General features: G+C 38.7%; 3 protein-coding genes and 3 long non-coding RNA genes across 6 annotated transcripts; 4 read left to right on the plus strand and 2 right to left on the minus strand.

Moving 5' to 3' along the window:
- The first annotated feature begins 10,384 nt into the window (after positions 1 to 10,384).
- On the plus strand, positions 10,385 to 16,995 carry Or-25 (olfactory receptor 25). The gene is made up of 7 exons (NM_001111358.1): positions 10,385 to 10,973; positions 13,029 to 13,230; positions 13,940 to 14,058; positions 15,681 to 15,760; positions 16,297 to 16,385; positions 16,494 to 16,560; positions 16,927 to 16,995. Exons 1-7 carry the CDS (start codon positions 10,385 to 10,387, stop codon positions 16,993 to 16,995), a joined length of 1,215 nt encoding a protein of 404 aa, NP_001104828.1.
- An 11,451-nt stretch (positions 16,996 to 28,446) lies between these two features.
- LOC101736049 (uncharacterized) lies at positions 28,447 to 31,512 on the plus strand. Its single transcript, XR_001139770.4, has 2 exons — positions 28,447 to 29,564; positions 31,215 to 31,512. It is a non-coding gene; the product is annotated as an uncharacterized LOC101736049 (long non-coding RNA).
- A 1,723-nt stretch (positions 31,513 to 33,235) lies between these two features.
- Positions 33,236 to 51,442, plus strand: LOC101735921 (uncharacterized). Its single transcript, XM_004927766.5, has 10 exons — positions 33,236 to 33,462; positions 35,127 to 35,338; positions 35,534 to 35,725; positions 36,789 to 36,856; positions 38,653 to 38,830; positions 39,486 to 39,663; positions 48,437 to 48,632; positions 49,491 to 49,617; positions 49,944 to 50,124; positions 51,254 to 51,442. The coding sequence occupies exons 1-10, from the start codon at positions 33,326 to 33,328 to the stop codon at positions 51,381 to 51,383; spliced, it is 1,599 nt and encodes a 532-aa protein (XP_004927823.3). The 5' UTR covers positions 33,236 to 33,325; the 3' UTR covers positions 51,384 to 51,442.
- Positions 51,443 to 51,805: 363 nt separating this feature from the next.
- Cyp4g25 (cytochrome P450 CYP4G25) lies at positions 51,806 to 63,298 on the minus strand (the record flags this gene model as incomplete). Its single annotated transcript, NM_001112752.1, is given in 9 exon segments — positions 51,806 to 52,090; positions 52,189 to 52,374; positions 52,475 to 52,712; positions 52,786 to 53,064; positions 53,621 to 53,817; positions 59,096 to 59,275; positions 60,297 to 60,500; positions 60,884 to 61,102; positions 63,238 to 63,298. Coding segments are annotated over 8 exon segments (1,671 nt in total). The 3' UTR covers positions 51,806 to 51,914.
- Positions 59,866 to 60,249, plus strand: LOC134199996 (uncharacterized). The gene is made up of 2 exons (XR_009974726.1): positions 59,866 to 59,939; positions 60,094 to 60,249. It is a non-coding gene; the product is annotated as an uncharacterized LOC134199996 (long non-coding RNA).
- A 44,093-nt stretch (positions 63,299 to 107,391) lies between the features above and the next one.
- Positions 107,392 to 108,782, minus strand: LOC134200030 (uncharacterized). Its single transcript, XR_009974778.1, has 2 exons — positions 108,676 to 108,782; positions 107,392 to 108,341 (listed from the first exon to the last, which is right to left on the minus strand). It is a non-coding gene; the product is annotated as an uncharacterized LOC134200030 (long non-coding RNA).
- Between the last annotated feature and the right edge of the window lie 35,397 nt (positions 108,783 to 144,179).

Consider the following 144,179-nt stretch of genomic DNA (forward strand, 5'->3'; position numbering starts at 1 on the left):
AGAATTATATAGTGGTATTTGTTCACCGAACAATGTACTGAAAATCGTAAGATAAGAAAAACATAAGTTCTATAATGAGAGAATGCTCCCCAGAAATATTTTAAAAACTTTCTACTCATAAACACTTAAGGATTCAGATTTTAATATTTATTGCTCGATTTGAGCAGACGAATGCACCTAGTGTTAAGCTGTCACTGAAGTCTATGTTTAAATATATCATAACGCGATTTCTGTCGCCGGTCTTGACATATGTATAAGGTTATAGTCTCCATCACAATGCATAACGATTTCTCGGCATAATACGCCCAACCAATAATAATTACGTAAATAAAAAAAAATGTAGATTTTATTTTAATTTTTTAAGAACTTGTTAATAGTAGCCCTAGCAAGAGTAGCGTTTCTCAGTTTGCCACCTATGACTTAAATAGATATGTTGATGCGGGCCGCTTGAGCGAACACTACACTTGTACAAGTTATGATGGAACGTATACAAGTTTTGTAGAGTGTCTGTCACCTTATTACGAAGAGGCGATTGAGTATGAATTGCGGCTCCCTTGGGGACTGTCTTAACGTGGAGACGGAATATCATCGTTCTGACTAGCGTGACGTTTAAGTACTGGACCTTCGAGGTCCGCGGTATAGACTCGTTTTTATGACGGGAATGATGTTACCGCGCCTAATACGAGAGGAGATACTTGACGTGGTAGCGGCAGGGCGACCTCTTTTGAAGAGTATGGTAGTGATTTTCGTGGGGTTGATGTCATTGCGCTACTTACTGAACCACTGTCTCAAGTTGATGGCCGCGATTTGGATTTTACGGTGGATGAATAACATCTTTCTACTCGAATAATAGATAACCGTATCATCAGCGAAGAGGGCTAGCTGGGCCACAGCCGGCAACCATGTCAAATCATTGATATAAAAACTAAACAGTAATTTTTTTTTAAATAAGATTTTTTGGTGATATAAACGGGACAAATAGACGTGAACAGAATACTCTTTGATTAAAAATAGAAAAAGGATTTCTGCTTATGAAGACATAAAAAATAAAATTTAACCACCCAAAATTATCGATTTTGAACTATCCTAGACAAGACATTTTACATCTCACATTCACAATTTAACTAAAAATGACTACATAAATATAAGTGAAATAAAAAAAAATTGGCAACACCATAATTAATATTGGAAACTCTATACATCTATCCATTAATTTGTTTTGAATCTATGCATTTAGTGTATCTATCTTATAAAATATTGGAAATGTTATGGTTAATTTGAAACGGACTACAAAAAGCAACAAAATGCCGCACTCACCCCGTTCGATACGACCCCATATGTCAAAACTTCAATAATGACGAGGGTCGTAACATCGTAAGTAAGATAATTTTAACTTCGGAATAAAACAAAAATATTTGAAACTATTATAATATGAATAAAGCCACTTTTTCCAAAAAAATCGTTTAAAAAAAAAGAAAACAATTGCAATTTTAACAAATGAATTTATAAGATATCCTATAATTCGATCTGGGTTTTAATATAAGCTTCCTGTAGCTCTATCTATGGCTTTGTCCTTTATAACTCTGGACAATATACCCCCAAGGTTGTTGATATCTGACCATCCTTATTATCTAGTTCCGACTCTTTGAGACCTTAAGGATACTTCTTGCTCTATTCGTTTGCTTTGTATCTTAATCTATGTCGTATCCAGCTCTATTTCCAATATCTGTAACAAATACACTTTAATATGGAATAGGCAATTCGAAAGAAAACAAAAGTATCCCAGTAACCCAGATCACGTACTCTCTGATCGATATTTAGATTAAATTAATTTAAAGATTGCATAGTTATTCGAAGATCGCCATATGAGGTGACGGATAATATCGCGTAAAGCCTCTACTGATTTTGCTTACAAAATTGTGATCTTCATGTTGTGAATTTGGTTGGAAATGTATATTATTATTTAGGTAAATTCACAGAGGTGTTATCTGTGGGTAGATTATACTAAGTATATAACGGCATAGTCGCATGCATGGCTACGAATACAACAGTTGTTTTATCCAAAAATATTACGAGCGCCTTGACTTCGACGTAAAAATATCTTCAAAGCTAGTAATAATCTTGAAACACGAATGTCTAAAATTGCCATTTACCACCATCCAAACATTGAGCATCACACAAAAGCCGCATTCAGATTTGATGCGAGCGAAGATTTACGACGCCGCACCCATGTTTTCGTTACCAACCACATTATTTGCTGGTCGTGTCAATTTGCTTTATTACAGCGAAGTATCCAGCAGAATTAAATGTTGAATATAAAATTGTAATCCTGATATTATAATTAAAAATCGTATTGTTTAGGTATTCTTCGTTTATTTCATTGAATTCGAAGGGAATGAGCATCCTTCTGTATATCAAATTTGAATAATCGGAGTCTATTAGAACTAACAGGTGGAATGTGGGTTTATACAAATCAGGCTGTGATAAGTAAAAACACAACTGGAGTTTTTAAGTCAATTTTTATTTAAAGTAAAATAGGCGGTGATCGTCCAATTCACCAAGGTACCGTACCGTCGTAAACTTATTTTAAGTTAAAAAGATATAATAGTTAAAAATAATAGATAATGAAACTGAATAGAAGCTCGAAAGCTCGAAGAACGAAAATCATCAAATTGAATATTAAAAAAAATTACTACGCATTTTTTTCCCCCACACAACGTGGTCTCGCCTTGTCGCGGCGGTGGGGCTTAAGTGTGCACCCCGATACCGTGGAGCAGCATTGTCTGCAGAGGGGTGCCGCGAACTAAGAAGACTGCACACGGTGTTCCCTTTTCCCACCTTTGCTGGACAAAGGGTGCGTGAAGCGGGAGAAGGCTCCCTTCTGGAGACCTTTTGGAGGCTAGGCCATGTCCCCGGCAGCTCTTTGACTGCTAAAGGGGAAGGCCCTCCAGAGGAGGGTACCGGTACGCCGGCGTGGCCACGTCGTGGTCAGACGTGTGGGTCTGTCAGTAATGGTAGACCCCACGTGGATGAGAAGTGAACCGGAGGGCACTCCCTTCCGGTCGCTGGTTGCCATGTCCCCGGCTGCCTCTTGGCGGCTACAGGGGAAGGCCCTCCAGAGGGGGGTACCGGTTTACCGGCGTGGCTTCGTAGAAGCATACCGTAATCCCTACCGAGTAGGGGACGGGGGCCGCTGCCTAGCAGGGGCCGCGAGGATGTGTACCTCTATAAAAAATGCCCTAATCTTAAGCTTGTGACGTGCCCGGTGATGAGATGAGTGGCTGGAGGGAGTCCAGTCGTAAGGGCCGTCCCAGGGGACCGACCCCTGGTTAAATAACAAAGGACCAAAAAAATGATGGCAAACTTAAAAATAAAATTACCCCAGGAGGGTACCACCCTAGGTGGAGAATCCCTCCGTGCTTCCACCTCGGTGGGAGCATGCTGCCCCGCGTATTCTGGGGGGGGCAAAGCATGCCACGATGAAGGGGGCTGTGCGACGGGCAGCGGAAAACCCGTCGAACCGAGGTGTGACAGCGCTGGCTCGACGCGCTCTGCGCTCGTCAGCGAAGGCGAGGCGGCTGGTCCGAAAGGGACAACCGCCAAGAAGATTAGGCGGAAGAGGAAGTCTTGGCGAGCTTCCTCTCGTGAGGGGGTAGGGGAGCCAGCGTCATCCTCTGGCGCAGATGCTCCGCCGGAAAAGGTGTTGGTAGTCTCCGATGCGGCCTCTGCTGCGGAGGAGATGCCGCCCCCTAGAGGGAGGCCCGCCCGGAAAAGAGGCGCGCCGTCACCGGCGCCATCATCATTGTCAATGTCTGTCGCCTCGTTGGATGGGCAGACGACAGAAGAAGAAGAGAGCGGCCTTCAGGATCCTGCCATGGTCATAGACAGGGCCATGAAGACCGTGAAATCATACGCGGCCAATGGCACCAAGACCAAAGCCGCTGGTCGTAAACTGCGAGAAGTGGTCTCGCAGGTCTCGAAAGTTCTGCCATCAGTTGCTTCTGCCAATGACCAGGTGGTACAGCTGATGGCGGAGAATTTGAGACTTCGAGCACAGCTCCAAGCTCGGCAACGGCCCGATGATGGAGCAGCGACGTCCTGGGTCGCTGGAGCCCCTCGGAGCTCCCGTCTCCCGGCGCTGACTGGTGATCAGTGGCCTGTGCTGCCACCACCGCGTGCGGCACAGGAGCGTCCGCGTCTCCCATCACCGCGCTCTAGAGAGACGACCGCCGCCGCGCGGCAGCAAGCACTCGCGGGGCCACGGATGCTGGCTCCGCCAGAACCGAAGACCTTCAGCCTGGACGAGGTCATCAACCGCACCGTCCAGGCTGTAGTAGAAAAGCTGGGCGGGAGGCTAGCGGCTCTCGAGGCGAGAGTGACTGTTTCAGCCGACGTTAGGCAACCGGCGGTGACGGGTGCTTTGGCCACCCGTTCCGCTCCCGTACGGGCTCCGGCCACCAGGTCGGGCCCGGGACGGGATCGAACTAAGCGAGGGGGCGGCGCTAACGCGAAGCCTCCATCACAAGCACCCCAGTCCCGTCCGCTGCCTCCGCCCCCGTCAGACATGGACGAGGGGTGGAACGTGGTGGCCCGGCGGGGTGCCAAAAAGGCCTCACTGGCAGCTCCCCAAATGGGTAGAGCGCCAGTGGCCATGGCGGTTCAGGCTGCACCCCAACAGGGTCGAGCACCTGTAGCCGCCAAGAAAAACAAAAAAACAAAAAAAGGGAAGAAGTCGTCGCGGGCGCCGCGATCAGCGGCAGTGGTTCTAACTTTACTGCCTGCCGCTGAGGCCAAGGGCATCACATATAATGATGTGATGGCCCGGGCGCGTGAAGCAGTCAACCTGGACGAGATTGGGGCGGAGGAGGGCCTCCGCAGCAGGCAGACGGCCAATGGGGCCAAGCTGTTAGAGTGTCCCGGTGCCGATAGTCCCGGCATCGCGGAGCGTCTGGCGGCGTCTGGAGGTGCGGGTGCACAGGCCGGTAAAAATGGCGGAATTAAGAGTGACCGGCCTGGACGACTGCACCACCAGGGATGAGGTGAGAGCGGCCGTCGCTACCCAGGGCAACTGTGCACCGGAGAATGTAACCGTGGGTGAGCTGCGCCGTGGTTATAACGGGGCCAGCTCAGTGTGGGTGCGTTGCCCGTTGGAGACGGCTGCCTCCCTGGCTGCTCCTCCGCCCGGGGGACCGTCGGGGAATCCAGGCAGGCTGCGCGTGGGCTGGATAGCGGCCCACGTGCGCCTGCTTGAACCACGCGCCTGGCGATGCCTCCGGTGCTTTAGCACCGGACACGGTCTCGCCAGGTGCACTAGCTCGGTTGACCGCAGCGGTCTGTGTTTCCGCTGCGGCCAGCCGGGCCATAAAGCGGCGTCCTGCGCGGCCGCCCCGCACTGCGCTCTGTGCGCTGCGGCCGGGCGCGGGGCTAACCACCGGGCGGGAGGAAAGGCGTGCCTCCCGTCCGGTGATAACACCGAACGCAACCGGCACCGGAAGTCAAAGCGCCGGCAGAGGAGAAAGTTGGCCAGAGGAGCACTGGCCAACGCTGTAATCCCCGCTGCGGCACCGGTGCCGGAGGGTGGGGGCAGCGGTGAAGGGGAGGGAGCGATGGATGTGGTCCAACAGTAATGGACCGCACCTATCGCTTCCTCCAAGGAAACCTGAACCACTCCGCCAGAGCTCAGGACATGCTGTCTCAGAGTATGGCGGAGTGGTCTATAGATGTGGCTGTGGTCGCCGAGCCATATTTCGTTCCCCCGGCAAATGATTGCTGGTTCGGGGACGATGGCGGCCTGGCGGCCATAGCCATAAGAAGAGACGCGGCGATCCCCCCCCTGGCGATGGTGACCAGGGGCCAAGGGTTCGTCGCGGTGCAGTTGGAAGGGACCGTCGTGATCGGGGCGTACTTCTCTCCGAACAGGCCTACTGTCGAGTTCGGGCATTTCCTGGGCGGGATCGGGGCGATTGCTCGCCGCCTCGCTCCCCGTCCAGTGATTCTCGCGGGGGATCTCAATGCGAAGTCTGTCGCATGGGGCTCCCCCCGCTCGGACGCTCGTGGTAGGCTACTGGAGAGGTGGGCGAACGCGGCCGGCCTCTGTTTGTTGAATAGAGGTTCGGTTGCGACGTGCGCGCGGTGGCAGGGCGAGTCTATTGTGGACGTTACGTTCGCAAGCCCGGCCATCGCACGCCGTATCCGCGACTGGAGAGTTTTGGAGGGGGCGGAGACACTGTCAGATCACCGATATATTCGGTTTGATCTCTCCGCCCGCTCCACAGTCGCGGACGTCCACGGGGACCACCCCCGTGGTGCGTCCCGGTCATTCCCCAAGTGGGCACTGAAGCGCCTGAATAAGGAGCTCCTGATGGAAGCCTCTACGGTGGCGGCGTGGGCGCCCATGCGTCCACACCCGGTCGAGGTCGAGGGAGAGGCAGGGTGGTTCCGGGACACGATGCGTCGCATCTGTGATGCGTCGATGCCCCGGATCGGCCCTCGACTTCCTAATCGCCAGGCGTACTGGTGGTCGCCCGAAATTGCGCAACTCCGCGTGGAGTGCGTTCGGGCGAGGCGCGAGTGCGCCAGGCATCGCCGCCGCCGCCTGCCGCGGCGCAACGATCCGATTGCGTTCGCGGCAGCAGAGGCCCGGCTGCACGGCGCATTCCGCGTCGCGCAGAGGGCATTGCAGCTGGCCATCAGAAGAGCCAAGAACCAACACATGGAGGGTCTCTTGGAGACGCTGGATGAGGATCCGTGGGGGCGGCCCTATCATATGGTGCGCAATAAAATGCGCCCATGGGCACCCCCGATCACGGAGCGTCTCCAGCCTCAGCAGCTGCGGGACATCGTCTCGGTGCTTTTCCCGCAGGAGCGGGAGGGATTTGTCGCTCCCGCTATGGACGCGCCGCCGGACTACGACGGCGAAGTCCCTGCTGAGGTGCCCCATATAACGGGGGCGGAGCTCCGTGTGGCCGTTCGCAAAATGTGCGCGAAGGACACTGCACCCGGCCCGGATGGCGTCCATGGCCGGGTTTGGGCCTTGGCTCTTGGTGCCCTAGGGGACCGACTCTTGAGACTTTACAACTCCTGCCTCGAGTCGGGACGGTTTCCTTCATCGTGGAGGACGGGCAGACTCGTGCTGTTGAGAAAGGAGGGGCGCCCGGCGGATACTGCCGCCGGGTACCGTCCCATCGTGTTGCTGGATGAGGTGGGCAAGCTGCTGGAACGCATTCTGGCAGCCCGCATCATCCAGCATCTGGTCGGGGTGGGACCCGATCTGTCGGCGGAGCAGTATGGCTTCCGAGAGGGCCGGTCAACGGTAGACGCGATCCTTCGCGTGCGGGCCCTCTCGGAGGAGGCCGTCTCCAGGGGTGGGGTGGCTTTGGCGGTGTCGCTCGATATCGCCAATGCGTTTAACACCCTGCCCTGGTCCGTGATAGGGGGGGCGCTGGAACGACATAGAGTGCCCCCCTACCTTCGCCGGCTGGTGGGTTCCTACTTAGAGGACAGATCGGTCACGTGTACCGGACATGGTGGGATCCTGCACCGGTTCCCGGTCGTGCGCGGTGTTCCACAGGGGTCGGTGCTCGGCCCCCTTTTGTGGAATATCGGGTATGACTGGGTGCTGAGAGGTGCCCTCCTCCCGGGCCTGAGCGTAATATGTTACGCGGACGACACGTTGGTCGTGGCCCGGGGGGGGGAGTTTTGCTGAGTCTGCCCGTCTTGCTACGGCTGGGGTGGCGCATGTCGTCGGCAAAATTAGGAGATTGGGCCTCGACGTGGCGCTCAGTAAATCCGAGGCCATGTGGTTCCACAGGCCCCGGAGAGTGCCACCTGTCGATGCCCATATCGTGGTTGGAGGCGTCCGTATCGGGGTCGGGGTGCAGTTGAAGTACCTCGGCCTCATTCTGGACAGTCGTTGGACCTTCCGTGCTCACTTTCAGAACCTGGTCCCTCGTTTGTTGGGGGTGGCCGGCGCGCTAAGCCGGCTTCTGCCCAACGTCGGGGGGCCTGACCAGGTGACGCGCCGTCTCTATACGGGGGTGGTGCGATCAATGGCCCTATACGGGGCGCCCGTGTGGGGCCAGTCCCTGGCCGTGGGGGTGGCGAAGCTGCTGCAACGGCCGCAACGCACCATCGCGGTCAGGGTCATCCGTGGTTATCGCACCATCTCCTTTGAGGCGGCGTGTGTACTGGCTGGGACGCCGCCTTGGGTTCTGGAAGCGGAGGCGCTCGCCGCTGACTATAGGTGGTGGGCTGAACTTCGTGCCCGGGGCGTGGCGCGTCCCAGCCCCAGTGTGGTCAGAGCACGGAGGGCCCAATCTCGGCGGTCCGTGCTGGAGTCATGGTCCAGACGGCTGGCCGATCCTTCGGCTGGTCGTAGGACCGTCGAGGCGATTCGCCCGGTCCTTGTGGATTGGGTGAATCGTGACAGAGGACGCCTCACTTTCCGGCTTACGCAGGTGCTCACTGGGCATGGTTGTTTCGGTGAGTTCCTGCACCGGATCACAGCCGAGCCGACGGCAAAGTGCCACCATTGTGGTTGCGACTTGGACACGGCAGAGCATACGCTCGTCGCCTGCCCCGCATGGGAGGGGTGGCGCCGTGTCCTCGTCGCAAAAATAGGAACCGACTTGTCGTTGCCGAGTGTTGTGGCATCGATGCTCGGCGACGACGAGTCGTGGAAGGCGATGCTCGACTTCTGCGAGTGCACCATCTCGCGGAAGGAGGCGGCGGGGCGCGTGAGAGACGCACAATCCCGCCGCCGTCGAGCGGGGGCCAGGGAGGCGGATCTCGCCCAAGCCCTGGCCCTCTAAGTGTTTCGGGTCCCCCTCACATGTCGGTCTGGGGACCGGCGAGGGGGGCCTAAGAAGACGACGTGCAAGCTGCTCTGCACGCGTTTTACGCAAGAGCATCCGGGTGATGGAAGGCCGGCTATCCTCGACCCACGCTGGTTCTGGCCCAGCGGGGTATTCCGTAGGGTAACCCACTCTAACCGGCGCCATCTAGGCGGGCTTCGGACAGTCTGCCGACCGAGAGGGCTGGTGGTCGTGGCGCCGACGACTGCCAGTCCGGCGTCCCGAGGGGGAGGGTGATGGGAGAGATGTGCTCCGCACTAAACGCTTCACTTTCCCCCCTTTGCCTTGTCATGAGTTCTGTCTCATGCGAGGTTTGGACGTTGGTTGTTGAGCGACAGGAGGTTTTAGTCAGTTCGACTCTGACATACCCCGCCCAGTATCCCCAGAACAGGGCGGAATTCCGGCGATTTCCTCCTGACCAAAAAAAAAAAAAAAAAAAACGCATTTTTTTTAATATTGTTTTTTTAGGACTAATGATTACCTAGAGAACTTATAGTGGATCAGGTGGATCGATTAGACCGTTGGTTATTGTGTAAGGAATATTGCGCTGTCGATTGTCTGACGTAATTTCTCAAGCTTTTATATTTGATGATTTGAAAACGAGAATTCTTATTTCGATAACTATGACATGGACGAGTTTAATTTACGCTAAATAATCTATCATTGCCACCCAGTTACTCAGTATTAATAAACACTCGATTTTGTTTACATAAGCTGCTAGTAAATCTTATAGGAGCAGGTGTAAATGTATCAAAGAGTTTAAACTTCAAAACCGTCTATTCAAAACAGTTCACTGAACAATAACAAATGATTTTAACGGCTTCCGGCAAAGGATTTAAGAAAGATAAAAATCAAGAAAAGTGAATAAAATTCTTAGCCCGAAAAGTAGGAACAACAATTTAATTTTACCTTTAGGAACTTTTAAAGATTAACATATTTATGATTGTCCTGATTTTAAGCGGTTACAGGCGCTTCTAATCTACATAATTGAGAGAAATTGACGCATGAGTACTTCGCGGTATAAAAAGGCACAACGGTGGTACACCCCCATGCGGATGTCGAAGACGACATTTTTTTTTTTTTTTTTAACGCTGGGGTAAACCGACTACACGAAACTTACGGTACCGCGGCAGACGAAGACGACCTACCACAAAACCTCAAAACCTCTAGGGTAAGACATAGCGATGTTGTTTTTATTTAAAAATAATTTCGTATACTCTTACTACCGACGAATGACGGGGTAGGAGCAGAGGTACCAACCATGTCGAGGAAGCGAGAGTAATAGTTCAACAAACAATAATGGGTGCTTCTTTAATTTTTCGTTTAATAACGTTTTTGAAATAACTGTTGATTATGTCATTACGAATAATTACATGTTTGTGAATAATGTCGTTTAATAGAGATTTGTAATTGCTTAATTACTAGCCTGAAAATTGTATTGACATCAAACCTTTATTTTGTCTAAAGAAATCTTGTATTTCGAAATAAAACTTCAGATATATAACGTCTCTGTTATAACAGAGGATAAGAAAATGTTCGAAAAGGCTTTGCGATCGGCCAATTTTTATATGAGAGTTATCGGTATTCCTACAGATATTAGAGACGGTAATCGGACCCTTATGGAGCGTTTGCGTAATCGTTGGTTTTACTGCATAAATTTTTTGTGGCTCAATACTGACGTTGCCGGTGAAATTACGTGGTTTGTTAAAGGCTTGTTAAATGGCAGCAGTACACTCATAGAGAATACTTATTTAATACCTTGTCTCACTCTCTGTATTTTGGGAAACGTCAAGACATTTTTCACGATAAAATACGCTAATCATATAATCGATTTGGTTGCTATTCTGAAAGATCTTGAAATAAAAAATAATGCAGCAAGGAAAAATGAAACTGAAATCGTTAAGGAGCGCCTGAAATTCTTGACTACGTCAAATAAATTTCTCTTATTTGTGATTGGAACTGGTATAATAGCATTTGGAATTGGCCCTCTAATGTTAACTGCATCCATTTACTTCTCGTCTGGAGACATGAAATTAAAATTACCCTTTTTGATTTGGTATCCATTTGATTCTTCAGATATTCGATATTGGCCTTTTGTGTATGTACATCAAGTATGGTCAGGTATGTCCAAACAAAATAACTATGTGATTTAACATTTATGTGTGTAACAAAAAAACTTGTTGGATATTTACCTGCAAAGTTTTCGGATTTTATGATTCAATACTTTTTTTATTATATATACACCGAGGACTATATATTTTTTTTCATTTTATTGTTGTTGTTCAACTTGTTCTCTCAATTTTTAATTATTCTAGTTTATTAAGATACAGCACCGTCCAGTTCGCTTATTCCTCTCCCTGCAAGGTTGCCTGAAATAGATCGCTTTCAGCGATAAGGCCGCCAATTTATATCAGAGACTATTAATTGTTTTTTAAAATGCTTACTCTGTACATATTATTATGGTGTTAAATAAAGTGTTATATTATTATATTATTATTCTAACGGCCCTAGTCGTAGTCTGACGTGTTTCCAAACTTAATACTGCAGTAGGCAATAAATTACTTTACATCATGCTTGCATGTTCTGCTGAGACACACATTGAACTGTCTGGAACTTCGAATTTCTAATCGAAGTTCCAGTTGTATTTAGAAGTCGTTTGTTATTTTTTTTGTAAGTAATCCCAATATTGGCCGGTAAATCTTGCATATAGCATATTTTATGCATTCGATTACGACAAAATCTACTAGAACACACAAGTTTGATTTAAAAACATATATAGCAAAGGAACAATGTATTGTGTATGCAATAAAACAGAATAGGAGCTCATAGCATGACAACAGCCTTATGAATAATGTCGTTGAGATTCCGATCTTATATCTAAGGGTAATGGCATTCATATTGTGACATCTGTGACTCCGTGACAACTAAGTCAGGTAGGGCTCGAGTCCGTTCACCCGAGAATGCGTTAACAATTAACTAAATTCCTCACTTATATTCGGCCAACTCTTGCTATTAAAAATTGGCAGGAGGAATCTAAAGTTTGTTTGATGTTAATTTTTTTTGTAACCGAGAGATTGCTTGCTGCCCGGAGACCTTTCTAGCTATATATAAGATCTTATTTAAGAAGACATCTCTCTAATATAGACGTATCTCTTATATGAGAATATATATAAGATCTTATTAAGATCGATTAAGACGTGTTTAAGGGCTTAGCTGGAAGGAGTATTTCGTTAGTAAATCCCAGCACCTCTGGAGGAAGCCACTCGGCCCCAGGGCAGTTGCTTCGCAAAACTATCAGATCGGTATCGCGATCCATTCCAAAGATATACCGAGAAACTACCTGTTGATATTATGGGTCACGTCCGTTCCCGTACGTATGACGTATGAGTACCGTGACCTGTGCTTTGGCGGCTAGCGTTAGAAATAGTCCAACGGTTATAGTTACATTTAAAACTATTAAGCCCACTGTTGTTGGTAGCGGATCATGGTATTTATGATACCACTACCAGTTTCTATTTATACCGCGATCTATTAATATTTTCTAATTTGACTAATAAGGGAAAGGTCTTAATGCAAAACAGCTGAGACCGACTTTAGCATTTATTGCGTACGGCTGGATTTATATTGTCGTGTGCACGAGCTTCGGTAACTTCATGATCTGAGTTCATCTGCGCCCTTTAGTCAAATCAAATAACCAGGAATAATTATTATCTATCTATATCTATATATATATAAAATGAATTGCTGTTCGTTAGTCTCGCTAAAACTCGAGAACGGCTGGACGGATTTGCCTAATTTTGGTCTTAAATTATTTGTGGAAGTCCAGAGAAGGTTTAAAAGGTAGATAAATGAATAAAAATGTTCGGAATTAAATAAAAATAACAATTTTGTTTTTCCTTTGATGTGTCCCCCGTCGGACGGATTCCTTTTGTTTGTTTTAAGTTTATTTTATACAAAAGTTTAGGTCTTTTATTTATCGATTGAGGCACTACGAAGTCTGTCGGGTCAGTTAGTTTTTAATAAAAAAATAGTTTTTAATAAAAAAGTATGATAAAAGTATTCGTAATAATATAAACGAATACGCCTTACGTATTCGTTTATATTATTACGAATTATTGTACTTAAATATACGACTGGCAGAAAAAGCTAATTTATAAATGTTTTTATTTTTTTCAGCCTGCATAGCTTGTTGTGCAGTTTACGGGCCGGATTGTTTTTATTTCACTTCTTGTACTTTTATTCACATACATTTTATTCATTTGCAAAATGATATTACAAATGTTATCGTGGAGTCGTCTCGGGCTCGTAAGAACGGTCTTTATCGCGGCTGTCATCAGGCGTTTTTGGAGCTGACAAACCGGCACAAAGATTTGATACGGTAGCGTAATTGTCTTTGTATTTAGGTAGATTTTTAATCTAAGATACCAAATAAGTAATTCTAAAATTATTAATATTGGCAGTCGAGCACGTGGGCTTAGGTCGTCCAGTGAGCCTGGAAGGGAACCATTATTACCGTCATTCTGCCTATTTCTGATTTGTGCCGAAATTCACGTTGTGGCGTCTATAAGCCCATACAACAAATGGCATCATTGGTAATATATGACACTTTTTACGTAAGGAACACGATTTAACAATCTGAAAGAAAAAAAAGATTTTTTTCAGATCAGTTGTGGACCTGCCACTTATCGATTGAGAGATTAGCACTGGAGTAATCATTGTATGAAAGTTGCTTTAAAAGTTGAGCAAACTACTCGTAAATCGGTTTATTAACTGTAGTTTTTAAGACCGTACTAACTAATTACGTATCCATGTTATTAAAAGTATGCTGTGTAATTATGTAGTTCTTTTTCAACCAAAGTACTGTGAAGTTTGCACAAAACAGAGGTGTCATATGCAGCTTAGTAGAATAGGGTTCCGATGTCCGCATAGAAACACTGTGAGGACTATTTTTGAATAAATTATTGTTTTTCGTCGAATTTATATATTTTTTGTACAGTTCAAGCAAGCTCTCTGACGCATATAAGTGTAGCATCGCAATGGTAATAAATTATGTATGTCATTAAAACTAATTTTAGTTTATATTTCAGGTGCGTTAATTTGTTGGAAATAATTTATTCGAAATCGACTTTGGTCAATGTAGTGAGCAGTTCTCTTCTGATATGTGTAACAGGATTCAATGTTATGGTAACTTTTTGTTGGTTTGCCGGTTTCAAAATAATTTTATTATAATAAGGTAGTTCGGCACACAAATTCATTTAACGGTTAGCGGACTCTGGAAAAGGAATAATCTTTAAAAGGGCCATGTGCTTTTATTTTTAAGTGGTTACTAGAGCCCATAGACATCTACAACGTAAATGCGCCACCCACCTTGAGATATAAGTTCTTAGGTCTCAAGTATAGTTACAACGGCTGCCCCACCCTCAAATCGAAACGCATTACTGCTTCACGGCAGAAATAGGCAGGGTGGTAGTACCTACCCGTGCGGACTCACGTAATTACGTAAATTATAATTTTGAGGTCCTACCACCTTTTTAAAAAGACCCCACAAAGCCTTGAGTTACTAGATGTTAATAGATTTTATAATATCAGTCAATAAGCTTTAATACGTACCATAAGACATGCAATAAATTAAAAATTTTCCAGAATTATGCATGGCTTATCGTGAGATTTAACGCTTGCTCCCTGCCTTTTCATATTAATTAAATTGAACTGTCCGGTCGTCAAGAGAACGCTTTCCGAACAAATAAAAGCTCTGAATTTTGACATTCATTTCAAATTGATATAGTCAGAGCGGGGGGCACACGATGCGTGGCGGCGCCGGAGCGGTGTCGCTGCGTCGTCTTACATAGATTTGGATTCTCGTCGTTCCAATAACGAATTTTGTCGGTTTACGAATCCATTTAAATGGATATGAGCCGCGTCAGAAAAAAGGATGTTGTCAAAAGTGAAAAACTCGACTCGACTAAGCATTTCTTCAGCAAATGCCCACTTTGCTCCGAAGTCGGCCTCTTTTATTTCCTGTGTTAACTGGAGCTTACTACTACTGGAACTAAGGATGCAGTTTTTAACCACTGCACGCGCACTGTTTACCCCGTGAAAAAGGTGACGTAATATGCACTTTCTATTGCGCCACCCTGTATCTATGGCATGCCCCCCCCCCCCCCCCGCGCTCTTATTCATTTTTAGAATAATTAGTCATTAGCTGGGCAAATAAACAATATTTTTGTATGGTAAATTCGACAGCCCTACCCATTAACATTTTTTGTTTTTCCATACCTACCATACCAGGCTATTCCAACAACGCCCGGACGGGTAAGTGGGCTCAACCTGAGAGAATTTGCTAACACTAGCCCTAGCAAGAGCAGTGCTTCGCAGAATCTTCCGCCGGATCGGAATCGCGACCTACTGAGAAAGAACAACGAGCGATAAGCTCAGTGGGCCATTTACATCGTCTGTTCAATCAAAATGCATTGTTAAAACTTTCAAAAATAGTGTTTAATACGTTTTTATTAGTTTGGTTTGTGCGTATGTTTGTTTGTATGTAACGGAATGACAATAGAGCGGACGGACGGACAGATGACGATACACCTATTTTTAATCTTTTATAACGACAAGCTCGCTCAGTTTTTTTTGCCACTTGCACCCAGGGCTTTAGGATAAACAGGATGGTAAGACAACCAAATTACATAACAAGTTGCTATCCTAATTTAACTCACTTTGTTTTTTGCATTTTCACAATAATTATATTTTAAAATAATACTTTTTTTACTTTGCGAAGGTTTTAGATGTACGTTATTTTACAGGCAATCGATTTTTTACCGCTAATAGCACCGTTTGCGTCTTTCCTGGCTCTTGGTCTGGTGCAAACCTATTTACTTTGCTATTATGGCGATACCATCATGTGCTCTGTGAGTACTTGCTTAAGCTCAATTTTGATAAAATTATTTTTGCAATAGATTACTATAATTAAGTAGACTTTAGACTAGAATTTTATGGTTTTGTGGTGTGAGCTTAGAATAGCATCACCCCATCTCTTTCCGTAGATGTCTTAAAAAGTCTTCGATCAACAATAGTGATCGAAGTAAAAAGTGAACTGATGCATCAACCGGAAAATGGGCCGCATCGTTTTCTGAGTATTACATTAGCGTATTGCGGTCTCCAATCGGCTTTTTCTAGTCACAGAGCGTAGGTACTGTAAGGCCATCTCGTCTATTTCTACCGGAACTAAGTTATCACAAGATCATTTAAACCTCTGCAAAAATACCCGAAATGCAAAAATGGTTTTATGTGGAAAACAAAGAGACAATGAACACATACAAGAAATAGTGAGGTGTCCTATTGATTATATGTATCTCTATGCTTGCAGTTCAAAACTGATTACAAAATAATATCCATATATTGGCTATTATGATTGACTGATATTGTTCGCTATTTTTGTTTTTAGAGCACTGAGGTTAGTGACGCAGTATATAATAGCACTTGGTACGGTACGAATATTTCACAGATGAGGGATTACTTATTTGTAATGAAAAGGTACGAGTATGTTTTCGTTTATATTATGTTCATTTTTAAAAAAAACATCACTAAACTATATCACTAAACTAAGATCACTAAGCTATATTTTGTTATATTTTGTTTTAGAGCTCAGAAGCCGTGTAAACTGACAGCGTACGGCTTTTCTGATGTCAACTTGAGGACTTTTTCACGGGTAAAATTCATAGACCTATATAGTATCATACTTCAGTGATAAAATTATTTAAAATTTTCCTTGATGTAAGAGAGTATAATTTTTTTATCTTCTATTTTTTGTTACTTTGTAAATAAAACTCTTCTGGTTAAATATATGTATAAACGAAATGATTGAAATATATAATTATAATTGTGTGAAAACTTAATTGAAAACCAATACTGTGTTTAAGTTTATTTATGTGATATTTTGCCTCAAAAAAATTTTCGTATTACAAGTGGTACCATTTGACCGTAGGATTATGATATAAAATAATAAGTAAGACTTCTTATGCATGATTTTAAGTTAGAAACATTAACAAATCTAATCCACTCTCCTTCGTTTCAGATTCTGAGCACAGCTTGGTCGTACTTCGCCTTGTTGATTACAATTTACCGTGGCAACGGTCAGCAGTAGCGAACTAGGTTAAAGTGCATTTCCTACACTAAGTAGTTAATCTTGAATTACATTAATAGTTATGCGGCATACTTTTTATTTTAATCAAAAACTTTAAGGCTGTTATTTTAATCACAAACTCTAATGTTCCTGATAAATATACCTATGCATGTTAATGAAACTTTTGGAATACAATAAAGACTTAATTATTTTGAAATTAACCAACCATTCAAGTAATATTTTTAGATAATCACGGTAACGTACATATAAAACGTTAATTACTTACTGATCTAGGACGAAAACGAAAACTGTAAAATGTTCGAAATATCGGAAAAAATATAATTATAATAAAAAGCGAGATAAAATTTTAATGTACGACTTTTGAACACCAAAGAAAGTACTATATGGTAACGTAGCTTCAAAATTTTAAATCTCTCAATAACTAATTGCTGAAATGCTTTCCGAGAATGTATTAAAACATTAAGCACCTACTGTTCAAATGGACTATTGTCCGAAACAGTTAAACACAATGATTTATCGGTAGCCAACAGATGTCTCGGTACCGTAAATGGCTTAAAAATATTTGCTTACTGCGAACCTAATGAGTATCTTCATCGGCAAATATTTAAAGACATTGTGTTGTAACTTGTAACCTAGATTAGTCAAGTTCTATTTGAAGGTTTCGATGGATCAACGTTTTATTAACTGAATGGTTGATTTTCTCAAAATAGATACCGCTTATACGAGATACTGTTGAATATTATATTTCGTAAATGAACTAAAAAATTAAAATCAAAATTGCTACGAACTAGCTTAAGTCTGTAATTTCATGCGATCCTTAAATTTAATAAAACTTCTTTTACCTACTTCTTCGATACAAACATAATAGCATCTAAACTTAAAACATCGCTGCAAACAACATCCGATTTGGTACAGTTATTTTAGGGATAAGCTTGCACAAATTCCGATCAGTTAAGAGATCATTTTGTTAGCAATTAGGTAGTAAATAAAAGTTTAAAAGCTATCACTCAATTTTCTCTACAGTTATGAGAGTTCACAAATTAACTTGGATACAGCAGGTGCACACATCATTAATTAGGTTTGTGTTCACCGGTTACGTTATAAGTAGGCGCGTCACTGTAATTAACTGAGGTGTGACCAAATTGGTGTAATTTTCATTGTTCAAACACGTGGGGGATTTGTAATCAAAGTTGACATACGACGTGTTGGGATACACAGCTCGAGTGGGTACCCTGTGGTGATTTAATGAAAGCTATTTCATACATCTCTGTATTACAATCATTATAAAGTATAAAAAAATAAAGTCATGCCTTTGTTATTGAGTATTACAATATACAAGCGGACCCGGCGAACTTTGTTCCGCCTTAGAGACAATAAATGAGCAGACTTTTGATTTTATCAAGGTCAAATTTTTAATTTGATAATTAATGTAAATTAAAAAAGCAAGTATTTTAATGATTCCTTATTGGCCGTGTATTTTAGTTGTTATTATTATATTTTCTTGTTCTTTTATAGTCCTCTCACTCGCAATTTTTCGAATCCTAGTTGCATTACGGCTTCGTCGGGAAAGATTTGATTGTGTTGGTCGCGGAATGGCTTTCTTAATGATTAGGTACCTATCTCGGCACAATAAGTTAATAGAAACTCGAAACAAACACATCAACCGGTCAATTTCAAAATTTGACTCTATTCACTGAAGTATGAAACCAATTTTTTTTTTTAAGAGATTTTATGACCTGGTAACTAAGACCTTTAAGTCATGTCTTATTTTAATTTCTATTCTTCTTTTTATGAAAAATGATAATATGGAGTGAAATGAAATGAAATGATATTAAATGAAATGACGATGATTAATTTGAGGCCTTAATTAACTGGGATGAAATTAAATGAGATGAGATGAGATGAAATGATATGGAATGAAATATACCTAATCTCAGTAAAATGGTGGTCATTTACTGAGATTTTTTCAGTGTACTTTTTGGAGTATCCCGAGAAGTTACGTCCAGCGGCTTTGTTTTGTTTTCCCACATTTGTGCACTTTCACAGATATTAAACAGTTAATAAACCACCGTTATTACACATTTAAACCTGAAGAAACACTAAATAGACAAAATAAAACAAATCACACAACTTCACTCCTCGCGTTCCCGCCAAAAAGTCCTGAAACCTATACATATAATTAACCATAGAATATATTACGTTTAGCTGTCAGTTGCGTTTTGTTATTTCACATCAATTGCGTTTTGTTATACCACGTTTTATATCACGTCCCACGGGACCGTCACCAAAAATCCTATGTCCTTCTCCTGGTTATAAGCTACCTCCCCACCAATTTTCAACCAAATCAGTTCAGCCGTTCTTGAGTTATAAATAGTGTAACTAACACGACTTTCTTTTAAATATATAAGATTAGATTTCCCTTAAATAGATGATATATATATGATGCAAAACCAACCTATAAGTTATAATGTTTTTGAAATTATAGACAAATATAAGAATACATTTATCGAATTAGTTTCATCAAACAAAGTATTCATGGAAACGGCTTGTTTTTCTCCAAAATAGATGTAAGTCATAAATGTTTATCACATTGCTTCGATATAGGAGGTTGTATAAACAAGCGTATAAAATAAAATATATGTATGTACAAATACATAAATAACAAAATGCTATCTTGTTTGTTGAAAAATATATTTATTTGTAATTTTTATGCGTGTCAGTTATGTTCATCCCAACATGTAAAGATTTTTAGAATTGATAAAACACTAAATATACAATAATATAATATATTTTGAAATATTTTCTCATTATTTACTGTTCGTTTTCAAAACCATGATTTACATTCGTCGAAAGCAATTTTCTGAAGCAATAGTGAGCATATGTAGCTGGTGTAACGGATTATTATAATAGTTTCAATACTTTCTGCACACATAATATGTAAATGTTTGTTGTTTGTTTTCTGTTGAATTGCCCATAGTTTGTTCAATATCAAATGATGTTCAAAATCCCTAATTTTATTTATTCGGATTTAAATCCTAGAAGTATTTCTCTGCCATGTCTGTCCCGCACATCAAGCTATATTTAACAAACCCTAGTTTTATCTAGAAGATTTTCCAAATTAATTTAATATAATTTTAAAGGGTTACAGTAAATTAAATTAACTGTTGTGTAAAGAAGTTAGATTGAAAACATTTTTAAACTGATCTAATAGCAATGCTAATGTGTAAGTGTTACCAAAATTGCAATTCACATTTCGGCTGTTTTTTGGAGCACGTAAAGAAAGATTTAGGCAAGGAAACGAATGGTCATAAATTAATAAAGCGCATTGGTTATTTCATTGCTTTGAGTCATCTTTACGTTAGCATCGATTTACAAAGATCTCGCCGAATCACTGCTCAGTATCATCTAGAAACGCGTAAACTATCCTCAAAATGTTATTGTAAGCATTCGCTTACGCAAATATATCGGCAATAACACGGAGATATCGATTCGAGCGTCGACGGTAGATCTTTTGATGTTTCAATGCTAGTTTACTATCGTCTTCAGGTTATTATTGTTTTGATTTCGTAACACTAATTCTTTGGAACGCCTTTTAATTTTGAAAGGCTAAAATTAATTGATTTCAGTTTTGTTAAAAATGATTAATGTTTCTTTCGATCGAAATATTAGGCACTAATTAATAAACATAATTCAATTTAATGACAATATCATTTTTAAAATTAATAAAACATCATAGGGAGTCGCTAGTTATAGGCGTCATTAAGAACTCATGGTTTAAGAATGAAATAACTCAATACGAGTATATTTTATTATTTGTTAAAATTAAAACAATAATTATGTTGTGTCATCGCATCTGCAAATAACATTAGTCGTCTGACATTTACAAATTCAAATGTAAAATAATTTAAAATTGAAAATGACAATTAAAAAACTAGGTAATCATGTTTTTTCCAGGATCTGGGATGGACGAAGCAGTTGTTTTTATTATTTTAACTCAAATAGAAACAGTCTAGTATTTTTTTTTATTTATGACGAAACAGGGCACGGTAAGCTATTGTCTGATAAAAATAAAACATGAACTTCGTCTATGGACTTATGAGAGTCGTTGACATAAAAGCTGCACGACCGAACTTTTATATTAAACCGACCGGATGCCACGACCATTTATATGCAATAAACTCTAGTCCAAAAGAACGTCGACTTTCTTGCAAAGATTACGCTACTGTATCAAATCTCTTTTGGGTCATTCATATGGTAATTTTATGGCTGGTTACCTTCTTCAGAACACAGACTCTTGGCGATTGTTATGGTTGGAGTCTCACATGTATGTTTTACCTAGTTTCAGTTTCTCAAGACTATTCGTTTTTTTGGTCGATTTATTTATTCAACGGATGTATCTGCGTATTATGAAATACACACACATAACATACATAACACAAAAATAACAAAAAGTCTCCGGGGATTTCAGTTTTGCAACTGGAAGCGTATCTATCTACTATTATATTTTCAATTTATCTGAATACCAAGTAAACTGAAGCGTATTTAAGAACGCTCACGGCGGGTAGTCCGCTACTAATGTATTTATGTTGGCATCCTCCTAGCATTGTCGTAATGAAATAGTACACTAGTATTATTTTCTACTCTGAGTTTAATAGACATTATTTTTGGCAAGGAATACTCTTATTCGTCTGTCGTTGTTTCTGCCAAACAAAAGATATAACGAGGTCACCTATAATTAATGACTCTGACCTAAATTGGAGTACGACAATTTTATTAATGAAAATAATGTTGTCTAAGATATTTAATGATGAACTGCCAACGATAAGACGATTTCGTTTCAGTTTTGTTTAAATTCTTGTATTGTGTAAAGCAGTGTTTTTGGAAAGGATTTCTCATAATCTTATAACTAATAAGAAAATATAGATAATTTCTGAAATTTTTTTGAAAACAACTTTTAATCTTATTAGATTTCCGATTTTTCGATAAAAGTCAGTTGAGTAAATTTATTCGGCTCTCAAATTATGTTAAATATATTAACATTTTTACGTGTCTGTTTCTTTGGGATTATTATCTATTATTTAATTCTCCAGAATTCGACGCTTATTGACTTTAGAAAAAAAAAACTAAGGTAGGTCCGAAATGTATAATAGTGAAACAAGTATCATTCAATAATCAGACGCTTCTCCGGGAACGATTCACTATTCATGATCAGTGTAACATGATCACGACGGTAACCATTCTCTGTCAGGTGGGCAGTAATCTTATCTAGTTATAAGGGCACTAAAAAAATATGCCACCACATCTGACGGCAGCCCACGAATAATCCAACTCGGTAGAATAGCTTTCCTTTTGTAGCCCTTCACGTTTATTTTTCGTAAAAGCGAATATTATATTACGTCATCTATCAGCAAATAGAGGTAATTAAAGTAAAATGCGAATCATGATATTTCGCGCAAATGAGAGTTGCGGTATCTATGTAGGTTTTGTATGGCATTGTCCCATTTCTTTTTAATACACTTTTATTAGCTTCAGACGTATAGGAATCTTTGAGCGTGATTTTGACCCCTTCAAAAAGTCGGATTAACTCGAAAATTGGTATACTTACTAAGGACCGATGACAATTAAATATTAAAAAACAAATGAAAAAAAATTTTGAAAAAATTGAAATTAAAAAAAAATTAAAAATAAATAATAGTTAAAAAAATTAACAAAATACATTTTTATAGAAAATCCAACTAAAAATAGAAAGTAAATTTTAATAAATTTTAATTAAAAATAGTGTAAGAAGAAATGATTTTATTGTAAAAAAAGTGTGGGATTTCTGTGAATTGCTTAGGCAGCACTAAATATTGCATAAGGAGCTTTGAAAAATAACAATAACGATTGATGAACTAATAATATCTTTGATGCTTTACATAAAATGCTTAGTGATGTATACGAGTACTATCAACAATCAGATAGATCCCACAAATCACTAAAAGACGTTATGTTTATATTCCTTGTGAAATACGATTATTTGATCGGCCAGTGATAACATGTGATGCCTTGCGCATTTTTCTAACGCCTACATCCCGTGACAGGGCGCTATTAATCTTCAGTACCACGGACAGGCTAATAGGTGAGCTCCATCTTGAAACGAAAATAGCATGCGTTCTTGTAGACTGTTTTAGCAATTAGATTAGCTAAGTGAACAAACTCATCCAAAATTATAAGCTTAACTCTTCAAACTGGAAATCATGGTGGAAAAAATGGTGGATACACCCTATTTATAATTTATGCAGATATGATTTGAATTACAGGATGCTATGTCTTCATCGTGAAAATTCGTTTTTCATGGACACGAGCTACGAATGTACATCGTTTAAAAACTTAGTACTTGCTAGTCTGATTTAGACGCCAGCGTAATTGTGATCATCATCATCATCATTTCAGCCTATCGCCGTCCACTGCTGAGCATAGGCCTCTCCAATAGATTTCCAGTGTGACCGGTCCATTGCCACCTGCATCCAACGAGACCCAGCGCTTTTTACTAGGTCGTCGGTCCATCTAGTAGGTGGCCGTCCCACACTGCGCTTGCCAGTACGTGGTCGCCACTCCAGGATCTTTCTGCCCCATCGACCGTCCTCTCTTCGTGCTATGTGGCCGGCCCATTGCCACTTTAGTTCACTAATTCTACGGGCTATGTCAGCAACCTTCGTTCTTCTACGCCAGCGTAATTGTGATGCTTGTTATCAATACCTACATTGCGCGTATCATCTCTGAGACGATGACGTTATTTTTCAGGCTATTACTTGGTATTGCTTAGTTTCGTCCTGTAAAATATCGATGGTGAAACAAATATTTGTATTATTTTGTTGGAATAAAGCTCACACACAAAATTTATTTAACAGTAATTTTCATTTTTATTTTATTAGGTCACTGTGGCCTCAAGCATCAGACACCATATTTGTGCAGCTTAGATTAGGAGTTATTAGAGTTACAGTCTTCAATAAGGTATATATGTTGGAGTATTTCCACTTTCGGGTAGCGACATGGTAAGCGGGCGGTCTTCGTAAGTCAATAAAACCAGAAATGTTAACTCAGAGCGTATATTACGCAGGAGCGTTCCGTCTGATACGGCGACTCGCTCGCTTCTCAGCTTGAGAGTTCGTTTTCTTTTTTTTTTTTCTTCCTACCTAAGCTGATAGCCTTGAGAGGCTATTTCAGCGTAGCCGTGGCTAGTAGGTGAGCTCACGGGGCTCAAACCTGATGACGTTGCTAACACGAACCCTAGCAAGAGCCGTGCTTCGCAGAATCTACCGCCGGATCGGAAACGCGACCCACTGAGAAGATCTGGAGAGAAACTCAGTGGGCTGTGTCTGAGAGTTAATTTACTCGTCGAGTCCTTCGTCGCAAGCGACGGGTTCGACGAGAACGGTGACCGGTGCTTGAAGTACCTAGAAGCACCGTTAGTGGATCGGGAGGATCCGAGATGACGTGTTTTGGGCGACGTCGACTGCTTTCCATTCTGTCCGCAGGATCGGGAATGTAGTTACCGGCGGCCACGATGAGAGGGTTCTCGTGTCGTGCCGCTTTATCGAAGTGGAGCTTGAGAGACAACAACGGAGCGTTTTTATAGCAAGGTATCGTGGTGGGACGATGTTGTTTACGACTCTTATCTTGCACGTGTTGTTTTCGATGAATGCTTGCACGTGTTGTTTGTCGTCCCATCTTTATTAGTCATGAACTAATGGTTTATAAAAACACGCGCCGACTCGGCCATACTGCTCATGACGCGTCCCTGCGTCAAAATGATATACTTCACATAAATCATCTCACTTAACTATTACACTAAATTACTATCGAGTTCGACTTTTAGTGTTCTGGTCTCGACTCCTTTATATCATTTGAGATACCAAGCCTCGACGCTGGCATTCAAATTTCAGGTCTCGAAACCCTAGAATACCAGAACAACCAAGCCTCGACGCTGGTGTTCAGATTTCAGGCCTGGAAGCCTTAATAATCTAGAGCTACCAAGCCTCGACGCTGGCAGTTAGATTCCAGGCTCCAAGGCCCTAAGATGTCAGAAGAGCTATCAAGCCTCGACGCTGGTACTGAAATTTCAAGTCTAAACGAGCATTGCATATTACCTAAATTGAGATAAATTGGGATATACTTAACTTGGGTATCGACACCATACATCGTAACAACCAAGCCTGCACGCTAGGGTTCAGAGTATGGCCTCAACACCATCGATAATTTTGCAACAACCAAGCTGGTGTTCAAAGTTAGGCCTACACGCCATTACTTATATTGCCACAACCAAGCCTACACGCTGGTGTTCAAACTCTGGCCTACACGGCATCAACAACCAAGCCCAAGCGCTGGTGTTCAGACTTAGGCTTACACGCCATTACTCATATTGCAACAACCAAGCCTACACGCTGGTGTTCAAACTCTGATTTACATGCCATCAACAACCAAGCCTCCACGCTGGTGTTCAAACTTAGGCACACAAAGAGAAGCCTCATTCCAAAAATTGTATCTCATTGATCTCTTCTAATGGAAATTCATACGCCGACACGGCAATCTCATTCTGTTTTCCATAGTTTGGATTACGTCATTAGGCCGTTTTTCGTCACGTGGTGATCCCACTTCTGATGTTGGAGTATTTCCACTTTCGGGTAGCGACATGGTAAGCGGGCGGTCTTCGTAAGTCAATAAAACCAGAAATGTTAACTCAGAGCGTATATTACGCAGGAGCGTTCCGTCTGATACGGCGACTCGCTCGCTTCTCAGCTTGAGAGTTCGTTTTTTTTTTTTTTTTTTCTTCCTACCTAAGCAAGCTAAGGCTATTTCAGCGTAGCCGTGGCTAGTAGGTGAGCTCACGGGGCTCAAACCTGATGACGTTGCTAACACGAACCCTAGCAAACACGCACCGACTTATATATATAACTTATGGTAGGATATTCTTTTGATCTTTGGGAATCCGAGTAAAGAAATGCAAACGCAAATCGTTCGTACAAAAGAAAACAGATTTCAACAAAATAAAATGAATGTATCAATGTTTCATTAATGTAGTCGAAGTCAGCTAAATATACTTTGTTAAGGAGAACTCAAAAACTCAGGTTAGATCTTGATATAAATTTATTTCACACGAGTGGCAACAGATTTCAAATAATAAAAATAATTATCAAAATCGGATTCAGAAAAAAGGTCTGAGGTAAAACATATAAAAATACAGTCGAATTAAGAACCTCCTCTTTTTTGAAGCTAGTTAAAAATAAAAGCAAAAGCATTTTTGTCGAGCGTCCTATCAAAAATTCTCCCAAATGATTGTCGTGACCATCTTTATCCAAGTGACTAGTGCATTGTTTAGGTTGATCTTGGCTTTGTTAGGATTATAATAAGTTGCAAACAACAAAAACATGAAAAAAAAATAGATTTATGAAATCCGAGACTGAACAATGAGTCAAGTTGAAACTTGAGTGATTTTTATTTGTGTTAAACACGAATATAAAAGCGTGGCAGTGTTAATCTAATAAAACATTAAAGACAAGAACAGTGTGTCCAGTGTGCACAGAGATCTTAAAATTGAGTTCAATGCTGTTGTATTGTTAGTTTTTAGGACTTAATGTACTGAATAAACATATGAAGCCTTGTTTTAAAAGGAAATACTTTTCCTTCTTGTACTTAATGTGTTAATGTGTCTAATGCCTCTATTATTCAACTTACGTAATTATTTTAAAAATGTTTGAAAATATGTATTTGTCGGAGACGGTCATAAGTTTGGTAGCTAAACGAAACGCAGCATGATTCTCGAGACATGGCAGCACGACTGCGGTATCGTCGGAACTCGGCTAACTTCATGCTACGACAGAGCCTAGCCGATGGAGGCGCGTAGACGCCATTAAACACTTACCAAGCAGCCTTCTTGAAGAGCGGTGCCTCCGTCTTAAGAACTGTCATTCGTTTTCGTTCGCTAAAGTCAAGAGAAGATTTCTAAATTATTCTAAGACAACAAACGTGATTGGTGGTGTTTTCAATATTTCTCTTAGCTCGATCACCCTATTCGCCCCTACGATTCCTGACAATGGTGTTAATAATGTGGTTTCTCCGACATATTATTAATCAATATGGATGTTATAATCAAATATGAAAGCAATATTATTATACTGCACAAAATTAATATCTATAGGTATAGTGTAATTGCACTATCATTGATCTATCTATGACAGGCTTGTTTGCCTTAACCAACACCATAAATAAAATTTCATAAGAACAATATTTTTATTGTTTTAATAGCAACACAACAAGTTTTTCATTCAACCCATTCACACAATTTTCAATACGGATAAAATAGTGTAGACTTCTACAAATATGGAACTGTGCTTTTCAAATATCTCGATTTGTATTTTTTAATAAAATGCTTGAAGTATACACTGATGCTTGGGAATGTCGAATGAGAATCGTTACGATTTAATTAAAAAGGGGCTCCACTTTGAATTCAATTCGAATAATTAAGCACCATTCTGTGAAATCCTTAATTTGTAATTTTATTATCAATTGTGTCGAAACAAGGGATTCGAAGATTTAAATGCACTTATTTAATGTATTACAAGCATTATTTTCTTTGCATCTTTTCATTCATAAAAATATCATTATTATCATTTATTTATCAACAAATTGCATGAGCCAGTTTGAATTCAGCTGTTTTCGGAACTGATCTTATAATTCGCGAGACTTACTTTACATACATAATCAATTTTGAACATATTATTACATCAATTTAAAGTTCAAACCGACAAAGTAAAACAGGAACTTGACAGCAAAGTAGTCATTATAAATAAATTAGTAGCCGAAAGTTCAGAGTTAAAAACTATTGCGTCAGATCTTAATATACCCATCACAAGGTCAAAGCACTCTGCCAAATCATAAAATAATACATAAAAATTTTAAATAAATAAAAAATAAAAACTATCGCCGACCTATGCTTGCGAGAGTATTTTCGACCTTGAAGTTTTCGTCACCTGTACCACTAGCGAAATAACGGTAGCTTATATTAATTTTTTTATTTCCTTACGTTGCTAGAATAATGAACTGAATAAGCTCGACTACTTCGCTCACGCTTTAAATTCTTGTAATTTCTTAAAAGCAATTAACAAAAAAAACGTTTGTAAAAATTCGTCCGCAATAACTTCCTGAACCCTATAACCTTGGACATGTCTCGACCGATTTCGACTATCGCGTATTTTTTTTTTGTAGGCAACTTAAATTCAAATATTAGTGGTATAAAAATAATGGCAGCAGTACTTAGTCAAACACAAAATAATTATCAATAAAAATAAGCGTTTTTTAAAAAAAATATTATTTAAAAGCACTTCGGCGAGAAACTCGGCGAGCTGATGCTTAGGTTAGGCTGCACGTCGAGCTCTCATCGAAGTACCGTTCCGACGCTGACTTCATGTACTTGCGGATCGATTCAAGGCACAGGTCGTCGTGTCGGTCGACGGTCAGAGCTAAAACGGCTAGCCTGCAAAATGAGGGTATTGTAGGGATGGGAGGGTGTCTATGTGTGTGCGTGCCGCGTAAGCGAACACCACACTCGGTAAGTCAGAACGGGCTTTATGCAAGTTTTGCAAAGTCACACCTTGTTTCGAAGGGACATTTTACTCCGTTTATAGATCAAAGGATAAAGTCTACCGAGAAAAAACGCAGCACGGTCGCGAACTGATTTTATATGCGGCCGGAAAGTCATCGATGCATCCAGGGCGACTACCAGGTATTTGACCTTCTTAGTCCAGGGTGCTCGTTGACCGAAGAGGGTGATCGGGGATGTGACATTTCTCTTCATAATGCAGGAGGTAATACGGGTTGAGTTTCCCCTTTGAAAGAGCATTGAAAATAGATGCCCACATCCCGATGAGTTGGGCACGTAGAGGTTTAATAAAGTGGTTGGATATACCGTCGGAATCAGGAGCCTAGCGAGGACGTAAGTCTTTGATTAGATCTTTAACTTCTATCGGGGTGAGATCGATAACTACTGTACCACCGAGTCAATCAAATGCCATTCAATGCTTATTAATTTTTTTTTACATTACAATTTATATTTTTAACTTGTTCTTTATTTTATGAGAGCATAATGTGATTTATACACCTGCCATCCTCCAGGCCTCGCTGTTCAAAAATAAAAATAATTATAACCAGCTCTAGACAAAAAAATATATTTGTTCAAAAACTTACTGCCACCAATACATCAAAGCCAAAAAAGCTTAATTGGATGTAATACTTATTATCCGAGGCATTACCGTGCAAACATTAAATCTAAGAAAATGAAAATTGATCTCTCTAAACTTTTTATTGTTTTTTTGTGTGCAAATTTTAATTTTACATATAAAAACTTATTTTTCTGAACCTATTGTTCGAAACTCTATTGTTGCGGAAATTACAAAAAAATGTGTAATGTCTATAAATTCAAAGTATGTGTCAAATTGCGCTGAATACTGCTTTTAATTGTGTTTTCAGTTTGAAATTAAGTGACAAATTAGAAGGAAGGAAGGAAATGCCACTTTCAGGAAATTTTCGTCGCGGTAAGATGTTCCACTAAAATGTTAATATCACTGTAATGGTCCGGATTCAAGCAAAATTGCTGGTAGGATCGCGTACGAAAGAAAATGGTGGCATTTGTTTTTACAATTTTACTCTAAAATAGGAAGTTATACGCAGTTATCATTTCAATAACTATGCCTGAAATTATTTAAACTAAGTTTATAAATTAAGAGTCGTGCATGAATAGAATTTCAGTAAAAACCGAGATTGACGATCAACATTAGGTAGAAGAAACATTATATTAAACAACCTGTTAGATTCATGATTAAAATTGTTTTATCAAGTTTTGAAACTAGAATACAGTATAAACTGTTGTTGCATTTTAAATGTTTGACATTTACATAATTATTTTTAAACGTATAATCAGCCTCCGGTTGCCATATCATCATCAGCCTGTATCTCTCAACTGCTGGATGTAGGCCTCTCCCATAGTCCGCGACAGTGAACGATCCTCCGCCTTCCGCATCCAATCTTTCCCAGCATATCGCCGCAAGTCATCGGTCCAACGGGCAGGGGGACGCCCAATGCTGCGTTTACCGGTACGCGGTCTCCAGTCCAGAACAAGTCTGCTCCATCGGCCATCGGTTCTGCGACACGTATGTCCGGCCCATTGCCGTTTCATCTTGCTAATCTTTAGGGCTATGTCGGTTACTTTGGTTTTTTGACGGATTTCATCATTTCTGACTCGATCCATCAAAGAAACTCCAAGCATACACCTTTCCATAACACGCCGAGCGACTTTGAACTTACGGACCAAACATACGGTGAATGTCCACGTTTCAGCACCATGTGTCATGACCGGCAGCACGCAAGCGTTGAAGACTTTTGTCTTTAAGCATTGCGGGATTGCAGAGTTCAAGATATGACGGAGTTTTCCATACGCAGCCCAGCCCAACTGTATGCGCCTATCAGCTTCCTTCTCAAAGTTGGCCCTGCCCAGCTGAACAATTTGGCCTAGATAGGTGTATTCAGACACAACTTCGAGTACCGCCGATTCGACTATTACCGGTCCAGGAATGATATGGTCGTTGAACATGACCTTAGTTTTATCCAGATTCATTCCCAGACAAACACGTCGTGACGCGGCATTGAGCCCACCCAGCATACAGCTGAGATCCTCCGGTTGCCATAGTACAGATAATTCTAGACCAAATAAGCACATTATGTGCATGTGATTATTTAATAAAAATAACCAGTTTTTTTTGCCGAACAATCTTGGAAACTGATCGCTACACTGACGACTCTTTTTTTATTTTTTTATTGCTTAGATGTGTGGACGAGCTCACGGCCCACCTGGTGTTAAGTGGTTACTGGAGCCTATATACATCTACCACGTAAATGCGCCACCCACCTTGAGATATAAGTTCTAAGGTCTCAGTGTACTTACAACGGCTGCGTCACTCTTCAAACCGAAACGCATTACTGCTTCACGGCAGAAATAGGCAGCGTGGTGGCACCACCTACCCGCGCAGACTCACAAGAGGTCCTACCACCTGTAAAATTGTATTGCTCCAATTGTAAATCTAATTCACACAGGCACCACTAAAAATAAACTTTTCTATCAAAGCCATTTCGGAGCAGTCAAATCACAAAATAGCCCCCATGATCATTTAAGATGTATTTGCTTACAGAAATGTTTGTGGCTATGAAGAATGCCAAAAAAACGAAAGAAAACAGCGAAGCAGATATGGTTAACGATGGTGAAGACGATTCAACAAATAACGATGATGAAACAAACAAAGCAACTTCCATGTTTGCAAAATCAATTAAATCGGACAAATCTACCAACGCTAGAACCATACTTGCCAAAGAATCTTCCAAAGATTCTAAGCAATTTGTTGAAAAATGAATAATAAATAGGATTTATGTATTTATGTGTTATATATTTTGTCTTTTAATAAAGCTTAGTATTAATAACTTATTCTCATATGAGATGTATTTGCTTTTAATTATTTAACTTTAACAAATTTTAGATGAAGGCTTCAAATCGTCCTTGGGGTGGTTTTGCCTAATGCCAAAAAGTTACGTTACGTTATGTTATCGATACGTTATTGTGTCGAACAAATGGGGGTTATCTGTGTGTCGAACCTTAGAAAAGGTATATGTCCAGCAGTGGACGGCTGTGGACCGATGATAATGATGAAGAAGGAAGTTTGTTGTATATTTTTGGAAACCTTTCGTTTTTATTTAACTTTTTCAAATTTTTAAGTGGAACATATAGTATATGAACATGGCCAAACTACTCCTTTGTTAATAAACTACTACTGGGTTACTGCACGTTTAATATTATTAATTCACTATGTTGTAAATTGTATAAGGATGTGTGTTTTTAATTAGGATTTGAGGGAACTTCTTTTGCTTATTCTCACTTCGTTTTCTTCAAAACTGGGGGTCATGACTACCTACTCGCAACAAAAGTTTATTACGGATCATTCCACGCCATTTGCTCCTATCTGCCGCCGAGTGTAGAGCATCGTGAACTGTGGTGTCGAGGGTAGTGCAGATCTGGTCAGTCCAACGTGTCGGGCCTCTACCTCGTGGTCTTCTTCCGTTAACCTTGTCAGTCACCATTAGCTTCTTCAAGCTGCCGTTATCCTTTCTTGCAATGTGGCCAAAGTACTCCAGAACTCTACGTAGGCAGATCGCAGAAAGCCTCGTCTTTTCTGAGTTATTGGAGGATCGACACGTTATTGAATTAACTGTAACGTGTTTTTGCTTAAAGAAATAACCTCATTAAACCTCATTAACCTCATTAAAATCTAACAGGCTTTTTGGTTCTTCAAAAAGGCGGCCTACATGAGCTGTATCTGCTGTTTAATGCAATAAAAATACCTATCTAGGTATACATAAATGTTATATCTAGTATTTCGTATGTCCCGTATTTTCTATAGTACGTATACTAAGTTTCGGTACTCATTTTAATTGTGGAGAGTTGCTTGCACGGCTCTATTGTTCATAAAGTTCATCATCATGTTGTTGATGCTGGTTTTTGAAGTGAAACTTCCTTATCGGCGTTGGAAAAAAATTTACCGTCACATTTTTCGGTTACGCGTCACATTTTTCCGTTACGCGCCATCTGTTTTGTATTCATGTCTATGATAATAAAATCCTTTTGTTTAAACTTTATCTAATTTAACTTTTTTGTATTCATGTCTATGATAATAAAATCCTTTTGTTTAAACTTTATCTAATTTAACTTTATTTAACCAATTTCTAGAAAGTTGCATGTAGATCATTTTTCGAAAAATAAGGCCATAAATAAGTTTCACTTCTTACGTGTGTACACTAGTACACGCACACATTTTTTTTTTATTGCTTAGATGGGTGGACAAGCTCACAGCCCACGTGGTGTTAAATGGTTACTGGAGCCCATAGATATCTACAACGTAAATGCGCCAACCACATTGAAATATAAGACAGACGAGCATACGGCCCAACCTGAAGGTGAGTGGTTACCGTCGCTCACGGACGTCAGAAATGACAGAGGCAGAGCCAAGCCGCTGCCTACCAATACTTAATACTCTCCACAAGCCTCGTTTGTAGGCTCGAATATTCAACGAAAATATCGAATTTCCAAAGAGAACATAATAGCTATATAGTAGATACTGTTTACATATCGAATTGACAACTTCAATACTTCGAAATCAAAGAGAATATAAACAATAATTTATTTTTACTCGAAACTGGATTATTTTTGACAGTAAAATTTGTAACATAGCACAAATAAAGTAAAAAAATAAGAATGGAATTTAACAAGGACCTTCCAAAGAAACGACAATTACCAAAACTGATGGCATGCATGACTAAAACAAGCCTGGAAAATTTGAGAAATAAAGCATTATTTAACTTAGATACATTAGATGCAAAGAGTATTCGGAGGTAAGATTAACTAAAGCAGAAAATTAAAATTAGTTACTTTGCCAACAGCTGTGTACCTAAATCATTGTCCAGTCTTTTTTCCATTTCGTCGAGGGTTTTGTCTAAAATGTTATGTTTATGTTTTGCCACTTTCGATACGATACATAAATAGATTCCCCAAAACTTTTGACAGTAGGTCGAAATTCTCGGTGTGCTTTCTTTTCATTCTTTTTCCTACTAGATATACTACATTGATTTAGAGACTTATGAGCCTAACAGACACAGAGATAAGACCTCCGATCATCTGAAAACTGCCTTGCCTGGTGAGTGGGTACAGCGTTAATTGTGAGCCCCAATCTAATAAATCAAGTAAGATGGACACCTAAAACGGTAAAAAGACACTAACTGGATGCGAGGTAGATTTTTGGAGTTTACTCCTTTAGAATCGATTTACATATATAGGCCCGGGGTATGAAAATTATGGGGACCAAAATCGTACTAGCATGTCACACGAAATGCGTTATGCGCCTGATTGGCTCCTGATTGCGTGATGCGTGCGCGCGCCAATCAAAATCGTACTAGCATGTCACACGAAATGCGTTATGCGCCTGATTGGCTCCTGATTGCGTGATGCGTGCGCGCGCCAATCAAAATCGTACTAGCATGTCACACGAAATGCGTTATGCGCCTGATTGGCTCCTGATTGCGTGATGCGTGCGCGCGCCAATCAGGAGCCAACGCGCGGCCGCGTTATTGCAGGTGACGCCGGGCTGCTGCGCCGGCAGTCCGCCACAAAGCCTCGTACTGATCGCGCGTTTCTCTCATTATTGTATTTTCATATATTTGTTAGTCGTTTGTTTTGTGTCTCGTTAATTTGTTAATAATCTGTAGTGTATCGTGTTGTCGTAATATAGAACTATTTCTCGTATTGTTTCGTTTAATTTTTTATATCCAGTAAACTCCAGTCGTGCGTCGGAGCGGACACACACACTTTTTTGTTTTCCCAAAGATTCTCAATTTGTTCACGTGTTTAGGCTTGTTTCTTACTAATTACTCCTTAGCTAAACAACTTTAGAGATCTTGATTCCAATACTTCAATACTTTGGGATATATCAAAGGCAACCTTCTAGAACTTAGGTAGCGTGACATGTCTCGGCCGCCAAGTAAAATGTGTTTTCTTGGGGAAATTAAAAATTAATTTATAAGCCCATTTGGAGGTTTTGACACTTCTCTATTTAGTGTGCAAGTTTTGATTGCTTTTCCACAAATGTATTCCAAGAAGTATCTATTGGTCAAGTCTTATTTCATCATCCATCAAGAAATTTACGGTAGTTGCTTACACTAAAATTAATTTGTATTATTATTCCTAACATTGAAACTAATTCTCCACCGGAAATATTACAGATCATTAAGATTAAGGTCTTCAACAAATCAAAAAACAAATCATAAACAAAAAATATTGTCTAGTGTTTTTTGTGGTCTTAATTGGGCAGATAATTTTATGAACTCTAGAGACTTCTTAGTTGTATTCTATTGACAGACGCCCATTGAGATTGACTTTTACGATTATTACTGGACTTAGCCAGAAAGGCAACAAAAAAATCTAACAAATGTTAATATTTTAACCATACTCCCATACTTAAAAATTACAAAGTCGTGGTTAATCACCATCAAGTTTTTTGCAGGCGAAAATTACCGCTGCACGAGTGTCTAATTTTAGAGCTGCGCGAATCAGGATACACTGAGTCTTCGGATTATTTAGAAGATCTTATTTATGATAACGTCCAATTACTTACTGACGATGATATTGGAATCGTTGTGGATCTAAGACAAAGAAAAGATTACTTGGAACACATTTGCGACAAACTGCAGAAAGCTGAAAAATATCGAGATAAAGGTTGTGAAGTGTAAAGGTGTAACGTTTTAGCAAACTTTGTAAAATTGGATTATTTACTATAATTATATTACATTTCTCTTATTACTATAAGCTAATGTCTTCTTAAATAGATGGATGATATAAGTATTAAAAACAAGTTTAAAGTAGCTTGCTTCGGATGCAAATATCTAAGTTATTCCTGAATTATAATTACAGATGACACGAAAAAGGAATGTTTAGAACTTTTGAACTTAGCGTTACACTATGCCGAAGAAGGTAAAGGTATCTTATGGCTGGCTGAAAAATTTTTTTTGGCGTCTATAGCAGTCGGCAGCCAGTATCTTGTAGATGGAGGTCGCCAAAAGGGCTGTTGTAAATATCACTACGCGAAATTTCTTCTCGACAAATGTAAGTTGTACTTAACGTTAAACATATTTTAGAGATCAGATCGGTATGTTGTTGGGTTTTATTGTAACGTATTATATTTTCCACTGTTGTTGACATGTTATATAGTCTTGACTGATAAAATGTTGGTGATTGATCTTATAATTACACAAAAGTAATCATTAGTAAAAGTGAGAACAGAGTGACTTTAATTATGTGCATCCTTTTATATTATGTTAATAGTCTGAACAAATAAACGGATAATGAATAGTCACTGGATAATTAGCCGTAGATAGAGCATATTAAGCTCTTAATTAAAAATAACAAGAACAATGGTCTCGTTTGTTTTATTACTACTACACCGTGCTGAGCTAAAGACCACCGCCGTGTTGTTGAATTAAATGAAATTTAATAGTACCCACACACATTTATGTATACATAATTTTGTTGCGTAGAACAGTCCGTAGTCTATTTGATGTTAAATGCTTATCGGAACTTATACGAGAGCATGAGTTAAAGTTTCATTACTAAAATAATTAATATATAAAGCATTTAAAGGTGCTTATTACGTATCAATTGAAGCATCTGCCACACACAAGATAGGCACGGTAAACTTCTTTGATTTCACTCCTTCACAAGTATACATATACAGAGTGCCATTTGGTTAGCATCAGAAAATGTCATATTATCACAAACTTTGCTTTTTATTTATTTTGTGTAATATATTGGTAAACAAGTTCACAGCCTACCTTCATTACAAATTTTTTAAAGTATTCGAAATGTTGAAAGTTATATATTGAAACTAGCGACCCGCCCTCGCTTCGCTTCGGAAACATTAAAACACACATGAAACAAAAAAATAAAATAATAAAAAATTAAAAAAGTAGCCTATGTTCATCAGGGACAATGTCGGCTTCTAATGGAAAAAGAAGTTTTCAAATCGGTCCAGTAGTTTCGGAGCCTATTCGAAACAAACAAACAAACAAATCTTTCCTCTTTATAATATTAGTATAGATTGCATTTCATATAGTTCAATTAGTTGTGTGGAAGATTTCTTTAAATACTACCTACACATTTTATGATTTAGTTCCAGGTGCAGATACCGACGAACCGTTCGAAATGCTCACTGAAGTCAGAGATAGTGCCATTGGGAAGGTAATTTATTCTCATCACTTATTCTTTTAATTTGCATTTAGGGATTAGTGGAAGTTGCTCGATAGCTGTGGCATATGGTTGGATAGCCACAATTTCATCTTTCGTATTAAGCGTTCCAAATCTAAGTTATTTAAGTAAGTTCTTTTTTTATTCGACCATTTTTGAAGACAATATTTCTTTAATAATTGATATTTAAAATTTAGTTCAGCGGTTTTGATCACATTGCGATTCCATATAAAAACGATTTTCTCTGAAACTTTATTTTAAGTCATAGTTTCGAGATATCTTCAGGTCATTGTCTAATAAATTAGTCATGGATTGATTAAATTAAACAGAAATATTAAAGCAAAGCAAGCAAATAACAAGTTTCTTGAAAATATCGGAAGATTAAAGTTCGTTCGTTTTTAACATAGCAATCATTATATTACTGACTATTGATGACTGACTCTCATTGTACCGTGGGTCTGCCCGTTTCTACTTAATTGGGAATAATGTAAAAGTATTTGGATTGCTAAATCTTACAATCCACATACTTTATCTCTTTTTATCTCAAATATTTTATCTCTTTTTCAAATAAGTCGCTAGGTAAAAAGGGATAGGTTAAGTTATGAGGTATAAGTATAGTTAGGAAGCGCCGTTTTGGGATCTAGCAGCTGCCTGCATTTCATGTAAAATCTTTGTCCCAAACCTAAACCCCCAACCTGTCGGATGATTTGAAGCTCCAACCTAGGTTCAGATGATTATTGTTGAGTAACAGATTGAGTCGGTTATCTCTGCATGCGTGCAACGTCTTTCGCCTTCAACAGATGAAAGATCGGCGATTTCATCCTAATAAGAAAATAAAAATGGTAGTGTAAGGTAGAGGGAGAAGAGGTTGACAGAAGAAGACATTGTGTGAATGACGATTATGAGAGAAAGAGGAGTGAGTGTTGAGATGGCGGCTGATAGAAGAGAATGGAATAGAAAAAATCGCTGTGCCGACTCCACCTAGTGGGATAAGGTGGAGAAAAAGAAGAAGAAAATAGTCGTGTATTCTTTTATTGAAAGCAGTAGATAATCTTATAATAATATAGAATAGATATAAAATAGATATATAATATAATAGAATAGAATCTTATAATAAGCTAGTAGAGCGAATGGAACAGTTTAAAATCTTATAACTTGGTCTTTTTAAAATACAATCATCGACTTACTGTCATGATTCTTAAACGAACCCAGAACAAGCAGTTGATAAGCAAATCAACAATTAGACAGAGAAACTACTAAAATGTTTATTTGATTCTGGGTATATCCTAAGCTGGTGCTTATAAATTCCTAATTGGTTGTAAGATTCTAGCGATATCAAAAATTCTTCGTAAATATCTTCGATGTACAGACAAATATGGTTACAGTTTTCCAAAGTAAATGTAAAAATAATAAATACACGATAATACAAACATAATGAATTGCGTCAAGGATGGATATTTATGATTAATCACTCAAGTTGTAAATATCTTCTGCGTATTAAATTGTTATGGCGGTTTTAAAGCTCATATTGCGTTAATTTTTATGTTAGCGAACAAAAAAAGCTACAATTTACAAGATCCGTTTTAACATAACCTAAAACCAGTTAATCTGGAAGTCATTAAAAATCGGAGATTGGAAATCAGCGTTGTATTAGCAATCCACAACAACATCGTGAGATGATACGTTTAAACAATTTATGTTTCACAAATACGTTGAATATCTTAAATTATAAAAACTTTTTCGCAAACTAAATAAGGGCTATTATATAATAAAAAATTGATGTTTCCTAGATTTGGCCTCTTCATGAACCAGATAGCGACAATGAGGATGTACCAAGTGAAACGTTATTCTCTGCTACTGCTATGCAATTACACAGGGTACTTTTGACTAAGGCTAGATCGATTCGTAAAAGTGATCCTGCTAAAGCTGAGAGACTGGCAAGGCTTGCCGAAAGAAGAGCCAATGACGGTTAGTTTTACGTAATGGTACAAAATAAATTAGCATACGTATGAACATGTTAAAGATTTTTTTGGTACGTTCGGACATTTACAAAATTCTAAATTTATAAGCGAAATGCCACTCGTTCATAACGAGACCTTCGAGACCTTCCGTCCGATAGATTTTAAATTTGGCGTTGATACTATTTTTGAGGTGACAAGCTAAGAATGGTTTTTATGGAAGCCACTTTTACGACTTTTGTTGCATGGGTCAACGAGCTTACGCAGTGTATCATAATGTGATGCTGCCAACCATCTTGAGTTCTATGTGTCAATTGTACTGTAATTAGGCAAGTTATAATTTTTGGGAGTTTGATTTTTATTACACCATAATAATATAATTTTTTTATCGTTGAAGTAATTCGTGATCGTGAGTATGTATTTCATAAATAAAATTGAATTCTGCCTGCGGGATTAGAACACCGACGTAATCGCATAGCTTGATACGATTTTACCAGGTGTGTTACCCTTTAGGTACTATATAACTTTACAACATAGTAATAAAAAACGACAGTACAGTACGGTACGTTTCAATGGATTTATAAATCAGTACAGAGAGTAACACCAGCAATTGCTTGCTTCATTCTTTGATTTTAGATGTAACTTTATTTATTTCAATATTTCAGCTGATGAAACAACTAAAACGGCAGAAGCTATTGTAGAAATCGGAATTTGTCAATTGTCTATGAACAACTTAAATAATGCTCAGAAGTCATTTGAACGAGCGTTCAAAATTTATACGGATAGTCAAAATATAGAAGGAATCTGTGAAACAAAAATGCATTTGGCTGCTGTGTTGCAGAGGTTTGGTAATACAACATTTAATAAAAGCAAACCTTAAATGAAAAAAAAAAAAAACAAAATTATGTCGAATACTCATTTAGTGGCCACTCCAGTAAAGATCGGAAGCTCTATGCTCAATGTTATTGATGAGTATATTTACCTGAGGCTAATTGTTCATTTAGGTAGGTTAAATTTCGAAATAGTCAAAGTGTCTCAAGACGAAAGTCCAGTGACCAGTGTTGTTGTCAGTGATGACTTAAGTCGTCAGACGTGGTCGCTCACAAAGGACCTTATCAGAAAGCTTAAGGTCATCCAAAGAGCAATAGAGAGGACTATGTTCCAAGTTTATTATCGAGACCAAATCAGGAAAGAGGTGCTGAGATGTTGAGGTGGCAATGGCTAGGACACATCGCTCGTAGAATAGATTGCCGTTGCTGCCGAAAAATTCTCGAGTTGCGATTGCGTACCGAAAGACGTAGCGTGGGTAGGCCTCCTGCAAGGTGGACTGACACCTTGCTGAGGATTGATGGATTGTTGTTATGAGGCTTGGAAGAGACCTATGTCCAGCAATGGACGTCTGTGAGTTAAAGAAAGTTAAAATTTTACTAAGTCAATGCCGGTCGTGATGGATGTAATATGCTCTGCGTCAACCCTGTCCCGCCGTCTCAAGCAGCCCCGACTGGGCCCCGGCCCGGACCGGGATAGGCCGCCGGCTGTGAGCGGCAGAAGTGCTTAGTGAGGCTCAACTCTCACATACCCCATCCGCCGCGCTGTTGAGTATCCGGTGATATTCTCCTGTAAAAAAAATAAGCCAGTGCCAGTAAAATTATAAGTTATTATGCATAAATGTGTGAATAATGCGATGTATATACATACATATATGTATACAAACGGGCAAATACAGAGTAGTTAAGAACCATTTCGGTTATTTTTATTTTGTTTAGTAGCAAATATATATGGTCTGGCTTTGGTATTATTAACAAAATAAATAAACTCAGCGGCACGGAATGTGGCCCAAGCGCGTTATGTGGTTTATTATCAAAATGAAACGCGACACAAGGTTCTTTTTTTGTGGTAAAAATTAATACTTTATTTGGAACTTAAATGCAAGTGATTAATTAACAAAAAGCGAGTTAAACTTGTTAAAATTTGTGAAAATTAAAAAGATCATTACAGCTCTATGTTTAAAAAAACTTTTGTTATTTTTACAAAATTAGGGTTTGTTACTTAAAATTAATAACGGGTATTCCCACCTCTGGCCCTGATAACCGCCTGCATACGATCAGGTATGCTATGGATAATGTTTTTAATGTCCACCTGGGGGTTTCTTCCCAGGCGGCCACCAGGGCGGTTTTCAACTGACTGATGGTCTCTGGAGGGCTGGGACTGGATCGAATTCACCTTTTAAGCATATCCCAGACATGTTCTATGGGATTCATGTCTGGACTTCGTGCTGGCCACTCCAATTTTCTGATGCTCACCTTCGACAGGTAATCATCGACGCAACGTGCTGTGTGAGGTCGGGCATTATCTTGCATGAGGATGAAGTCTTCGCCCCCGATGAATCCCACGAATGGTAAAACATGTTCCTGAAGGATCTCTTCAATGTATCGCACTGCTGTTAGACGACCTTCAACAATTACCATCTCTGTGAGTGTGTCTGAAGAGATACCTCCCCAAACCATAACGGACCCACCGTGGAAACTGACGGTTTACCTGGTAGTGATTGGCAGAAACCTCTCCCCATGCCTTCTCCACACACGCTCGCGTCCGTCTGGAGTTCTTAAGGCTACTCGGCAATCGTCAGTCCACAGAACGTTACTCCACTGCTCGTGAGTCCACTGCGCGTGTTCACGAGCGAACCGTAGTCGAGCTACGCGATGGTGTCGGAGCAATTCTGGACCACGAGCTGGTCTTCGAGCACGTAGATTTCGTTCCTCCATTCACCTTCTTATTGTTCGCTCACTTATGTTGATTCCTCTTGAAGTTTGTAGCCGCTGCCGACTTTCGACTGCAGTAAGGAACCGATTTCGCAAAATTGCGAGAGTAATAAATTGGTCATCTCGCACTGATGTACACCTAATACTGCCACTACTTGGTCTATTTGTGTATAGACTGGTCTGGTAGTACCTTGTTAAGGCGTACCTGAGAATTGTATGCGGTACATTTAAAGTTTCAGCAATTTCTCGCTGCATTCGCCCCTGATTTCAAAGTAACACAGCCTGAGCAACTTGAGCAGGTGTTAGGGTCATTGTTTTCCAATTCTTGGAGCATAAATTACTACCGATTAATAAAAATATTAAGCATTAAAGATTAAATGCACGACTATTGGAATATCGAATTTTAACTCATCCGTCTTTTGTCCGTTTCACTAACGAACTAACGTCAAGTGTCACAGAAATGAAACAAATGAACATTTTTGAGTGCTTACCCTCTTAAATTAACACAAAAAAAAATGGTTCTAGTAAATTGCCACTCGAAATTCTCATACGCGTCACAAAAATAGCCTGTTATCGGTCTGATTAGGTTTGGGGTGGGTTTGGGCCATATTCCGTGCCGCTGACTGTATATAACTATATTTTCATCTATATTTTTTCATAAACATTTGGAGGTCTCTGTAGAGACAGATATCTTTTTGTAATATCGTAATGTAATTTAAATAAAAATATGTTTGTAAATACAGAAAATAATTTTGGGTATTAGAATGAATCGAGTATTTTATGTTACCGGATATTGGAGTCATTGAACTGTATTGACCTGAGTTTAGTGTGCAAATATTGCTTTATTCACACGTGCTTTGAGACATAGATCCTTTTGTTGGGAAGTTTTAAGCTGTCTTGAAAATCTTTTCTACTTATATTATCAAATTGTAAATTAACTAAATTAACTTTTTGAATAAAACACCACCACCAAAAGTGCTATAGGGTATAATAATCTAACAAAACTTTTACGGGATATTGGTGTCATTGAACTGTATTGACCTGAGTTTAGTGTGCAAATATTGCTTTATTCAAACGTCTTTTGAGACATAGATCCTTTTGTTATGAAGTTTTAAGCTATCCAGAATTTTTTTTTACTTATATTATCAAATTGTAAATGAACTAAATTATATTTTTGAAGAAAACACTACCACCAAAAGTGCTATAGGGTATAATCTAACAAAACTTTTACGTGCGCATTATGTCCCAGCTCTTGTGGTTATGATCCTGGATCGCCTTCTTGTATATTCTATTCCACTTGCAACCGAAGTTTAGCTCATTCCTACTACCTTATTGCGTTCATGTCCAAATATTCTGAATCATTTAACTGAATCATTTATATCTTTGCCTCCATTTTTGTTTACACGTCTTTGTACTATTTATGATAACCTTGGCGTACAACCTACAGTAGTTAATTTGTAGCTTTTCATATTTTTGAGATCTACACAAAAACTTCTTAATCGAATTCGTTTCGTAATTTCTGATGGTTATTTTTTTGCAGCTTCGTCATTAATTTACTGGTAAATATTATCTAGTTAATCGACTTTTGATAACATAGCTGCCGAAGTCACATTATTTATTAAACCGGATTACTTAATGTGATGTAAATTACTTCGTACGTAGTATGTGGTAGGAGCGTAATTCGGGCATGCTAAAAAATACGTGTAGTTGTATTAATATGTATATTGTACATCCTGCTGTTAGTATCAGTTAAACTACCGTATCGTGGTAGTAGGTTTAATTAATTTTATACTAAGTTAAGACAGCAAAATTTTGCGGGCCTCTTCCTTAAATATTCTTAAACCTTATGAATTTTAATTAAATGCCAACAATATTGAGTTTTTTATTATAATGTGGAACATAACAGGTTTGTGGTTTAAATTAGATAAACTTTTGTTAACTATTTTAACGGCTTAATCTCATGTTTTATTCAGTTTTCTATTCCCATAATTATTGGCACTTCAAATATGTAAGTTATGTTACGTCATTTTGAGGTTTCGTGGTAAAATTGTGACAATAAGACTAGTAGAATATAAGGGTCCTTAGAGAAAGTATTTGGATAGCCTATCTAAATCCTCTCCCTCTATACCCAGTGCCTACTGATGGAATAGTCTTAATAACATTTTTACAGTATTAATTTAAAACCATTCATTTCAACACGGATTTCGTCAATGTCAATGACGTCTTCTTGGCTTAAAGGATAATACGCCCGGTGACCTCGTATCGGGCGATACCCAGACAACGGGACGACGAACAATCCCACAGATACAGCCCACTGAGTTTCTCGCCGGATCTTCTCAGTGGGTTGCGTTTCCGATCCGGTGGTAGATTCCGCGAAGAACTGCTCTTGCTAGGGCCAGTGTTAGCAACACTTCGGTTTGAGCCCCGTGAGCTCACCTACACGTTAGGACGAAGCTGATATAGCTTCTCAAGGCTATCAGCATAGGTAGGAAAAAAAAAACGAACAACCGTCGCCGTCGCCACAGATATGTCCTTTCGGATTCTATCTATTTATTCCATGAGGCTTTAGGCATTTGAAGCTCCGGTCATCTTTCTCGTTGTATTCGTCGAAGGCGACGAAGAAGACCTCATTTACCTAATGATGAAAAAAAAATTGTTGAATGTTTGTATTCAATCAATAACTGGTCCAATCCGTATATGTATGTAAGATATTTGGTATTACGTGTTTAATTGTACTTGACGTATCTCGTATATATTACAGCCACTTATAAGACCGGTTTTTTTAGGATGGAAAGGTTTATTGTGATTGCATTTATTATTATTACACCATGTATTCAAACTCGAAATAGAGTCGTGGGCTTAAAAAACATTTAATACCAACATTATATAACGATTAATTAAAAAAATATGATGGACGATTTATATTGAAATTTGAATATTCTAATCATATAAATTATAAGAAAATACAAAAACACACAAACAACTTAGCTCTCATTAACTTTCAAGTACATTTATTTTATGAACATACACACATTGCCTAACTTTAAGATAAATCCAAGTTGCATGCTACAATCTAATTGCTAAAAACGATTGTGCGTTATTAATATAATTATGAATGGAACGAAATTTTAATAGATGTCAATTATCTATTAATACTTTATTTTTAATTATTTTTTTGTAATTTCAGATTTTATGCACTTGCTGTTGCCTTATATTGTTTTGTAATATCCTTTGAGAATACTAAATTAACGATATTGGCCTCGCGAGAACAGGTGTGACTTCATTCGGGGACAATTTTTATAGTATTATTTCATTTCATTTCAAATTTAATAAGCAAGTCCAGTTTTTATACAATTTTGTAACTATGCAATTTTGCAATTTTGCAAATATGAAGAGACTCAATGTTCAAACATGTCTTATTAACTTGATGGAACGCAGTTATTAACCATGTTGACTCAATGCCCTAATGCCTGTATCACCTTATACATTAAACATTAATGATCTGCAAATGCCAAGTCATGGGCGCCTTCGTTTGCATTATAAAATGTACGAGATATGCAGTGTATATCTTTGTAATATTATTTAATAGTCTTTATTAAGATTTAAATAAAAAAAACACGGGTAAGTTTTAATACGTATTTAATAAGTTGTGCATTGTTAAGTTAATATTTCTCGTGTACCAAATATTTTTTTAAGGAATTCCGTCCCTTCTACGACCCTCCCAATTTCACTGACGTATTCATTAAAATACGAGCTTAAAAGTTTTCATTGGCGCTATATCGCAGCAGTACCTAGCAATAATCGTCACGGTCAAATTATAAAAATATGTTTCGATTTAAAATCTTTTGTCGATGAGTTATAATAATTTCTAAATGAAATTACATTATTTTGTTGTTTTTTTAATTATGGTTTATTGTATAAATGTTTTTTGTATAAATTTTCCTCGTTACAAGCAGTTCTCGGAAGAAATTGGTTTAGTTTCGTTCAATTTCGATAATCTAAAGTTCCGTAACCTCGTGTGACGCAATGCAGTACAGACTTGGCGGCGCTGTGTTTTTTTCCTTTAAGACTAGATTTCCGACGCCGCTCGCCCGTTCATTTATACGGAAACGTATTACATGTTATGATCTGTATTTATGTTTATAGCAGCCTTCAAATAAAACCTTAGATTTGCACTTTGTACGGTTTCCGTTCTTATTCCGTGATTTATATTGTTGTCGCAATATTGTACTGCACAACCAAAGAGCTGTGAAGGTTAATCTATACTGTGATTAATGGATTCGGTGTATATTTCTGGGTGACATTTTCTGTTCTGAAGAATGACTGCGTTCCAAGTTTAAGGGTGGGGTCCCGTTATACTAGAGAGACATAGACTTCACGTCACAAAGTGAGTGGCGACATTGCAATGTCTCCGGCATGGATTCCGGTAAGCATTTAACATCAAATTAATGGGACGTGAGGTTCTTCACTCGTATATATAATTTAGAAAAATATCTAGTAGGTTGGCATATGGTCTCTGCTAATGAATAAAATATTTATTTATTAAACTTATAAAATTACATATAACTAGTTTTCTCCTAAAAAAAATATTCCTGAAGAATTTGTAATGAACATAAATAACACCAAACATAAAGAACAAACCTTCAGAGCCTCTATGCCCGGTGAAGTTTTAAAATATAATGAAGGTGTAATCCTTTTTTTTTGGCATGAGGGTATTCCCTGATAGGCCAAAGGCTTTTCCAGCTTCAACAAGGCGGGTGGGAGAAACTCAGCTCGTTGGGGGAGAGATTTTCTAACAACTGCCCGAGCGTGTCGGAATGAGGCTATCTAACTATACTTGGTGAATTAATCTGCTACCACACCACATTGGAATGGCAACCCACAGAGGCTCCGTCAAGAAAATCAGTCGGTCAATGTTGGACCAAATGTTACGTAATTACGGTGCCTTGTATTTTGCCTGATGTATTCTAATGCAAACTAGATGAATTCAAGAGCTCCGATAGTGGATCCATCAGAACGTGTATAGGGAGTCGATGGTGATTGGTTGCTGCCTGAGCTGTATCATATAGGTAGCGGCGACTACCATTAAAGGCTTATCACACTGCCGTCATAAAACAGCGTTCCGACAATGTCTTTGTGGTCACGGAAGTCTGAATTACTCACTAAGATGACAATAAAAAACACGGGATTAAGTCACTTCAAAGTCGTTTTTATTATGTACTAGTTGACCCGGCTGATTTCGTAGTGCCTCAATCGATAAATAAAAGACACATCAAGGGGACACATCTAAGGAAAAACAAAATTGTTTGTTTTATATAATTCCAAGCATTTTCATATTTTTTCACCTTTTAAACCTTCTCTGGACTTCCACGAATAATTCAAGACCAAAATAAGCTAAATCGGTCCAGCCGTTCTTGAGTTTTAGCGAGACTAACGAACAGCAACTCATTTAAGTATATAGAAGAAGAAGATAGATAAAGATAATATTCGCAAAAACCGATGAAAAGACTAAACGTTCCACGGTGCTAATACAGCTAACCTTAGAAAGCGGGATTGTAATATTGGAGGGAGTCTATATTCGAATGTCGTACGCGTATGTCGGAACGGTGTGATATGACGTAAACACCACACTCGGATAGGTCAGAATGGGGCGAACACAAGTTTTATAATATAACCGTGTTACTAAAGAACGGTTTACTCCACTTTGAAAACATAGGGTAGAGGGCGATTGCAGCTACACTTGACGGAGGTCGAGTGTCGGTTTCCACCTTGTTTTAAAAACGTTAACAATCAACACACATCTAATATTTACAAATTAGAGTTAAACATAAAACAACTTTTTTTTTTTTTTTGAAATCTGGAAGTATCTTTCATAAAGCATGCCTTGATAATGTGTGAGTGTTTAGTCTCGAGTGCTTATAAACACGTAAAGTATATCGGCTAAATCGATCGGGCTCTTTCGAAATAATGCTTCGTCATACAAGTCGCGATTGATTTTTAGAAAATTATAATAATGGATGCGCTCCTCGCAATACCACACCTCGTCATTACGAGATACTAAGTTAATTTATAAAAATTGTGAGTAGATGAATAAAACGGGACCGTGTACTTACTTGTGCATCGTTTTCCTCGTTGACGTGTGTTGCTGTTTCTGTTGGCAGCCACCCTCTTCACCGCTCGACAATTTTCGAGGACAAATATAATCGCGAACTACGATGCCAATGGCAGTTATATAGGTCGTTTTTGAATATGTGATGCTACGGATTTTGCGAGTTAATTAATCTATTTTATCCAATGTATTATATTAGGTTACTCTTTATTTCACTTTTTCAATATTTGGCGGCAATTTTAATAATGTCACAGATTATATATATTCTTATGCAGCGGTCTCAAATAAGGATTAATAGGTTGGTGACCTTTTCCAATATCGTAACTAGATGGCGTTACATGACAGACATGATTTCTAGGACTTAGTTTTATAGTATAAAACTGAGCCTTCGAACTCCTATCTCAAGGGAAGTGGCAGCATTTACGTTATTGATGTCTCCGGGTCCCGATTACAACTTAGCACCAGATGAATGGAATGAGCCGTGAATGGAAAAGTTCCATGGAAGAGTTCCATTCACGGCCCATTCCCATTCCCATGTAAGCAATAAAAAAGATATCATGAAGTGTATGAGGTCACTCAAGATTCAAGTATGAAATCGAGACGCATAGTTTATTCCAGCCAGAGATAGGCAGGGTGGTTTGACAGACTCTACCACAATTAATATAATTAGGGAATTTAACAAGTTAATCTGTATGCTATAATAATTTACAATTCCAATCGTATTATTTCGAAACTACTACTGCAGATTGGGTGACCATGAGGCAGCAGCAAAGTTTTTAACGGAAATGGGTGAATTGGCAATGGACAAAGGATTGAGGAAGCAACTGGGTCGCGCGCTGCATTTACTAGGAGAGTTACATTTGAGAAGAGAATGCCCTGAGCTAGGAACGCAGCATCTCTCTGAAGCTTTCGGCTGTTTCATGGGATTTCGATTTCAACAAGTTTGTGTTAAATTCTACTTGCTATGACGTAACTTATAAGCTTACAATGTTAATTCCTGCAACGAAATAAATTTTTTAAAATGAAATCAGTTTGTAAAACTAACTTTAAAATTATGAATAATTGTGTACTTGTCAAACTTGAATTCTGTTTATTTGTATATTTAAGTCTAACTCAAAGAAAACATTATGTATGTAATTGAGAAAATTATGATAAAAACAAAACTGTTCTAAGCCTGTTACTAAGCCTGTCTTTGGTAATAAGCGGTATGAAGAGCGGGGAGGGGGTCATGATAGAACACCCATGTTATTCTGCGCGCAGCACAATTTGTTTAGCCCACAGACACAGCCCACTGAGTTTCCCGCCGGATCTTCTCAATGGGTCGCGTTTCCGATCCGGTGGTAGATTCCGAAAAGCACTGCTCTTGCTAGGGCCCTTGTTAGCAACACTTCGGTTTGTGCACCGTGAACTTACTTACATGTTAGGGCGAAGCTGAAATAGCCTCTCAAGGCTATCAGTATAGGTAGGATAAAAAAAAACAATTTGTATTCTCAAATTGCGAGCCAGAAGATTAAATTAAAATAATTAATTACAGAATAAAAATAATCATAACATTGAAAGAACAGGGTTCACAATGACATTGTGATTATCTGTTCCTTTTTGGGATGATAAAAAAAATCAATTATTTCATTATGAAATGAAGCAATTTCCTTCGTTTTTCATTTTAATTTCAAGCATTGGGAAGTTAAATTAAAACAAAAAAAGGGTGTTAAGATTGGTACTTTACTTTAGTTTAGCGTTAAGTAAATGTTATGGTATCTAAGCATTGATATATGATTTATAACTACATCTTCTTACAGCCAAATCCTTCGAATATCATTGTCGAAAATGAATCGTCTCGTTTTGCTCTAGTATACGATTCGCAGAACACTGAGTTGTTTGAGGAAGAAGCAGAACAATCTAGACTTATGATGGCTGTGTCGGCAGGTATTATAAAAGTTACAACACACTAAGCAACAGTAGTAACCAACCTCCTTTGTTTGCATAGGAGACGACGTTAAACTTGCTTAACCGGCTGAGATGGAAAAATTTTCTATTTATTTGCTAAACAAAATATTTTGCATTGCTGCGTATTATTTTCAAGAAACTTTATTTTTATTTAACACTGATTTAATTAGAACACCGCTTGCTAAATTTCGAGACAAAGATATTGTTGCAAACGGAATTTTCATTTGTATTTATTACGTTTTAATATTAAAATTTGTGACAACAAAGCATTTAAGCTATACTTAAACTTTTTTTTTTTTTTAAAGGTCAAGAACGAATGTCCTCCTACTTCAATTTATTAAAAGAGGCAGGCACATGTGCCGTGGCAAAAATGAAAATTATAGAATGGAAGTTATCCCATGCTGGATGGTGGGTGAAAAAACAACAACATGACTTTTTACCATGTTCTTGTCCTGCACACAATCGAACTCCTTTAGATGTTCTCAAGTAAGCAACCTTTTTATTAACTATTCAATACTTGGTTAGTGGTAAATCTGATTACTTAATTCAACAAATGTTAGATTAATGCATTAAAGTTTTTTTTTATTGCAACGGAGCCAATAACGAGTCAAGCTCAATGCGTCGGTGGCGTAGCCAAGCCAACCTCATTGCGAAATATTATCATTTAACCACTATAATAATACCACTAAACCAAACTTTCTTATGAAAATGAATTATTGGGCGTTTTTTTAATTTTTTTTATTGCTTAGATGGATGGACGAGCTCACAGCCCACCTGATGTTAAGTGGTTACCGGAGTCCATAGACATCTACAACGCAAATGCGCCACCCACCTCGAGACATAAGTTCTCGACGCCTTCGAACCGAAACGCATTACTGCTTCACGGCGGAAATAGGCGGGGTGGTGGTACCTACCCGTGCGGACTCCCAAGAGGTCCTACCACCAGTGATTACGCCAATTATAATTTTGCGAGTTTGATTTTTATTACACGATGTTATTCCTTCACCGTGGAAGTCAATCGTGAACATTTGTTGAGTACGTATTTCATTAGAAAAACTGGTACCCGCCTGCGGGATTCGAACACCGGTGCATCGCTTCATACGAATGCACCGGACGTCTTATCCTTTAGGCCACGACGACTTCATTTAATGGGCGTTAATGAGCTTTAAATCTTGCATGTAGATACAAATGCTTACAAAGAAATACATACTTAACACGTATTTATGAACGATTTCCTTAATGATAGAGTAGTAAAAAAGTCGTTAAATTTAAAATTTTAGCCGAATTAACCTCTAATAAAGAATATAAAAAAAAAAACAAATTTTAATCATTATTTATTGTGAGTAGGGATTACGACTCCACCTATTTGTGCAATGCGAAAGCAATAATGCAATTAGATTTGAAGGCCAAGACTGCTTGTATAAGATTGTATAAACAATACACCTGAACATCCGTCTCATGTCTCAAGGTACTTGCGATATTTTCGTTGTGATATGGGCATTATGGAAAACAAAGCAGAATGAGCTCATCTGCCCATCTAGAGCAAAAAAATGCAAAGAATCACAGCAAAAGGTTTCAAGTTTTTATAAAGGCATTAATGTAAAGTAATTTGTAGAATTCAATTGGAATTGAGAGAATTAGCGGGAAACACATTAATGGAGCCATCCGAAGGCGATGCCTTGTTTGGTAGAACAGATACAACTGACGATATAAGAAAACTTCGAAGCAGCTTCTATTATTCCTAATCGATTTATTTACTATATGTGTGTTTTATTTAAATAAAACGTCGTATGAATTACTCAAATTTCCATTTATTTTATGTAATATTTTTCTCATTAAACGTACCTTAAATACCTATTTACAAACTTAATTTATTCGTAATTGAGCAATTTCTCCGTGCCCATCTTTGTACCTTCCCTATTTAAGAGCTCTACCACCATTTGAACGTCTTTGTTTTAGTATCAATAATAATTTATTCAGTTCACTGTTATCACATTAAGTTAAGATCTTTAAGAACATGAACTATCTAAATATGAATTTCTTGTTAAAGACTTAAGCGTCAAAAGCTATTGATGTAGAAGCTATTTAGCAAAAAATAATATAAATATGAATACAAATTTAAAGGTTTATTTTGTATATCGCTTAAATCACAAATGACTGCTTAAAGTTTATTAACTTAAATCTTGAAATTTACAAAGACATTTGATTGATATATCATGTATTGTTGTGATTAATTTGGTCATGCTGGTTATTAATTTTGGATTCAAATTATTATTTTAAGCCTTGGCCATTCTCTTGCGGGGCTGTAAGCGTACTTGGAATCCTTCGGCCCGTTTCAGAATGATGTCCGCTTGCAGTTTGAAATCTGATTCTTTAAGATCTGATATTACTCGGAAATTTCTCAAAATTGTAGAAAGGATCACCTTCAATTTGAGCATTGCGTATTTACGTCCTGTGAATACAAAACAATTGAAGTTACAGTATATGCAGTCGTTGATCAGTGGTTAAGCTGGAAATTTTGAAATAGATTTCATAGCTCAGTTCACTCACCAACGCAACTTCTTGGTCCAGCTGAAAAAGGCACGAACGCATAATAATGTCTGTTGGCGGAACGTTCCGGAAGGAAGTTGTCAGGGTCAAATTTGTTTGGATTTGGGTAAACGTCAGGGCGGCGATGAAGTTTATATGTAGCTATCACCAATGTTGTTCCGGCTGGGATTTTCTTTCCATTGGATGCTGCAAAATGTTTTTTTTTTTATAAAACAATTTAATATAATTTTACATAGATTTTTAATGTTTTGTTGACGGTACGCATGATTATGTTTTTTGTACTCACGTAAGGTGATTTCTTGATTAACTTGCCGAGCGATGATCGGCACTGGCGGGTATAATCTCAGAGTTTCCATAAGGCACCTTTCCAAGTACTTCATCTCCAAAGTGTCTTGGAACGTAACTGGGCGATCTGAGTCACCAAATATCTGGTCCAGTTCTTCAATGACTTTGTCTTGTATATCTTGATGAATACCCATCATTGATAGGAAGAAACTACTTCCGGCAGCTGTTGTGTCGTGACCCTGTACAATATTTTAAAGTTAATAACAATTTATCATTAAGTAATGATAAAATCGTCGTTTTAATTTTGTATACCTCAAACATAATAGTGTCTACTTGTTCTTTGATTTCCTCATCGGAAATGGCCACACCACTTTGTGAACTCTCCAGCAACAGATCAAGGAAGGCCAAACGTTTCTTTTGTCCGACATCATCGTCAACGTCTAAGTCATCCTTGAGACCGGATGATTGGCCGAAAGAAAGTCCTTCCACTGAAGTCAATTTCCCTGTAGACGGCTCGCTTGTGGTGGCAGTTTCATTCAAATTGGACGGCTTCTTACCAGATGCGAATTCTTCTTTCTTCCTCTTTATTACCTGAAATATCAGTACTGTCAATACAATGTTTTTCAAAAATGTTTGGATGGTCACTCTTTGTTTGACTACTTTTCAGATCTTCTGGATCCGCACTCGGTGCGTTTAGGCTCTTCAAACACCGGTCACCGTTCTCGTCGAACTCGTCGACTCCTTCGAAGAGTTCGGCGTGCGAACTAGCCCATTGACACAACCCACTGAGCTACTCGCCAGATCTTCTCAGTGGGTCGCGATTCTGATCCGGTAGTAGATTTAGCGAAGCACTGCTCTTGCTAGAGCTAGTGTTAGAAATTCTCTCAGGTTGAGCCCGTGAGCTCACCTACTGGTCCGCGTGAAATTGGAATTGCCCCTTAGGCTACCAACGATTAGGTAGGGTCAAAAAAAATACTTTTTATGTAATTACAATGTTCGGGCAACTATATTTTAAATATTTTATGTGAGCCATTCAAGCTTCGCAATATAAACATTCAAAACAAACGTTGTTTTATGTCTACATTTCATTAAAATTCTTTAATTGTCCGATATTAAGATGTACATATGTGTGACTTGAATAACTAACCTTTTTAGTCAAGCCATGAATTATATCAAGGAGCTTGGTTTGGTTTTTAGCGTAATCTGTAAATTTAAATAACAAATCCGGTCGCAGCCAAATCTTTGTGTGTCTCAAGTGAAGTATATCGCACATTTTCATAACGGCCATAGCATATTCGAATCCGCTTTGATCTTGTGTACTCTTGCTCACACCCATAGCAGTTTCTGTAAAAAAATATCAATGTTTTTTTTCTCTAAGACTGAAATTAAACTACCGGAGCTCAAAAATTAGAAATCGAATGCTTTTTGAGAATAATAAATGGCTCAGTTTACACCTAGTAAGTATTAAGCTGTTATCGGGGCCTCTAGATATTCCCACGTGATTGATCAAATGAATATTTGGTTTATTTATTTATTACACTTCATGTTTTTATCTACATTGGCTGACTTAATACCTAGGCATTACAAAGCATACCTAAGTCATTATCTACCAGTCTTTTTATATCACTATATTGTATTGGCATCGTTAAAAATTTGTTTTTGAACACATGTTAGTTAGGTATAGGTATATTAAAATGTCGTAGGATCACACAAGCAGACGAAATACCTACTTTCAATTTTTTTAATTTTTTTTTATTGCCCTTTTGCTGGAAAAGGCTATTAAGGCTTTGACAGAAGCATAATAAAATACTCATAATACAAAGATTCTGCACCAGGTAAATATAAAACACAAACACCAATAATAATTTTCATTCTGTTGGTAGAAAACACGGTGTCCGTCTTCGCTTTTCTATGAAGAAAACTATATTTGATTTACTAGAGTACTATTGCAGGATTACCAGTCCAATATTTATAATAGATGCTATTTTTATCTCACATGAATTAATTATTAGACTACGAAAACATTTCTCAAAACAGCAATTAAAATCGATTAATAAAATTGCTTATTCATAGAGATGTGACACGCGATTAAGTGCTTGCAAAATCGAGATAATCTGTTGGACGTGTATTGTAAAGGTTACCGAAAAGAAAGAGCTCTTGACCTCCATAATTTTCGGACTGGTTGAGTAACAAAGTTCGCATATGGAAGTAAGTCAAACGCAAATGGTGAATATGGGCCATTAATACGTGTTCATGTGGGGGGTCTCCAAACTTGACACTCGGTAATCAAACAGCGCGTGCTTCATGTACGATTCATTGAATACGAGTAAGTACTAGAAGAAAGAAATGTAAGCATTCTTGTTATTAATGTTCTTTTAATATGTTTTATATTTTTGTTGCGTATTACGTAATGTGATTCTTAGATATCATTTTGAGAACCTAAAACCTTAGTGGTAAAAAAGCGATAAAAATACCTATTCCTCTCCTAATTTCGGATAGTTTCTCGAGAAACGCCTCGACAACAGCGTTTCGTGTTTATTCAAGACAAACCGACAATACTGGAACACGCTCATAAAAAAATTATCAGAATAATTATTTTTGTAAGTTTTATATATTCCTTGATTGTCAAATTAAATCAACCTGTTATAAAAAGAATTGGAATCGTTGAGGAATACGCTTATTTTTTTATTATCCTGGTAGGCAGGCAGGATACGGCTCACCTGATCGTGAGCATCTCAAACAATTCCTCAGAGCACTCCCCGTGGAACATACGGTACAAAATACAGAGGAAACTGAAGTCTCTCCGTTGACCCAGAGGCTCCAAACGATCCGTGAGAAAGAGATTATTGACATTCCGAACGGCCCTCTTCTGTGTGGAGTTAAATGGAAGAAGCTGGTATTTGGGAGCCCCGGCCCAGAGATGGGAGCAGTACTCCACGCCAAGCCGGACTTGTGCTTTATAAAGCAAAAGGCTTTGTTTAGGTATGAAGTACCGCTTCGCTCTGTTGAGGACTCCCAGCATTTTGGACGCCAGCTTGGGTTTGCCTTCCAAATGACTCCGAAATTGGACATCGGTCGAAATGTCCACCCCAAGTATCCCGATACTTTCGGAAGGTTGCAGGGATACTCCTTGGAATTGCGGCGCCATGTCAAAGGGGTCCTTCTTCGCAGTGAATGCGCAAACTTGTGTCTTCAACAGGTTGAATTTAACCAAAAATATATAACTTGGTGCATAAACCATTCAAATAGCCACCATAATTATCGTAAATATTACGAATATATTTCTGCAATTAACTTTAATAGGTATTCTATACTTTCAAGCTAAAATGACCATTATTAACTTTACGTGACATAAATCACGTTATGAAAACACAGAAATCATTACACAGAATGCGTACGTGAAACTACGTAATGACCAACATGCAATACATAAATAACTATTTGCTCCTAATGACAGTTTTGATGCAGATTGGAATATTGCGAGAGAACGAAAATTTTAAATTTAAATCATTATCAATAATTTAATTTATAATTTAATTTTCTATTTTTTTATTGACTTTGTAGGCAGACGAGCATGCGGCCCACCTAATGGTAAGTGGTCACCGGCGCTCATGGACGTCAGCAATGCCAGGGGCAGAGCCAAGCCGCTGCCAACCATTAAGTACTCTCCGCAAGCCTCGTTTGAAGAAGGACATGTCATAGCGCTCGGAAAACACCATGGAGGGGAGTAATTATTCATTTTACAGATTTAAGTGAAATATTGTACACTATATGTTTACATCTGAATTACTTTCAAACAATATCACTGATTATACGATTAATAGTGTATATTTATTGCCTACAATATTTTAGTGGGATACCTAAGAAATCTGCCGATATTTCATAAAACGTTCGTTTATGGTTAGCTAATAGAAACATCTAGTGTCCAATCTCGTTGCGAGTTTTGCAAGCGTTTTAATAGATTGCGCGGTATTTGCAAGAACGTCACCCGGTGTCCCCACGAGGCTTGGTGTGTTGTCACCATCGTGTCGCATACGTGACCGCACAAGTTAAAAGCTCTTTAATATAGCACGGTCACCTTGAAATTTTACATTTCTACACGCACTTTGTTAATCTTAAACAAAACAGTCCAATATGTTTTAATGGGATAATTTCAGATATGTGAAAACGATTTTATGGCATATATTAGGCTTTAAGCTCTATCAACTGTCGTCAGTCGACAACAATTTTTTTGATAGGCACATATTTAGAAAACATAAAACTATTTTGACGGTTTTAGCTCGGTCGCCTCATTAAAATAAATTTATGTTAAATATTCTGTCACTTCGAATATCATGTTATTATCGCAAGCCTTTACAGATTCGTTACATCATTCAGAATTCAACATTTTTTTGGACATTGGCAAATTAGGTCACCTTGGAATCTTAGTTCAAATTTAAATTATAAAGTCGTTAAAATCTTAATAGAAGTATATTAGCGCGCAATTTGCTTAAGTTTGTAATAATAAATTTATACAAATAGAAAAAAAAAACTCGCTATGTTGAATTCATTAAATCTTAAAACAAACTGTTTATTATACGAGGAAAATTTGTAATGTGACGGCATACTTCCTGTGTTCTCACGATTAGTGCAGTCTGGGGCACATAATTATTCTAAGAGCGTAAACTAGTATCATTGTAGCTAGTGAATGGGAGTCCAGGAAAACAAACTTATCTTCTTCAAATGGCGTTGAAACGTTTTCGATGCACAAACGCGCGTCGACACGTTTATTTTTATATGTCACGTCTCAATAACGTTGTTTTAGGAGCTATTTAATCAAACTAGATGTCCCGCAGTAGTCGAAATTCGACTATAATTAATTGGTATTGTAAGTTTGTACACTATTATGATTGTATTTTATAGTTCTATAATCACAAATTTCGCCAAGGCTACTCTATAAAAAAATATTGATAAAGACAAACAATATTTAATCTATTCTCAATTTGACCACAGACGTCAAGAACAAAAGTTTGACAATAAATAGTATGTATGCGTGTGTGCGTCAAATACATGGTATGTAGTGTGTGTAATGTTTTCTTTATTGATTTAATGTATCTTTTATGCATTATTTTAAAAAATATTAGCATTGTGCACTCTATATTCTCTATAAGTGTGGAAAATTTCAAATTCCTCCGTCCGCGCAATTTTCGTAAAAAGGTTTTTGCTTCACGTATTAATATAATAATGTAGGACCTAGTTTGATACAAGAATATTTTGTTTAAAAAAATCTTCATAAAGCGTTGTAAGTGATTGCGAAGTATGATTCTGATGATTTACAAATTTGAAGCTATTATAATATTATAATTTCTCGTAGCCCACCACAGGTATTCTGATCTCGCAATAGCGTTTACCAAGATTCTACCGCAATCATTTTAATTTGTTTAGGCGTTTAAAAAAAAAACACACACACACACACACACGCACATTCTGGTTGGATAGACATGATGATCGCTAACTCAAAGCAATACAGACTTAACTCATCTTTCAAAGGGGACCACTGTTCACGATTGACTTCCACGGTGAAGGAATAACATCGTGTAATAAAAATCAAACCCGCAAAATTATAATTTGCGTAATTACTGATTTTAGGACCTCTTGTGAGCCCGCACGGGTAGGTACCACCGCCCTGCCTCTTTCTGCTGTGAAGCAGTAATGCGTTTCGGCTTGAAGGCTGGGGCAGCCGTTGTAACCGTTGAGACCTTAGAACTTATTTTTCAAGGTGGGTGGCGCATTTACGTTGTAGATATCTATGGGCTTCAATAACCACTTAACACCAGGTGGACTGTGAGATCGTCCACTTATCTAAGCAATAAAAAAAAAAGTCAAAATAAATAGTAACAGCACATTGACAACTTCAATTATTATATGTCACGGATTCTACTAATTTATTATTTATTAATTAGTTATGACCGATAGATGAGGTCATCCACAATACGTTGTTAGGCCAGCGTAATAATTACTTACTCCCGAGAATTGGCGTTAATAATTGCAATCAAGACACGCAGGATAGCTATTTAACATATAGAGATTTTTATGTATTTCGTCTATATCTAAAATCTTATCCGGGTGTCGACAGTCTCACCAACATTTTGAGGACAAATTGCAAATAGAGATTTTTTTTGTGATGGCTCTTTGGGTATGTTACTACATTTAAATTTGTGCTACATTTAAACCAAACATGTAGCTAATATATATTTACAGACAAGTACAGCGCTAAAGTAATAAAATCATGTAATTAAATATTATCTAAATAAATTATCTAAATGTGACCTAATAAAAAGCTTAATAACTTGGATAAAGCATTTCAAATGTTCAGGCATCATCATCATCAGACAAGTATTCACACACTGATTATTTTTGTTGAGAAGCATTCATCTATTATAGTTTTAAGAAAGGTCTGCAGTGGACACTTTCTCAATAAAGTCTAAGGCATTCAAGTTTATTCAAAGACCAGGTAATCCACGACGTCCGATCATATAGGACAATCTAAATCATTTCTAAGAAGACTGATGTCTTTTTTAAATTTAATGTTTCATTTGGTTTGTATCTAACTATAGTATATCTTAAATAAATTAGTACGTACCCAGTAAAATTTCAACCGTGCACTCGCTCATGTAGTCATGGCAATCAAAATTACTAGCTTCCTTTTTAAGTTTGTCCACAACAGCTCTTGAGTTGGCGTTGAATAAGTCTATGAAACTCTTCAAAACGTTCAGATGGAATGTGGGGGCGATAAGTTTACGATGAGACCTCCATTTTTGACCTAATGAACAATAAATTGTATGATTATTTCAGTGGTAAAAAAATAATAATATATTATTAAGAATACTTTAAAAATTCAACGCTCATCTCAAAAAAACCTTGTTACATTTTTTTAAATGATGAACATATGATTAGAATAGTTAAATAAATGAATAACTAAATTACTGAAATATATTAAACCATTTTTCGAAGTTCACGTTTGTTATTTCGTCCTTGCAACAGGATCTAGCAACTTTATGGGAATTTTCAATCCAATAATTGAATGAACTTCAAAATTGTACAATTTAGAAGAAAAAAATAATACTTTATAGCGTTAATTATTAATAGCTCTTACCAAATAGTTAATATTAGTTTAAATGTATATAAATTCTTTCTTGTAAATTAACAAGTTTATTTAGCAAAGCAAATATGTTTTTCTTAAATAAATACAGTCCTTTAAAATATGATACGTTTTTATTTATGTTTGCCAACAAAAACAGACCTACATTTTGATTTAGTTCATCAAATTATTTTAATATAAATAAGGAAGTACCTAATACTTGAAATAAATTATAACTTGGGTAAATGTGTCAATTAAAACTGACGTATGCATCAGTGTCAAGGTCTTAAACATATTACACGTAATGCAAAAGTCAACATAATTTTTATATTTACTGCTTCCGAAGGTAAACGAAGATATTGATCGCCTGATGGCGAGTAATTACTGTGGCACATGGCTGATATACGCAAATACCATGACACAGCTAAGCCTCTGCCTACCGTACCGTTCAACGTAAACCGGACTTTTAATTACAATATTTATGATTTTTTTTTCTTCAGAAAACCTGATCATATAATAGATACTGATCATATAATAGATCGGTCGTTGTAAGCACTACCTCATGGCGTGTGAGATTGCGGAAGCTCGTTGTTGAAATCCAACTTTGCTAGGATTACAAAAACCATTAGGTCACCAATAAATATTAAAGGTATAAATATTCTTTTATTTTAAGTAAAACAATTTCGATAAAGCGAATACGTACCAGTACTGATAAGAAGACCGTTTCCGAGCCATGGTTTGAAGAAACGGTATTCCTCAGCTTTATCGATGTAAACGTGACTACTCAGGATGACTTCCACGTCGCGAGGATCGTACAGAAAGACGAGGAGACGAGGTCCTATCCAGATCTTAACGACGGATTCGTGATCGTAGTCAGCGCTTTTCTGAACTATGTTTCTGAAGATGTCTGTATTAGAAATAAACTTTTTATGTGATTGGTTATTATATTATGTATTTCTTAGGTTTAAATGAGTTTCGTTTTGTAGTCTGTTATTTGAATTTGAAGCTTGATTTTAATCAGACCTGGCAAAATATACATTCTAAAAATGATGGATAGTTACGGGCAGTAGGGCGTATTGTGAGCACAAGCGGGCGGTAAAGAATCAAACTATCTGCCTATTTCTGCCGCGAAGTAGTTTTGCGTTTTAGTTATTTATTTTAAAGTTATATTCTTCAATATAGGACTGTAACATTCTTTTTAACTTTGCAAACAATATTCGCATTTACAACTGGCTTCTCTTTTACTAGGCTCTATTAAATTCGGTCAGCTTAAAATTAATAATCACTTACCAGCAGATCCACCGACGAATTCCAGGGCGTTCCCGAGTAACGGAAGTCCTGGAGGCCCATTTAGTTTGTCAGCAAGCTCATACAACCGCCGCCTTGACATTCGCCAGTAGGCGTACCAGAGGATTACGGCCGGCACAAGTAACACATAGAAGAGGTTGATCGCAGAAAACGTGCTTGTAGGCACTACATTTTCTGCGTTTGTATAGCTCATGTTGAGATCTGGTAAACAAAATAAAAATAATTATGGCAAAACAGCACAAGGCCAACAACGCCATTATGTTAACGATTAATGAAGAAACAGTTTTTTCTATAATTCAAAATTACTTTATTTGTGAAAGAGAATAAAGCATATTGTATATCAAAATGTTAAATAATAATGTAAAACAATTTGAAATATACGGATTTAGATCACCTAACTCCCCAAAAGATTGAAATGTATATTTTAAAATATTTGACGAATAATGGAATATGATTTAAGGTTTAAGAAACATTAAAACACTCTTACTATCAAACAAGAATGTAGTACAGATAAAATAATTCAAGAATTTTGAATAATTTGAAATTTTGAAATTGATTTTAACAATCAAGTTAAGCCATATGAATTTTCATATTATGAAACTATTTGATTGCATCGTCCTGTTTGACTTAGGAAAGAAGCGTTGATATATTTAAAATGTTAATATTCTTAACTGGTTAATATTTTTAGCTGCAAACTATGTTATACATATTTTTTCATGTGGTCTGTTTAATGCTTCTTTTAATTTCTATAATTTATCGTTATTAATGTATATGCACTTAACATTTTTTCAAGCGTTTTATTAGAGAAGAGTAACAAGATAGAGGTGTGCTAAAATATTTAATTGGCAAAACCCAAGCATAAATCTTCTATTAATTTAAAATTGACAATCTAACATAATGATTGCGCATTACAAAATTTACATAATTTTAAGCACTTTTGATATATTAACTCCGTTTTGTGCTTTCCGAAACAATTCTCTATAATTTCTCTTTACTTATTTGATATAAAAATAAAGTATATTTTCGCAGAAACAGATTTTTATGGTCCTTTCTATCTTTTGAGGACATCCCTACTCACGTTTGACAAGCAAAAAAACAATATAAACATTTCGAAATTTATTTTTCCCTTGAAGTAGAATTTAAATTTTAAAACAGAAAGTTCTGGAAGCTTACATTGAATATATTTAAGTGTTAAATCTCAGTTCGTTCCGATGAGGTTAACTATTAAATTGTTTAATCGAGGGCAGGCGCTCGCCCTTGATTGTATGATCACGAAAACTTTCCGCAATGTTTTCTTGTGAATGGAGATAATTACAATAAAATCAACAACAACAACGACGTGTTTGTTTTTTTAGCAAACTTTTTTGTTAAACATTAAACTTTCCCAAACCCCTAAAGCTCTATTATTTTATGGGAATCTTATATTATATTGTCTTATAAAACTCAATGAAACGGTACTTAGGAACACTAATTTATAAGTCGACTAGCGACCCGCCCTCGCTTCGCTTCGGAAACATTAAAACACACATGAAACCGAAAAAAATAAATGAATAAAAATAAAAAAAGTAGCCTATGTTCATCAGGGACAATGTCGGCTTCTAATGCAAAAAGAATTTTTCAAATCGGTCCAGTAGTTTCGGAGCCTATTCGAAACAAACAAACAAACAAATCTTTCCTCTTTATAATATTAGTATAGATTCCCGGTCCGAAACAGTTTCTTGGTTAAAAGTATATACCATTGCAGATGAATTGATTTTGTCTCGCTTATTGTTATGGCGCCGAGATGTGGGGAAAATCCTAGCTTGGAATCGTTGAATGTGGAAAGTTTAATTGAACTTTATACAACTTAACTAACAATTATCTCGACAAGACCATCACGTTATCAGGCGATAAAGCATTTTTAATAGAAATAAAGCAAGTTTTAAGTCATTAAAAAGTAGATAATCCATTCTTAACGTGAATTATATACACGTCAATAGGAATCCATATATGAACTGTCACATTGTGAACATGATATCAATAGCATTTATTTTGAAGAATAGGTAAAATTCTGAATTAATCTGTGTGTAGTATCAATAAAATTTTTATAGATAAAATTAATTAATAAATTTCACTAAAAATACCATCTTTAATTTTAGTAAATAACTTTTACACTATCAACTCACATTTTTTCTATTGAGATATTTTACGTTCACAGCTTACCGTATATTCCACAAAGAAAATAAAATATCGTTTCAAAGAAAATTAAATGAGAAATGTTTATGTTTAAAAACACAACAAAATTTTCACATGTTCACAGTTAAACTAATGTATACTAAAAAACAAAATGTCCCTACCTTTGTAAGTCCAGCTACTAACGAGTAATGTTAGTTCGCAATTTTATATTCACCCCGCTATGTCTTAGCGGCAACTATTTGTTAAACTCCTGCGCAACCAACTATATAGACGTGTGTGACGTCACTATTTGATACGTCCACCGCACAGCCAACGATATTATGTTAATGTATTAAGACTTTCTTTGCCCTGTAGATCTGTTTACTCCTCTTTAATATTGTTTTTTCCTTTCATTGTAAAGTACTTCCCAGAACAAGGGGTTCCAATTTACCAATAATGTTTTGTTTAGTTTATAAGTATGTTTTAGCAGTCTAATCAAATAGATTATGAATCATGAATTAAGTACATTCGAGAAAGGGTTAAGAACGGAAACCTGCGTAAGATTTAAAGGACTAAATACAAACACGTAAAAGGCACGGGACCGGTTAGATTGGAACGGAAATATACTGTATCGGTGTTTCATTCGTTTATTCGCTAAGCCAGTAGTACCCATCGTTGCTTCACCTCTATAAGAGGCAGAATTAGGGAGGCGGTCTTAGAGTAATAATCTATGAGATGGTATATAATAATGCGAACTTGCAACTCGCCCAACACGCAATTATAGATTTCTCCCTGCCTTATTGCCTTGTACATGAATCATTACATCTAAATGAGAGTCTTTCTTAAATACAAATAATCTAGTACAAACATTAATTTGGTACTTGCCCCAAGGTCACGATATAGTCAAATTTATACTATTAGACATAGATTGATGGATAGGCGGGTGATAGCATGATGTGGCGTCAATAATTTCTGTTATTGTTGTGCTCTTGACGAACCATACGCCTGTTTGTCTATAATGGGAAATCATTATATTGTTTGGAAGAAAGCATTATTGTGTATTTTTTTTACATGGTCAGATTATTTTACCTAGATAAGACCTAAACAAAACTACAAGGATTTTGACCATTGCTAAGTACCTGGTTTCAGGATGCAACTTGCTTAAATTATGCCTTTCTGACTAAAACATGTTTCCTTACTTCCCTGAGTAGGAACGGTTTACCTTAGGTGGGCCCATGGCGCGCATATGGTGGTACCCACCCAGCCGGAGTGGAGGAGCTCGTTGGGGTTTAGTCGGTAGTCGTTAAGCTGGGCGGGTTTGGCGAGAGCCGAGCTTAGCCCAGCGCGCCTTTCTAAAGGCGTAGTCTCCTGTGACTAATTGGGGGAGGGCGTGGACCTTGGTTGGCGACCTTTCCCTCTTGTTCCACTGGAGGCGCGGAGTCCGACATAACCCGGTCCGACCCCCATCGGCAGAGTATCCGTAAAGATTGGGATTCCCCATCGATACCAAAAAAAAATATGCAACTTGCATGGTGTCGGTCTGAGGCTTTAGTATTTTAGATTAAATTACATTTTTATCAATATATAAACATCGCTGTTGTAGTTAGTGACCATAGTGTGTACACGCCGCTGCCAGGGGCTGTGCCTAAAAGCCTGGGTATTTAATTGCGAAATGATGACATATCTCAAATACGTACTTAAGACACGAAAGACTTCCACGGTTTAGGAATAGCATAATGTTAATAATTTTTTTATAAATTTACTGAATGTATAACTGGTATTGTAACTGTGCACGGATAGGTATCGCCAAACTACTTTTTTTCTGTCTGGAAGCACCTGTGCTTTCCGGTGTGAAGGGTGGAATACCTTTTTATAATACAATTGAGACTTCGACCTAATGCTTCTAAGCTCTTTCACCTATATAAATGCATAGGCAATAGAATTAAATAAATAAAATTCAGTATCACTTCAATAAGCTATTTAGTTAAACTACAAATACAAATATCACGAAATAAGTACAAGTATCAATTATTTTCCTCCAGCTCGACTTTGGACGACAGAGGAATCAAATTCTCGTAATTAAAGGGTGATTTAAATTAATTTTAAACAATTCGTTAAATACCTACACCAGTCTAAGGTTTTTGTGCAGCAGGACCTGTTTGTTTGAAGTGTTCTGTCAATATCTAGGGCATCTAGGGCTCCCGTTTTTATCATCACTCATGCTTTTTACCATGGCACGTAAATAGCATCAAAATAGTTAACTTCAAATAGAAAACCTTGTGGAACCTTCTGATTTATGGAGAGATTTCAGTGTTCTGTGAACTTTATGTATGGCGAATTAGGTGTTTGTAGGTATTATCAATTCTTTCTTCGAGTCAGGTTTGAAAATAGCCCCTAGCAATGCGCATCTAAGCGACACCTACTACTTCCAACCATATAGGGCGCAAACTCTGCTTCCTACGGCGTAAAAAAAAGTTCGACTTGTTAATTAATTCAGTTATTTATTTACAAGCTGGTGGTTTTACTGGTGTTAGGACCTCTTGTGAGTCCGCGCGGGTAGGTACCACCGCCCTGCCTATTTCTGCCGTGAAGCAGTAATGCGTTTCGGTCTGAAGGGTAGGGCAGCCGTTGTAACTATACTGAGATTTTAGAATTTATATCACAAGGTGGGTGGCTCATTTATGTTGTAGATGTCTATGGGCTCCAGTAACCACTTAACACCAGGTGGGCTGTGAGCTCGTCCACCTATCTAAGCAATAAAAATAAAATAAAAAAGCAGTTACATTTAAAAAAGTGTTAGTTTTAAAAACAATAATAAAGGAATTCTTTATAGTTCAATTAGTATTTATTTTGTAACTAGTTAATTATTTTAATCGAATATGTATGGCATAATCAATAAACGGTGCGATCCAATGTGTAATAAAGACCCAACATGAAATGTTTCTTTATTTTTATTTTTTTATTGCCGTATAGGCAGACGAGCATACGGACCACCTGATGGTAAGTGGTTACCGTGGCTCATCGACGTCAGCAACCCCAGGGGCAGAGCCAAGCCGCTGCATACCTACTGCTAATATATCTGTTAATATATCCGATATCTAATCAGCTTGCTTGCGAAGGATTCAGAGTTGGATTATCTTTCAAAGTCTTCGTAGTCTACATACAAACTCCCGTCCACGGTGTTTCCCAAGCGCTATGCCATATCCTTCTTCAAACGAGGCTTACTGACTTGAGGACGCAATGGTAGGTAGCGACATGGTATTGCTGAAGTTTATGAATGACAGTAACCACTAACCATGAGGTGGATCATATGCCCGTCTACCTACAAAGGCTATAAAAAAAAAAAAAAAACTAGCGGCATTATAAACACATACATAAGTCTTACTCATTTCTATCGCAAAGCTGTTATGTCTTTTAGTTTTAAGGGTGCAACTGGTTGTTGGTGACAATCACATTGGCAATTTTATGATTTCTGGTAAACTTTATGGGCGACGGTAACCACTCACCATCAGGTGGGCCGTATGCTCGTCTGCCTACAAAGGCAATAAAAAAAAAAAACCTCTTAACACCAGGTGCGCCGTAAGTTTGTTCACTCGTCCATCCAATAAAAATAATAAATAGTGATTTTAGTTTTTTTGTTATTATTTTTCGCTTTTAGTCAGTATTTTAATTCGAGACAGATGTTTATTTCATTTAATAATTACTTTTTTGTGATATGCGAAAGAACTGAGCTGCAAAAAAGGCATAACACCATTTAACAATAGAAAATATGCATAGAGTTTTTTTTAAATTTTATTTATCCTTTGACATTTAAAACAAAGTAAAAAATTTAACGAATTTCAAATATATTCTTAAAACATATTGAAGGCTGATCTTTCTACTCGTAAATACTAATGAATTTGAGCTGCATGATCGCTGTTATTTATTATGGGCAGGGAAGAAGTCTAAAACTATGTTCAGTTTCTGTTTACCTACATTTTATAAGTATTCAATTTCACATTTAAGAATATTTCTAAGAATATTTAGAAGAAAAAAAAATTCAAAGAATTTATCTTGTGCCAAATCATACTATTTCACACAAGTGCTTCAGGTTCTCTATTAGACCAGGCTCGATAACTTATGAAACCAAAAAAAATAACAGTAGGATGAAACCCGTTAAAAAAGGACGAGAATATAACAAAAATGAAAGGAAAAATAATTTACGGGCGATCTGAGGTCGGGAAGTGGGAGGGGGCCCCCCATGGGGGCATGAGTTGTTAAGGGTAAAAAACGGCTTATCTCGATTTCCGGCAAAACTACAAGTCCTATGGAAAAAAATTAAATGACAAAGTTGTAAATAATAAAGAGACCTACAACTTTTGTGATTACACTTTTTTCACATAGCCTCAAAATTTATGTGAAAAATTCAATTAATCAAGTTTTTGGTTTTCTATATTTATAAAAAAAAGAATTTTCCATGAAATTTGGTAAAAACTTACCTTTCTATGCCCTAAAGACACTGTAACTTTTAAAAACTGTAAAAAATCTTATAAAATCCGGAACATTGGTTTCAAGCCAGGCTTAGGTAGTTCGTGCCTTGTGACCAACTGCAGAGTCCTACTGGAAAGTCCACGGTATATTTTTAAAAGTTTATTGCTGAGAGGTTTCACAACATGATCCAAGACTGTATTTTTGGCTAAAGTTTTCACTCCTTTTTTTCACGAAAATGTAGTTTTGTGACTCCTTGATAAGACACGCCCTACCAAACCATCACTGACGCAGGATGATGACCACGTTGTACCTTTGCGACCGCTTGAGCAATTTCTTTAGAACTGTGAGTGTACTCTATATCATTTTGCTTGCTGTAATGTTCTTCAATCGCTAAAGCCCATGGGCGACGGTAACCACTCACCATCACACCATCAGGTGGGCCGTATGCTCGTCTGCCTATTCTTCGGTAAAGAGGATATTTCTGTGCCTTTCACCTGCGTATCGCGACAGAAGGCGTTTTGATCGATCCACTCTCTTTAGTTGTAAAGATTGATTTAGGACATGTCCTGTTTATCGACGACAAGCACTGAGCTTCAGGTCCTGTTTTGTATGTAATACGCGGCAGAGTCCTAGCGGGAATCTTCATTTTTTGCGATAAGATTTTTTGCTGCCTAATGGGGTTTCGACGAATTCTGTCTTTAACAGCATTAACAGTATTTGTAGTTCTAGCAACAAGCGGCCGCCACGATCTTTCCTGATCTTCGACAGACCAAGTGTTGTTGTAACTGTTGATAGTACGATATACGAACATATGACTGATACCAAGCTTTTGAAGTGTCTGAAATATGACCAACGGTTCCATGTCCACTTTGTGCAAGGCGATCATATTTTCTTTAACACCCCATTCCATATTATAATTTGATTATGAACACGATAAAACATGTGAAATGGTGCAAAATCGTAAGAAGTTTATAAATAATATACGTGTTTCAAATTCAAAATAATTAAAGAGTTGAAAAAAAGAAAAGATTTTATGTAACAGGATTTATGGCCAGACGTCCAAATATATACAAATATACTATTATACTCATCTGTTCATTCTTCAGTCTGTGTTCAAACTGAGAAGAAACCAATATAATATTATTGATCTATAATATTATTTGTTGATAGTCTTATCAAAGTTTTCGCTTTGGCTGTTTATTGATGTTTTTAAATTAAATTTCAATAAATCAATAGAATGAATAAAGGAACGAAAATGTTGTAGCAAATCATAACTAAGCCAATGTCATAGTTATAGAGCTTTTTGGCGGGATCGCGAGAAGCGTAGTTTTTCTTCAAATTTTTCTTCTAATTTAGCATTTCTTTTCAGTGTGTGGTGATGATGGTAAATGGTGATTTATTAACTATTCAGTATCTGTGAAAGCACAAAAATGTACGAAAATGAAACAAATCCGCTGGACGTGGCTACTGGGGTTCTGCCCAAAATTCCACAGAAATCTCTGTAATTAACCACAATTTTCTGAGATTTTATTTTCCGCGATCTCATTTCATTTCATTTAATTTCATCCAAGTTTGTTACTGTATCAAATAAATCAACTTTGCCAGTCATATTTTTTCTTCGCTTCACATAATTTTTCATATCTAAAGATATCAAATATTAGGCCGTTTGGTGTGTGTGCGGGTGATACTTTGATAGAAAGGCCGGTCATCGTTCTCGTCGAACCCGTCGTTTGCGACGAAGGGCTCGACGAGTAAATTAACCCTGAGACACAGCCTACTGAGTTTCTCGCCGGATCCTCTCAGTGGGTCGCGTTTCCGATCCGGTGGTAGATTCTGCGAAGCACGGCTCTTGCTAGGGTTCATGTTAACAACGTCGTCAGGTTTGAGCCCCGTGATCTCACCTAAGGTTAGTTAGTTAAGGTTACACTGATATATTCTATCAAGGCTCTCAGCTTAGGTAGGAAAAAAAAAATGGTTGAGAGACATTTCACAGGGGTACATAATATTTGCCATAATAAAATCATAATAGAGTTAAAAATTCAAACATGTATAGAAATTGTTGCAATCACTTCAATACACACCATCTATTAGATACTTACTCAATCCGGTCACTAAAACACGATCTCGAGAGGCTTACTCACATCGTCATCTGCTAGAAACTTATAGAGCTAACATAAAACTAATCCTTTCTAATAAATAAAAATAAATTACAATAAAAAAATATATAATTTGAGATAAAAACTATTCTGTTTCACAAGTCAGTCCATACTTCACATAGTGTATGGAATATGTTCGGAGCCGCTTCTGATATTTCGAAAGCGAGTGCCCGAATGCTTGGCACCTATGACATTAGGGAGGGCACTACGTATCACGCAACCCCTGTGTTGCTCTACCCGATGATATGTAGGCGAAGTAAAATGTCCCTTAGAAATAAGGTGACACTCTACAAAACTTGCATACGCCCCGTCATGACCTATGCAAGTGTAGTGTTCGCTCACGCGGCCCGCACTCACTTAAAGTCATTCCAAACTATTCAATCCCGTTTTTGCAGGATAGCCGTCGGAGCCCCGTGGTTCGTCAGGAACGTCGACCTCCATGACGACCTGGACTTAGAGTCCATCAGTAAGTATATGCAGTCGGCGTCGATGCGCCACTTCGATAAAGCGGCACGACACGAGAACCCTCTCATCGTGGCCGCCGGTAACATTCATTCATCATTCAGTAACATTCCCGATCCTGCGGACAGAATGGAAAGCAGTCGACGTCGCCCAAAACACGTCATCTCGGATCCTCCCGATCCACTAACGGTGCTTCTAGGTACTTCAAGTACCGGTCACCGTTCTCGTCGAACCCGTCGCTTGCGACGAAGGTCTCGACGAGTAAATTAACTCTCAGACACAGCCCACTGAGTTTCTCGCCGGATCATCTCAGTGGGTCGCGTTTCCGATCCGGTGGTAGATTCTGCGAAGCACGACTCTTGCTAGGGTTCGTGTTAGCAACGTCACCAGGTTTGAGCCCCGTGAGCTCACCTACAAAAGTTAGGGTTACGCTGATATAGCCTCTCAAGGCTATCAGCTTAGGTAGGAAAAAAAAAAAACCCTGTGTTGTGACTCTCGAAATTTTGAAAATCTTGCGCAAGGTTTGAAACCTAGGGCTTGTGGTGGATGGCAGCTTCACGGAGCAGGACCGTGTATGCGCGTGTATGCGAGGTCCTTTCAGCGGAAATACCGCAATTTTGACTTCCTATCCACAGCCAGGTAGGAAGTTAAAATTACCTAAAAAATAGAATAATTTAGTTAAACTAATATTTATGTATATGTAAAAGATTTAATGTATTTAATGTATTATTTTATTCACATCAAAATAAAGCTTAGCCCAGTAAAACTATAGCACAAACTGAGTTGCTCAATTAAGAGAAACAACATTTAAAGTTATTGCTACACCAGTTTTTATGTTTTTTATATTTCAGTATTCAAAATTGTTTTTAATATTTCTAATGTTCCTTCTTCTAATGTTTCAATATTTAAATTACCATTTATGTCACCTGTATAACATACTAACCCCCGTTAAGACTTAGGTCATAAATCATATAGAGGTTACATGTATAGAATTATTTACATATAAGTCCATCAAATATATTTCAGAGGACGCATTCAGATCTGCAGAATCACCGACAACAGATATATTATTAGCATTATATTTCGATAAAAACGTACGATAAATAAATGTCACCTTTATTGTATATACCTACATAGTCGAAAAGCAACATTTTTAGCAATTAATGATTTTAAATGGTATCATCACCTTAAAACAAGTCGTTTTATCTAAATATAGTTTGAGGTATAATTTTGATAACTGGTATTTTTTATCATAGTGAATATTTGTTTTGTGTTCGCATTATGCGAAATTACCGTAATTGAAACTTTAGTTAGTGAAAATATAAATAATGATTTTTGACTTCAAAACTTTAATTGTATTTTATACGTACAAACATAATGTTCACGACCAAAATTTTACCTTTGAAATCCTTTCAAATCCGAACAAAATGACATAGGCTTTTTTCTTAACACCCGGCACTATAAACTAGTATTCTTTTTTTGATTCCTGATTTAGAGAAGTATATAAATCATATTAGAAAAAGAACCTTTATTTACAAGTTCGAAACCCCAGAATGGACCCCATTTTAATTCATAAGAATATTCCACTGCGACTCGCTGGAAATGTACCTTCTAAATGTTTTACATATTCTCTTGAAACCGGTCCAGTTTGTGTCTTTTATTAAGGAGCATATCATCGACTTAAAAGTATATTTGTCTGAGTAAATTTCCATTTGTATTAAACTATAATAGCACGCACAAAATTTAAAAAGAGAATGTTATGTCGGATAACTCATGTAGGGTATCGTAGGCGGTATAAACGTTCACCATTATTCAATTCAAATTTAACAACAGATTGTTTAGAACTTTTGTAATACCAATTTATATTTGTAGATGGGCAGAAGTTGGGTATTGCAGACGGACATGAGTTGAGTGTTGAGGGTTCAATGTCTTTTTGGTCTTGAATGGTTTTTCTTTTATTAAGGAGCATATCATCGACTTAAAAATATGTTTGTCTGAGTAAATTTCCATTTGTATTAAACTATAGTAGTACGCAAAAAATAAAAAAAGAGAATGTCATGTCGGATAACTCATATAGGGTATAGGCGGTATAAGCGTTCACCATAAAAAATCAAACTTAACAACAGATAATTTAGAATTCCTTGTAATACCAATTTCTTTTTGTAGATGGCAGAAGTTTGGTTTTGCAGACGGGCAAGAGTTGAGTATTAAGAGTTCAATGTCCTTTTGGTCTTCCTCAGCTTCCGCTACTCATAATGTGTAGACACTACAACCTGAATGTGGCGTCATAATAAATCCTTCAAATTGATGGTGATACCTAGAATTGCTGTCTCAGAATATTATACGCTCTACCATATGCGATATTGCTGTTTTTATTTTATTTTATTGCAAATATGTTTGGACGAGCTCACAGCCCACCTGGTGTTAAGTGGTTACTGGAGCCCATAGACATCCACGATGTATATGCGCCACACACCTTGAGATATAAGTTCTAAGGTCTCAGTATAGTTACAACGGCTGCCCCACCCTTCTAACCGAAACGCATTGCTGCTTCACAGCAGAAATAGGCGGGGCGGTGATACCTACCTGTGCGGGCTCACAAGAGGTCCTACCACCAGTAAAAAACACGTTCCCACGACATATACAAAATACGAGAACCTGTATGGTTCCAGCTTATCTGAGAGTATAATTCAGTAGAAGATCTCCGGCTGAGAAGTGTTCACGTACATATACAATAGTATATACGTATGTGGAATGCTTAATGACGGAGGGAAAATCTTCCACAGAGCGGGTGGTATTGCTCGGTAGACCGAAGGTCCGAATGTTGTTGTTTGGAGCTTGTATCTAAGCAAGCTCGGTTGGATACCTATATTTTAGGATCCTTTTAAGCTTAGATACAAAATACAAAAACACTTTATTTTCAAAAGGGAGTTAAAATAATACAATGATTTGAGTCTCCTTTTAAACGTGCAAGTCTATACTAGGAGACCGCTCTTCCATAAAAGCACGTTATATACTTTATATAATACAATATTAATAATTATATATAACAAATGCTTAGGCTACTATCCTTTGTATGTTTCGCTTAATAAGTCGACAAACAATAAATAAACAAACTTTAGAAAATCATTAACTTGAAACTGTAAATTAAACCGAAATTAAAGTTACAGACTAGAAATAAAAAAGTGCTTTGACGTCAATAAACGAAGGTACAGTTCAGTGACGTCAAAACACTTTTTGCTTGCACCGACAATAACTGAGTGTAGATTATTAGGGATAGTCCTCAATAATTTCTGCAACATGTTTTCGGTATTTTTATTTATTTTATTTTATTTTATTTTATTTTATTTTATTTTATTTTATTTTATTTTATTTTATATATTTTGTACACACAGCTGTTAGAAAAAACACGACAATAAGGATACAGAGTACAAGGGCACTACTTATTTCATGTTGAAATCTCTTCCAGTAGGCCCGCAAAAGGAAAGAAGAATTAGGAACACAAACTTAGTGCATACAGTAAACATTACATATAATAATATATACATATTACAAGATACAAAACAATATATGTATATACATACAAATACACACACACACACACACACATATATATAGACATACACACATATACTTACTTTATATTATAATACATTATACAAATATATATATACTTACTTTATTTAAGATGATAAGGATAAATAGTGTTCTTTAACAGATTTCTTGAACGCTGCTATGGTTTTGCACGCTCGTATGCAGGGAGGAAGGGAATTCCAAAGTATAACTGCTTGTACAGAAAACGATTTTGCGTAAGCATGTGTTTTACGAACAGGGCATTTGAGGAGAGTTTTAATGTGTGTTCTACAAGGAGCAAGGGAGGGACGGGCATAGGTAAAGCGATCACGTAAATATTGTTGGTAGTTAGGATTATGTAGGATATTAAATAGGAAGCACAATATTCTAGTATTTCTACGGACTGGGAGCCACTTGAGCTTTTTGCGAAATTCAGAAATATGATCATATTTTTTGAGACCAAAAATAAAACGGATGCACAAATTTTGCAAACGCTCAAGCTACTAATATGATACTATAAATAACCTTTAAAGATAATCTACCTTCGAACTTTTTGCATTGTACGAGCAGTTTTATTGCGAATGTTACATGATCTTAATGGTCAGTTTAGCGATATCACCTATTTATTAGCTAAAGTAAAATTCGTAGTATCAAATCTTACTATTTATGCAAAATTATGTGCATTCCTGGAGTGTAGAATTACGGTTTCTTCGTATCTACATATTTTCTGTCTTTCTCTGTTTTATAGATTTTCTAAATTAATTTGGATTCCGTTGGGTAGATGATTCTGATTTAATGATCCTCAGGCATCATTCGGATGTTGACAAGACATACAATAAAGAAAAGAAGAAAAAAATATTAACACATAAAAACCATTTGAGTGCTGTCCCATATAATTATTTTGTCCACCGGCTATACCGTCTATACCGGTATACCCGCTGCTCTCCCCATCAAAAAATTGTAAATAATGGAGCGAAGGCTAGAGGACTCGGGAGGAGGTGGCGCACAGCCGTCACTTATATTTAAGTTTTTTTTTTTTTTTTCCACAGGAGAAAATCGCCGGATCCCCACCCGCACGGCAGGTGGGGTATGTGGGAGTCGAACCTCACTAAAAACTCCTGCCGCTCACAGCCGGCGCCCTACCCCGGACCGGGTGGGAACCCAGTCGGAGTTATTGAGACGGCGGGACAGGGTTTACGCAGAGCACATTACATCCATCCCGCCGTCCCCCAGACGCCAGACCGGCGGCCGCCAGCAACATGACCGCCGGTTCCCTCGGTCGACGGGCCAAGAGCCCGATTGATAGCGCCGCGCTACACCTTCCCCCGGAGCGGTCGGGGGAACGCGACCTACCACGCCGCCCCACGCCTAAGCTCCTCCCCGCACAAAGCGGATGGAGCCCGAAGCTCTTAGGAGGCCGGGTTACGGACGAGACCCCGGTCCCGACCCCCTGCTCGGCGGCGGCGGGTTTCTGCGTAGTGAGGAGAGCTTTGCCTCACTCGCCCCGCCGCCTCCTTCTGCGAGATGGTGCACTCGCAGAAGTCGAGCATAGCCTTCCAGGACTCGTCACCGCCAAGCATCGACGCCACGACGCCAGGCAGCGACAAGTCCGGTTCTATCTTTGCGACCAGGACACGGCGCTGCACCTCCCAAGCGGGGCAGACAGCGAGCGTATGCTCCGCCGTGTCCAGGTCGTGTCCACAATGGTGGCACCTCGTCGTCGGCTCAGCTCCTATCCGGTGCAGATACTTTCCGAAGCATCCGTGCCCAGTCAGCACCTGCACCAGACGGAAGGTGAGGCGTCCTCGGCCACGATTTACGCAGTCATCAAAGACTGGGTAAACCGCCTCAACTTATATTTAAGTTAGGATAAGTTAGATTAGGACGTAACTTGGAGAAAAAAAAAACGGAGGAGAGAAGCGACCACCCAAAAGACCGAAGATGAAGAAGCAAACGAAGGGGATGGTGATGAAGATATAAGAGAAGAGGGAAGAAAGAAGAAGGGGTTTTCATTTTCACCTTCATCATCATCGTCACATCGTGCCATTTAAATCATCAAGCCTGCACATATAGAACTGTACCAGCAAACTCATCATCCCAAGCAGGGAGTTTCAAGCCCAGGCAGAGGGGGCTCCACGAGACCGCCCCATGTCCCCGTAAGGGGATGCGATGACCCAACAGTTGTTTAAAGCCAAACGCTTAATTTCGTACCACAAAAGTAACTACTTAAATTACAACCAATTTTACTACCTACATAAGTAAATTCCAATTGTTTATTTAACACAATTTCTTTCAGGAATTTCTAAAAATTCTTTTATAGGCCGGGACAAGCGTAACATTCGTTTGAAATTTCAAATTTATAGACCCAGTGATTTGAGCCATGCTTTGTTGTTAGATCGGAACTGTTTATATTTTGCTTTGTATAATAACTAGTCTAGCCATCAATACTGTTACATAAAACCCTTTCAACTAATTAATTATTTTCAGTTTGGAACACGTATATTATTTCAAAAACTTCTTTCGATTTTGCGCCATTTCACATATTTTTTTGTGTTCATTATCAAATTACAATATGGAACGGGGTGTTAAAGGAAATAGGATTACAGTGATCGCCTTGTACAAAGTGGGTATGGAGCCGTCGGTCATATTCCAGACACTTCAGAAGCTTGATATCAGCCGTATGTTCGTATATCGTACTATCAACAGATACAACAACACTTCGTGTGTCGAAGACCAGAAATGATAGGGGTGGTCGCGTGCTGTTAGAACTACAAAGGCTGTTAATGATAGTAAAGCCAGAATTCGTCGAAACCCCATTAGGAAGCAAAAAATCTTATCGCGAGAAATGAAGATTCCCGTTAGAAGACTCTGCCGTGTATTACATATAAAACAAGACCTGAAGCCTAGTGCTTGTCATCGATACACAGGACATGCCCTAAATCAATCTTTACAATTAAAGAGAGTGGATCGATCAAAACGCCTTCTGTCGCGATACGCATGTGAAAAGCATAGAAATATCCTCTTTACCGATGAAAAAATGTTTCCGATTGAAGAACACTACAATAAGCAAAATGTTAAAGTGTACGCTCACCATTCTAAAGAAGCTGCTCAAGTGGTCGGAAAGGTACAATGTGGTTGGACTAGGTATAATAAACGTAGTTTCAATTGTGGATACGATCGCGGAAATCTAAGCTCGCGTTCATATTCATTTAAACAGTAGGCAGCGGCTTGGCTCTACCCCTGGTATTGCTGACGTATATTTTTTTTATTTTTTTTATTGCTTAGATGGATGGACGAGCTCACAGCCCACCTGGTGTTAAGTGGTTACTGGAGCCCATAGACATCCACAACGTAAATGCGCCACCCACCTTGAGATATAAGTTCTAAGGTCTCAAGTAAGTTACAACGGCTGCCCCATGAGCGACGGTAACCACTAAGCATCAGGTAGGCCGTACGCTCGTCTGCCTACATGGCAATAAGAACAAAAAAGGAGGAATACGAAAGAGGTTTTTATTATTTGAATTAAGAAACTATTGCGCAATATTATATCAGGACGCCAAAAATTATTATATGCTGCTTAGTGTGTATTTCTTAGTGCCACTGTGCCTACTGTGTTACATTTTTAAAAATTTCCTAGCTGTAATCATTAATGCAGCAAACTATCAAGTTGATATTCTTGAATAATAATGAAAATAGGTCCTTGTTGCTCACAAGGATCAGTTTTTAATTTTTTCAAATTTTCGCTTAGAGCAAATAAAATAAAAAAATTGCTAGTAATTATATGATAATTTAATGCTTCAGTAGAATAATTAAAAATGTATCATATCCGTAATTTTATCATCGCTATGTTGTTTTTTGAGGTAATCTAGATCATGCCTTGAGCTTCATCATTGAACTTTTTTTTGTTAATAATAATTTAATGTAGATTATCTTGTTATAAAAACTGAGTAACGATACAGTGTATTTATAAAAAATGTAATTATCTGCCGAATTCGTTTGAGTTCCTTTTTTTAAATAATATAATAAATTTTACTTGCTTTATTATTTAGCATTCAATTCTTTAGATTTGTTGTAAACTATTATTACTGACTAACATGCATTTCAATTTGAAGACAGTTATTATTTCAATTAATAAATCAAAACTGATTGGATACCGACACTACACATTCCAAATTTTTAATAGGCCTTAAACATCACCTTCGCATTAAAGCTAATGAAACATATTTCACTTATTCGTTCTTATTTTCATTTATTTGTAAGTTTCGTTTGCGCTTTTGAATCTTAAACTTCGTTGGAAAATGAGACGTGCTCAGAAAACACCAATGTGGAAATTTATTTCATAACTGACCCAAGATTATTTTGACGCGGGTTTTTGAGTTACAGGATATTTTAGACGGTAACACCGATATGCTGCCACGCAGCGTGTAACTGGAAATCGGAAAATCACTTGCTGAGCCCCGAAAAAGTCATATTGTCAGCTACAGATAGTAATGGCCATATTGCCCTTTTTCCCTGCCTGATCTTTATCAGGCCACGGTCAAGTTTCAGGGACACGACCTTCAGCAATGAAGAAAGCGACGAAGAAGAAGAAAGAATCGTTGGTAGCTTAAGGTCCTATACCAACAACACACAGACCGTTAGTTATGTTCACGGGCTCAACCTGAAATACTTGCTAGCACTGACTCCAGCAAGAGTGCTTCGCTGAATCTACCACCGGATCAGAATCGCGATCCACTGAGCAGATCCGGCGATTAACTCAGTGGGCTGTGTATATCGGTTAGTTCACACGTCGAACTCTTCGTTCGTCACACGTCGTCCGTAGTGCTTTTCCAGAGGTCTTTTTTGCCACGTACCATCCAGCTATGGAATGAGGTCCCCTCCACGGTATTTCCCGAGCGTTATGACATGTCCTTCTTCAAACGAGGCTTGTGGAGAGTATTAAGCGGTAGGCAGCGGCTTGACTCTGCCCCTGGCATTGCTGAAGTCAATGGGTGACGGTAACCATTCACCATCAGGTGGGTCGTATGCTCGTCTACCTACAAGGGCAATAGAAAAAAAAAACGAGGATGGTGACGAGGATGGTGACCGGACCATCCAGTCCATTTCTACGGCGAAGCTGTCAAGTGTTCTCCTTAGAAGAGTAAGACATTAGATTGCGATTAATTTTGGTGAAAGTCTTGATGACGGGCTTCAATTTTCATACGGTGCTGATTATGTTATTTAAAAGTAATTTATTTCGATAATTCATTCTGTTTTAAAGTATTTTTAATTCATAAAGAACGCATGATGTTGAAACAGCTTATTACCTTGTTAAGCTTTAATATAAACAGTCCGATTCAGATATACATTAAAAAACACAGGTAATACTTAGTAAGTTTCCACAGTTACCTTGCATTCGGACGTCATTAGGCCGGCCTTCGATTATTTTTTAATAAACGAACCTTAATCTTATTATCTTTTTATCGAATAAAAAAGTTCCACAAAACGCACCTGATAAGTTTATTTTCATATTGCTTAAAAGTGTAGACAAGCATACGGCCCAGTATCAAAATGGTGACACCCCCTTAATTAAAGATGTGGTCTCAATTGTATAGTATAACGTTGTGCTATTCAAATCGTTACGCATTATTGATTCGCGGTAAAAATAGGCAGAGTGCGGGTAGCTACCCGTGCGGGCCCATATTACGCCCTAATAGTAATTATGCAAGTTAGGTATATTTTATTGGGTTACATTTTTATTACACAATTTTAGTCGACGTGGATGTCGGAAGCGGAGTAAAATATCCCTTCGGAACAAGGTGAGACATAACAAAATACGCATAAGGCCCTTCATGATTTACGCGAGCGTGGTGTTCGCTCAGGCGGTCCGCACACACATAAACACCCTCCAATCCCACAATGGTGTGGTTGGTGAGGAACGTCAATCTACACGACGATCTGGACCTCGAATCGATTCGCAAAAAGACGAAGTCAGCGTCGGAACAGTATTTCGATAAGGCTATGCGTCATGATAATCGCCCTATCGTTTCCGCCGCTGGCTACTCCTCGAGTCCTGCCTGCGCAGGGACCAGTCACCGTCGACGCCCTAGACAAGTCCTTACGGATCCGTCAGATCCTATATTTGTTGCATTAGAAGCCTTCAGCTCTAACACTAGGAACAGGCCTAGGGACCCCGGTAACAGTACACGACGAACTCGGCAAAGAATTCGCTGTCGTTCGACGTGCAACCTAACCCATGCATCAGCCCGTTGAGTTTCTCGCTGGATCTCCTCAGCGGGTCGTGATTTTGATCCGGTAGTAGATTCATTCGTGAAGCAGCTGCCTTTGAATTGTTAGGTCTCGTTTGGAGGCGCTCGGGCAGCTGTTAGCAAATCCCACCCCTCCTGGATGAGCCTTTGCTCGCCCACCTATCCTGGTGAAACTGGAGAAGCCTCCGGGCTACCAATTATCCTTCACTCATAAAAAAGGTCGTAGAAAAATATAAATTATTTGTTAAATGAGCGGGTGACATCCTCAACAAGAAGACAAAAGGAGTACCATGTCACAGGTTAAATTTTTTGGCCTCGACCGGTCCGCTTTTTTACGCTTTAAAAAATATATGTATATATATACGCTAAAAAAGAGAGAAATGCGAGAGAAAGTGATACAGAAGTCTGGTCACGACCCTCAGCATTGAAGAATACTACACAAGTAGGAAGAGTCTATGTGCTCCAATAACCACTAAACTTCAGATGGGCCGTGAACTCATTCAAAAAACTATCCATTAAAAAAGAAATAAAAACAGTGCTAGTAGTTATTTTTTTAAATAATGTGCTATGATTTTAAACCAAACAAAAAAATGCTCGTTATTGAGAATATTATAATACATACGAACGTAATGCAAAAAAGTATTACTCAGAAAAAGTCTCACATTGTGTTTCATGTAAATTGAAGAAAAAACTCATTGTTTTTTAATAAAATTTACATTCAAGGTTCTGCACACACACAAAGCATATAGTTATTATGTCTTACATACAAAAAAAACAAACGTAACGTTATGTACCTTTTCTTCGAGAATGTAAGTAATCGGGTGTCATAGATTTAAAAAAGCAGAACAGTCCTAAAGATAATTGTGAGGGAATTTTGTATTTATTACCAGCTTCAAAATATTTTCGATTATGTGTTTTAATTTCGTACCTATTCTGATATTTTTTATTATTCAACTAAAAATCGAATTAATCGTCATATAATCTACCTAAGCGCAAATTTCATATATAGTACATAATATAATGATGGATCTGATAATTTCTGTTCAGATCCCTAAAAATATGACCGTGGTCACGTTTCATTTGCGTCATTTCGTATCGCACGGTTTCGTGTATTACGCAATATAACCTGAATCTTGATGTGAACATGCGTAGATCTATATCACTAATCGTATCAAATATTGAACGTATGTTAAAATTTAAACATTTGACAAAAACTATTAATTATAATAACAAATAAACTAAATCGCTATTTACAAAAAATAATAATATTGAAACAGAAAAACCTACAAAACTAGACGGTATATAAAGATATGCAAAGGACAATGCCCATTTTCTATGGGCGTTTGGGCCCCTAAAAAAAGTTGTCGGGTGATGATGATTTTAACTTAATTTGATAGACAAAGAAATATCGTTTCATATTCAGAAAACGATTTTTATATTCTCGCCCAGGTTTAAGAGAAATCTGTTTTTTTCTGCAGCTAAAATTAAGTTGTTAATTGTTTTCTTCGAAATCAATAATCGCTCTCATCATTATTTACAGTATTAAATAAGTTAATTGTGGTTAATGTTGCTAGAAATAAGCCCTTACGTACATTTTATTATTATTATATCCTCATAATAATAATAAAATGAAATGAAATCCGGAAGCCGGCAACGATATTGTTGTTGTTGTTTTTAAATTCGCCAACAAGCAGGCAAAGAGCGTAGCCTATACAGCCTAGTCTGTCGTAGTTATATTTTTTATATATTTTTTATGTTAATAAAAATCCGGTGTATTTCTTTTTATTGCTTTTTGGGAGTTTTAACGTCAACTTGATGAATAGCACATTGAGTGAGCGTGAATTTCCGCAGACCTTTTATCTTGAAAAAAAAAAACAGTCACTGCTATGTTAGCCACAGTTTTATTCCAATGCCTCAATAATCGTAAACAACGATTATTGACGTTTAATACACAAAACAACACCCAATTTGTATATTATACATCATAATAAGCTATTAAAAAAACATTAAAATAAAACTTCAAGTGACGCTTCACTCGGGTTGTGTTCAAGTCTGTGAATTATAACCATTAGCTATTTTTTTTAATTTGTTGTTCAAGTCACAGACAACTCTTTCGTTTGTCAGCATATAGGTTTACTATAAGGCTGTATGGGCTAATTTTCCCTTTGTCTATTGGCGATTTTAAAAACTATGGCACTCAGTTTTGGGATGTTATCAAATAAGTAATTTATTTTTTTGTAAAACAATGCCAGGGTGAAAGAAATGTTGATACATAAACTAAACAACATGAAAAAATAAGGCATAGTTTTTCAAGTACAAATAGTTTTGTCATGAAGTTGGCCCACTTTTGGGCATTGTCCTTTAATAAAGATTGAGTCAATTATTACTAAATTTACGTATAATCTATGGTTATTATAATACAGCTGTATTTATTATATTGCTAAGTCTTAACAGCTTAAAAGATTCCGGTGGATGCAATCAACTCACGCAAAAAATCGTATTTGCAAATATTTATATTTCTGAGTATCGCCACCCATAAACGATACCTACTAAATTTCTTTCCCAATTACCTACCGAATACAATTTATTTGTTTGTATAAAAGGTCGATATGCTATTGCGTAGTGACAGTAAAGTAATAAAAAGAAAGGTTTTCTTTTAATTATTATTGCTTAGATGGGTGGACGAGCTCACGGCTCAACTGGTGTTAAGTGGCTACTTGAGCTCTATAGATATACATATTTCTAACTCTCAGTTTTATAGAACAGCGGCTGCAGTACCTGTGCTCTTCAAACCGAAACACATTACTGCTTCACGGCAGTCTCACAAGACATCCTATCACCAATAAATATTTATCTTTTTTAAATAGAATAATGTGGGTCAGTAGTTGATGCAACAAAAGTGTCATCGGATGAGGCCGGGCTACGGAGTGTTGAAGCGGTTCGTTCTGATTTTCAGAACTAAGTGTTACTGTTAATGTTGCCTTTTTACCTACTAGCTGGTAAAGGTGTTCACAGTTAACGACTGCTTCGGCCGTTATCATCCATGTAAAATTACACCTTCTGGGAGTCCTCCATCTAGCAGAAGGAGGCAACGAAGCGTGAGAGAAAGAGCTCTTCTCTTTTCGCACGGATTCACTGCTGTCTAACCTAGGCCGGGAGAATAGCTTAGCTTAGAGAATAGAATAGCTAGCACTAAACTCCAGCCCTTACAGGAGGTAAAGCTATACGAGTTTCGGTTTGCGGTGACCGACGAGGCAGAAGACGCACGGTGCGCTACCACACTTTAGCGCATTGCTGAGGTGATATTAAAGAACGACCCGCTTCCGGGTTATCGCGGTATTGGTACCGAGACCAACCTGCTTGTAATATCCAACAGGTTAACCCAGAGCACAAGCGACTCGTGCGGTCCATAGTCCTGTATGGGGCCCCTGTGTGGGCGATGGACATGACGGCTAGCACTCTCGCCATTCTGCGTAAAGCGCAGAGGGCGATGGCCGTCAGAGTCTACCGCGGGTACCGCACGATTTTCTACGATGCGGCTTGCGTCCTGGCCGGATCCCCGCCCTGGGACCTAGAGGCGAAAGTACTCGCGTCATTGCTGTCCGGGCACGATTGCTTCGACAAGTACCTGTGCCGTAGACAGGGAGCCGGACGCTCGGTGCCACCACTGCGTCCACTGCGAGAAGGACACGGCGCAACACACGCTCGCCGAGTGTGTAGCTTGGGAGGAGCAGCGCCGTGTCCTCACAAATGAAGTAGGAAGCGATTTGTCGCTGCCGGCCGTAGTGCGGAGGATGGTCGGCAGCGCAGAGTCGTGGGACACGGTGGTGTCCTTCTGCGAGGACGTGATGTCGCAGAAGGAAACTGCGGAACGGGAGGGGGAGATCTCGACTACCTTCCCCGGCCGCAGAAGGCGCACCGGGCGCAGGAGAAGGACGGACAACGCCCTTTTCCAGCCCCCCATGAATGGGTCTGACCTATTCGATGGACCCGAGACGGAGGCGCGTGCGGGTGTCGGCGAGTGCCTCTGAGGCGATGCACGGGGTAGCTGAACGCCTCACTACCCCGTGCAGGGGACGAGGCCTGGACAGATCGGGCCAGCACTAGTGTGGGGCTGCGGAAGAATCTCGATTCCCGCGGCCCCGCGCGCACGTGTGGAGAGACACCGGGGTGGTTTTAGCTGGTAGGAGTCCGGCACGCCCCTCCGCCTTTCCCGAGGCGGAGGTAGTCCATGAGGATTTCCCGCCGAAAAAAAAAGAGCCCAAGCGAAACGATATAGAGTGTTGTCGTGGACGGCTTTATCGCTTTTCGGGGTGACTCCCTGTCTGGTAGCAATGTTCGCTTGAGCAGTCCAACATAAGAGATTTCGGCCGCGAATTGATAATGTAATCTGGTTTGAAGACCAGGACAAGCAATTTTACAATACCACAGCCGATTCGATCTCAAGACTCTATGCAGTTGATTAGTTCCGGTAAATGCACAATAATGTGAAAGTTAATGGGCCGTTTGTCCTTCTACACCGAAAGAAAAAAAACAATTAGTCAGGAATACGCAAAATTATCAAATACATACATAAATAAATAGCTAAAGATCAAGTAAAGTGATTAAAATGAATGTGAATTAAATACCAATTAGTAGTACAATTTTATTATGTTTTGATTACAGCGTATGAATGAAACGTATTTCTTTTTTTCGTATTGAGATATTATTGTGAGTCCGCGCGGGTGGGTACTATCACCCTGCCTATTTCTGCCGTAAAGCAATAATGCGTTTCGGTTTGAAGGGTGGGGCAGCCGTTGTAACTATACTGAGACCTTAGAACTTATATCTCAAGGCGTGTGGCGCATTTACGTTGTAGATGTCTATGGGCTCCAGTAACCACTTAACACCAGTTGGCCTGTGAGTTCGTCCACACATCTAAGCAATAAATAAATAAAATATTTCTCGTGGTCCGCAGGCCTTTCCAGTTTTACCAGGACAGGTGGGCGAGCAATTAAAAAGGTTGTTATAATTCCCATTTATTTATTCCCAATTATTAATTAATATAAAAAAAAAATCATTAAAAAATAGTTTTCTTGATCTAGCTTTGAAATTGTTTTTCAATCGAGAAAATAAGCAAATTCAATGTCTTTTGCTTTTGTACAATGACTGTATCGTAAAATGCCAAAAAGAAGTATTCCAAGTTTCACCACAATCGATCAAATGTTATATCGTTGAGAAACACATACATTATAATAAAGAAATATTTACTTCTATTTGAACATAAAATAGTAAATAACAAAAAAAAACTTAATTAATTCAATAGTAAATTAATTATTTCTTGTCTAATGGTGTTAAAGTTTTATTTAAACGGCCGTCTGGTGTAGTGGTAAGTGTCATGGTCACTACACAAGGGGGTCGCGGGTTCGAATCCCGCCAAGGGAAGATATTTGTATGATAAATATAAATTTCTTTTCCAGGGTTATGGATGTATATTAAATATATGTATGTGTATAATAAAAATCTTACATTTATTTCCGTTATCTGGTACCTGTAACACAAGTTCTTTACGAACTTATCACGGGACCAGTTAACGTGGCGTGATTGTTAGTAAATATATATATTTATTTAAAAAAAATGTAAAATTTATTTTTTAAAGCAAAAAAAAAAAAAAAAATCTTTTGTTGGTTCGATTTTATTGTGATTGCCTATTAAATGATGTGTTACAGTTATCAAGTAATTTAAATTACCTATTTATATTATATATTACAGTAAAATTCTGATTACAGCAATTAAATATTACACACAATTAAATAACTTAATCTGTATAAATGAATAAATGAATTTTTTTATAAAAAAAAAAATATCTAACAATTATGAATTAACAAATAAATTTAAAAAAATACGAAAAATGGTAATGAATGAGCCGGTTACTATTTTATAGACATACATAGGTACATGTTTTAGTATGTAATTTACGCTACTTCATGCTCGGGTGAATCATAACCTTCAAATAATTTTAAAAACATAAGTCACGTGTACTTTAGGCGTGGAAGTCCGCTTGCTAAATTGAACCATATCAAATATCTCGTTCTGTCTATTGACTTACACAAAGCAGGTTTACAAAATGCGAAACTTAAAAAATGTACATTTATAAATCACCTTCATAATAATTAATGTTTTTAAGTAAATTTTTAGCAAGATTCTGCATTGAAAAAAAATAAGGATTTACACATTTTGCAAATTTTAAAGTAATCCATATTAATATTATGGCGACTAGCTTTGTTACTTTAATATTTATAAAATCGTCCCGAATGCGGAAAACGGAATATTGATTCTAATATATACTCGAAATAATTTTTTTCAAGAATTAAATAATATTGAAATTTTTTTCTAAGCATTCTTTTGTATGCAAGATTAGATATTTATTTACTTTAGTTCATGTACAAACTTTGGTGCAAAATGTAAACGTTTGGAACGATCCAACATTAAATATTACAGCTAAGAGAAAATGCGAATATACGACCACAAATGGACTGAGAGAGTTACCCGTTTATAATTTGTAGTTATTTGTTTTTGCAGATTCACTCAGGGCACGGTAAATAAACTGGTCTGCCGTAGTAAAATAAACACCAACAAGAGTGACGTAGCCTTAATAAAATATAATTAAATATAATGGTATAAAATGTATATAATGATATGAATGTATATAATGAATTTTTTTTTTTAAGTTACTAACATAGATTATAAGTAATTATTACTAACAAAATGTTAAGGTTTAAAAAAAAAAAAAAACTGAAATAAAGTGTTAATAATAATAATAATAATAAAAGTAATTCTTGTCTCTATGCTATTAATATAATTTACTTATTTGTTGCCTCTCTGTGGAAAAAAAAAAAAAAAAAAAAGAGCTTGAGCGATTCATTGTTGTAAGTGTGTACAGGCTCCCGAATTCGTTATATGATTTTTTTGAAAATATAATGGAACGTGTTTTATTAAAGCTTTCTGTTTCTAATAAACATGTTTTTATTTGTGGTGATTTTAATATAAATTTATTAGAAAATACAAATGCCACTATTAGACTCAGAACATTGTTAAAATCATATAACCTTAGCAATCTATTTTCAGAGCCCACAAGAATAACTAGCACATCGGCAACCTGTATAGATAATATTTTCACAAATGTAAAACCTTTACATAAATACATTATTAATCATTTAAGTTCAGACCACAGTCGACAATTCTTATCTTTTAAAATTAAATCTGTTTCAGATGTTAATAGTACAATAAAGCTACCGTTTGTTCCTATTAATATTAGACGTTTGGAGAAGCTTAGAGGTAAAGTTTTGGCAAAAATTCCGAATGTTTGTTATAGTGAAGATCCTAATGTTCATTACATGGATTTATTTAATGTTATTAATTCTGAATTTAGTGCCATCTTTACTTCTAAAACTCTGATCTTACATAATAAAAGATCATTCAATGAATGGGCGACTGTTGGAATTCACAAAAGTAGGCAGAGATTATACGATCTCTATCATGAAAAATCATATAATCATAATAAGTCATTTCATGAGTACGTCTCTAAATATTCTGCTGCAATATAAGCTGTTTAAAAAAGTCTGTACATTGGCCAGGTCATTGCACTTAGGCAATCTTATAAAAAATGCACCTGACAAAATTAAAATGACTTGGAATATCATTAATAGGGAGACTGGGAATGTCAGAAACAGCAATGCTGAATTAACTTTAAAAATCAATAATCGAATAATAACTTCTCATCAAGAAGTGGCCAGTGCCTTTGAGCACTACTTTGCTGATATCCCAGCTTCTACCACAAAATCTTTAATTTCATCTCCTACCGTCGCCGAATCATTACTGCAAAATCATGTTGATAAATGCAGTGTTAACTTTAAGTTCACAAATATTGATATAAAGGACATAATTGATAATTTCAAGCTCATTAATATTAAGAAAACTGGTGATTTATGGGGAATTTCAATTAATGTTATAAAATCCATTATTGATATAATTGCACCTTACCTTGCTACAATATTTAATGACTGTATTGATGGTGGTGTGTTTCCTGATCTAATGAAATATAGTAAAATAATACCTTTATTTAAATCTGGTAGTACTTTTGACCCCTCTAACTTTAGGCCCATTTCAGTACTACCTACATTAAGTAAAATTTTTGAAAAAATTATTCTGGAACAACTTTTGAACATTGTTGAGGAAATTACACCATTATGGTATTAGGGGCGTTTCATTAGAACTTATTAAATCTTATTTATCCGGAAGAATCCAAAAGGTAGACGTTAAAGGAACGAGATCTTCCGGTGTCTTACTTAATATGGGTGTTCCTCAGGGTTCCATATTGGGTCCCTTCCTATTTCTTGTATATGTTCTTGTGTATGTATGTGTTCATAATATGAATTAATACGAGAAAAAAGAAGACTGTCGCCGACCTTACCACGCGCATTTGTACACTACACGCACCCGTCGCTTGTTTTTCACCTCAATATTTTTTTGGACTTTTGTTACTTTTCTCTCACGGACTTTTACAGACGATCATCCTCGTCGTTGTGCGAGTGCTATACCCATTTTTTGAACACAAATAACTTAGAGGAGTGCTGTCAAGCTGTCAAGCCGACCGCCGCCATTACGCGTCGTCCACCCACGTTCCTTGGATTCTGCAGTCTGCAAGGAGCGAGCGACGGGTTGGCAGGTACGTCTACTTCTTATTACCTAGCCTTGACCTGCCCCTCTTTTTGTACACCTTTTGGCGATACTCGCCCGCGCAGGAACCTCCAAATATAGAAACAGCGCACCGCCGTGGTGAAAATTTCTAAAGATTTAGTTTTTTCACCACTAAATATAAATATAAATATTTTGTTCTGTGTTGTCAAAAGATAATGCGTCTAACCTGTTTCTTTTTAATATGAGAATGAAAAATACTTCCAATTTGCTACAACATAATATGCATTCACAAATATGTATCAAAAAATCGAGTTCATGCTCAGCAAATACTCAACAATGTATTGTGTAGAATTCAATAAAATCTAAGGATGAATCTGCTTTAACTCGCTCTGAGTTTTGGTATGGATATGACTTCGACTGGCGGTTCTGCTAATCATTTTCGTTCAAGTCAATATAAAAATAATCTGTAAATTAAAGAATCTTTTCGATCTGGCACGTATCTATGCATAAATACTTTTCTTCTGTTTCACAATGACAACGACAATTAAGAGCTAGGTGAACCCATTGAAAGCACGTTTATGGAACGGGACTCGCCTGAATTAACGCATCTCCACATGGTATAGGATTAGGCTTACCCTTGGACAATATGACAAGCGTCGCCTCAGTCGCCTGTCGCGTCATAGCGTTTTTGTGGCATTCAGGATGGTGAATGCCAAATTTTGGATTGCACAAAGAGCATTGCAGGTGGCCATCACAAAAATTAAGGACCTAGACTTTAGACTAGACTAAGTCTTTTGATAATGATCGATGAGAACCTTAGGCGACCATACGTAATCAACTGCGCCCCTGCAATACGCAGACTCATATTGCTGTTGCTATCAAGGCTGTCGATAGCTGCGATGCTGAGTAGCAACGGGGTCATAGCTTGCTAAGATTGCTGCAAGGGTATCGTGTTGAAGAATTAGGCTGTAGGACGTAAGACAGATCGATCTTTTCTCTCAGTACCAACAGGCTGCCGTCTAGCCGGGGACTGGGTTAGTAATCTTATCTGAATCTCATCTAAATAGGTTCAATTGGGACGTTTCCTTTCCGTTTCTAACGCTTGAGCGGAGGTTCCGTGATGTATGGTTCGTGACCCAAAAAAATGTTAAATTCAATGTAAATTTTAGAAAATGTATTAGAATATGTGGCAATTTTACTCATACATAAGTATATAATATGTATGTAGGTACTTAAGCGCAATGAAATTAATCACTTAACATATTTTTATATTTTATTAGCGCAAACGGTCAGAAGAACTCGCAGAATAATACCACATAAAATTATAAAAAAAACAGTAATGAACAAACAAACAATAAAAACACAGACTTAAATAACGAGTCTTAGAGTTAAATAAATACTTAAGACTTCACGAGTCGTATATTGCTAAGACTGCACGCTTCGCTTACCGTCTGTCTAGCCTTTATTGTAAGTTACACAATCGTAACCAATCTGGCTAGTAACAAAGTATTTTGTGGAGTGAAAATGCTGATATAGGTAAATGCTTTAGTAGAAAAACGCCATATTTGTAAATGGTAATAAAATAAGAATTCATTTTTAAACTCAAGTCATCATTATTATACAGAACAATAAGATAATTTATACAAAGCAAAATAACATTAATTTAATACAGTAAAATGATATTCAAAGCTATGCGTTTTTTAGTGATATAACGTCAATGGTTTTTGTAAGCAGTTTTTTATTTGCAAAGTAAATCAATTGTGCTCCTTTTCAAATTAGATAATTAACTACAAATTTTCCTCTTATGTTATTGTTGTATCTCTATTTTTGTTATATTTTAGAAGTACATAGTCATAGAAATAGTCATAGTGGCTTATCTGTATAGTGAGAGGCACCGATAAAACAAGTCGTTTCTGTCTAAAGAATAAGACGTCCGGTTTATTCGTATCGAGCCATACGGCTGTACCGGTATTCGAACCCTAGTGGTAGATACCGATTTTTCTAATGAAATACGTAATAAAAAAATGTTCACGGACAAATTCCACGCTAAAAAACTAACAATCGCGTAATAAAAATAAACCCATAAAAATTATATTGTGTGTAATTATTGATGGCGTCTTATGAGCCTCCACTGGTAGGTACCACAAACCTTTCCGTTTCTGCCATGAAGCAGTAATTCATTTCGGTTTCAAAGATGGGGTAGCAGTTATAAGTTGAGATTTAGAACTCATATCTCAAGATCGAGGGCGCCATTTACATTGTAAGTGTCTATGGGCCCTGGTAAACACTTAACATCAGATGGGCCGTGAGCCCGTCGACTTGTCTAAGCAATTAAAAAATATTGGTAATTGTATATTTCAACCTGCTAATAATTATTTTCATATTTTATGTAGAAATACCATGAAATAACTCTAGAAGCTTGATGATACTTGGCAATAATGGACTTTGAAAGTGTATTATATAATAAATATTATTATATATATCGGCGCGATGGATGATTCACGCATTTAAAAGAATCACTTTTAGTTACACAAGTCAAATAATCAATCAAGAAAACATCTTTTAACTATTTAGAATCAATTGTGATGTAATGACACTCATTGTAATGTAAAACAACACGTGATTTATAATCACCACGTGTTATTTCAATACTTAACCTAAAAACTCATACACGTGTTGATTTGCAAAAATCACTATAAATACCGGCCGCTCTGCCGACGAACATTTCACGTCACAGCCGGAGTCCCGCAAGGCTCCGCCCTCTCCCCGTTACTGTTCAGTTTGTATATCAATGATATACCCCGGTCTCCGGAGACCCATCTGGCGCTCTTCGCCAATGACACGGCCATCTACTACTCGTGTAGGAAGAAGGCGTTGCTTCATCGGCGACTTCAGACCGCAGCTACCACCATGGGACAGTGGTTCCGGAAGTGGCGCATCGACATTAACCCCACGAAAAGCACAGCGGTGCTCTTCAAAAGGGGTCGCCCTCCGAACACCACTTTGAGCATCTCCCGTCTAGGCGCGTCGACACCTCCGCCTCCGCCATTAGCCCAATCACGATGTACGATCAGCCCATACCGTGGGCCCCGAAGGTCAAATATTTAGGCGTCACCCTCGACAGAAGGATGACATTCCGCCCCCATATAAAGACGGTACGCGACCGTGCCGCCTTCATACTGGGACGTCTCTACCCGATGATATGCAGGCGAAGTAAAATGTCCCTTAGAAATAAGGTGACACTCTACAAAACTTGCATACGCGCCGTCATGACCTATGCAAGTGTAGTGTTCGCTCACACGGCCCGCACTCACTTAAAATAATTCCAAATCATTTAATCCCGTTTTTGCAGGATAGCCGTCGGAGCCGCGTGGTTCGTCAGGAACGTCGACCTCCATGACGACCTGGACTTAGAGTCCATCAGTAAGTATCTGCAGTCATCTGCAAAGCGGCACTACACGAGAACCCTCTCGTGGCCGCCGGTAACTACATTCCCGATCCTGCGGAAAGAATGGAAAGCAGTCGACGTCGCACAAAACACGTCAACTTGGATCCTCCCGATCCACTAACGGTGCTTTTAGGTACCTCAAGCACCGGTCACCGTTCTCGTCGAACCCGTCGCTTGCGACGAAGGGCTCGACGAGCAAATTAACCCTCAGACACAGCCCACTGAGTTTCTCGCCGGATCTTCTCAGTGGGTCGCGTTTCCGATCCGGTGGTAGATTCTGCGAAGCACGGCTCTTGGTAGGGTTCGTATTAGCAACGTCGTCAGGTTTGAGCCCCGTGAGCTTACCTACTAGTTAAGGTTACGCTGGAATAGCCTCTCAAGGCTACCAGATTAGGTCGGAAAAAAAAAAGAGGAGCATTCATTCGTTTCCGAGCTGTAGCACAGTACAGATCTCTCTGGAACGTTGTCACGCTTCTCGTGAAATATACGCAGTTCTTGTGAAGTTCTCGTGAAGTTTTGTTTCGGAACCCCAAATATGAGTCATCGTCGAGAAATTAATAACCGTGACGTCAGCCAAGCTGACGTCACACTTTTTAAAAACATTACGGGCGTTCCTCCTTCGTTATATATAATAAATGTGTTGTTCTAAGAAAAATATCTCTTCTCCGTTTTCGTGCGACGCAATAGTAAATTTTAATTACTGAGTGATATGAAAATAGTTTCTTAAAATACTTCAAGTGGAACGAATCGTGCAAAACATAGACAACTACAGAACACAAATATAACCTTTTGATAGGACAGTAATAATAATAAAATAAATAAGCTCTCTGTAGACCCAGAGATCCCAAATGACCTGTGAACCTTTTCCCGAAATCAAATTGAATCCCATAAATTAATCCGATAAGCCATGCGAGTTTGGGCTGCTGCTTTATAAACTACAATATTAAATTTTGACAAGGCATGAACTAAGCTTCACTCCGATGGGTACTCCTAATATTTTAGAAGCCAATCTCGTAACTGTACCTAACAAATTTCTCATAAATATCTCAAGAATCGTATCTCAATATGCTAGCACGGCAAGAGCCTCTGCTCTTAGTTAAGTAACTTTAACTAAACAAGGAAGCCGAGCTTCAGAGTTCGCATGCGTTACCAATATTATTAATACCGAAAAAAAATTATCAGGACAGAGGACAGCACGACGCCGGAGGGTCCTGCCCCCGGGCGTCACTCCTGGAACTACTCAAGCCCATCGTACTATATTTATCTATATATAGATGTAAGCTGCAGCCGTACACGCTGTGAACAGCCCACCTCAAAGTCCCCCCAGCAGCATACTTACCCTTGCCCTGTGTGACAGGGAGCTTCTGCCCGGGTAGTAGGGCTCACCCCGAGGCCCGTTTCGCGCCCCCGTAGGGGGGTATGACGACCCCAGTAAGAAGTCAAAGAAGCGATCGAAAATGTACAACCACGGACAAACTCAACGGCATCCACAATCCTGTTTTAAAAATCTTACCAGTTTAAATTGTCATCATGTTGGCTTCGCTATGACGAACTGCATCTTTTCCGTGGAATGGAAGGAAGCGGACGTTATTGGCAGGGACGTGTTAAACCAGGATGGGGCCCTTGGGCACACAAGAATTTGAGGCCCTTTTGGAAATTAAATTAAAGCGAATTATAATTAAAAAAAATTACTGAGTATGACCATTTCTTACAGGTAATCAAATACAGTATGATATAATATGTCATTAATGATATTAGAATGCTGCTCGTTTTTTGGTTACGTTTTCGATAACGGTTTCTTTCGGGATTTCTGTTGAGCAAAATCTTCTATTATAGGCATAGTATATGCCTTCTAAATACCTTCTGAGCTGATTTGTGAAAAAAGTGTAATGTGCTCGACAAAAATGTTTTGAGAATAAATGTGTGAGAGAAATTGTCGGTCTTTCGGGGCCCCCTGAAAATGGGGGCTCTCGGCACGGGCCCCGTGTGCCCTTATGGTAAAGACGGTATTGGTTATTGGCATACATAAAATCTAAGGAAAGCGAGAAATTGGGCTACTATAGTGAACGAGCCCTTATTCGTAGTGAATTGAGAATCCTCTGCTGAAAGCGATCAACTTTGGACATATAGTTTTCATCACAAATTGTGTTCACGTGATAATAATATCTTTTTTAACTTTTATTGCTTAGATGGGTGGACGAGCTCACGGCTCACCTGGTGTTAAGTGGTTACCGGAACCCATAGACACCTACGACGTAAACGCCGCGGCCCGCCACCCACCTCGAGACATGAGCTCTTAGGTCTCAATTTTCAGTACAACGGCTGCTCCGCCCTTCAAACCCAAACTCATTTCTGCTTCACCGTTCAGGTTAATTTTATCATGAACATAACATTGACAACGAAAAAGTTATATAATATTTTTTGACATGCATATGTATATGAAACTTTGCTATCGATGTACATAATTAATGCGAATGTCAATGACCAATACTTGTACTTCACAAATAAGTTTTTCAACTTATTGGTTTGTTATTCTATAAATAACATATTTTTCTTTTTATTGCGTATTCATCTAATTTTAATTAAAACGTGTGTGTATTGCTCAACTGTAATTATATATTTTTTTCTGTACTATGTGCCAGGATCCAAACTTGTTTAATGATTTTTTTTATAATAATTATCAACATTGGAAATAAGATTTATATTTAATTATTGATTATTAAATATAAATCCTATTTCCAATGTCCTCAAAGTTAAATAATAATTAATTTGATTATTTGGGCTACTATTCCATTGTATAAATAAATAAAAGTACACTATTATGCATAAAAGTTGCATGTTTAAGCGTAAGTATTATCAGCAATATGTTTATATACTCCCTCGTCTATAGTAAATTTAATTACAATCGCAAATAAATAACGAAAAAATAACGGAAGCGCATATCTTCAAAATTGCTTAAAAGTCGTTCTAATAAACAAAAAATTCTAAGATTTCGTATCTGCATAGTGTTAAGATTTATCTAAAAATATCTATCAAGTTATAATTAACTGCTTGAAGTCAATTTGAAAAACAAAAAACATGTGATCAAGTATGCGTAAATTTTAGTTCGGTCTGCTTCATAAATTTTACGTACAGTGCCTCTTTTGAATAAATAAAAACTACATAGTGAATAAAGTTCATGGTTATTGCTTGCAAAATGATATGAAGTTTATTATTTAACTATATAAAATGATATCGACCTTTTCGTAGCAAGTATAACTTTATATTCTGCTAACTTTGTAAAAGATGAATATTAGAATAATACAGTGTTGCAAACCTGACTGCATACCAACTCGGAATTGCTACCAATTAATACAGCCAGTTTCATCATGGTTTCTCTATTATTTTAGTAATGTTTTAAACTTTAAGAAACCTGAATTTTATATATATAAATTTCTATTAAATAAAAAATTATATGTAAAAATACATGATTGGAAAAATATATCTTATATTAAATTTTGCTCTTTTTGAGCATGGCACAATTATAAATCAGAGATGACGCGTGCGATCCGTGGTCTATGCGACACGAGGTCAGACTGCAGCTTCACGAAATAAGAAATATTGGTTATTTTGGTTTTCGTATACAACTAGTATGTATGACGGCCTTAGTAAATGAATATTATTATCAACTAGTGTTAAGATAGAAATTTTATGTGCTAATTCGGGAATAGTTATATGTTATATGTATGTACAAGCCGTCGATAAGTCGAAAGCTAATTAAACTGTAAAAATAACTCTCTAAACTCTAAACTTAAAATTAAGAGCATCATTTATGTCAACATTCTCTTTATCTTCTTAGTTGTCCCACATGACGGCGGGTCAGCTTTCCTTATTTTTCACATCCACTTCATTCTGTTTTCGACAGCATCGTCAATAACATTTCATTCTCTCTTGTCCATCCTTCAGTACTGCATCTTTCCATTCACTTTTACATCTAAATTTATGTCATCATTCCTGAAACGAAATTTACTAACACCGACATAGCAGGTAAGAGTTATAATTGGGCTTACTTCTGAAATAATAAGCTTATATTATTAATAATAATAATCCGAATTATACTAATTGATTAACTCAAATCGACTTCATGTGAATTAGTAGTAAATTTTGAATAAAGACTATATGCCTTTTCATTTTCTTTTTTGTCAAGGCTGTCATAGTTGAGACTTTAATCTATTATCGACCTGTCATTTATTTATGGGACATTCTTTATATGTTTGTTGAGCATACGATAATAATAATTATAGCAGCCTAAATCCGATTAAATCAAGAAAATATTTTTATAGTGTACGTGCATCTGAGCCGGAATACCGCTCATGAATATTAAAATTTCTCTACAAAGTCGTACATTGCTAAAGCTTAATATTATGAATACAACCTTATAAAACGTAAAATTATACAGTCTGTGATTAGTGATTACCATAGATAATATACATTTAATATATGTGAGTACATTATCTTTGAATGTCATACGCTATATACTTTAATTTAAGCCAAATTTTTTTGTGTGTTGCATATCATTAAAATGAATGAAAATCAAATAAATGTAACTAACAGCAATAAAACGAAATCACGCCCTTTACATGGACTAAAACACCTACAAGAAAAATGTAATATAGATTCGGACGTGTCTAACAGAAAAGGAAAAATTGATGCCGATAAAGAAATAGATGATAATAATGATGATTTCAAATTCCAGTGCAAAACGTTTATAGAAATATCCAAGTATTTCTCTAGTCCTCTGAGAAAGACTGCTTCTTACATATCGGAAAATTGCCTAGTATCTTATCCGAATTCTTTTGCTGTGGAATACAAACGGGGGGGATTAGTGACGGAATATATTAAGTTCTCGAATATCACCCTACAGCCGGTTTACGTCCGATTATTCAAATTGATCCCGGAATTAGATCAAATTAAGTTTATTAACTTGAATCTGTCTTGTTCAAAGAGGATCCCTCCCGGTTTATCATTTAATATGGCCTTTATTTACAATGATGCAAATGAAAAGCCTGCCTGCAATGCTAACTTAATCTGTGTAGCATCAAGGAAGACGACGACTCCGTGTTATCAAATTTGCAAAATTGAACTGCAGATATACGCGCAAAAGATTTGCAAACCGAACTTTTGATTATGGATATTAATATTGAAAGATGTTGTGTATTAAAAACAACAATACAAAAGAACTCATAAACAAGTGACTTTATAATTATTATAACTCTAATGATTTATCATTTTCTGATTTGGTATAATATCTATGTGTACAAAATCAACAAAATAATAACAATGCTTGGACGTGTTTAGTTAATTTTTATATATTTGTTTAGAAAAGAAAACTGTTATATAAATACAGCATTTACTTAACTCTTTTATCCGCCATTTCTATATACTAATACTCTAATAAAGTTCCACTGGATTTGATATGTATGAACTTATTTATTGTACTTCATTTATTAAAATTCATGCACATGGCGTAATCCTGTTGGCAGGACATATTGTGAGTCCGCATGGGTAGGTCCTGCCTTACCTATTTCTACCGCGAAGCAGTAATGTGTTTCCGTTTGAAGGGTGGGGCTACCGTTATATAAACAGCTGAGATATAGGTAGAACTCACGTATCGATGTGTGTGTGGCAGCGTTTACATTTTTGATATATGTATTTGGACTCCAGTAACCAAAATACTTGGGCTGTGAGCTCGTTCACACTTCTCAGCAATAAAAATACATTACTGCACATTCTATATCAGTTAACCAAGGATGATGCAAAAGATAGCGTACGTGAGTTGCTTGAAAGATTAAAATTATAATTGAATTCAAACATGACACCAAGCCATGTTTGTTAAAAGCAAATTATAAAATATATAAATAAATGCAAAGAATATTATAATATTTAGATGTAAAAAAATATAATATCGACGCTTGAAAGGCAAATGTGACTAAGCGACAATGCGTGAACTTTACAGTAGACTAATTTAAAGTTGAAATACCTGAATAAAATTCTGTTTTAACGAATCTAGCTGTAGGATTGAAATGATTTTAATAGACCTAGAAATATATCTTTTTTTGCACATCGAATATGGTTATTGCCTATCATTTATGTCCAAAGCAGTTATTGTCGCTTAGTCACGTTTGCCTTTCAAGCGTCGATATGTTGCATAAATTTTGTAAATATGCCTAACGTATACGTTCTATATTTAAATACTAATTTTGAAACGATTCTAAATAAATAAAAATAATTTGCCAAACTCAATTTGTAAATAAAACGATCAGTGATTATAGTATTTTACTTTGTGTCAGTATTTCTTTTTTATAAAGCTCGTAGGTACTATTAGTACTTGTACTGCTTTAGACATAGTGTTAGATGTGTTCATGAATACTCGCCATAGACGATCTATAAGCACTGCAATGTTTAAGTCACCACTTAACACCAGGTAGGCTGCGAGCTCGCCCACCCATCTAAGCAATAAAGAAAAAGAAAAAAGTCAAGAACCGTTTGACTGGATAATGACAGGCGAGTTAGATGAAAAATCAGTTTTAAATAGGTTTTACATAAACTTCGGTTTTAAAAAAACGATCTTGTCTAAAAGGAGTATTTACACAAAAATTAGTATAATTAACCGACAGTTTCGAAGGACTCACGATAAATCCCTTTTTATGTATGTATATGAATAATATAAATAAAGTGCCTGGTCATAAACATTGTTACAATTTAAAAAAAGAAAAACGATATTAATACAGTTGAATTTGGAACGTATCGTTCCCATTTGAATATTTTTTTGTTTTCTCATTTTATTACAAACAATTAGAAGAACATTTAGAATACTCTTAGGTTTTCGTTGCCAGAGAAGACTAATAAAATTACTGAATAAAAATACAAGACTAAGTCGACGTCAAGTATTCAATTAACTACGTAGTTTACAAAGACAGCGTCTGTGTCTCAACTAACACATCACAATGAGTTACATAGAAAATGTAAGAACGCTCATGTGTTGCATGTAAATTCATTAGGTGCAAATATGGACATGATGGAAAAACTGCAGATATCTTCGGGTGAGTCACGCGCTAGTGTTTCAGAACATAAAGAGAACCGGTTGTTGTTAGTTTAGAGTACATGGACATAAAACGATTATCGGATATATAATAATATAATTTATGCTTTCAATTACCGATGCACACAATGAGCCAAAAAGCTCTTGAATCTGTTTATGGAATTACTAACATTACGTTTGAACTTTTTTACTCGTAAAAATCATAATTAGTGGAGTACTATTTATACTATTGACCTTTATAATAAACTAGAGGTCCCGCAGTAGTCGAAATTCGACTATAATTAATTGGAATTATAAGTTTGTACACTACTATGATTGTATTTTATACTTCTATAATCACAAATTTCGCCAAGACTACACTATAAAAATATTAACAAAGACAAACAATACATAATCTACATATTCTCAATTTGACAACAGACGTCAAGAACAAAATTTTGACAATAAATAGTATGCATGCGTGTGTGCGTCAAATACATGGTATGTAGTGTGTGTAATGTTTTCTTTATTGATTTAATGTATCTTTCATGGATTGTTTTTAAAAAATATTAGCATTGTGCACTTCTTCTCTATATTCTCTATAAGTGTAGAAAATTTCATACTCCTCCGTCCGCTCAATTTTCGTAAAAAGGGATACAAAGTTTTTGCTTCACGTATTAATATATAGATACTTAGTGGATTAAAATAGCTGGATTACCAAAATATACCAAACAAACAGAGTAGGGTAGTTATAGTAGGTATATTAATCTATTAATTCCGTTCTTTTACCGTTAAATAAACCTAATTATAATTCTTTGCATTTTTAACATCTAAGTATTACTTCATCTATTACTACTATTGTTTCCTGCTCAAATGAATGATCATTTAATTTTATTTTTCAAAGTATTTCAAGAGAGAGAATAAGGACAGAACTGTAGTTTCACTAATATGTTCCTTATCTTAGTAATATTGTTTTCCATATTAGGTCCATGTTATAAATTATCTATTAGATACATACATATAAATAAAATTGGAGTGTCTGTATGTAATATTGAAATAACCGCTTCTTACTACATGCATATGAATATAAATATGGCACATACACCATTTTTTACAATTTCTGTCTGTCTGTCTGTCTGTTTGTTCCGGCTAATCTCTGGAACGGCTGGACCGATTTTGACGAGACTTTCACTGATAGGTAGCTGATGATATAAGGAGTAACTTAGGCTACTTTTTTACTTTAGAATTTTTAGACTAGCTTCGCCCCGCGGCGTCACCCGCGGACAATAACCGACGACCCTAAGATCGCGGGAATCATTTATTAATAATAAAATTTAATGTTTCCGAAGCGAAGCGAGGGCGGCTCGCTAGTATTTAATATAATTGGCCAGCAGTCTGGAAAATTCCAAATGTATTATTGACTGAGCACATCATGCTTTACAACATATTTACGTCACACGTTAATTGTAACTCTATCGTGTCTGCGAGTAGAACCGAATGACTATGAATCTTACTATTTAAATTGCGAGTACAATTATGGACATATCGAATAATTTAAAAAATCGTGATTACTTTTTTTATTTAATTTTTTATTGCGTAGATGGGTGGACGAGCTCACAGCCCACCTGGTGTTAAGGGGTTACTGGAACCCATAGACATTTACAACGTAAATGCGCCAACCACCTTGTGATATAAGTTCTAAGATCTCAATATAGTTACAATGGCTGCCCCACCCTTCAAGCCGAAACGTATAACTGCTCCACGGCAGAAATAGGCTGGGCGGTGGTACCTACCCGTGCGGCGGACTCATAAGAGGTCCTACCTATGGCGCATAGACATCAACCCAGCGAAAAGTACTGCGGTGCTATTTCAGAGGGGAAGCTCCACACGGATTTCCTCTCGAATTAGGAGGAGGAGTCTCACACCTCCGATTACTCTCTTTAGACAACCCATACCCTGGGCCAGGAAGGTCAAGTACCTGGGCGTTACCCTGGATGCATCGATGACATTCCGCCCGCATATAAAATCAGTCCGTGACCGTGCCGCGTTTATTCTCGGTAGGTTACTCTCTACCCCATGATCTGTAAGCGGAGTAAAATGTCCCTTCGGAACAAGGTGACACTTTACAAAACTTGCATAAGGCCCGTCATGACTTACGCGAGTGTGGTGTTCGCTCACGCAGCCCGCACACACATAGACACCCTCCAATCTCTACAATCCCGCTTTTGCAGGTTAGCCGTCGGAGCTCCGTGGTTCCTGAGGAACGTTGACCTACACGACGACTTGGGCCTCGAATCTATCCAGAAATACATGAAGTCAGCGTCGGAACGGTACTTCGATAAGGCTATGCGTCATGATAATCGCCTTATCGTTGCCGCCGCTGACTACTCCCCAAATCCTGATCACGCAGGAGCCAGTCACCGTCGACGCCCTAGACACGTCCTTACGGATCCATCAGATCCAATAATAACCTTTGCATTAGACGCCTTCAGCTCTAACACTAGGAGCAGGCTTAGGGACCCCGGTAACCGTACTCGTCGAACTCGACAAAGAGTTCGCCGTGCAACCTAACCCATGAATCAGCTCGCTGAGTTTCTCGCCGGATCTTCTCAGCGGGTCGCGATTCCAATCCGGTAGTAGATTCATTCGCGAAGCAGCTACTCTTGAGCTGTTAGGTCTCCTTCGGAGGCGCTCGGGTAGCTGTTAGCAAATCCCACCCCTCCTGGCTGAGCTTTTGCTCGCCCACCTGTCCTGGTGAAACTGGAAAGGCCCCCGGGCCACCAGTAAGCCTTCAATCATAAAAAAAAAAAAGGTCTTACCACCAATATAAAATTACGAACGACTATCGGTCATCATTGATCATTGGTCGTATTAATATTGATTTTAATGAATAGAAAGAATCTGTTAAATTAGTTTCGTCATGACGTCAATACTGCCCTTCGTTTAAATCGTAATGCTATAGAACGTTTCTGTTTTTGTAATATGTATAATGGAATTAACTGCATTTCCTGTACGTACAAGTTAAATCAACATTAGTGCTTACTTTAGTTGTAGTATTGTTATATTACTTTGAACGAAGAAACTTAGAGATGAGGTTCTAACATTCAGCAACCTAGGGTGGGTACCACCACCCTGCCCATTTCTGCCGTGAAGCAGTAATGCGTTTCGGTTTCAAGAGTGGGGCAGCCGTCGTTACTATACCTGAGACCTTGGAACTTGTATCTCAAGGTGGGTGGCGCATTTACGTTGTGGATGTCTATGGGCTCCAGTAACCACTTAACACCAGGTGGGCTGTGAGCTCGTCCACCCATCTAAGCAAAAAAAAAAAAAAAAAATATTGTTGCAATTTTCAGAACTCCAATATTTTGTTCTAAGCTATATAAGTGCAAAAATCATCAAAACTTACAACTAACAAATCCGACACAAAAACTAATTTGTGTAAATTTGTTATTTGTAATTTTTTACAGGAGAAAATTTAGAACGGCTGTGATATACCTTCAAAATAGAACGCATTACTGTATCAAGGCAGAAATAGACAAATTATACCAACCCATGTGGCTTCATAAAATGTCCTACCACCAGTGATTATGCAAATTTATATTATTTGCTATAAATAGACATTAATTCTTATATCACATAGGTATGTTTAATTTCGGCACCCAACACACAGGAGAAAATTTAGGTTAGTGGCTCTGAGTATGTAATAGTTATTTTTTAATTTTTTTATTGCTTAGGTGGGTGGACTAGCTCACAGCCCACCTGGTGTTAAGTGGTTACTGGAGCCCATAGACATCTACAACGTAAATGCGCCACCCACCTTGAGATATAAGTTCTAAGGTCTCAAGTATAGTTACAACGGCTGCCTCGCTCTTCAAACCGAAACGCATTACTGCTTCACGGCAGAAATAGGCAGGGTGGTGGACCTACCCGCGCGGACTCACAAGAGGTCCTACCGCCAGTAAAAAAAAAACCATTTAAGGTTTAAAAGTGAGGAATTCTCTAACCTTCTAACAGAACGTTTGATCGCCCAGCACCGAAAACAGGCATGACGTTAACACCTACCTGTGCGAATGCACAATGTCCTATCTCTAGTACTGATGCAACCATAAATATATAAACTTTGTGAATTGTTTTTATATAACAAGATTTTAATGTTTGTACTAAAGCATCTTCTTGTCTTATCGCTCTTGTCAGAGCGGTCGTGGTCATCATTCATTATCATTGCTGTTGGCAGATGGTATGTGCTACACGAGCAATCACCACTTATCCCGGTTGGTGGTAAGCCTTTTGTTTTTATTGCTTAGATGTATGTACGAGCTCACAGCCCACCTGGTGTCAAGTGGTTACTGGAGCCCATAGACATCTACAACGTAAATGTACCACCCACCTTGATGCGCCACCCACTGATATAAACAACCGCCAACTACCGACTTGACTTGGTCGTAATTTAATTTGTAATTAATTGTATTAAATTAGGTATATGTATTATACATTAAACGTATGTTGTGTATGAAAAGCAGCGAAGCATAAATAACAATATAAACTTTGAATTAGTTAACTTTAGTTAACTTTGCACACTTAATTATTTCCCATTTTTTGTGATTAGACGTTAAAACAAACAAACAAAACCAAATCCTACCCACAATGGTTCGCACGGAAACAAGATTTTATTTTTATTACAAGGGTAATTGAAACAGTGAAATCAGAAACAGAAACATAGTGGCAAATAATTTTACCGACATCAATGTATCGGCATATGTAATCCTCTTTCCTGGTGTGATTATGAGGCCAAGGCAGTGGCATAGCTAAGACAAGCTTTAATCCATCATCTTTAGAATGGCAAAATTTTCGGAGTATTTTTCTACATTAGGGATAAATGTTTTTTGGGACATGGGTGCCCTCATACCAAACCTGGAATTAATGTTTTACACCCTACTATGACCAGATAAATTCGGCATCCTTGAGCGGTTTCTGAGGCTAGAATTTCTCAAGCAAAGTGTTATGCAAGTAGCAATGACTTGCATGTTATTTATTATATTACATTAGCGCTTCTCTTTTTATTGCTTAGTTGGGTGGACGAGCTCACAGCCCACCTGGTGTTAAGTGGTTACTGGAGCCCATAGACATCTACAACGTAAATGCGCCACCCACTTTGAAATATGAGTTCTAAGGTCTCAGTATGGTTACAACGGCTGCCCCGCCCTTCAAACCGAAACGCATTACTGCTTCACGGCCGAAATAGACAGGGTGGTGGTACCTACCCGTGCGGACTCGCAAGAGGTTTTACCACCAGTAAAAACGCGCACTCGTCTACAATTTAAAAATAAAAAAGGCTATAAGTACTAATTTATACGCTTAATTTATTACATTAATAATACTTTTTGGGTTCCATCCATTCTATAAACAAATAGGACCACATTCAACTTTATACCAGTGTGCCACAGCCCGATTTCTCCGAAGGTTTTCTTCTTCTTAATCTTAATAATATATATTCTAATTTTATTATATTAAATACACAGCTTAAGTTCTGTTTCGACAACTTCTCAGAATTAATACCTTATTATTGAAAAGTCAGGCTGCCTACACACCTTTGCGATTTTAGAAGCTTTTACTTATTTGGAAAATTAGATATTATTTCATGGATCTGTCCCACACAATCTCCGCGTTTAAGGTTATAGAGTGCCACCCATTTTCAATCAACCTCAAGAGGATCTTAAATCGGATCATGTGTTTTTTTAACAATTTTGTTTTTATAAAACACTGTACAGCATAGATCCACATATGTCTATAGTCAAAAAGTAAGACGACTGAGGCATGAGATCAGATCGACAAAGGAACTTAATGAGAATAAACGGATTCCAACTTATTATTTTAATCCTACGCCTACGTAGGCCAAAAAAGAAAAGAAAATAACATCAAATGAAGTTTCAACAGCGACATCTATAGAGACGGAGAGAAATTTAATGTGTTTTTTGAATCATCGTGTTATATTATTATTCAACGAAGTGACTTTGTGTTACTTTGTAAAAATTTCCGGTAGATGTCGCTGACTTAAACTTGTGTATATTAATGATAAACGCCTTACTGTACCTTTTTAGCAAAGCGTTAAGAAACTATATAGCTAGTTGAAATCGACAAGGTAGTAAATATTTTTTGAGCTTCCGTTTTAAGTATTTCATTTAAATTTTAATTCTTATCGTAGTCTATTCGAATTATAACGCCATCTAGCAAAAAGGTTTCATAGCTAACAACCCTATGATAGAATAGGCTACAATTTTTTTTATTTTTTTTATTTCCTACCTAATCTGATTGCCTTGAGAGGCTATATCAGCGTCGCCTTAACTAGTAGGTGATCTCACGGGGCTCAAACCTGATGACGTTACTAACACGAACCCTAGCAAGAGCCGTGCTTCGCAGAATCTACCACCGGATCGGAAACGCGACCCACTGAGAAGATCCAGCGAGAAACTCAGTGGGCTGTGTCTGAGGGTCTACAAAGTAAAAATGTAGCTAATCTATTAAATTACCGCGGAAATTGCGCTTTTGTAAATATTTATAAATGTACGAACATTCTCAAAATTGAGTTACTTAATCGTCATCCACATTGCGCTTCGCAACTTCCTCGATTATAAAGAATTTTTGATTGATGAAGCTGAGTGGTCGCACACAAAATCCAAGCCACGCCCTACTGGCAAGTGCACGATATTTCTTAATCTCGACATCATCATAAATTAATATAATATTTCGTATTCCAAACCAAATTTTTAATTTTTAATTTAATTTATAAGAGATAAAAAACATGTAAAATGTTGTTGCGATTGGATTAATTTTCCTTCTTTTTTTTTCCTACCTATTCGCTGGTAGCCTAAGGGGCTATTCTAGCTACGCCTGGACGAGTAAGTGAGCTCACGGGCTGAGAGAATTGGCTAACACTAGCCTTAGCAAGAGCAGTGCTTCGCAGAGTCTACCACCGGATCGGAATCGCGACACACTGAGAAGATCCGGCGAGAAACTCAGTGGGCTGTGTCTATGGGTTAGTTTGCTCGTCGGAACTCTACGTTGTTATCGACGAGTTCGACGAGGACGGTCGAGAGCTCGGTCAAGCACCGAGACTGAATCCGGGAATCCGACATGCTTCGGGCGACGGTAGCTTTGCACTGCCCCGTTGTGGTCCCCGTGTTAATGTTGCAGAAAATGAAAAACATAACCTTTAATATTAAGAGCTTGGGATTGTACACGTCGCGGTTGAGTTCTATCATTCTATCCTGTGATAAAAAAATTATACTTAATTATGAAGGCAAGTTTTGCACTAACTATCGTCATCCTCATTTAATTCAGAGCCGAACGCCAAGCTCAACTAAACCTTAGGTCAATTAGCATTGTATTTCATTCAACTATTGTGTAGATGGGAATCATGACGAAGGTCAAAGCACCCGTAATAAGTTTCCGAGTGTTACAGGTTAATTAGCGGAAACATGCTCGCGGTAGGTAGCTCGTTGTTTTGGTCAGGACTCGCCGTACCGTTAGCTTTAAGTGGGACACGGCTCGCCGGCATGTTACGTGGACAATTTGCATTACATTCACCCAAACTTGTGGTGTTGGGTGATAGTGAAATGATACTTTTCTGTTTAGCTGTTATGAAATACGACTAGATTACTGTGCTCTCATCACGAACAACTTTGAACGAACTATTTTGTTCCATATACGCAATAAAAATACAAAAAATCTAATCGATACAAATAACTACTAATTTCATGGTTCTTAAAATTAATTGAACTGAAAAAGAATCAGAATTGAAATAAATTGTCATGAAAGCTCTACATTGTGTTCGCAAACTCAAAGGAAACTAAATAAATTAGGTTTAAGATTACAAAATATTATATTATTGCACAACACTTTCCGTACTTCAGTAACTGTTGTGAGTGTTACGAGCATGTGGGCCGTCGGAACGTCCTTGACGAGGAGTACAGTTACTCCAGCGAGATAGTTTGCAGCACACACAAACTAGTCCCACGCTATGTGAAGTTAAAACAGTCAAACAATAATAAGATATTATTTATTTGTCGCCGATAGTTTGGCTTTGACGTAGTTTCTGAATTTTTATTTTTTATTTTATTAATTTTATCAATTTTTTTTATAGTGAACTAATAATGTATTTTTTTTAATTTAAAATACAAGTATGTAAAAAAACTAACAATGGACGGTGAGCAATAATAATTATCGAAATAAGACCAAATACATATTTTATTCAATATGTTTATACTTATGCACTTACTGTTTCTTCTATTATCTATGGCGTTTGAGTCACTGTTGTATGATCACATCGCATGACGTTAGCAACGCCTTAACGGGAGCTTTCCATCTCAGTCCGGCCGTGGATAACGGGATCACTCCCTTCGATTTCGTCCACCTTTCATTTTCGAGTGTCGCCAACGACCTCATCTGCGTCACCCTTTGTGTTACAAGTTCATTCACAAATTTCGCATATTTCTTAACAATTTTTTTTTTCATGTTCGGTACAGATGAGCAAAAAAGTACTTGGTATTAAATGGTTAACATCACAATTTTTTTAGACCGCCAGCCACCCCTTAAAGATATGGTGTCAAAATCTTACAATCGGTGTTCCACCATTTGAACTGGAATGAATGTTTCGCGGCACTAATGAGTGATAGTTGACGTTTACGGTCTCACAATACGTCCTGCTACCAGGAAATGCAGGTTGGCGATTGTAGTATACTGGAACACAATGGCTAGATAGCACTTTTGCCCATTCGTCGTTTTTTTTCCTACATATTCGTTGGCAGCTTTAAGGGGTTTTTCCAGCTATGCGCGGAGAGGTAGGTAAGCTCACGGCTTCAATTTGAGAATTTGCTCACGGCTTCAATTTGAGAATTTGCTCACAGAAAGAAAAAAACTTCGCAGAAACTACCACCGGATCGGAATGGCGATCCACTAAGAAAATACGGTGAGAAACTCAATGAGCTGTGTCTAAAGGCAAGTTCGCTCGTCGAGCTCTTCGTCGTAATCAACGAGTTAGTCGTCTTTCGCAATACCCTCATGAAAAAGTGGGGTTGTGCTAAAGTGTGACTTCGCTAAGCACTCGAATAGTAGTTTTTACAATAATTTGATTGATTTCACAAATTATTTGTTGCCTTACGCATGTATGTGTTATGTCATAAGACGACTTAATCTGCAAGAAAAATATTGATGATGGCGGGTGCTGTCAACTTACGACCAAAAAAAAAAACTTGTAATGAATATTCCTAGCTTAGTTTTATTATATTTTAAAATGAACGAAATTCACATTTGAACATGTATGAGGAGTGTGATGAAAAATTTCAATAAAATTTTAATTACATATTAACCACGGGAAATGATTTTGGAAACTTTTCAGTGCCAAGGTCAGTGAGCTATCTTTGATTTCGTTTAGTATAATTTCTTGTGAAAAAAAATATAATTTTGGTTTTTTGCCATTATAATTTGTCTGTAACTCGAATGCATCAAATACTTTTAATTTTACTAACCAGTCGACTAAAATGGAAAGTATTGGCATTTTTTGTAAGACGTAAAATGTAAAAACACAATTGTTAAAGTATAAATTCGTCACGGTATTGTTACACTTGTCAAATTCGGTTCAACGATGGGTGACCATCGCAATTTACAGCTCTAATAGAAACCTTCCTGGAGTTTTAACGGCAAAAATACTACTTGCACATTAATGAAAAATAGAGTTCGTTAGTCAAATTGATCCTAAATACTTAACTCTTATTTCTGTCTATATATTTTATATTCTCTATCTTCTGGTATATTCGTACCGGGGTGATTAATATCTCTGTTCTACTTGTCTAGTACCAACTTTAGAGGAGGATCTACGATATCATTTTCAACAGTTCAAATAGGGTGAAAAAAATAAAAAAATGAGATGTATTATTACTAATATAGGTATAGGTATCATCACTGGCTGATGGATGTCTGCAATGCCAAAGACACAGCCAACCTATTGTCTACCGCTGATTGCCCTCCGCAAGCCTTGTTTGAATAAAGACCACTAGAGACCTAGGGGTAAGAAACGACCTAATCAGAGAAGAGACACAAGACGAGACAGCATCTAAGTGTTGTATGGGCCTAGCCAAAGCATTATCAACTAACATTATGAACATGGCATAAGTTAACGAAAAGCTAACCTATTGTGTACTTTTCATACAAGCGCTTAATAGAGTAAGCAGATTGCACTTTTGGTAGCTTCTGTTCGTATTTATATTTTATAGAGTATGGTAAAAATGCTTATTATTCAAATCCAAATGGCGCAACGAAAGGTTCAAGTGTGAGAGTATTTTTTGTAGTTTAAGAGTAGGGAATCCGAGATGGTTTGTTTTAGAAAGACAGAAAGAAATACAGTCGCACAAAGTATTTCTGTTAAAACCAACAATAAACATTGAACGTAAAATTGCTATGTGACTGCTGCACTATAGCCACAGCACGCTGCAGTGCGTTTTGTTTGGTAAAAATAACTTTCTTCACAATATTACGTGTGATGTCATTGACCCGATGCTATTATGCCGCGAAAAACAATCATTTTTGTTTTGCTAATGAAATATAGAAAAACACCATTTCTAATGAGTCCTATTTTAAAACGTGTTCAAAATTATAAGTTACAATGTGGAAACTTTTCTGTATTTATGTACATACGTCGGACGAACATTAAAAATTCATGATGCCTAAATACTATAGAATGTAAAAAGTGTTACTATGCAAAGTGATTATAATTAGAATGTAGTGGAAAATAGAAAAAAACCTGAGTATTTAGTGGGCGATTGAGGTCAAGACGAACGTAGTGGTCATTGATTTCATGACGTATCGTAGGCGGTTGGAAAGAAAAAGTAGGCGAAATAAGTTCCTAAATCAACTTAAATAGAGCACCTAATTGATAAAAAATTAAAGATTTTTTTCTATAATTTATTTCTATCAGGTACTCAATGGAAAGATGGATGTCATCATCATTATCAAACAATTTTACTTTATTCTATTCAAAGTTCCATAAAAGAAATCCATAATACTTTTAAATTCAAATCATTGAATTGAATCGTGAACGAAGTCAGTTCAACTATTGAAATGAATTTCGTTTTAAACTATAATATAACTTGAAGTTGCCACGCAAAACATTACAACGCTATTTTCCGAGTGGCGCGAAAATATTCCGGGAGTGACTGAGACGTGATTATAATTGCACAAGTGCGAGTGAGAGAGGAATGACGCTGCGCTAGGCTGCGGAGGTCAGAGAACCACAAGTAGGTCGAATCCATCCTTCCTCCGCTAGAACTGGCAGTTGAACTTGATCGAAATAGCGAAGCATGGTTTTTCCCAAATAAATGTATATTTTGGAGCGACTGAACCTTTTAAATTACCTACTCGAAGGACTATTGATGTTCAAAATATATTAAAATATACCATTAACATGCGGCTGTATTAACCTAAATTTCTGAAATGATTTGCAGTGAAAATAAGAAACTCAAAAACTGTAATTTTCTTAGTCTTATTGTAACCACCCTGAAAGATATTTATTTTCAAATCACATAAAAGCTTTTCAAAAAATGTAGCAAAAAGTACAGTTCCTAACCCGATTGTTGAGTAAAAAAGTGTTTATTTGATTTTTAATATTAGTTTAAAGTCCAGAAATCAGTAAAATTATAGTAAAATTATTTTAATCAACTCACATACATATATTAGATTTAGAAAACTGTAAAAACCTTAGTATCTCAATTCGTGTCGCGTACAAAGAAAAAAATGAATAAAAAACTTTAGATTCAAGCCTCGACGAATGACGCAACTGCCAAAATGGTCATCAGAGGTCATTTCACTTTGGCCAACTTACGTGACTGGACCGAACATAGTCTGTCCTTTTTTACCATGGAGAAAGGAGCTTTGTTAGAAAGAGATGTGAATCGACTAGCATCCTCTAAATAATATAAGAATGCCCTTACATATTTGAGCCCGCGTCGGGCCTCTCGAAATGAATACTGCCCTCAATATGTTTTTGTGAATTTTGATACACGTACTACATTAATAATAATTATTTTAAATTTACTTTTGTTCACTAGAAGGTATGCATAAATATCTAAAGATTTTTAGAATAGCATTGATTAAAAATGTTGGTAATATACAATACTTTTTGGAACATAATTAATGCAATAACTTGCTAAGATTTATAAATTATTTGGGGTTGTTTGTTTATGATATTTATTTGAAAAAAAAAGGTGTACATAAAAGGGTAATAAACACTATATCATGTATAGACAATGGTAACGTTTTCATATTTTTACTTCACAATTTGTTATATGCCTCAAACAAATCAAGTTATAATAACAATTTCGACATTTACCAATTATTTAAAGAGGTCCAATAAAATTTTCGTTTTCCTTGAAACACACAAGAGAATTACTTTGTTTGAACTGCAACGGTACAAAGAATCTTAACAGTGATTGTCCACAATACAAAACATTATGCACAAGTTCTGTAACTATTTGTAACATGGTCGTTAAATGATAAATCATTCGTGAAGCGAAAGAGAAAGTTAAAGCAAAAGTAGACTATTGTTGAATTGAGTTATTGTTTTAAATATTTCGGAAACCCTTGAGAGACAATACGGTGAAACTAAAAGGACTTCTGTTTAAACGTATTCATGGACGTGCTAGTGAAATATTGGAACACTAAATAAACGAACAACAAACATGTTTTGTATCACGAATTTTGGTAAATATAAATTTTCCATAACTGAGCATTTGAAATTTTTTATTACAGTTCTAACTCTATTATTTTTATTAATTTTTTTCTTTAATGAAAAAATAGTAGATGAACTCCGAGACGAACTCCACCTGATGTTGACCCATTACGGAAGATCACAAGTATTACAACACTCACAACGAAACATAAAAATGATGTTCCAAACTGGAATACTTAATTGTTTTTCGGCACAAATATATTGGGCAGACGTACAGAACCGTGCTCACAATACGTTTTCTTTAATAGTAATCTATATATTAATACGTGAAGCAAAAACTTTGTATCCCTTTTTACGAAAATTGCGCGGACGGAGGAGTATGAAATTTTCCCCACTTATAGAGAATATAGAGAAGAAGTGCACAATGCTAATATTTTTTTTAAATAATGCATAAAAGATACATTAAATCAATAAAGAAAACATTACACACACTACATACCATGTATTTGACGCACACACGCAGGCATACTATTCATTGTCAAACTTTTGTTCTTGACGTCTGTAGTCAAAATGAGAATAGATTAAATATTGTTTGTCTTTATTAATGTTTTTTATAGAGTAGCCTTGGCGAAATTTGTGATTATAGAAGTATAAAATAAAATCATAATAGTGTACAAACTTACAAGTCCAATTAATTATAGTCGAATTTCGACTACTGCGGGACCTCTAGTAATCATAATTCTTCTTTCTTTGATTTGGTGTTTTATTATTTGAAGTAATTCTTTCATCATGGAAGTTGTTTGTGGATATGTCTATTAAGCTTCAGACACTTTGCATGGTTTAGCTTTATCGTTTGCTTCAAGAATATAGAAATTAACATTCTATTTCAACAAGATATTCTTAGTAAGCAATGTGAAATATCCCAATTTTAAAATTGGTTTTCTTATTTTCGAATCGTAATCTCAGTAATTAAAAAATGCATTAATATTAACGTCTTCTGATGCTTCCTCAAAATTAATCTAAAAAGAGAGGTTTAAATTTCACAGAGGACTAGCAGTCTCTCTCTAGCGTATTTTTCGTAGACTATTGAGAGATCTTATAGAGAGACATTATAACGATAGGTAGCGGCTTGGTTCTGCCCTTGGCATTGCTGACGTCCATGGGCGACGGTAACCACTCACCATTAAAAGGGCCGTATGCTCGTCTGCTTACAAAGGCAATAAAAAAAAGATGGGAATTTTTTAAGGTACTCCAGAGGTTTTTATTTAAAGTAAAAAGTGCTCAAGTTCACGGGTGCATATGGAAGCCTGCGAGCAATTACTGTAGAACAATCAATGATTCATCATCATCATCTTAGGCCTTACGGCCCAAGGTGGGCCTTAGCCTGGTCCGGTATGTCTCTCCAGACTGCTCTGTTCAAGGCTTTTTCCTTCCAGTTCCTGACACCGATAGCTTTAAGGTCTCTACGTCATCTAACCATCTGAGTTGGGGCTGCCACGACTTCAGCGGCCCTCTGGTTTGCCATAAAGTAGTTGTCTTGGCATTCTGGTCTCCTCCATTCGAACTACATGTCCTGCCCATCGTAGGCGTCCAATTTTTATAGTTTTTATGATATTAGGATCCTTGTAAATATCATACAACTCGTGGTTATATCGCATCCTCCCTAAATCGTTTTCCTGCACAGCACCGAATATCCGTTTTAGGATCTTATGCTCGAACGCAAGTAAACGGTTCTCATCATTTTTGCTGAGTACCCATGTCTTTCAGCCATAAATAAGAAAGGATCTCAGTAGGGTTTTATATAGAAGAATTTTGATGTTTCGTGACAGAATTTAGGAACAGAATTCAATGATTGCATCGATAGTATTTCTTCAATCCTATCGTAAAATATTCTATAAATGAGTGTCTTTTTTAAATATTTCTAATCGTATATTTAATAACATATAAAAAATATTCACGTTGGTCTTTTGGATCTAATGCAGTTATAATCGAAAAAAATATTGTATAATAGATTCAAGATTTGACTATTCCTTGTTATGGATACGCTAAGCTTTGACCTGCTTAAAACTTGATGAAAAAGGCAGTAATGATTTGATGAATTTTTATGAATTACAAACCAGGATCACTAGAATATGCAGTGTCTGTGAAATTGCTGAATACGTTAACAAGATAAGATGTAACTGTGCCAACTGGGAGTGATGAATTTAAAATGAGCGTTAGTGCAAAGTTAAAATAAAAAATATAAAAGCGTAAATCAAATTCTACATGTCGAATATAGTTACGTAGTCCAATTTTTGTGGATTAATAACAAAGAGTGAAATAATGTTGAATGATATATTATTAGATAAATTATATTTATTAAACAACGCTGCTGTAAGTTATAAGATAGTAGACATAGGCAAACTCTTATCAACAGGTGGGTCTTATATTGGCAATCCATCAACGCTACGAAAAAAAATTGCGAATCCTCAAGCTTTTTAACATTAGAAAAGCCACAAGTTAAATTGAAGCCCGCATAATAGTACACCAATGGATTTTGATTTCTACTTGATGTTGACAGAGCAAACCAATTAGAAGAAGCCTTTTTTAACGACCTTATATCTTTTTTACCGATTGAAGAGAATGGAAGAGAAAAATTAGCTGTGCCGACCCCACCTAGTGGGATAAGGAGGAGAAAAAGAAGAAAAAAGTCTCATTAAAAATTTTCAAAGTCAAAAAATTGTTAAATAACGGGTTGGTGTATTTCTAATTAACCAAGTGTATTTCTAAAACGGGAGCATTGTCACTCACATGGACGTAAATCACGCGGCTGACCACCTCACCGCACAATTTATCACGTTGAAAGAAGTGCCTTAAATTCATGTCTGCACACGTGCTTTCGCCTTATGAAACCTTGAATGGGTCGATTGCAGACATTCACAATTCATATATTCCTTAAGGTAGGTTTTTAGGCCGGGGCCATGTGGTAATATCTGACGTGTATAGATGAAGATTTGCGTTCATAACACTAGCTTGCACATTCAACTGTATACTGTTGTATGTATATGTAACAGTGTTTTAATAGGTAATAGAATCTTGCATTATTAATAATCTGACCGGTTAGTTTATCAGAAGTGCGAGTCTGAGAATATTTTTTTGGTAACAAGAAATAACAAAGTCTACGTTGCAGTTGAAACAACTCAGGACCTCGTACTACTCAACCCACAACGAACCTTGCAGAGTTTCAGAGAGTGCAGAAACTGCATAAACTATTATAACTCAATCCATATAGATTCCCTATAGAGAGATATCATTTAACTTGGTTCTTCTATACAATATCATCAAAATAAGACAGGAAAGACATGGTCAAAAAACTACACCAGTGACGCTTCTCAATTGTCAGTGAACGACTAAAGAGAAGGACGCTGACTGTTGAGTTTTTTTTTTAAATTGAGATTCAAGACAACCGGCTAATGTGACTAAAATCACTGTTAAAAATAATATTCAATAAAGTAATTCAGACCACTACTACAATTAATCAAACCTAAAAGCTAACAGTGAAATGACTGGTCACTTTTAGAAATGAAAGGACATGGTGTATAGAGACGGCCTAGCAATTACATACATTACAACATTACTTCATTGTGGCTGTTCTCACGAACGACACAATAAATTCTGAGCACGCGCACGGTCGTGGTGACTCCGAATGCCAGGACGAGACAATGCCGAATCGATAACTAACTGTACTTGTCGCCAAATATCAAGTCGAGATCGTGACTCGATCGAGAAGGACACAATACTTTTTTTGAGGACGACAATACGATTAGTCTGATGATAAAAAACAATGACGACAAATCGATGTAGTGAAAATGTTCTGTTCCAAGTTCTATTACATAAATAATTTTAATTGCAGTTTCACAAAAAGCGTCTTGATAATTTGTTTACCTAGCAAGCATGGTTTTATGATTAACTAACAAATTTTTACTTAAAAATCAGTCTAGCGGATCTAATAGAATCCAGCATACGTCCCTCTTTTACAAAAATAATAATAGAACCGAATCTAGAAATTTTAATGAGATAAAAGATTGGTTAGAACATCCAAATATTCCACTCACGTATAAACATCTCGCCACTCTTATCGGACTTATAATTCTGTTAGTAAGTTTATGGAAAATAAGATTTAACTGTAAGATACCGGTTGAAATCCTTGAAAATATGCGTTATCTTAAATGAAATCTTTTGGGAGCTGTAACAGTGTCTATATGTCTGTTTGTGTGTAGCGGTGCCTTTATTTCTCGTTTGGACACTATCATATAATATTATTTTAAGTGGTTTTTCAGCTCTGTTTTACTACGTACTTAACAACATGATGTTCAGATATCGCGATTTTTGTAATTTCCAGAGCTGATGTAAGTGATACTGGCTTCCATTTCTTGTTAAAGAAAATGTATTCTCGTCTTACTATGGTTTCTTGTAGACGATAACTAAACGGGAATAAATTGTAAAGATTTACGTTTTAGTAACCTTGTTTAATGCAAAAACAACTGCTTCATTTGATCTAAATTTCGTTCGTTGATTAACCCATAGAAGAACTATTAGAACTATTAAGAAAATTTTAAAGTATTAAAATTAAATGTGCCAAAGAAAAACCTTTTCACTAACCATACTTTACGCGTACTTTTAGCCCCACAGTTAATTAACATCTTTAAACACACAAACAAACACTAAAAGTTCTGCCCTAAAATGTTAAGACAACTTAATTAACGATGTTCAAACATTGTCTGAATCAGAATACTATTTAAGCAAGGTTAAGTTTGTGTTAATTTTTATGGAACTCAAAAATTAGGAAACAGTAACATGTAAATTAGGTAAGCCAATATTGATTTCAAATAAATTTGGTTGGTTCATGTGATGTCCTACAAATAACAATAAATAAAGTTGACGCAATAATGTAGGTCACTATTATCATAAACAGTGGTTTTTGTGGGAGTCAAGAAGATTTTTAATTTACATGGGAGATGTGTTATTTTTATTTCATTGTGGTATATCAGCTACGCCCGGATGTAGGTTACGATAATAACTAATACGACCAGTTATTTTTCACCAGATACTGGCCTGGCCGGGCTGGGCTACAAGTTTAAAACCGCTCAGCGAGCTATGGAGAGGGCTATGCTTGGAGTTTCTCTGAAAGATTGAATCCGGAACGAGGTGATCCGACAGAGATCCAAAGTTATAGACATAGCATAGCGAATTAGTAAGCTAAAGTGATGGGCTGGCCATATTAGCCGGACAACCGATAACCGTTTGGGTAAACGCGTTCTTGAGTGGAGACCGCGAACTGGAAAATACAGTGCAGGACGCCCTCAGGCTCGGTAGAGTGGTGATCTGTGCAGGGTGGCTGGCAGGAGCTGGATGAGAGAAGCCGAGGATCGTGCACAGTGGCAATTGGAGAGGACTATGTCCAGCAGTGAACTGCTATAGGCTGATGATGATGATGACAGGCCTGGCTACTGTTACCAATTCCCTATCGTGTGTTCATAGTAGTAAAATCCTCAATCATTTTCGCATTTTACTTCCAATTACCTCGGACAGCCGGAATTTTCTGCCACGAAGTAATCATATGTATATTTGGGGTTGAAAATTAGAACAGTCGTTGCATCAGTCCAATAAGACTTCGCCCTAATGTCTCCAGGTGAACAGCAATCCGCCTGGGTTCCCGCCCGGTTCGGGGTAGGGCGCCGGCTGTGAGCGGCAGGAGTTTTTAGTGAGGTTCGACTCCCACATACCCCACCTGCCGTGCGGGTGGGAATCCGGCGATTTTCTCCTGTGGAAAAAAAAGGTGAACAGCAAATACGCTATTTATCTATGAGCTTTGATGATCCCTTAATATTTGATGGCCCGTGAGCTTTTGCCCCATCTTAGTCCATGGAATAAGCTAAACTTTGGTTTATTTATTACTTTTCTGTTGTTTCAGTTTTATAAATAAGATCTGTTTGATAGTATCAACATAGGCTTTAGTTTTCCTTGTGATTGATCTTCATTACAGCACATCATGCGAAGGTCCCCCTGCTACTTAATCATTCAACAGCAGTTTGGACAATGAGAAAAACGAACAAGACCGTAAAGGACGGAAACAACAGTTCATGCATCGTAACAATAATGTGAACATAAACTTCATTCAAGGGCAAACCGAACAATGAAGTAACGTTGAATGAATACATCATAACGGTTTTAATGTTGAAAATATTTTGCAAAACAATTACATTAGTAAAATTTTTTATAATATTTGACTCATAAAATTATGAGTATTTTTTTTCGTTTATAAATTTAAAGTTACTAAACAACTTCTTCTAAGTTATATTTACAAAATACTGTTCCTAAGCTCTCCCACGTTATATTTATATATTAAGTGATTCAATACTAAGCCATTAAAATAGGGGGAGGGTGATGGGAGAGATGTGCTCCGCACTAAGCGCTTCACTTTACCTCCTTTGCCTTTTCATGAGTTCTAGGTTCGGACGTGGGTTGTTGAGCGACTGGAGGTTTTAGTCAGTTCGACTCCGACATGCCCCGCCCTCCATCCGCCCAGTGGGGAGCGGAAGTCCGGCGTTTTCCTCCGACCAAAAAAAAGCCAATAGAATAGCATAAATGCAGAATTAATTATTTGTTAATTAAGAATTAATTAATAAATTATTTATTCCAACAAACACGTGTTTGTATATCATTTGTTTTTTTACTATGTAAAATATTTATTTAGGGATATTTCTTACGATAAATCTGACGAGAATGTGTGACCATTAATGTCGAAAACATGTTATTTTCCACGTAATCTCTAACTGGTGGTGCCGCTGCATGACCTCCCACCATGCGATAATGAAACCTATGATCACATGTAGTTAAGAACTCGTTCTAAACTATTATGTGGATTTATTGTTTATTAAATAAATTGTTCTGATCCCAAGGTAATGAATGAGTTACTGTTGCAACTACAACAATGATCACATACCTATGTATATTTTCAAACGATGAAAAACTCGAGAATGACAAACAAATTGTAATGATCTATTTATCATTGTGATCGTGTTTTTAGTTTATATAATATCAAATAAATCAATAAAGCAAATCTTAATAGGTTTCGATTTACTGTTTTTGTTTTAATAATCGGTTTAAAAAAATTTAATTAGATTTTGAACTTGCACTTGAACTTGAAGTTATGCCGGTAAAACGATTACAAGCAAATAGGAGCTATTAATGATGTTATTTTATAGCCCATTTCACTTTAATTTCACATTTGCGTAATGTTAATTATGAAGCTAATTTATTTGCTACGATTTTTTACTTTTAAAAGTCTAGTTAACGAGTCAATAAAACCTCATGAACGTGTTACAATTGTTAATACCCACCATATTGCCATGTTAAATTACAATAAGTTTACTAGTAATAGGTAACTGTAGACAATTTCCTAGGCATACACCCGGTTTTCTTTTCAATTCGGGAAGAATACCCAACTCGACCAGTGACCCGTGCGTTCGTTGATTTTTGAGGCAAAATACAAATCTTCTATACTACTATAAAACTACTACTGTTATTATAAAACTATAATATCCCCTCCTCCTCCTTCAGTCGATCGCTCATTGCTGAGCATCGTGATGCGCCCGCCTGTGACGTTTTTTTGTAGATTGTAGCCACTTTTGTCGGTCAGTGGCACAGTGAAGTGCTTGCCTCAGTATCATGTCCAGACACTCTGATACTTGGTCATATCTAAGCTGTTACAAAACACAGCACAACATTTCACAAGCACGACCACTCTAAGGTGTACTCGCATTAGTACTGAAAAATCACCTAAAAGGCTAGAGAATAATAGAATGAGCAAATATTAAAAAATGAAGAAGGTATTGTATTAGAAAAATACTAAAATTAATAAATTACTTGAAAAATTGTTGTTTTTACTAGAATACTGCCAGAAGCGAAATGTGATAAGCGGTTATTCCGCTGCAACGCGAGCGCTAGGCCAAGGCCGCGTGACATAAGCCTTTACGTGTCACTCCGTTAGTCGTGTCCGCTACCTTCATTTATTACGACTACTTTATATTTTCCTCTTGTAACTGAATATTTTACACGCTTTATTTATTTTTGTTTATGTTTCTGTTTTTTTTTTGCTTGGCAATGAAGGTTTAATTCTAAAACGACCTTTGGGTCAAGGTCATATGACAAAACATTTCACGTCACAAGACACCGTTGTTTGCCTTTTGTCAGTTATATTTATATTTCTCCAACGGACCGACGGGCTCATAGCCAATTTAGTATTAAGTGGTTACCAAAGCCCATTGATTAGAACGTCCTTGCCAACTTTGAGTTATATCAAAATTGTCGTTCGAAACTATTTACTATCATAGATAAATGGACCTATAATAGTACAAGCATCGTAAGTGGTTATTGTTGCTTATGGACATCAGAAATGTGAGAGAAACAGATCGCCGATACGCAAAGAACAAATAAAACATTCTCAACCACTATGATAAGATCATCACCGTCACAGGACTATTGAGTATTATTAAACACTGTTTTATGTATTGCAAATACTCACCAATGTAATTTTATAGAAAACATGACGTTGACTGTGTTTTATTTTCGAGAATCTTCAATCTGAGATATTTTGTTGACAATTTTACAAATACAAGATTCTCTAATCTATCACATGCGTGGTTCTACAGTTCCAACTGTGACAGATACATAAATTATTTTCCTTGTCGTAATCGGTGAGTTCGACAAGGAAAAGAGTTCGATTTACGAGATAACCTATGGACACAATCCACTAAGTTTCTCGCTGGATCCTCTCAATGGATCGTGATTCCAATCCGGTAGATTCGGCAAAGCACTGCTCTCACTAGGGCCTGTGTTAGCAAATTCTCTCAGGTTGATCCCGTGAGCTTACCTACCGGCCCGGGAGTAGCTGGAAAAATCCTTTAGTAGCGATTAGTTCGAAAAAAATGTGTGGCAAAACATTAATGACGATTTTGTTACAATCAAAGCAGTTGTCCCGTTGCAACTCGAGCTCTAGACCAAGGCCGTGTGATATAAGGTATTACGTGTCGCGATACGCCGTTACTCGGGTCCCGACAACTGTTGGTTACTTCTGCTTTATTGTCTGCTATTTTATTTGTAAAGATATTATTTAAGATTACGCTGTACAATATAATTTTATTTTTAAGGTATATTTTCCTAGAGTTTATGATTAAAAGTTGTTTATGATTAAAAGAGTTTATGTTTTTTTTTCAAACGCAATTACTTATTTCGATAACTGTGATTGACTAAATAAATAAATAAATAAAAATTGAGTATGGGTATTTAGGTGGTAAGGTAGAGAGAACGAAGGTGGTTCATTTTTGGAACAAGAAACAATAATTGCAAATTAAAGGTTATTTTGAGTTTAATTATATAAATTAAGAAACGATTAACCTGACTATTTATCAAGCTATTTCACTTTAAATCGATTTTGAAATTAGTCGATAGTGCACCCTAAAGATCGAGTATCGTTAAATTAGAGCGTATAAATCAACGATTCTCAGTGTTATGTTATAACTCAATAAAGGCTAACGGTGTATTACTTCATTGAACTAAAAAATGAAGTTAGAGGTGTAGAGAAAATGAAAAATGTGATTCTCGCTGCGTCAGCTTCTTATCGGTAATATAGGACGGTTATTATTTTTTTATTGCCCTTGTAGGCAGACGAGCATACGGCCCACCTAATGGTGAGTGCTTACCGTCGGCCATGGACTTCAGCAATGCCAGGGGCAGAGCCAAGCCGCTGCCTACTATTAGTTAGTTAGTACTGTCCTATCTGGTTTGCAGTAAAATGAGACTATCATGATTCTAGTGTTTCTTCTAGGATCTTCAATTTTGTGCCAAAGTATGTCGATGAGATAGAATCATCTCATAAGTTAGGTCTTTCTATGAAAACAACAAAAACTACGAAAGAAGAACACATTATGATCAATGGAGTTTGCGAAACTAAACTGAGTTTCGCTGCATCATTTTTTGTTTGGTACTTAGATTACATTATACAATAATAAAACTTGATTTCGCCTCGTCACCGTAACCGTTCTGGATTACGGTATTGATTTTATAACCGTTCACTCATCTAGGTGATTATTTAAAACGAGAACTTAATAGCTTGATGATATACCATATATCGAGACATACATAATATGTATATGAGAACTAGCGATTATTTCAAACAGGTTTGGGTTTGAGAAGTTTTTACTATGCTGTTAGATTTTTCTAATGCTTAATAGCAATGTTTATGAAATTTTAATTTTATTCTACGATTCAAAATGGTATTCGGTTTTTTTTTATTTATTGCTTACATGGGTGGACGAGCTCACAGCCCACCTGGTGTTAAGTGGTTACTGGAGCCCATAGACATCCACAACGTAAATGCGCCACCCACCTTACGATACAAGTTCTAAGGTCTCAAGTATAGTTACAACGGCTGCCTCACCCTTCAAACCGAAACGCATTACTGCTTCACGGCAGAAATAGGCAGGGTGGTGGTACCCACCCGCGCGGACTCACAAGAGATCCTACCACCAGTAACAGTTAGTACATTGTTAATATCTAGTGTTGTTAAGCATCTGTGGCCCATAATGTAAGCGTCATTCGAAGATGAATGACTCAGATAGTGTTCCCGTGTAATATTGAAATACTCCAAAATCGATCTTCGAAAATAACCAGGTCATAAAAAAGAATAGATTTATTATATATTCATTTCATTTAAATAAATAAAATAAAGAATAAAAAAGCCTGTATTTCCTTATCCTTAACTTTCATTTCAAAAGTGGTATTTATTTGTTAATATTTAGTTAGTTATTAATGCTTATTGTCTAAATGTTAGTAAGAGTTAGTTTTTGTTATTGGATATTGACCCCTCCTCGGGTGAAGGCCTCCTCCAGTCTTTTCCACTTGTCTCTGTCCTTGCCGATAGTTTGCCAGTCCTTTCCTATTATTTCGGTTATGTCGTCAGCCCATCGACTTTGCGGTCTCCCTACCCTTCTTTTGACAATTGGCCCTTTTCAGATTGTAGTGTTGACTGTCCACCTGGTGTCTGTGTACCTCAATACGTGACCTGCCCACTGCCATTTCAATTTTAGAGCTTGTATGAGGGAATTTGTTATCTTTGTTTTCTGTCTAATTACTTTGCTTCTGAGTTTTTGAGTTTTTCTTATGTTTAGGATATTTCTCTCCATAGCTCTTTGTGTTGTTCTTTGTTTTGCTCTTGTCCTGTATACCCAAGTTTGGCACCCATACAGTAGAGACAAGGAAGTAACTAGTAGTCTGACTAACAATAAGTTTGGGCCTCCCCAAATCCCAATGTTTCCAACAGTACACGTCATTTATTTTTCCCTAGCTATTCGCTGGTATCCTACGAGGCTATTCCAGCTTTACACTGGTTGGTAGCTCACGGGCTTAATCTGAGACAGTTGCTAAAACTGGTCCTAGCAAGAGCAGTGCTTCACAGAATCTACGGAGAAAATACAAGTCAGACTTCGATCTCAAGTATCAATGAGGTAACGGAAGTCACGCTCTGGTGTCTATGGGCTTATGTAAACTACTATAGTACTAACAAAATACAATTAGTTACAATTCTATTTCGTGAATTAAGTAAAGAAGTTAATTCAGTTGTATTAAATCACAAAATTCTGAAAATGTAGTGTCTTCTAGTATAAACTTAAGAATGAGTAATTCAAGAAATAATTCGCAATATTTTATTTAACGTCACGTCACGTCACGTCACCTTTCTTAATATCTAATAATGATGTTCGAAAAATTTATGAGATCATCGATTTTAATATAGCCTTTGTGTTCTTAATCAAAATAACTTATTCATTTGTTTTGCAATTCAAAACCTTTATCAATCGTCAAATAAGGCCGAGATTAACATTATAAATCATTTTGTTTAACGAACCTAACAATAGAGATTTCAAAATTGATTAATGTAAACAGTCAAATTTCATATCTGAATATAAAAAATGAGGTACCTACTTTTAAGGATGACAGAATCTTTCAGAATTTTCAACAAAACTCAGTTTCCTCTTTTGGTTCGCGTGCTTTAACAAACACATTAATGAACTTCGGAGTCAAGGTAACATTGTGAGTTATTCTTTGTTGTCCCGCCTACACGTACGTTTTTGAATGGTAACAAAAACCCAAATGAGTGATCGATCGCTGACAAATCGCCATCCGCAACCCCTTTTATGACCAGCTCTTTAGTGTCGTTGTTTTTAATGAGTTCAACAACTCATGTTCATACAAACGATACTAATTATTATTGTATCCATACAAAGCTTTGCTTGAGAAATGTTAGTTTGCTAATGATTATCTGGTATTTCTATCGCTAAGAATTCCAATTTGATGAACATTATTTATTTGTTTGCTAAACTCTGTAACAATACTTAACTCAAATGTGTTTCTATTAAATGAGATTAAGGTGAATGTCACCGGTGCACTTGAAATTTCCTATGTCCTGTCCTTAGTTAAGCTCCTTAGAATTTTATTATTTATCTATTGGAATCGATACAGAGCGAGACTCCTGTTGGTAAATCGACCTTCTCTTATGAATGTGTACATTAAACCTTTACAAAAAGTTCTTTCAGTTGGCTCTATTGCTAGATTTTGCAAGTCGTAGTCATAGTAGTTGAAAATGCATTGACAGTTTTACTATTTTCATTTTATACTTTTAGACCTTTTGAATACTTTACAGTTGTTGTCATGGTCTCAGATTATTAAAGTGCTGAATAGTATTACCGTTGGTTATTGGTCAACATTTCAATATTGTGTAAAGTACATTTTTTATTTATTAATAAAACACTTATTGCCATTTACTATTCTTTACATAAAGAATAAACTTAGCCGCGACTTGGTAATTTATTTAACTTGAGTTTCTATCTTAACAACTTACAACTGGTGGTAGGACCTCTTGTGAGTCCGCACGGGTAGGTAACACCACCCCGCCTACTTCGGCCGTGAAGCAATAATTTGTTTTGGTTTGAAGGGTGGGCAGCCGTTGTAACTATACTTTTTTTTTTTTTTTTTTTATTTTTTTTATTATTGCTTAGATGTGTAGACGAGCTCACAGCCCACCTGGTGTTAAGTGGTTACTGGAGCCCATAGACATCCACAACGTAAATGCGCCACCCACCTTGAGATATAAGTTCTAAGGTCTCAGTATAGTTACAACGGCTGCCCCACCCTTCAAACCGAAACGCATTACTGCTTCACGGTAGAAATAGGCAGGGCGGTGGTACCTATCCGCTCGGACTCACAAGAGGTCCTACCACCAGTAATTACGCAAATTATAATTTTGCGGGTTTCATTTTTATTACACGATGTTATTCCTTCACCGTGGAAGTCAATCGTGAACATTTGTTGAGTACGTATTTCATTAGAAAAATTGGTACCCGCCTGAGATTCGAACATCGGTGCATCGCTCAACACGAATGCACCGGACGTCTTATCCGTTAGGCCACGACGACTTCCAAAGACTGAGACCTTAGAACTTATATCTCAAGGTGGCTAGCGCATTTACGTTGTAGATGTCTATGGGCTCCAGTAACCACTTAACACTAGGTGGGCTGTGAGCTCGTCCACCCGTCTAAGCAATAAATAAATAAATAGAAATAACGATAAAAATGTCGTCAGCGCGGCTTAAAATAGTTCATGGATGATGCTTTAACATGATGCTAAACACAGGCAAAAAAATTCGTATTATGAACCTAGCAATGGTAAACGTATCCAATAAACCCAGAGCTACCATAATCGTAATGGTATTATAAATCAATCTCATAGTGAAGCTTATCTCATAATAAAGCTTATAAAACGCAGTAATAGGTTTTTGTATTAATGCTCAATCTTAATTTAGCATCGCGTATAGGGTACGCAGGTATGATGTATTTACGTGTCTAAGCGGTACGAATGAACAGCTATACATAAAATAGAATTGGGTAGAAATAATACCCAAGATAAGTAGGATAATTGGTAGTAAAATAATTTAAAAAACATTATCTATCAGCGGCTTCTTCACTACTGAACTTATACTTAGGCCAACCATAAGTTCTGTTACAAATAAAAATGCATTTTTTTTAAATGAAGTAATGTAATATTATTAAAATTTATTAAAGTTTCAGCAAAAATAAATATTCTATTCGAAATGGCTATTTTGATTTTTATACACGCTTTTAGTCTTTTTGGCCACGAATCTATAGATTTACGTACTGTTTCCAGGGGGAATTTCGCCACTGCTTGCTCCAAAAATTTTTTAAGAGACTCAATGCCGCCGTTTCGCTTAGAGCAGGCCATGTTCTTTAAAATTGACCATAATTTGAAGTCTAAGGGGTTGAGGTCTGGGCTAGATGAGGGCCAGCCTTCAGCTCTTAAAAAGTCCGGAACGTTGGTTTCAAGCCAGGGTTGGGTAGTTCGTGCCTTGTGACCAACTGCAGAGTCCTACTGGAAAGTCCACGGTATATTTTTAAAAAGTGTATTGCTGAGAGGTTTCACAAAAAGATCCAAGACTGTATCTTGATACATTTTGGTTGAAGTTTTTACTCGTATTTCACAAAAATGTAGTTTTGTGACTCCTTGATAAGACACGCCCCACAAAACCAACACTGACGCAGGATGATGACCACGTTGTACCTTTCCGACCACTTGAGCAGCTTCTTTAGAACTGTGAGCGTACACTTAAACATTTCGCTTATTGTAGTGTTCTTCAATCGTGAAATTTTTTTAATCGGTAAAGAGGATTTTTTTTTATTGCCCTTGTTGGCAGACTAGCACACAGCCCACCTGATGGTGAGTGCTTACCGTCGCCCATGGACTTTAGTAATGCCAGGGGCAGAGCCAAGCCGCTGCCTACATTTCTGTGCCTTTCAGCTGCGTATTGCGACAGAGCGCGTTTTGATCGATCCACTCTCTTTAATTGTAGATATTGATTTATGGCATGTCTTGTATATTGACGATCAGCATCGAGCTTCAGGTCTTGTTTTATAATACGCGACAGAATCCTAGCGGGAATCTTCATTTCCTCCGATAATTTTTTTTGCTTCCTAATGGGGTTTCGACGAATTCTGACTTTAACAGCATTACCAGTCTTTGTAGTTCTAACAGCACGCATCCTCTCCGATCTTTTCTGGTCTTCGACAAACGAAGTGTTGTTGTATCTGTTGATAGTACGATATTCGAACAATACGGCTGATACCAAGCTCTTAAAGTGTCTGGAATATGGCCGACGGCTCCATAACCACTTTGTGCAAGGCGCTCACTGCAATTCTATTTTCTTTAACACTCCATTCCATATTGTAATTTGATAAGAAACACGAAAAAATATGTGAAATGGTGCAAAATCAAAACAAGTTTTTAAAATAATATACGTGTTTCAAATTCGAAATAATAAAAAATTGGAAAAAAAAGACAAGTTTTTAAGTAACAGTATTTATGGCCAGACTAGTTAAAGGATGCATGGGACTCAGCTCACTCAGTAGCCGCATTCAATAAATTATTATGATACATATTTTGAAAATCTCGAAATGGTTTATATAAAGTCGCCGTAATTAAAAATAAGTTTTATGCTGTTTTATATAAATTAATTTTAATTAATTAAATTAACTTTATGTCGTATGTTGTTGCCTTATTTTGAGAAAAGACGATCTACATATTTCGTTTCATCTCTAACACGTGTCGATCATCATAATATATGTCAATGTAGCGGAAGATTGTAATGCGGAGAGTGATGAGATCTCCTTCTCTCGTTCAGCTGCCTCCTTCTGCGAAATGGTTGACTCGCAGAAGGCGATCATCGTCTTCCAGGATTGTTGCTGCCGAGCATCGTTGCAATGACGGTGGGCAGCCACAAGTCCGGTCCTATTTGCGAGGCAAGGCCGTGTCCACGTCAAAGTCACATCACACAGTGGTCTCAGCTGAAACACCCATAGCCGGTGAGCACCTGCGTCAACCGGAAGATAAGACGCCCTTGGACGCGGTTCATCGATTCCTTGAGAACCGCGTTATAATCCCTCCTTCGCCAAAACATGAGATCAGTGCCTGGGGGATTCGAACACCGGCACAGTAGCATCCCTCTGGTCAATTTTACCGGGCGTCTTATTTTTTTGTCCACGACAACTGTAGCGAAAAGCATCGCTCTAATCTATACTTCTGTATTAATATAAATCTACAGTGGTTTTACTGATGTTCCGTTATAACTACTGAACCATGCACCCGATTGACTTGAAACTCGGTATCCATGTAGAAAATACATGTACTTAATGAATAGGCTAATATTTATATGAGTGTTGGACTACCTAATAATAATGTTAATTTTAATGTTAATTTTAATTCGTAGTATTATACTGTTTATATTGCATGAGATAAACTTCATTACGATGTGTAAGAACGGAATTAATTTTTCTTGTTTGTTGACGTCATGCAGGCGTATATAATACATAACAGTAACATTGCATAGTATGCAACCAGTACAATGATAATGAGCATTGCAGTCGATGCAGACCTTGACCGTGACTTCACGAAGCGGTGCGCTCCGCAGCCACACCTTGGTATCTTTCACAGAATATATATTAATAGAAGAGTTTTAAATAAGTACGTTTTTTAGTTTTTGATTATTTAAAGTGCAATAACTACTTAAGATAATTATACAATAGATTTGGCTATTTTCCAAATCATGGTTAATTTTAATTTAATTTATTTTAATCAATTTAATCATGGTTAATTCTTTGAGGACTATGTATTTGTGCTTGCTCAAACAAACCATTCAGTCATACATTTCACAACTACTATTCTAATCTTTATTAATTTATTTTCATTTACTATTTGCAAAAGACCGTTTACCGTAATTTACGTTTTGATCACTCCACGCAGATGTTACGTCTACATCAATATTCTATGAATGGAAGTACGCAATCAGTGAGCCTGACCGCAATTTACGTCGCGAAATTATAGTCGCCTGCATAATACCACTCAATGATATATTATCGTTGGTCGTTGTCATATCGTGCACTCTTTGATTACCGGCAATACGGTTGTTTGATGGCCACCGTAATCAGTTGTGTTGTTGTATACATAAAACGAACACATATATTTGAATTACTTGAATTACAATCGATGGTTCTAATAAGACTACCTATTGCTGATCGAAGGAGTACCTCAATGAATGAATAGTGCTATATTTCACTAGGCTTGCAAATCTCCATGAACGTTGTGTATGAACCGTGATACTCAAAATCCTTCACGCTGTTTTAGTGTACATTTAGTTTTAATAAAAATGTATATTCTCAAGCACACATTAGTACGATTACTCAAATGTAGGATCAAATACTTTTTATTTCAAGAAATACGCATTGGATCTCAAATTTTGGGATTTACATCAATAATAAAGAAAATTTAAATTTTATGAGATGACAAACGAGAAACATTATCGGTTGTTAAGTAAATTCATTATTTAATTAGACTAATGATAACTATCTCGAAGGGCTCTCAATAAGCAAAGGTTTAATTAATGCTTGCATATTTTTTACTTATTTTTTACTTGCGTATTTTTTACTTGCCGACAATACTAAACTAACTGTCAATATTTCCAAAAAAATATCGGTTTTAAACTCGTTTATAATTTTTATTCCTTATTACATTTTGACAGTGCATTAATTTAAATCATCCACATAGACATTAATACATTATAATTTCCATAATCTGTAGCCTACAAAATGAGGCTTATCCTGCCGGATACAACGATCGGTAATTACTAATTACACATTACCTTATCTAAAAATATATATAATCCTAAGTATCATGTAGTTACAGAGCTATCTCCGAGTCCATTACGTATGTGGTAGGATGTTGGTTTTTGCAGGGGTTTGCTTGTCTGCTGACCGGTTCGTATCCTGCTCAAGTACCTTCATACAAGTAAGCAGTGGCTGGCACAACATTGTTGGTATGACATGTACCCTCATTAAATACATAGCAGTCGGGCACGTATCGAGATGCAGTACACAGGAATTTTGATTCAAATTTTATGTATTGCGTTTATTATGTAGTGATATTTATAAATGACTCACGATCGAGGCATATAATCTATACTTATATATTAGTATAGATTATATGCCTCGATCGTGATCGTATTTATATATTAATCTACAGTGGTTTTTACGGATGTTCCGTTATAACTACTGAAACATGCATCCGATTGACTTGAAACTTGGTATCCATGTAGAAAATACATATACTTAATGGATAGGCTAATATTTATATGAGAGTTGGACTCTGTACAACAGCTGCGGGGGCGTTAATGATGAGAATCTTTGTGGGGGTGAGAAATAATAATGTTAATTTTAAATGCTCAGCGAAATGGACGGGTACAGCTAGTTGTAGTATAAAGTTTGTAAAATTTATGTTGGTACTAGTAGTAAGGAATAATGCGAGCTGGTGCGGTTAGATCTTGATTATTATTGTACAGAAAAGTTCAGGCACTCTTGTTTGCAGGGAGGGAGCTCAAAGTAAGTACTGAAGCACACTTACTCTAAGGATGGGAAAGGCGTTACTAACGACACTATAATTTTCATGGTAAAGGTTCGGGAGGACTTCACAGTTATTAGAAAATCAAGAAATTCGACATGGGAAATATAATGCAGTTGACACGTTATTCAAAGTACTTTTTTTTTCAAGTTGAACTGGAAAATAACAAATTGATAAAAATATTAACATTATAGTGCGTTGTGGTTTAATCCATAGTATACAACATGACATAACTTCTAACATTTTTATTGTTTTCGTAAGCTGACAATTTTACCATCTTTACAGATAGTTTTCGGGAGGACTTCACAATTATTAGAAAATCAAGAAATTCGACATGGGAAACATAATGCAGTTGACACGTTATTCAAAGTACTTTTTTTTCAAGTTGAACTGGAAAATAAGAAATTGATAAAAATATTAACAGTATAGTGCGTTGTGTTTTAATCCACAGTATACAACATAACATGACATAACTTCTAACATTTTTATTGTTTTCGTAAGCTGACAATTTCACAATCATTCTTGAACACCATCATAATGTGAAACCACATTTCAGCGACTTTGTAGGCAGATGTAGCTTAATTTTATCCTGTGGCAGGCAAAATATCTTTCTGAGTACACACCTGATCTATGCAGCTCCTAACATAGACGTCACTACAAGTTTATGGAAACAAACTGTTGTTTTATGATGGAAACATACTAGAAACAATAATATTATATTAGTGTGTCTTCAATTTAGAAGCCGGTTATTTTTTTTTTATCCTACCTATGCTGATAGCCTTGAGAGGCTATTTCAGCTTACCCTAGCTTGTGTAGGTGAGCTCGCGGGGCTCAAACCGGAGAATTGCTAACACCGCCCTAGCAAGAGCAGTGCTTCGCAGAATCTACCACCGGATCGGAAGCGCGACCCACTGAGAAGATCCGGCGAGAAACTCAGTGGGCTGTGTCTGTGGGTTAATTCGCTCGTCGAGCCCTTCGTCGCAAGCGACGGGTTCGGCGAGGACGGTGACCGGTGCTTGTATTGCCTAAAAGCACCGTTAGTGGATCAGGAGGATCCGTGATGACGTGCTTTGGGCGACGTCGACGGTTTACCAAACGGTCTACAGGATCGGGTATGTAGTTTCCGGCGGCCACGACAAGAGGGTTCTCATGTCGTGCCGCCTTCTCAAAGTGGCGCAGCGATGCCGACTGTAGATACTTACTGACGGGGTCGAGCTCCAGGTCATCGTGGAGGTCCACGTTCCTCTGGAACCATGGTGCTCCGACGGCTATCCTGCAGAATCGGGATTGTATTACCTGAAGGGGTTTCAAGTTGGTGCGGGCCGCGTGAGCGAACACTACGCTTGCATACGTCATGACGGGGCGTATGCAAGTTTTGTAGAGGGTTACCTTGTTACGGAGGGACAGTTTGCTTCGTCTACAAAGCATTGGGTAGAGTCGTCCTAGTATAAACGCGGCGCGATCGCGTACCGTTTTTACGTGGGGACGGAATGTCATCCCTCTGTCGAGGGTGACGCCTAGGTATTTGACCTTCGGGGCCCACGGTATGGGCTGGTCAAAGAGAGTGATGGGGCTAACGGCGGAGGTGTTTACGCGCCTACTGGGGAGTGGGGTGCTCGAAGTGGTATTCGGAGGGCGACCCCTTTTGAATAGCACCGCTGTGCTTTTCGTGGGGTTAATGTCTATTCGCCACTTCCGGAACCACTGTCCCATGGTGGTTACTGCGGTCTGGAGTCGCCGATGAAGCAACGACATCTTCCTACACGAGTAGTAGATAGCCGTGTCATCGGCGAAGAGCGCTAGATGGGTCTCCGGAGACCGGGGTATATCGTTGATATACAAACTAAATAGTAACGGGGAGAGTGCGGAGCCTTGCGGGACTCCGGCAGTCAGATGACGGGGACGAGAACGAGTTCCCTCTACTCGATATCGAAACGAACGGTTCGACAAGAAGTCTCGTATGATGAGCACGAGTCTGTCTGGCACTCCCATGTTGTACAGTTTGTAGATCAAACCGTTGTGCCAGACTTTGTCGAACGCCTTCGCTACATCGAAGAAGAGGGCGCCGGTCGGGATTTGTTTACGCCTATTTAGCCCTGTTAAGATGTGCTCCGTGAGGCGGTGCACTTGTTGTACGCACGAGTGTTTGGCGCGGAATCCAAACTGCTCGTCTATTAGAATTTTATTCGCGGTAACGAAGTCCCAGAGGCGTTTCCTAAGGAGCCGTTCGTAAATTTTGCCTATCGCTGGGAGGAGACTAATCGGTCGGTAACTAGCGGTTTCATTATTCGGTTTGCCCGGCTTGTGTATACCGATAACGTCTGCTTCTTTCCATACCGCCGGAAAGATGCAGTGCGTCATAGCAGCATTTAAGATGGTAGCCAACATTGTTATCAGTTGGACTGGTAAGAGTTTTAACGCGCGGTTGCGGATGCCGTCGGAGCCGGGTGCCTTCTTAGGTTGAAGGTTGTCTATTACTTCTCTAACTTCGTCAGAGGTAATGGGGGGTAACGCGTCCGAGGGTGGCAGGGAAGCTCTGCGCTCGACCTCCCCGTCGACTGCCTCGGTGTGTTCGGGGTCCGCGTATTGAGTGCTGGTGGTGCACTGCTCTTGCAGTGCATCGGCCAGCAACTCTGCCTTGTCATCGTCATCGAAAGCCGGTGGTTGGCCTGAAGGGCGTACGAGAGGAGGCATAGTAGCGGTAGTTTCGGACTTGAGAGTCCTTGCTAGTCGCCAGTATGCTTGATGAGAGGGCGCGAGTCCTTCTAAGTAACTATCCCAATTCTCATTTCGGGCGTCGCTTAGGCGAGATTTTACATCCCGCTGTAGACGACGCATCCGAATCCGGTTTGAGTGCGTGGGAAGTTGATCGTAGGCCCGGATTGCCGCGTTTCTAACTCTTAGGAGGTTCCTAAGTTCGGGGGACAGTCTGATGCGGTGGAAGCTATCCTCCACATCGACTTCTTTTGAGGATCTTATGATCGCGGAAGAGATGTGATCCGTGATGATGTTTATGGATTCGACTGTGTCCTCGGGGGAGGGAGTTGAATCCGGGCCGCAGGGGAGGATTGGTGGAGCGGCATCGGCTAAGCATTTGCCCAGCTTCTTCCAGTCCACCATGGTCCTCGTAGCTGTGACTGGGTTGTGGGGGCGACCGAGCTGCATAACGACAGGTCGGTGGTCTGAGTCAAGCTCTGACATTGCTTCGATGGAACGCAAGCGCAGAGTTACGTTCCTCAGCAGTGCCAGGTCTATAGTGCTCGGACGGAGCGCGATGTTATACGGATAACATGTTGGAGTTGGGGGACCGACTACTTCAAAGGTAAGGTCGTCTATAAACGCGTCGAGACGCCTACCATTTATGTTTGAACTGTGGCAGTTCCACCTAGTGTGGTGGCAATTTAAATCGCCTGCCAGGATGACGGAGTCTCCCATGCCGAACAGTGACTCGATGTCACTGCTCAGAAGGGGCTTGTCCGGGGGGAGATAGACGGATGCGATGACGATCGGCTGGTGTCCCGTCAGCGAGATACGGCACACTGACGCCTCGATATGTGAGAGCGAGGGGGTATCGAGAGGGACAACGTGCAGGGCCCGCCTATAGTAAATGGCAGTCCCGCCTTTGGAGGCGGTGAGTCTGTCATTCCTAACCATGACGTAATTCGCGACTTTCGGGTCACGACGCGAGGGCTTCAGGCAGGTCTCCTGCACTAGCAGAATATCTACAAGATTGTCGCGGAGGAATTCGTAAATTTGATCGCGTTGTCGCGCGAGTCCGTTAGCATTGTAGAATGCTAACGTAAGGGAATATGGTTTCTCTCTAGCGTTTTGCGCCATTGATTACCGGTGATTTTAGAAAGTACGGGCCACGGACTCGTAAACGTCCATGTAATCGAACGCGGCCGCGAGCCGTTGTTCGGGGTTTACCGCCCTTCGCAACGCGTCTGCGAACGATCGCAGACGGTCGAAGTTGACCGTCGTGACGAAGTCGCGCACGAGCGTGAAGTCGTTGACGGCTGAGGGTTGCGGGGGACGGTACGCGGGCGCGGGGGGAGGTGCGAGCAGGGGCTGCGGCGCGGGACGTGTCGCGAGCGGGGGCTGGGGTGCGGTTTGTGTTCCCGACCTCGTATACGGCAGCGGTTTATTCCACGCCGAGACGGTGGGAACCGCAGCCGGTACGAAGGCGGGTTTCGGTGCTGAAGGCACCGAAGTCTTTGGGCCGACGGTACGGGGGGCTGGGTGGGTCGGACGTTTTCGCGGAGCCCTAGGACATCCACGGTAATTCGCGGGGTGCCCTTGCTTTAGGCATAGGACACAGCTTGGAGGTTCGGTCGCGGTTTCCCTAACTCGCGAGCAATCTACCGTGGCGTGATCGCCGAGACACTTCACGCAGCGGGGGCGCGCGTGGCAATTCCGAGCCGAGTGGCCATATAGTTGGCATCTGTGGCACTGTCCGGGAGTGCCACGTCTATGGGGGGCTTCAATGGTAACCCCGGATAGGCCGCATACTGTCGCGAGACATGCGATCTTTTTTTTGGCCTCCGGGGTTGGTTCTAGAGCGACTAAAACCATGTTATATGGTTTTTTGTCGCGGCCGTTGTGCATCCGGTGCACACTTACTATCGGGAGGGACTGAGCGGTCAGATCCTCCCTTACATACTCTATGTCGAGTTCCTTCGGAACTCCGCGTATTACTACGCGGAGCTCGCGGTCCTCCTGAAGAGCATAGGTGTGGAAACCTATGTTCTCCTTTCGGAGGTATGCTGAGAGGGCCCTATGGTCGCCCGGCGTTGCGACCTTTATCTGAATCCCATGCGCGACGTTACGCGCATGGGTATAATTTATTTTGTTTGCCTGAAGGGCCTGGGAGACGCGGTTCCACGCTGACTTCTCCTGGAGAATCAGCGGGGGCGGGGCGACGGTTTTTTGCGCGGATGCGGGCTTGGGACGCGGCGGTGGGGTTGCGCGGCGGCCGGAGTCCGACTCCGGTGTCACGACTACCTGCGGACGGGAGGCAGTCGCTGACTTGGTTTGTTTTGTCGTGGAGCTCCGGGACTCCACGGCGCGAGTACGTTTTTTCCCGCGTTTTACCGTTTGGAACCCATCCGAGGTTCCGGGCTGCGGGCTCGTCGCGGACTCGAAGTCCATCTCCGATCCGGTATCGGAGTCTGAACCTGAGTTGGCGATTGACGACGCGACGGACGAGATCGGTGTAAACGTCGCGGGTGCGTTAGGCGCCTCGCTGGCGCTAGGCGCTTCGTGAGTCGCTACGTGCGTACGTGCGCTCAAATTGGGTTTGGGGGCGGGGCATGACTGCGCGGCTCGAAATGACGCGGCGAGGGACGCGGGCGGGGCGGGACTCGCGCGGGCGGCCCTGTAGGCCGCGAATTCGGCCGTGAGGTTTGATAACACCGGGTACTTTTCGGCAAGTAACCCGAGAAATCCTAAGAGTTCTTCTTCCATCTTACGTTTTTGCCCGGGGGGGGCGTCCCCGGGACTTAAGGCACACTCGCCGAAAGGCGAGTCCCCTGAGTAGGAGTTCACCCCCTGAGCTTTACCAGCTCCAAGGGGGGGGAGTGCCTTTGCCGTGAAAACGGCAGTCGGCTAGGATTGGGGTGGAGTTTGGGAAGGTGGGGCCCCACTGGGTTGTGAGAATGCCACAACAAGCGGTGATCTCAGCGGGGGGTTAGTCTCGAAAGAGACTGTTTTGCACGCCGAATAGATAAATAAATTTAATAATGAAATGAGTGGATAATAAATGAGTTGTCGTTTCGAGTGCAAAACTACGAACACGAAATACGCTTTACCGATTCAAGGTCGCGATGCCAGCGACAGAGCGTCCGGAATGCAAAACAACGTCGACGACAATGTCGTGCAATCCAAACACACGATCGCGACAGCAGCGACAATTTCTCGGGAAAACGCGTCCGGGCTCAACCGTGTTGCGATCGGAACTGCCGAAGCCGGTTAAACAGTTTCATCACACTTTATATAACAGTTGGTGAGACTGTTATAACCATGAACAATTTTAAGTTGACGCGTTTTTCCGAGAAATTGTCGCTGCTGTCGCGATCGTGTGTTTGGATTGCACGACATTGTCGTTGACGTTGTTTTGCATTCCGGACGCTCTGTCGCTGGCATCGCGACCTTGAATCGGTAAAGCGTATTTCGTGTTCGTAGTTTTGCACTCGAAACGACTTCACATTATCACCCACTCATATCATTTATTAAATTTATTTATTTATTCGGCGAGCAAAACAGTCTCTTTCGAGACTAACCCCCCGCTGAGATCACCGCTTGTTGTGGCATTCTCACAACCCAGTGGGGCCCCACCTTCCCAACTCCACCCCAATCCTAGCCGACTGCCGTTTTCACGGCAAAGGCACTCCCCCCCCTTGGAGCTGGTAAAGCTCAGGGGGTGAACTCCTACTCAGGGGACTCGCCTTTCGGCGAGTGTGCCTTAAGTCCCGGGGACGCCCCCCCCGGGCAAAAACGTAAGATGGAAGAAGAACTTTTAGGGTTTCTCGGGTTACTTGCCGAGAAGTACCCGGTGTTATCAAACCTCACGGCCGAATTCGCGGCTTACAGGGCCGCCCGCGCAAGTTCCCCCCCGCCCGCGTCCCTCGCCGCGTCGTTCAAAGCCGCGCAAACATGCCCCGCCCCCAAATCCATTTCGAGCGCACGTATTCACGTAGCGACTCATGAAGCGCCTAGCGCCAACGAGGCGCCTAACGCACCCGCGACGTTTACACCGATCTCGTCCGTCGCGTCGTCAATCGTCAACTCCGGTTCAGACTCCGATACCGGATCGGAGATGGACTTCGAGTCCGCGACGAGCCCGCAGCCTGGAACCTCCGATGGGTTCAAAACAGTCACGCGTGCCAAAAAACGCGCCCGTGCCGTGGAACCGTCCACGGCGCCAAAACAGCCCAAGGCCGCGAACGCGTCGCGTCCTAAAGTCGTGGTCTCACCCGACTCCCCTCGCCGCGCAACTCCGTCGCCTAAACCCGCGCCCGTCAACAAAATCGTCGCGCCCCCGCCCGTAATCCTACGCGAAAAATCCGCGTGGAACCGGGTATCCCAGGCCCTTACGGCCAACAAAATTAATTACTCCCAAGCGCGTAATCTCGCGCACGGGATACAAATTAAAGTCGCAACGCCGGGCGACCATAGGGCCCTCACTTCTTACCTCCGAAAGGAGAGCATAGGCTACCACACCTATGCACTCCAGGAGGACCGCGAGCTCCGCGTAGTAATACGCGGAGTACCTAAAGAGCTCGACGTCGAGCTAATCAAAGAAGATTTAATTAGGCAAACGTACCCGATTATAAGTGTGCACCGTATGCACAGCGGGCGCGATAAATTCGCATACAACATGGTTCTCGTCGCGCTGGAACCAACCGCCGAAGGCAAACGAATTGCCTCAAGCCTCCGCACCGTTTGCGGCTTATCCGGGGTCACCGTCGAGGCCCCACATAAAAAAGGCACTCCCGGGCAGTGCCACCGCTGTCAGTTATACGGCCACTCCGCGCGCAACTGCCACGCGCGCCCGCGGTGCGTAAAGTGCCTCGGCGACCACGCGACAGCCGACTGTTCGCGGGTCAAAGAGACAGCGACTGAACCACCGAGCTGTGTGCTCTGCCAGAAGCAGGGCCACACAGCCAACTACCGCGGATGCCCCAAGGCCCCGCGGAAGCGTCTGGCCAACGCGCCTCCAAAAACCGTCGGCCCTAAGACTTCGGCGCCCCGCGCGCCGAAACCTGCCTTCGTGCCGGCACCGGTGCCCACCGTCTCCGCGTGGGCAAAACCGCTGCCGCTCACGTTGGCAGGAAAGCCACCGGCACCCCAGCCCCTGCTCGCGCCGCGCCCCGCCCCCGCGCCCGGTCCCGCGCCTCGCCCCGGCCCCGCGCGGCCTGTCGTTAACGAATTCTCAATCGTGCGCGATTATATCGCCGCGATAAATATCGACCGCATGCGTGCGTTCGCCTACGCCATGCGCAGAGCGGTCACGGCCGAAGACCGCCTAAACGCGACGTTCGAGTACATCGACGTCATCGAGTCCGTCCAGCGCACGCTGGTTTGATTACCGGTAATCAATGGCGTGCAACGGTAGGGAAAAACCGCGTTCCATAAAGTTAGCATTTTATAATGCTAACGGACTCGCGCGTCAGCGCGATCAAGTATATGAGTTTCTCCGCGAAAATCTCATCGACATCCTTCTGGTGCAGGAGACCTTCCTAAAGCCCTCGCGTCGCGACCCCAAAGTCGCGAATTACGTCATGGTTAGGATTGACAGACTCTCCGCCCGCAAGGGCGGGACTGTCATTTACTATAGGAGGGCCCTGCACTGCGTCCCTCTCGATACTCCCTCGCTCTTACATATCGAGGCGTCAGTGTGCCGCATCGCGCTGACGGGACACCAGCCGATCGTCATCGCATCCGTTTATCTCCCCCCTGACAAACCCCTCCTGAGCAGTGACCTCGAGACACTGTTCGGTATGGGGGACGCGGTCATCCTGGCAGGCGATTTAAATTGCCACCACACTAGGTGGAACTGCCATCGCACGAATGTGAACGGTAGGCGTCTCGACGCGTTCATAGACGACCTCACATTCGAAATATTCAACCCCCCGACCCCCACGTACTATCCGTACAACGCCGCGCGTCGTCCGAGCACAATAGATCTGGCACTGCTGAGGAACGTAATTCTGCGCTTACGCTCCATCGAGGCAATGTCAGAACTCGACTCAGACCACCGACCTGTCGTCATGCAGCTCGGTCGCCCACTCAACCGCGAACCAGATACGAGGACCATGGTGGATTGGAAGAAGCTGGGCACGTGCTTAGCTGACACCGCTCCACCAATCCTCCCTTGCGGCCCGGATTCAACTCCATCCCCCGAGGATACCGTCGAATCCATAAACATCTTCACTGATCACGTCTCGACGGCGATCATAAGATCTTCGAAACAAGTCGATGTGGAGGACTGCTTCCACCGCATCAGACTTTCCCCCGATCTTAGGGACCTCGTTAGAATCAGAAACGCGGCAATCCGGGCCTACGATCGATATCCCACGGATTCAAACCGGACTCGGATGCGTCGCTTACAGCGGGAGGTCAAATCCCGCTTAAGCGACGCCCGAAACGAAAACTGGGATAGTTATTTAGAAGAACTCGCGCCCACTCACCAAGCATACTGGCAACTAGCTAGGACCCTCAAGTCCGAAACTATAGCCACTATGCCGCCTCTCGTACGCCCCTCAGGCCAATCACCGGCTTACGATGACGATGACAAGGCAGAGTTGCTGGCCGATGCACTGCAAGAGCAGTGCACCACCAGCACTCAACACGCGGACCCCGAACACACCGAGTTCGTCGACAGGGAGGTCGAGCGCAGAGCTTCCCTGCCGCCCTCGGACGCGTTACCCCCCATTACCACTTCCGAGGTCAAGGAGGCGATCGATAGCCTACAACCACGGAAAGCTCCCGGCTCCGACGGCATCCGCAACCGCGCGCTTAAACTGTTACCAGCCCAACTGATAACGATGTTGGCCACCATATTAAATGCTGCTATGACGAACTGCATCTTTCCCGCGGCGTGGAAAGAAGCGGACGTTATCGGCATACACAAGCCGGGCAAACCGAAGAACGAAACCGCGAGTTACCGCCCCATCAGTCTCCTCCCGGCGATAGGCAAACTTTACGAACGGCTCCTTCGTAAACGCCTCTGGGACTTCGTATCCGCGAATAAAATTCTTATAGACGAGCAGTTTGGATTCCGCGCCAGACACTCGTGCGTCCATCAAGTGCACCGCCTCACGGAGCACATCTTACTAGGGCTGAACAGGCGGAAACCCATTCCGACAGGAGCCCTCTTCTTCGATATAGCGAAGGCGTTCGATAAAGTCTGGCACAACGGTTTGATATACAAACTGTATAACATGGGAGTGCCAGACAGGCTCGTGCTCATCATACGAGACTACTTGTCGAACCGTTCGTTCCGATATCGAGTCGAGGGAACGCGTTCCCGGCCCCGTCACGTCACAGCCGGAGTCCCGCAAGGCTCCGCCCTCTCCCCGTTACTATTCAGTTTGTATATCAACGATATACCCCGGTCTCCGGAGACCCATCTGGCGCTCTTCGCCGATGACACCGCCATCTACTACTCGTGTAGGAAGAAGGCGTTGCTTCATCGACGACTTCAGACCGCAGCTACCACCATGGGACAGTGGTTCCGGAAGTGGCGCATCGACATTAACCCCACGAAAAGCACAGCGGTGCTCTTCAAAAGGGGTCGCCCTCCGAACACCACGCTGAGCATCCCTCTCCCGACTAGGCGCGTCAATAACCCCGCCCCCGCCGTTCGCCCAATCACGATGTTCGACCAGCCCATACCGTGGGCCCCGAAGGTCAAATATTTAGGCGTCACCCTCGACAGTAGGATGACATTCCGCCCCCACATCAAGACGGTACGCGACCGTGCCGCCTTCATTCTAGGACGTCTCTACCCGATGATATGTAGGCGAAGTAAAATGTCCCTTAGAAATAAGGTGACACTCTACAAAACTTGCATACGCCCCGTCATGACCTATGCAAGTGTAGTGTTCGCTCACGCGGCCCGCATACACTTAAAATCCTTTCAAATTATTCAATCCCGTTTTTGCAGGATAGCCGTCGGAGCCCCGTGGTTCGTCAGGAACGTCGACCTCCATGACGACCTGGACTTAGAGTCCATCAGTAAGTATCTTCAGTCGGCGTCCATGCGCCACTTCGATAAAGCGGCACGACACGAGAACCCTCTCATCGTGGCCGCCGGTAACTACATTCCCGATCCTGCGGACAGAATGGAAAGCAGTCGACGTCGCCCTAAACACGTCATCTCGGATCCTCCTGATCCACTAACGGTGCTTTTAGGTACTTCAAGCACCGGTCACCGTTCTCGTCGAACCCGTCGCTTGCGACGAAGGGCTCGACGAGTAAATTAACTCTCAGACACAGCCCACTGAGTTTCTCGCCGGATCTTCTCAGTGGGTCGCGTTTCCGATCCGGTGGTAGATTCTGCGAAGCACGACTCTTGCTAGGGTTCGTGTTAGCAACATCGTCAGGTTTGAGCCCCGTGAGCTCACCTACTAAAGTTAAGGCTACGCTGAAATAGCCGCTAGGGCTATCAGCTTAGGTAGGAAAAAAAAAAAAAAAAAAAAAAAGCGTACGAAGAAATGCCGCTGTAAAATATTTTATTTTATATATAAAATGTAAAAGAAATTATGAGCTTTTCACTGAAATAACAGAATTGCGAGTTTTAGACAAGTTCTAACAGAGCACAGCGTCAAGTTATATTTATGTTTTTTTTTTATTCTATTGAAGATTAACTTTCAGAATTTTAATACATGTAGTTAACGCAAATAACTCTATTACAAGCCCAAATTGGAACCTTAATTTGACTAATATATGATTTATTTTTCAGTATACGGCAGACATAACGGTCCTCATTAATGAGTTGATTAATGTAACCACAAGATACAATACAAGAAATCGTCACATTAATCAAGTATTTTCCTTTAAATAAAAATACACTAACGTATACATATTTACATATAACATAGAAAACTATTTAAACGCGTATCAATAAATTGCAACCATAAAAACAAAGATTTTTGCAATTACAATGACATAAAATGTTCTTACCTTATTTCTATACGAGTAGAAAAATTCAAAGGAATATCAGCACGCACAGGAGAGGGTCCCACAATTGCTTTACATGAACAGTGAAGGAGAAATATCACCTTCTAAATGTGTGCACACGGCACGGCTGTACACAGAACCCTTGTCTACAAGGGTTCTACCTTATCTATCCTACACATTGTCTTTAAAGACACCACAAGACCACAATTACTCAAAGTACATTATATAAATAAGTGCATTAGGAATTTCCTTAAAATCTAAAAGGTTTTCTACAACATTTACCTACCGGGTGTCTTTAAAATTTAATTGATTAATTCAATCCATATACATATAATGGTTATATTACATTTCCATTAAAATGTACAATAGTTATATTACCATTTAAAATCGTTTCAAGCTTAAGAACTTCACCCATGTAAATATGAATGTTTAAATCATGAATCGTTATATTAATAGTAGTAGTAGTAGTTATCGTCAAATTATTAGTTTGATTCAAAAGGATATACTATATTTTCAGTCGGTTGTCAGGAATAAGGATGTCGTTTGCCAGAACCAGAGTGACATAACTGGGTAATGAACGAATGTTATTTTACCGTATTCCGCCCATTAAATGAGTGGACACATACAGTAGCGCCTCGGGATACGACATCGAACAGTAACAAAATACACGGTCATTACATACAGAAATGTAACGCTCTAATGAGAAAGCAAAGCGACAGATGTCTACGACCCGTACATCACGACTCTTAAATGTGCTAAATTCGTTGGAGCAAGACAAACTCGACGTGACGAACCACTATTAAGTTGTTTGAACTTCGAGCCAAATGACATACCTACTAGCCAAGAGTCCGAACAAACAAACAGAGTCATCTTGTAACTGGAACGATCGAATAGAACCTCACATGCACCTCACATGTGGACGCGCACAATGAGAATTCTCAAACCGAAACGAACAACTTCTTTGAATATACGTGACTGAATTTTCATTGCATCATCAATAAAATATTGAACAATGTATACGCGGTTGTGGTCAACGTTGTTTGTATATTTGAAGGAGAAGTCTAAAAATAAAATATATTTAAGTATTTCATTTCTTCGCCGTGTCCTGCATTGCTTTGTTTATTTAGTTATTTTATCTGACGGTTGGTTCATTTTAATTATTTACAAAAGTCATACAATATGGATTTAGCTTATGATTTTGTCCTGAATTACAACAGAAAAAGGTGACCTTACTACTGGAAAGAGATTGTATAATTATATCGTTGCAGAAAGAAATTAGAAAGAGTAGTGGAGGTACCGTCTAATGCGAATTCACAACATACCCTAAAATCAGCCCAAGTGAAATAAGTATAAGGGTAGAGATAAGTAGTTATATATCAGGCCCTTGTCAGCGCCGGCGTGCCAGCCATTCTAGAACCGAATGCTTTGGTGCGAGGCGATGGTAAGAGACCAGACGGTATGTCGATTATTCCCTGGAAGATGGTCGGTCGCTCGTTTGGGATGCGACTTCTGTAGATACCATGGCACCGACACATCTTCTTGGGACTAATTCTAACGCTGGCAGCGCTGCTTCAACGGCTGAAGGCTTCAAATGGCGTAAACATGAAAATCTCTCTAAAGATTTCTGTTGGCGACAGCGGCGTCGCCCCATAATTATAGAATAAGTTGAAGAATATAATAGAATATAGAATAGAATAATAGATTTATATAGATACGTACATAGACATAGAGTTATAACAAATAGATAAATAACAAATAGATAAATTATATAGAGTGCATATAGATAGATAAGGATATTGATAACGTGCACATAGATTTTATTAAGAATAGAACGTAAGTTGCTTTGAAATAAATAGTATACACTTTTGCTTTATTATTCCCGATAGTTTTAAGATTAGCATATTAACTTAAATGAACACGCGCCCGGCCCGCGTCCCGAAACGATGTAACAAACAGCATTTATCTGTGTTCAGGACCGGGTATTTTGTTTATACGGGCGCGTCATATAGATTAAGCATAGAATAAGTTATATGTATCGATAGGGATTACAACATAGAATAGTTAAGTATAAGG

The sequence above is a fragment of the Bombyx mori genome, chromosome 13 (assembly GCF_030269925.1).
Source record: "Bombyx mori chromosome 13, ASM3026992v2".
In the NCBI taxonomy this organism is placed as follows: Eukaryota; Metazoa; Arthropoda; class Insecta; order Lepidoptera; family Bombycidae; genus Bombyx; species Bombyx mori.

What these genes read in the sequence shown, in the direction of transcription:
- Or-25 (NM_001111358.1), top strand. Translation starts at nt 10,385, where the DNA reads ATGTTCGAAAAGGCTTTGCGATCGGCCAATTTTTATATGAGAGTTATC. An exon ending in TGTACATCAAGTATGGTCAG is followed by an intron (nt 10,974 to 13,028) that starts GTATGTCCAAAC and finishes TATTTTTTTCAG; the next exon opens with CCTGCATAGCTTGTTGTGCA. An exon ending in ACTTGAGGACTTTTTCACGG is followed by an intron (nt 16,561 to 16,926) that starts GTAAAATTCATA and finishes CCTTCGTTTCAG; the next exon opens with ATTCTGAGCACAGCTTGGTC.
- LOC101735921 (XM_004927766.5), top strand. Translation starts at nt 33,326, where the DNA reads ATGGAATTTAACAAGGACCTTCCAAAGAAACGACAATTACCAAAACTG. An exon ending in GAGATAGTGCCATTGGGAAG is followed by an intron (nt 36,857 to 38,652) that starts GTAATTTATTCT and finishes GATGTTTCCTAG; the next exon opens with ATTTGGCCTCTTCATGAACC. An exon ending in TATGATGGCTGTGTCGGCAG is followed by an intron (nt 49,618 to 49,943) that starts GTATTATAAAAG and finishes TTTTTTTTAAAG; the next exon opens with GTCAAGAACGAATGTCCTCC.